This window comes from Lepidochelys olivacea (genome assembly GCF_965140295.1).
Source record: "Lepidochelys olivacea isolate rLepOli2 genome assembly, chromosome: 14".
NCBI classification, from domain to species: domain Eukaryota; kingdom Metazoa; phylum Chordata; order Testudines; family Cheloniidae; genus Lepidochelys; species Lepidochelys olivacea.
In genome coordinates, this window is record NC_140424.1 from 43,682,766 (window position 1) to 43,798,304 (window position 115,539).

Sequence of the window (115,539 nt, forward strand, 5' to 3'; positions counted from 1 at the left end):
TTGCAGGCTTCCCGGTGCTGGTGAGAAGGAGAAGTGGATTGGAGGGGGCGAGCAGGTGGGCTGCAAGCCAAACCCAGGACAGAGGCTGCTGACAAAAGAGAAAGAGGAAAAAGAAAGGGCTGGGTCAAGAAGGGGCTAAAATTATTCTGATTGCGTGTTTGACCGTTTGGATTTGTACTCCAGAAAGGATGGGCTTTTTGTCAGGTAGGCCTTGTCTACACTTGAAAATGTACTGAAATAACTACTCTAGAATAGTGATTCTGGACTGGCTGATTTGATAGCATCCCCTGGGCAGCAGGTTTTATTCTGGAGCAAGAGTGTCTACATGGGGGGTTTATGCCAAAATAGCTATTCTGGAATACTATGTGGGTAAACTTCCAAGGGCAGACAAGCCCTTAGCAAGAGGCTTACGGCCTAAAAGTGCTGGGACCTGATAGACCCATCTCAAGGGAAACTGAGGCAATGGGTAGGCCTGAAGCCAGCTGGGGGAAGGTCCCTCTTCCAGTTTCCTTAAAGGAAAGTGGGAGTAAATAATATATGGGTAGCAACTCAGGAGATCTGGCTCCTATTCCTGGCTCTGCCATGGGCCTGCTGGGTGACTGTGGGCAAGTCACCGTCCACACTCTCTGCGTCAGTTTCCCCTCTGGGGATAACGATACTGATTTCCGTTGTAAAGCACTTTGAGATGTACTGATGAAAAGGCTAGATATGAGCGAGAGATTATTATTATTGTTATCGTGCTAAGGAAAAATTTCATTTAATCCACAGCCTGAGGATGTGAACATGAAATTAACTAGGCCACGGTCATTCATAACGACTGCTGTCAGGCACTCACCCCGAACAATCACCCAAATAAATCAACAATTAGAAGCCGTCGGATTGTGAAAGTAAGAGTCACAAGCTCAAAATAAAATACACAGTCAATGACAGCAAAGCACAGCACAGGAATTAGTCACTGGGATGCGTTAGGTTATAACCTGAAAGCAAAAAGTGAGTCATCATAATTAGGTCACAATATTGATCAAAAAGAGCAGGAACACGTAGGTGCTGGGGTTAGGAGCTGAAACTGCTTTGAACTTGCTGTTTGAGGTCGATCGCAAATTGGAAGGTATTTTCAACGGGACTTAGGGATTTGCACCTGCAATTCCTATTGATTTTGTTAATCCAAATCCTCCCCCAGATGGCTTTGAACCTCTCTGCTAAAATCTCTCTGGATGTAACCACAATGAATGAAGAGAGCAACAGCGGCCGACGGACCAGCTGCTGCTAAGAGCACTTGCAAATATTTCCTACTTTGATCCTGAAAAAACAACAACCCATGGGTGAAATTCTGGTCTCATTGACATCAGCAGCAAAACTCCCATCATCTTGGATTTCTTGAGTGTGTAGAGAGCATAGGACAGTGTTTAATATGTTTGATTGAACTGGGGAAGGCTTCTTCTTGGTTGAGGCTTAGAGGGGAAGGCTTTTAAACTACTGGCCCTTGATGTGATCTGCTGCATTTCAACAGCACCAAAAAATTGCTCTTCAGATGAATGATTTTGGTAAACCTTTTGGATAAGAGATTTCCACCAACGATGACTTAGCACCATCCAGACAGACGGTGATGCCGTGTGAGGTAGGGAGAGATCACCCCAAAACAGCCATCAGTTTGTTTATTTATAGATTCCATGGTCAGAAAGGACCATTATGTCCCAAGATTCTCCTCCTAGTCCCACCAGTGCCCCCAGCAAATCTAATAACAAAAGGGAAAAATAATCTGAACAAAACTAGATCTACTGCTATAAACAGATACAGCGAAGGGAAGCAAAGAGAAGCGATTGACCAAATCCAGCCTTTGACCTGAATTCAGCTTGTTACCTTGCACCAGTTGAATTCCAGCTGCGTGTGGATCAGCTTGTATCCGTGTCTTCCGTCCTTCAGACCCCTTTGTCGGCTGGAGATCCCATATACTCCAGTGGCTTGTCCAGCCTCTGTATCCTTGACTGATCTGAATGTTACTGCAAACCAGAGCTTGAGAACCACTCGTATTAGTGACTCAGAGGGAAAATGAAACTGGTTTTTTTCCCCTTCTCTTCATGAGATACCTGGTTAGAATCATAGAATCATAGAATATCAGGGTTGGAAGGGACATCAGGAGGTCATCTAGTCCAACCCCCTGCTCAAAGCAGGACCGATCCCCAGTTAAATCATCCCAGCCAGGGCTTTGTCAAGCCTGACCTTAAAAACTTCTAAGGAAGGAGATTCTACCACCTCCCTAGGTAATGCATTCCACCACCCTCCTAGTGAAAAAGTTTTTCCTAATATCCAACCTAAACCTCCCCCACTGCAACTTAAGACCATTACTCCTTGTCCTGTCATCTTCTACCACTGAGAACAGTCTAGAACCATCCTCTTTGGAACCCCCTTTCAGGTAGTTAAAAGCAGCTATCAAATCCCCCCTCATTCTTCTCTTCCGCAGACTAAACATCCCCAGTTCCCTCAGCCTCTCCTCATAACTCATGTGTTCCACTCCCCTAATCATTTTTGTTGCCCTCCACTGGACTCTTTCCAATTTTTCCACATCCTTCTTGTAGTGTGGGGCCCAAAACTGGACACAGTACTCCAGATGAGGCCTCACCAGTGTCGAATAAAGGTTAGATCTAATCCTCTAATCCAGTGTTAGATCTTTATGATGCTCATCCAAAGTGGCCTAAATTTTCACCAGAGTCTTTCCAAAGATATTGCAGACTCCATGGCTACCTGGAACCTCAGAGGTAGCGTTTCTCTCTGCCCTGGACCTTGCTCCAGTGATCCGTGCCTTTGTCACCTCCAGATTAGTTCAACCACCAAAAGTCCAGTTGCAAAAGGCAGCTGGTGCAGAATACAGCAACCCACTCGGGAAGGGAGTGAAGGAACGCATTGGGAGCACGTGACAGCCGTGCTCTGGGAGATGCACTGGATGTTGACCGGGTTTGGGGAGGAGTTGAAGGTGCTGAGTTTGACCGAGAAAGCTCTAAAAGGCCCCAGGCTACAGCTAGCTGAAATGTTTTTGACTTGAAACTTTTTTCATTGAAAAATGCAGATTCGATGACATCAAAATGTTTTGCCCATGGTCACGCAGGGCACCTGGGGCAGAGAATTAAACCCAAGCCTGTCTCCTAATCACTGGGCTTTCCTTCCTCTCTCTGGAGTACTAATCCCTGCTTGGAGCCCTTGGGGGTTAATAAAATAATAATAATAATTAATAATTAACAATAATTTAAAAAATGAAACCCTCCTCCTAGGACCAGGATTTTGGGCTACCTCAAGGTGAAGGCGAATGGTCCAGTCCTTATGGGTCTGTTTACACTGCAATGTAAGCCTAGGGCTAGTAAAATGCAAGTGAGCAGCCCCAGGGTTTGTTAAGCTAGGGCTTGAGCGTCCACACTCATTTGAAACCCCAGGTTAGGAATTGTTGAACCCTGGGTCCCAATTTGGGGCTCCAGCCCACTGCATTATGTGGGCCCAAGTTCAACCACCATATCCCAGACTTCCTAGCACCTTCCCAAAATCTGGTCGCGCTAGTCCTTTGTTTGTGGTGCTGTGTGGGAAAATGTGGCTGTCCACTAAACTTTGTCCAGAGGACAAAGAAAGTCAGCCCGTGGGGTTGTGGGATACTTTTGGCAGACTCCTGGAGCATGAGTCCAGTGGGTGTGTATCTATGCTGCAAAGGAATAGGCCTTGAGCCCTGGCTTGACTCAGGCTCAGACCTTCTGTCCCTGTGGGGCCCAGAGACCTTGGACCTGAGTCCTAGGTTGGTGCTATTTGTGTGTAGACGGAAGGGGGGTTAGGCTTGAGCCTGAGTTCGTGCTCCCGTCTTACATTGCAGTGTAGACATTGTTGCCGGCACCCAGTGCCGAGAGGCTAAACAACAGCTGGGGTTGGTTCGCGACCCAGTGTGCTTCACCCAATCATCACAACGGGGTGGAGAAGCATACAAGTTTATTTGCAGCTGCAAAAAGGTACAGGGAGATTAGAATCTCAAATCCTGCACCCAGAGCAGGAAGTTACACAGGCTTTTATACATCCTTTTTCCCAGCATACCTATCCAATAGCAAGCTGCCCTAAGTATCCATATAGTCAGCCAATCCAGTTCCCAGCTAGTTTCCTTGTTCTCTGTATCATTTCTTAAACCGTACATAAAGCTGTATTGTTCTTGTATTGTTCAGCATTGTTCTTCCATATCTGCCCTGTTCGGCCTTGCTTAGTTTCAGGCAGTCTGACTCTGCAACATATTGTTGCAGATCCTCAGCATAACTGCTGCGAGTGCCTCCAGGCCGGGGGGGGGGGGGGGGGGGCAAGGACACTTGGGCCTCGTACGCATAACTGCTGCGAGTGCCTCCAGGCAAGGGGGGGGGCAAGGACACCTGGGCCTAGTGCGAGGGGGCTTCATCGACACTCGTGGTCTTCCATCCCCTCGAGTTACCTAGTGGCCATGCCCCAGTATCCCCAACAACTCCCTCCTTTGAGAACACTTAACAACCTTGGCTCTGAGGCTATTTATTTTTTTACAATAGGACTTTGCATAAGCACTTTGTGATAGCCCTGAAGAGAATGACTTATTAACTTTTGCAAAAGGGCCCTAACACATGAGACTGCACAGCATAATACCAGTAATACAAGCAATACAGGAAAGAGAAGTTTCAACAGCAGGCTAAATAAACCACCAAGCCAAGACGACAAACCCCAGCCTGAAAACAAGGTTTGCAACCAATCGCTCTCGGGGGCAGTATAGGCAACCTGTGCTCCGGCTTGGGCATGGGCCTCAGCCTGTACCACCTTCTCATAGATCTCATAACTGCTATCATTTACAGATACACAACATCGGGGCCCGACGAGGGCACAAAGCCCTCTTTGGGATGCCAAGAGATAGTCCAAAGCCAGCCTGTTTTGGAGGGAAAACGTCCTGAGCTGCTGTACCTCTTTATTTAACGTTTTTACTGCTGACCCTAAATCACTAACCGAGTCCTCTAATGCTAAGGCCGCTTTCTCAAGTACCATTTGCAGCCTTACAGTATAGCGGCCTATGCATGCCAGGGCTGGCCCGGTAAACAGTGGCGCTATTCCCAGTACAGAGCACCCTACCAGCTTCTCGGTTGTGAGGGAATTCTTCATATAGCCCTCCAAGGCCGTAGTCAGTCGCCGCAGGGTCTTTTCTCGTGACTCAACAGAGGTGTCTTGGGCATTTCTAATCTTTCCTTTGGGCAGTGTGGCAGTTATGGAAAGATGAGGAACTCCATGAGCTATATAACAGCTACCTGTCCAGTTGGCTGGCAGCACCTTGTAAGGCTTTCGGCCACATACAAAATAATGACCCTGTAGGGCCCAGTAAGGACTGTTTCTTAAGGGTATTCCTGGGCTATTTAAGGCTGCTTTGGCTGCTTTTCCAAACCGTTCATATGCCCCTAAGGGGGCATCCCATCCTCCTGATTGGGTACAAGTGGGGGCGTTTCTAATTTGTGCCGTTCAAATTACACTCGCCAAAGGGACCACTACAAACCCACCATTGGCTTGCTACATTGGAGATATTAACTGGACGGCAAGTTATATTTCCAAACCTTTCTTTTGTGGTAAGATTATTTGTAAGAGTTTCCCTAAAAGTGGAGGAACCATTACATCCACACTGCTGGCCTCCCCTTTTGGTCTATATCCAATACCCATCAGCCCACTGTGTAGTAACACAGGAGCTCTTTCCCACAGGACGCCCATCGTGATCAGATTGGTTTCGGGTAAAATATAACACTCCCTCAGTGAGTACTGCAACTGAATACACCTGGTCCTGATAGGTGGCTTGCTGTAAAGAGGTCTTGTTCCAGAACGGCGAGTCCGTTCTTTCCTGCTCTTTGGTGGCAGCTAATTCTGCTAGGGTCAGGGGCAGCATGTCAAGGGGCATTCCCGTTTTGGGGGACAGTGGAGTCGGAGCACATACCCAGCAATCAGTCTGGTTTGTTAAATTAGCAACATGGTGCGCAAGCGAAACAAAGGAGTTATGCTCCCGATATGCACAGTTTGGAAATACCAATACAGAGAATAACAATGTTACCCAATTAATTATCACCAGAGTCTTCCCAACCCAGGGTCTCCAGTTCCTGGGTGGGCCCATTTTAGCATTAAGGTGCCCGCTATTTGTGTCTTTTAAACAGTAGCTTTAGCCCGAGATCATCACTAGATGAGGAGTCAGCAGGTTGGACGGTCCACTGTTCTGCTGACGAGGGGGCGGGTACTGCCTTCAGACGAGAGTGATGGATCCAGTTCTTGTGTCCCTCAATCTTTGTCGCTGTATGGGAGATCAGCAGGACGGTATAGGGTCCTTTCCACTTTTCCTGGAGAGGCTCGTCTTTCCAGGTACGAACAAGCACGGAGTCACCGGGCTGTAAGGAGTGGACGGGAGAGTCCAAGGGGAGAGGTTGGGAATCCTTGGTATACCTGTGAAGAGACAAGAGAACAGCAGACAGGGAACACATATACTGTGACAAAAAACCATTACCCAACTCCCATTCCCCTGACAGAACCGGGGTGCCATTCATAGGCCATGCACTTCCAGATGTAAACAGTGTCAGGATGAGCTCCACCCTGACATCTGGTGGCGAGGTGTGGCAAGTTGTGGAAAAGAACTTCAGGGGCCGATCTCATTTGCATAGGCACACGCACCCCACCTTAGAATGAGGCCATAGCTGCCCAAATGGTCACTTTGGCTGCTGTGGGATCCCCAGTGTCTCTGTTATTGGGGCAGGAAGAATAAATGGTTATTACCCTGATTATGGGAACTGTGCTTGGAACTGTACTTGGCCTTTTGTTATGATGGAGGGACTCACCATCACCTAAGTAGCACTCGCTAGGCAAGGGTCATGGGTTCCAAAACTCTGTGAATTGAGAGAGAGGTTGGGGACAAGTATTAATACTTGGTGGTGTGAGGGCCTTACATGCTAACTGCACTTCCTCCTCTCTTCACTGTGGAATATCAGAGCTAATTTTGATTTCATTAGGAGTCTAGTTACAGGCTGCTGAGCTCACTTTGGGCTCATGATGCACCAGCACTGAGGCGTCCCTACTACAAGCTGAATTCACCAAAGAGCTGAACTGACTAAGAGCTGAAATCGCTGAGCGTTGTGTTAAGCAGTGGGGGAGCCTGAAGATATAGCGTGGAGCAGTTTGCGGGACGGCTGGAGTGCCTTGTGGACAGGCTGGTGGAGCAGGTCGTGGGACTGCGGGAGCTACTTGTGGGCCGCGAAGCAGAGCTGAGCGAAGGAGTTTGTGGGGCGGCTGGCGGAGCGGAGGCCTATGGAGCTGTGGGGTGCTCAGCTTCAGATCATGTAAGGTGCCTCTTACCCCCGTCCCATCTCCACCCAGGTTGGGAGGTAAAGCTCCGCAGATAAACTTTCGAACTCTGGGGCTGCCCTGACCAGGGGCAGAGACTTTTGGGTCATTGGACTTTTCGGACTTTGGGTGATTTGGGGTTGCTGGACTCAAGAACCAAAGGGAAAGGGGCATGCCCCAATTTGCTTGGGGTGGGTTTTTTGTTCATGGGTTATGAATCCTGTTGGTGGTGTTTCCCCAACATAATGCCACATTGTTTCTCTCTGTTATTAAAAGGGTTTTTGCTACACTCAGACTATGTGCTTGCGAGAGGGGAAGTATTGCCTCTTGGAGGCGCCCAGCGGGGGTGGTATATATTTGTCCCAGGTCACTGGGTGGGGGCTCAAGCCGGTTTGCATTGTGTTATTGGAATGGATCCCCTAGATATTGAACCCGGCCCTTGTTGCTGCCAACTCTGACGGGCAGAAGGGTTACACAAACATAATTTCAAAGGGACTAAATCCTAATCTACCCTTTGGGAGAACGCGGATACGGAGTAGGACGAGGGGCAAAGCATCAGGCCATCGCAGTGAGGCTTCTTGGCACACTTTTGAGAGATGCCGTTTAAGGGTCTGATTGGTCCGCTCCACTACCCCACTGGCTTGCGGTCTCCAGGGCGTATGGAGTTTCCAGGGGATCTGTAAGGCATGTGAGATGCTTTGCATGATTTTTGACGTGAAGTGTGTCCCGTTGTCAGATTCCATCCACAGGGGGAGTCCAAAGCGAGGAATGATCTCCTTAACAAACTTGAGGGCCACTGTCCTGGCAGTGCAGTTACGGCATGGGAAGGCTTCTGGCCATCCGCTGAACCGATCCACTATGACAAGGAGATATGTGAACCCTTGGGTCCAGGGAAACTCAGTAAAGTCTATTTGCCACACTTGTCCGGGGCCTGGAGTGGGTTCTAGGGCAGCTGGTGGCACAGGATGTCCCGGTCGGGGGTTATTCTTTTGGCAGACTAAGCAGTCCGCCTGTACCTGGGCAGCCAGGGGTCGGAGTCCGGAAGTGATAAAGTATTTTCCCATTAGCTGGATAAGTGCTTCCCTGCCAGCATGAGTGGTTTGATGTAGTTTCTGCAGCACTGGCCGGATTAGGCCCTTTGGTAAGAGGACCTTCCCTTCTGGGGAATGGAGCCATCCCTCCTTTTCCCGGAGACTGAGTTTGTCAGTTAGCTGTCTCTCCTCCCCAGAGTACTGAGAGGTTGGAAGCTCCCCTCCTGATGGGATAAGGGCATGCATATGGGCGTTCTCAGCCTGAGGGGATGGCAGGATGGCAGCATGCTTAGCCTCTCTATCTGCCCGGGCGTTACCTCTGGCCACATCTTGATCCTCCCTTTGATGGGCTTTACAGTGTACCACCGCCACTTCCGAGGGGAGTTGTACAGCTTCTAGGAGCTGGAGGATTTGGGGCCCATACTTGACTGGGGAGCCCTGGGCTGTCAGCATTCCCCTTTGCTTCCATAGGCCAGCATGAGCATGCAGCACACCAAAAGCATACTTTGAATCAGTAAAAATGTTGACCCGCTTTCCTTTTGACAGTTCAAGTGCACGGGTCAGGGCTATCAGTTCGGCAAGCTGGGCAGAGGTCCCAGCAGGCAAACCTTCAGCTTCCACAGTGTCATGGAGGGTCACAACAGCATAACCCGCCCTCCTTTGCCCATCTATTACAGTACTGCTACCATCAGTGTACCACTCATAATCTGCATTTGGGAGAGGTACATCCTTTAAATCCGGACGGCTGGAGTACTGGACATCTATGATCTCTAAACAGTCATGTTTCTGTTCCTCTGTTTCTGGCAAGAGAGTGGCTGTGTTAAGGGAGGGGCAAGGCTGTAGGGTGACTTCAGAGTTCTCTAACAGCTTAGCCTGGTACCGAGCAATCCGAGCCTGGGTGAGCCAAAGCCCTCCCTTTGCATCCAATAAGGCTCGGACCATATGGGGAGTATAGATTTGCATAACCCCTCCCAATGTTAGCTTCTCGGCTTCCTCAAGCAATAGGGCAGTAGCTGCGACCACCGGTAAACATGCCGGCCAACCCTTTGCAACCTGATCCAGTTGCTTAGAAAAATAAGCCACGGGACGTCTCCATGCTCCTAACAACTGTGTGAGCACTCCTAGGGCCACCCCCTTTCGTTCACATACATACAACTGAAATGGCTTAGAGAGATCTGGCAGGCCCAGAGCCGGGGCTTCCATCAATTTTCTTTTCAGGATTTTAAATGCCCTGTCAGCCTCTGGGGTCCAATAAAAGGGGTCATGATCTGCTCCTTTTACACAGTCATACAGGGGTTTAGCCCACAGTCCAAACTCTGGGATCCATATCCTGCAAAAGCCTGCCATACCCAGAAATGCCCTGAGCCGCCTACGATTACTTGGGATAGGAACTTGACAGATAGCTTCCTTTCTTTCGCTTGAAAGCTGACGCTCCCCTTGCCGAATGTGAAACCCGAGGTACTGTACCTCTGGGAGGGCAATTTGAGCCTTACTCCGTGCTACCCGATATCCCCGGAGTCCAATAAAATTCAGGAGGCTCATGGTGGCTTTAAGACAGGGGGTTTGGCCCACAGTGGCAATTAACAAATCATCTACATACTGCAGAAGGAGAGCCTCCTCATTATCCCACTCCTCTAGGTCCCTGACCAGAGCCTGGCCAAAGAGGGTGGGGGAGTTTTTAAATCCCTGGGCCAACACTGTCCAGCAAAGTTGCTGTTCGTGCCGCTCCAGAGTCCACTAAAAAATCTATTTCTGAGCTTCCCACCCGCATCTTTACTCGGGGTTCCGGGGGTAGCGTGGTCCGTCTCCCCTGACACCCCTATTCCTGCTCCGCCATCGCCATCATAGAGGCACCCCCCTTTTCTTTCCTCTTTGGGCACTCATTTTTCCAGTGTCCCTCTTGGCAACACAAGGCACACTGGTTGCAACCCAGTCGTCTCTCCTGTGAGCCTGGACGTTCGTGTCCACGGCTCCTTCCTCCCCGGCCACTTCCCTTAGTGCCGGCCTGTACCGCTGTTACCATTAGTCTCACTTGCTTTCTCTCCTTCTCTGTCTCTCTCAGACTATAAGCTCGGTTTGCAGTCTCTAAGATTTGTGCCATGGTCATGCCCATTAAATCCTCCTTTTTTTGTAACTTTCTCTTAATATCAGGGGCTGCTCTGCTTGTAAAAATTCCCTTAATAATTGACTCAGTTGCCTGATTATCGGGGTCTGCATTAGTGTTCTGTCGAATTGTGTCCCGAATACGCTGTAGAAACCCCTGGGCTTTCTTTTAAATCCTGCATTACTTCATATGGCTTTGCCCAATTATTATGTCGGACAGCCGAGTGACGGAGTCCATGCAAAAGCAACTCCTTATAGGAGGTAAGGCGGGTCATATCCCCATGATCATTTGGATCCCACCTGGATTCTGCTCGGGGGACTTGTGCATCCGGGTCAGGGACATTAATACGATCCCGGTCATACCGTTTCTGCGTCTCCTCCCTTGCCTTGGACACAACCTGTTGTCTTTCAACCTCAGACAATAGGGTTCGTAGGAGGATGTTACAATCATCCCAGTCCGGCTTGTGACTACTGAGGCACCCCTCAAAGACTGATATAAACCTGCTTGGGTTGGTGGAAAACTCCCCTGCTTGTGCTTTGAAAGCAGCCAAATCCACAGGATTAAAGGGCACATGAGTATAGACCTGCATAGTCATGGCCGGACGCCTGTCCGATCCAGACCGGGCGACTTTAGTTGCGGTGATTAAGGGGTATAGGCCAACCGTTGGGGACTTACAAGGTGTGGGTGTAGGGGCAGAAGGGGACACCGGCTCTGCCATTACAGTGGGGGTGGGGGTGGGGGTTTGGGGACTAACATTAGCTGCTACCGAACCAGTCGGAGTCAGATTACAGTGCTGTAAAATATCTGGTCGAGTACATAAAGTCAGAAACAAATGCGCATACATATGTTCATTCCATTTCCTTGTTCTCTGACAGAACAGGAGTAACGGAAGGATCGTGTTGTAATTAATTGACCCTCCTGGTGGCCACCACTCCTGGTCCTCTAGTTGATATTGAGGCCAGTCAACTGTACAGAATCATTTAAATTGTGTCTTAGTCATCGGATCCGCACCAAATACCTTCCAGTTTGCTAGAATGCATTCTAGGGGCGTACACCGTGCCCTAACCCCCGAGCTCTGTCCCTGTCCCATACCTACAGGGTAACTCTGGGCGTCCCCAGGTTCCAACAGAGCATACAATCCGGATTTCAAAAGGTTCCTACCTTAGCCAAGGGACCGGTTCCCCACTGTCGCCCACAGCTGCTTCTCCACTATATGAGTGCGTTGCACCGTTGTGCCCTCCGGGGTCGATCAAATCGCGTCTCCTCTGAGGCCCCCGATGAACTCACCGGTGCGCGCTGGGCGTCGGTTCTCGCCGCAATCCTCGACCTCCAGGAGGGGTCCGGGCAAGGCTAAATCGCAGCCTCGTCGCCCACCCAGGGACGCCAAAAGCTGTTGCTGGCACCCAGTGCTGAGAGGCTAAACAACAGCTGGGGTTGGTTCGCTACGCGGTGTGCGTCACCCAATCATCACAACGGGGTGGAGAAGCAGAAAAGTTTATTTGCAGCTGCAAAAAGGTACAGGGAGAATAGAATCTCAAATCCTGCACACAGAGCAGGAAGTTACACGGGCTTTTATACATCCTTTTTCCCAGCATACTTATCCAATAGCAAGCTGCTCCAAGTATCCGTATAGCCAGCCAATCCAGTTCCCAGCTAGTTCCCTGATTCTCTGTATCATTTGTTAAACTATACATAAAGCAGCTTTATTCAGCATTGTTCTTCCATATCTGCCCTGTTTGGCCTTGCTTAGTTTCAGGCAGTCTGACTCTGCAGCATACTGTTGCAGATCCTCAGCATAACTGCTGCGAGTGCCTCCAGGTGGGGGGGGCCAAGGACACTTGGGCCTCGTACGCATAACTGCTGCGAGTGCCTCCAGGCAAGGGGGGGGGCCAAGGACACCTGGGCCTAGTGCGAGGGGGCTTCATCGACACTCGTGGTTTTCCATCCCCTCGAGTTACCTGGTGGACATGCCCCAGTGTCCCCAACAACATACTGGGTACCTGAACCATACTAACTCATCCATTCTGCATCATGCAGGCTTTCTAACTTAGGTATGTGGCTTGAGCTGCATCCACACTGCAGAAGGACTGGGCTTAGACCTGAGTTGCTTTGGGACTCAGCCCTGATCCACCCCCAGAGTTGGGTCTTAGGACCCGGGTCCTGTGTGCTTGCTGACTCAAGTCAGATTGATTTGTGTGTGGACAAGAAATGGGGGCTTGGGCTCAAACCTGATTCAGAGACTGGGCTTAGTGTACAGCGTAGACATACTCTGAGGCACTAGCCTACGACTTGAATGACCAAGGGTCAAGTCTGTGCTCGGACACAGATCCCCTGTATGACTCTGGGCATGTTTCTTAGCCTCACTCAGTTCCCCACTTGTACAATGGGGATCACTGCACTTTCTTGCTTCCCAGGGGCATTGTGAGAGGCAATACATTAAAGACGGTGAGCTGCTCAGATATTACAGAGACGGGGGAAAGATAAGTCCCTTAGATAGCAGATATCTCCACTGCTAACCTCCTGGCTGTGATGAAAATGAGCCATTTGCTCTAACTCGTCTGTTTCCTGTCTCTAAAATTCACCACCTCAAAAAGCTCTTACTCAATTGATTCGAAGACCTCAGAGCAACTTCTAATTGTCAATGAAAGAATCAGGAGATGGGTTATTTATTACGTGGAGTGTTGTGGTGGAGGTTGGAGGTTGGACATTGGCCATGGGTGAACCCCCCGCTTTGGGGAGACTAGCTCGCCCCCTCTGCCCGCCAGAGCCCCAGTTCCCATCCCCCAGCCCACCACAGCTGGCAGACCCTCAGCCTGCCTGCCCCAGCGGTGCTGGCTGACCCCCCAGTGCCATCCCGGGCCACCAGCTGGAGCTGAGTGAGCCCCTGTTAGCTTCAGAGTAGAAGGGGAGGAAGAGAGGGCAGGGCCTTGGGGCGGAACATGGGCAGGGCCATGGCCTGGGTCAGGGGAGGCTTAGCCTGCCCTGGCCTTTGACACCTGCTGCCCATGAGGTTGGACTCAAAATCTGACCCCCCTTAAGCTGGGAAAGAAAATCCTGCTTGTATGAAATTGCGAGCCACCATGTTGGACACTCCCTGTTTGAGAAAGGCAGGGGGAGGGCACCGAGGAATGGCTTGTGCTTTGGAGATCTGCTGTATTACAGGGACTGTGTTCAGGGCTGTGAGAGTGAACCTCTCTTAAAGACTTCATACAGACTTCGGAAACCTCAGAGACCACAGCAGGCAAATTAGCACGGAGGCTGTGGTCTCCAAGTCTGCAGTCACAGATCTGAGAGACAGAAACCAAACCATTGTTCCTGCTCTGCTCTTTCCAGCCGAGAACCAAGGCTTGTTTTGCAAGGCGGGCTAGCGTGAGCCCCAGATGAGTTAAATGAGGAACACTGAGTTTCGACGGCTTACCTGACTCAGTGGGGGAGTCGAAAATAGAACCCAGGTGTCCTGACTCTATCGCTCTGATTCTAGTGTTTGTGTTTTATTGTATCTTTTATCTCCATTTCTAACTCACCTGTCACCATAGGATATAGGCGCCATTTATGTGAAGCAAGATTCACGGCAAGATCTACCTGTTCCTTATTCCTGTTAGAAAATTGAAGTCCACCTGGATGTGGTCCGCACTGCAGAAGCGAATGCAGCCTTCTCTGTCTCTTTCTCTGTCTCTCTGACCATGTTCATCTTTCTGAATCTCCCACTCTTTCCATATGGGCCTAGTTATCAAAGATGGACACTTTAAATTGAGGCACCAGATGGAAATTTGGCCAACCCACAAGAGTTGGGTTGAAGATTCTCCCACTGTTTGCCTCCAGGCAAGTGTGCAGTGGTCACACATGAACGATGCAAGCCATGGAAGGGCAAATTAATTCTAAGTGTAATGAAGGGAAGATGCCATGGTCATGCTTAGTGAGGCCATATCCTTATCACAGTCCTTGCATGTCACATCCTCCAAGCATGGTCTTCACCACTCATTACATCCATGCATGGTCCTAGCATTTCACAGCATCCATTCATGGCTTTTGCATCTGGTAACATCCATGCATGTGCCTGGCATCTTTCAGCATGCATGTGTAGCCCCCCATCCACGTTCACTGACTCAGTATGAGGTTGTTCAAGAGAAGGGAAGCCTGGCCTGCCTTGTGACTTTTTACACAACTTTAGGGAACCGGGCCCGAGGCTCCCTTGTGTGCTCTGCGTTGTGTGTCAGTGTGTGTCCACCTCAGACCAGACCCACTCAGATAAACCACCAGGAACAGGCTTTATCCTGTAAAGAACAAAGAACCTCCTAGTGAACTAGCCTTCACTCTGGGGAGAGTAATCTCTAGCCATGATAAACAAGCTGGCCCAGCGGACCTGCATCCACGGACCTGGAAGCTTGACTCTGGCCCAGTGTCAATACAAATCTAGCATGACGCAACATTAATAAAATACGTGCTTCCAGGTTAACTGATGGCTTTCAAAAAGCAGTTGTCAAAGGGGAATATCATTGAATGGAGGTGTTCACGGGTGGCAGGTATAAAAGGCTAGAGGAGGCTAAGCCTTCCTTGGTGGAGCCACGGCTGTCCTGCTGCTGGATGCCTGGGCCATGGTGGCTCTGTCCATGCTCTGCCTCGTCCCCTCCCTCATGTGCCCCTTCCCCAATGCCCCCACCACCCACCACTGCTTGGCTGAGTCCCTCCTTGTGCCTCTCCTCCACCCTCCTCCCCAGTGAGATCTGCCACTCGCTGCACCCCTCCTCACCCCCCTCCTCCGTGGAGGAGAGGAGGGACGTGGAGAGTGGGGGGTGGGGGCTGAATGGGGAGGGAGCCAAGTGGGGAAGGGGGAAGGACCTGGGACAGAGTGGGGATGGGGCCTGGGGTGGAGCGAGGATGGGGCCATGGGCAAAAGAGGTGAGACAGGGAGCTAGCCTCCTCCATGGGAAGCTTCACCCGCCGCCCATGGAAGTGTTCCTAGTTAGGCCTGAGGCGATTCCACATCTTCATCAACGATCTGGAAAGAAATCTAAAATCCTTTGCTGCAGCCATTTGTGGAAGACACAGAGACTCGTGGAACAGTAATTACTGTTGAGGAGCAGTCTCGTTAGTGTGGCGAGCGAGGCCCATTCAAACAAAACGTACGTTTAGGCAGCCAAACTCAAAGTTGGACATGTAGGACCAAAGAATGCAGGTCAGACCTATGGAACGGAGGACTGTCTCCTCTAAAGCAATGACCCAGAAAAAAATTTAGGGGTTATAATGGACAAACAGCTGAATGTGAAGTCCCAGGGTGATGCTGTGGCCAAACGGGTGCTCCTTGGATGTATAAAGAAGGGCGAAGTGAGCAGGAGCTGGAAGATGATTTAATCTCTGCGTACGGCACTGGGGAGACCTATACTGCAACAGTGTGCCCGGTTCTGGTGTCCACATTTTCAAAAGGACGTTTGAAAACGGGAGGGGGTGCAGAGAAGCGCCATAACAATGATCCAAGTGTAACCCACACACCTGGGTGGGGTGTTCTGTCCCATCTAGTGGCACTGAGACCACTTAGAGAGAGATTGATTAAATAAATCTGCTGTACAGCCTTAAATACGAGGCAGTTGGCTTTTAGCTCATGTGGTAGAGGCTCATGCACTAAGCTCAGTTCCCAAGTTCGATCCTGCCCGACGACAACTGAGGTCTATCGGTGTTACACAAGGGTTGGGAAAAAAATACTTCATAGTGAGAGAGATTTACAGAGCTTAATCTATTTAGATTATGAAAAAAGAAGGTCAGAACTGAGGTGACTTGGTTACTGGGTGTAAGTACCTTCACGTGGAGAAAATACTAGCTGCTAAAGAGCTCGGTAATCTAGCAGAAAAAGGTAGAACAAGAACCAATGGCAGCTGAAGCCAAACAAATTCAAACTGGAAATATGGCCGAGATGTCTAACAGTGAGGATCATTAATCATTGGAACAAACTCCCAAGGGGAGTGGTGGATTCTCTGTCTCTTGACTATCAGAGGGGTAGCCGTGTTAGTCTGGATCTGTAAAAGCGGCAAAGAGTCCGAAGTGGGTATTCATCCACGAAAGCTTGTGCTCCAATACGTCTGTTAGTCTATAAGGTGCCACAGGACTCTTTGCCTCTGTCTCTTGAGGTCTTCAACTCAAAATCAGATGCCTTTCTGGAAGAGATGCTTTAACCAACATTGGGCTCAAAACAGGGGTAAGTAGGTGAAATCTTCTGGCCTGTGATAGATATACAGGAAGTCAGATGATCTGATGGTCCAGTCTAGCCTTAACATTATTAATAATTGTCCTATCACGGACACTCCGAGCACCTATCACCTCTGGCTAGAGGTGGCCGTTTTAAAAAAATATATATCTCCCCATCTGTATGTGCTTGGGATCCTGGGGAGAGGAAGGGTGACCTCTGAGACATGACTGCGTGCACATACAATAAAAGAGGAGACGAGGAAGCGGCGGGTTGAGGTTTGCTAGCGTGCATCATTCAGGCAAGTGGGGAAGGTGTGAACTGAGCCTTGAGCAGAGGTTTGCTGTTCCTGTGTCTCTGTCTAAACACAAAAAGCACCAGGTTAAGGCAAATCCTTTTTAAGTCAGTTTAGTGAAACTGGTGCGACAGTCTTAAATCAGTTTACACCCAGATCTCACTGATGTAGCCCACCGTGGCTCGGTCCCTTCCAGGTGGCGGGGAAGCTGAAAAAGTGCTTCCTTTTCTCAGCTTTTGATTCAGAGTCAGAGGGTTGTGGTTTTGTTTAATAACAAAAATACGGAAACACAGTTACTTCCTGCTGCCCCTGCCATGCACGCACTGAATGTGCTGATTCCTGGGTCACGCTATTTGGGGTTTTACTTCTCGGTAAGTAGAGGGAAGTGTCTGGCACGCATGGTTAGTGCTAGGTGGGATTTTTTGTTCTTGTTGACAAATTGTTTTGTCATTGAACTATACCGAGTTGTCAAAACTAAAACTTTTGCAGGGAAGGGTCAGTTCTGAGAAATGTGTTTTATCTTGAAAAAAAAAAAGTCAATTTTTTTTTGAAAGGGTTGAAATAGAAATTTAATTTTGTCAACATTTTCAGTGGGGAGGAAAAAAATTACCATTTTCCAACCTGTTCCAATTTGTAGCAGTTTGGCTCATCTCAGTAAATTTAAAGCTGCAAGATTAAGCAAGATTAAGATTAAGATTAAGTAGGCTTGGCAGAATTCAATTTTCTTTTTTTAAATAATTTTGATGGATAATATTGATGTTTATTTTAAGCATTTTCTTCTACTTTTATCTATTTGAATTTTCACAGTTGTGCAAAGTTACGGGCTTTAAGCTTTTATTTGTATTGATTTAAATTTTTACAGTTGCCGGAAAATATGAAGGGGGTCAGAGAATAATTAATTAATGGCAATAAATGTTGAGATTCAAAAAGCGAAAGCTTTATAACTGTTAAAGCACAAACTGTCAACATTATAAGTAAAAACATACAAAGTCAATATCCTTCAATCAAACTCAATTAAGTTTGCAAGCTGCATTTTGCTTACTTTGCCTGTCTGTAAATTTTGATGATCAGCGGAAATATTTTGTCATTGGTTTGTGTGTGTGTGGTGGAATCAAGGTTCACTGACATTTACGGATAAAAATCTATAGCCATAAATATCAGCAAACTGATTTTACATACAGGGGTTTGCAGGAGCTGAGCTGACGCTGCTTCTGTTTAAACAGGTGCAGCTTGTGTGTGTAAACAAGGCCTAGATCCCCAGCTCCTGGAGTCCTGTGATAATATCAGAATCTTAGCTTTCAAGAAGAAAAGGAGTACTTGTGACTTAGAGACTAACCAATTTATTTGAGCATAAGCTTTCGTGAGCTACTGCTCACTTCATCGGATGCATAAAGTGGAAAATGCAGTGAGGATGTTTTATACACACGGACCATGAAAAAATGGGTGTTTATCACTTCAAAAGGTTTTCTCTCCTCCCACCCCACTCTCCTGCTGGTAATAGCTTATCTAAAGTGATCACTCTCCCTACAATGTGTATGATAATCAAGGTGGGCCATTTCCAGCACAAATCCAGGGTTTAACAAGAACGTCTGAGGAACAGTGGGGCGGGGGGTAGGAAAAAACAAGGGGAAATAGGTTACCTTGCATAATGACTTAACCACTCCCAGTCTCTATTCAAGCCTAAGTTAATTGTATCCAATTTGCAAATGAATTCCAATTCAGCAGTCTCTCGCTGGAGTCTGGTTTTGAAGTTTTTCTCTTGTAATATCGCAACTTTCATGTCTGTAATCGCGTGACCAGAGAGATTGAAGTGTTCTCCGACTGGTTTATGAATGTTATAATTCTTGACATCTGATTTGTGTCCATGTATTCTTTTCCGTAGAGACTGTCCGGTTTGACCAATGTACATGGCAGAGGGGCATTGCTGGCACATGATGGCATATATCACATTGGTGGATGTGCAGGTGAACGAGCCTCTGATCGTGTGGCTGATGTTATTAGGCCCTGTGATGGTGTCCCCTGAGCAGATATGTGGGCACAGTTGGCAACGGGCTTTGTTGCAAGGATAGGTTCCTGGGTTAGTGGTTCTGTGGTGTGGTATGTGGTTGCTGGTGAGTATTTGCTTCAGGTTGGGGGGCTGTCTGTAAGCAAGGACTGGCCTGTCTCCCAAGATTTGTGAGAGTGTTGGGTCGTCCTTCAGGATAGGTTGTAGATCCTTGATAATGCGTTGGAGGGGTTTTAGTTGGGGGCTGAAGGTGACGGTTAGTGGCGTTCTGTTATTTTCTCTGTTGGGCCTGTCCTGTAGTTGGTGACTTCTGGGTATTCTTCTGGCTCTGTCAATCTGTTTCTTCACTTCAGCAGGTGGGTACTGTAGTTGTAAGAATGCTTGACAGAGATCTTGTAGGTGTTTGTCTCTGTCTGAGGGTTTGGAGCAAATGCGGTTGTATCGCGGAGCTTGGCTGTAGACAATGGACCATGTGGTGTGGTCTGGGTGAAAGCTGGAGGCATGTAGGTAGGAATAGCGGTCAGTAGGTTTCCAGTATAGGGTGGTGTTTATGTGACCATCGCTTATTAGCACTGTAGTGTCCAGGAAGTGGATCTCTTGTGTGGACTGGTCCAGGCTGAGGTTGATGGTGGGATGGAAATTGTTGAAATCATGGTGGAATTCCTCAAGGGCTTCTTTTCCATGGGTCCAGATGATGAAGATGTCATCAATATAGCGCAAGTAGAGTAGGGGCATTAGGGGACAACAGCTGAGGAAGCGTTGTTCTAAATCAGCCATAAAAATGTTGGCATACTGTGGGGCCATGTGGGTACCCATCGCAGTGCCGCTGATTTGAAGGTATACATTGTCCCCAAATGTGAAATAGTTCTGGGAGAGGACAAAGTCACAAAGTTCAGCCACCAGGTTTGCCGTGACATATCGGGGATACTATTCCTGACGGCTTGTAGTCCATCTTTGTGTGGAATGTTGGTGTAGAGGGCTTCTACACCCATAGTGGCCAGGATGGTGTTTTCCGGAAGATCAGCGATGGATTGTAGTTTCCTCAGTGCAGCGGTCTACAAATGGGCACATCCTTGCAAGCCCGGCATTTAATAATCCGTTCCATGGGTCCCCGGTGGATTTTCATTTCTGTTCTGGGCCAGCTGTCTTTGCTCTCTCCAATTTTGCTGGACCAAATTCGTCCAGTGGTCTGCGATGTAGCACCAGATGAAAATCTGTCCAGCAAGCAGAAGCAGAAACACGTCATCCCAGGGGCGCAGGAACAATTTGTACAATGGGGGTGCTGAGAGCCATTGAACGAAACCGATGGAAACCTCTTCAAGCCAGGTGGCGCAGCAGCACCCCCCCCCACCACCACCTAGTTGCAGTTAGCTGGATCCAGCCAGCTTGGGTTTAACACTAGCAGTGAAAACAGCAGCAGCTCCGGTTTCAGCATGAGCTAGAAGCAGAGTACACACCCAGGGCCTAGCTCAGGCTCTCTGAAGGCTGCGCTGGGCTATCTTACTTGTGATTGTTACCCACTATAATGGGGTGCACGCTAATTGGAGCGCCCCCTGGTGGAGTGTGTGTGGGCCTGCACTTTCTTTCCCTGTAGCCCTTCTTGGGCTTAGGCCCTTAATTAGTCCCGTGGTCTATCAGCGGTCCCAGCCCTGGTATCGGGCCATACTCCAGGACTTCCCTTTAGAGTTAATGTCTTCACCTCGTTTCAGGCCTCAGCTCTCCTGCTGGGCCACTAAAGGGGTCAGTTCCCGTTCCGGGGTGCCCGCAAAGTCAGGCCACTTCCCCCTGGGGCTAATGTGGGGGCGGGATCCAGGCCTGCTCACTACTCCGGGTCCCAGCCCAGGGACCCTGTAGGTAGCAGCCATCCGCTGTATCCCTTTAGCTAAGCTGCACCACTGTTCTAATTCCCTGGACCATTTCCCTGCAGCCCCACAACATCACCGCCCTTGCCGTGGGGTCTTGTCATGATGAAGTCCCAGCAACAAGCCCACAGCTCCTTCTTGCTCTCGCAGCACTGCCCTGTCCGAGGACGAGGACGAGGACGAGGACGAGGACCAGGACCTGCCCCTGCCCCTGCCCCTGCCCCTGCCCCTGCCCCTGCCCCTGCCCCTGCCCGCTAGACACCACCCACCCTCCTCCAGCTCCAGCAAGGAACTGAACTCACTCTGGCCCTGCAGCTCCTATTATACTAGCCTGCTGGGCCCTGATTGGCTGTGTCCCACACAGCCGCTCTAGGCAGCTTGGAGGACTCTCTCCACTGCCTTTTTCTGGGCCGTGGTGTGGCAGGGCCGCAAGGTCTTCAGCAGGCGGCCTCAGAGGGTCTGGTATACCCCATGACAGCCACGCTTGATGGATTCAAGCTAGCTTAGTTTGGGTAACCCATACACTGCTTTTGCTGTGTAGACATACCCAATGTTAGTGGATTTTTTCACTGATTTCAGCTCGCCACTCAACAACCACCGACGAGGTGTCACCAGTGGTTTAAATTCTACAGTTTCTTCCCTGACTCTTCGCTGGTATAAAATCACAGTAGGGGGTTCGTTCTCAGAAAACATTGCCCTGAAGTGGGCTGTGATCATTCTGAGCCCTGCCAGGTAAGTTTCAGAGCTAATCTGTTTCTTACGCATATGTACCAAAGGGTTGTCCCATATCCCGGAGCATGCAACAGGAGCCTTTCAGGGACTTCAAGGGGCACGGGGTGAAAGCCTACATTTCCTGTTGTCTTGGTTATTCTGCCTACATTGTGTTTACTTTATGTTCCTCGGATGCAGGGATAGTGACAGGATCATGAAATAGCCCCTTGAACAGCATGATAAAGCTCCTCTCATCCAGTTCTGGCAGCTTTCACCATAAAGAGAAGGACACTTATATGCTTTAATGTTTTATCACACGTATCCTGCAGCTCTGCTATGACATAGGCAGATGGCACAAGGAACAAAATTAATGAGTAAATCCTATTCCGAGCTGGGCTCTGAATCCAGCAGCAGGGTGGTGAATGTAGAATAAATGCTTAGATTAGATTTCGATATAGCGATAAATAATCAGAATTAATTATATTGGGTTTTGATTGATTAGATTTAGATGTGAATTAATTATAGATTAGTAGTAGATAGATATAGATTAGATTTTAATGGATCTGATTAGAATTAGATTCAAATAAATTGGTTAGTCTCTAAGGTGCCACAAGTCCTCCTTTTCTTTTTGCGAATACAGACTAACACGGCTGCTCCTCTGAAACCTGTCATTTAAAATAGAATATAACGCCATTTGACAGATTAAATTGAAATACATTGTGTTTAAATGGATTAACATTAGATTAAAATGTATTAATGGGAGTTCGTGTTCACCTGATTATCCATGGCGAATGCCAAATCTTTCTCAGAGTCCCTGCTTCCCAGAATAGAGTCCCCCATCCTGTAAACCTGGCCTGCGTTCTTGGTTCCTAGATGTAGACATTAACATTTAGCCGTATTAAAACATGTGTTGTTTGTTTGCACCTAGTTTGCCAAGCGCTCTAGATCGCCCTGAGCCAGTGACTTGTCTTTTTGATTATTTACCACTTCCCAATTACTGTGTAATCTGCACATTTCTTTAGATTTAGATGAGCCAGATATAAATGGACACTTTAGGCTTAGACTTGTCCTTAGTAGGATTAAACTGAGGTGAAATAGATTTAAACAGATTAGGATTGGGTTTAGATTGACCGGAAGTAGCTGTAAATTGACAGGTGAAATAGATTTAAACAGATTAGGATTGGGTTTAGATTGACCGGAAGTAGCTGTAAATAGACAGATGCTCATTTGACTGAGAGAATTTTCTTGATCACTTGTCAGTGTAGCGCCTGGCTGGCCATTTAAAAGAACCCTGAGACAATCAGAAATTCTGACGAAGAAGAGAGACGTAAACAAGGCAGCCCCAGGGTAGTTTGTGGTGGGCAAAAAAGGGTGTTTCAAGTCCACACTATTTTTAGTCAAGTGTCAGTTGACTAATCTATCTGTGGGAAGCCTTATAACATCCAAGCTGTCATTACCAATAACAGAGGAGGAAGCTATGCACTCTTGGTAGTTTTAGTTTCATATTGCAGGAGTTAGGAAATAGAACAGGAAATCCTAGAAATCATAAAAATGCATGTCTGGAAGGGACCTCACTAGGTCATCGAGTCCAGCCCTCTTCACTGAGGCAGGTCTAAGTATTGTCTAGACCAGTGTTTCTGAACCTTTTTGATGCCAGGGACCAGTTTGCAGCTGTGTCAGGTCCATCTCAGGGACCGATGCTGGTCCACGATGGACCGGTCATTGAGAAACACTGAGTTAGACCATCCCTGACAGGTGTGTGTCTAACCTGTTCTTAACACTCTCAGTGATGGAGATTCCACAACCTCCCTAGGTAATTTGTTCCAGTGCTTAACTCCCCGGACAGTTAGGAAGTTTCTCCTAATGTCCAGCCTAAAGCTCCCTTGCAGCAATTTGAATCCATTACTTCTTGTCCCATCCTCAGTGGATAAAGAGAACAATGCGAAGTCCTGGATTCTAGTCCCAGTTCTACCACAATCTCAAGCTCTTGAGTCCAGTTACTCAGTAAAGTGTGTAAGTATATGCTTAATGTTGAATCAATAGGATTTAAGCACGTGCTTTAATGTGAAGCCAACTGAGATCAGGGCCCCATTGTGCTGGGCGCTGCCCAGACACACAGGGAGAGACAGTCCCTGCTTAGGAACAGAATTTTTTATGTAAAAATATTTTCTGTTTTCAGGAAAAAAAATTGATTCTCTTTAGTTTTCAAAACCTGAATGTTTTTTGTATTGAAAATGGAATTTTTTTCCTAAAAAATGTCTGATTTCCACTTTTTCAAGGGGGAAAAAAAAAACAATTTTTGTGGGAAACTGTTTGGCTTTTGTTTTCTGTCGTTTCAACAAAAACCCAAGAAATTTTAACCAAAGCAAAAATTCGCTGGGAACAGGTTTGTTTGGGTTGAAAGCCATTCTTCACTGGAAAGAAATGGTAGACCAAAAATTTTCAAAAAAGGCCTGCTATTTCTAGCAGTGTCATGTCATAACCCCTGTGAATGTCGTTCCCTGTCTCCATCCCCTGCCCTCCTCCCCAGCCGCATGCTAAAGTGACAAGAAAATTCACTAATCACGTTGTATAGCAGAAAACTCAGAGCGGGACAATTCAGCTTTACCTCCGCTGGAGAGAATTATTGCAGGATCCATTCACTGTTTTATCTGCTTGTCACCCCTAGGGGGCAGTGTCTGACTATGCACCAATGGAGGGAGCGTGGACAGCGTTGTAATAAATACACAACCATACTCGTGTGTAAACATAAGCAGCTATGATCTATTTAACCCTTTTATTCTGTGCAATGACTGGAACTCATGAAGTCCAGCACCTGGTCACTATTCCCAGTTCGATGCCTCTTTTGTTCACAGAGAGAACCATTTAACAGATTTAAGAATAACACCACACTCGAGATCCCACTGAATTCCCAGAGTTGAGGATAGAGCCCAGAGGTTGAGATTCCAGCCACTCCCGCTTTATCTATTACATAGCACTCTCTTTTTCCAGAGCTGGCATCATGATTCCCTGTCCCTAAATCCTGTTGGGGCCTGTTATATCTGGTGGCAATGAGTTCCGCAGTCTAACTGTGTGTGGACGTATTTCCTTGAATTGATTTTGAATGTGGCCCCTTTTCAGTTTTCACAGAATATGGCTTTGTTCTTGAGTCATGAGACAGGTAGAATAGCAGTGTCCAATCTATTCCATCAAATCCTGTGTACATTTATTGTGTCCCCTCCATCTCCCCTCAAAGACACTCCCAAATACTTTTGATGTTGAAGTCTTTCCATGCACTTGCATTCCTTGTTGTTCCAATAGGGCAGTAGATGCTGAAGAGCTGCCTTAGAGTTTGCAGAGGAGTTCTCCTCCTCCAGTTTGTTATCCCCCCGAAAAGTACAGAAGGGTGGATAGCATCAGAGAGCAGCTGCTAAGGATATAGCTACACTACGGAGACTATACTGGCTTAGCTCCATCAGTGTAGCTGGGCTGGCATAATACTGTAGTGTAGACGCATCAATGGAAGGGGTCGGAAGACTTCTTCCATCGACCAAGCTGTGTCTACACCGAGGGCTATGTTGATAGCTACGTAGCTATGTCCACCTAACTTCTTCATGTAGACCAGGCCGAGGTAATGTGATTTCATGGACTAGGCTTTGGGGTAGGAGCCAGGACCAATTGCAGTCTCATTTCTCAGGCTGAGTCACTGTGCGAATCAGGCCTAATCTAACCGCTTCTGGTCTCCCATCCCTGCGGTAGGTCAGCACCTCAAAATCGCTGACGGAGTTTATCACCGCAGCACTCCAGTGAGGGAGGGAAGGGTTACACCCATTTTACAGATATGGAAACTGGGCTGTATTTACACTATACCAGGGACTATACCAGTGTAGGCACAACCCCAGAGTGTAGACGGAGCCTATGCCAATGGAGGAGGTTCTCCCGCTCGGTGTAGGAACATCCTGCTTCCCGAACGACGGTAGCTAGGTTGATGGAAGCATTCTTCTGTCGACCTGGTTGTGTCTGCACTGGGAGTCTGGCTGGCATAGCTATGGTGCCATAGGGTGTGTTTTCTCACACCCCTGAGCAACCCCTAGCTCCTGCTGCTCAGAAAGGAGGAAGCACCTGTCCTATCAATGTAGTAAAGGTCTACCCGGACGGGCTCCAGCTATAGATTAGCTCTGAGAAGCATCGACTAGCTCTTAAAAGTCAGAGCCGACGTAGCTACGTCAGGTAGGGGTGTGAATAAAAGAATTAGATAAGTTCACGGAGGACAGGTCCATCAATGGCTGTTAGCCAAGATGGCCAGGGATGCAACTCCATGCTCTCAGGGTCCCTAAACCTCTGATTAGAGCCCTGCAAATCCGCACATATCCGCTTTATATCCACTTGTTGACTAGTTTTTGACTTGAAGCTTGTTGCTTGTTTAGCTTGTTGCAGCTCGTTGCTTTTTTTTTTTTTTTTGATTGGCTCCTGGCAAGCAGGGGCAAGGGGGGAAAAGCAGGGGCAAGTGGGGGAGAGAGCCAGGGGTGCACAGCGGGCCCACCACAGTCCCTGACTGCACGCCGGGGGGGAATCTAGTCACACAGAGCGTTGGGGTTCTTAGGGAATAGCTTGTTTCGGCCTTGTTTTGAGATGCGATTAGCTTGATTTTTGGCTGATTGTGAAAGTCGGGGTGCTTATTTATGGCGGGAAAGTTGGCAACTGAGGTATGTGTGTGTATGGGGGCACGTGGGGTCACGTGCCCCCCCCCTCCCCCCGATTTGCTGCTTGGCTAGCTCTGCGCACGCTCCGGCGGGCGGCGCATGCTCGGGAGCATCTCCTGAAGCCGCCACCCTCGCTCTGCTCCCCCCGCTATGGGCAGGTACGGGACGTCTCGGGATATCACCTTATACAGGACGTCAGGCTAGGGGGCCCATCCGACTACGACGTGTCTGCAGCAAACCGCTCTGCAGCCCTGCCCTCCCACCAGCAGCAGCAGGCAGCCCTGTTCTGAGGCCCCATGAGAGTCCCAGCAGCTGAAGAAGTAGGACGCAGCAGGACCGATGAGCCGGAGGTGATAACCTGTGGGTGCGAAGGGCTGCTCACGCTGCCTAGCTAGCAGCGGCGTCCTTGCCCGAAGACGGTTTCCTGTGGGCCAGCGTGACCGTGAGGTTGCTAGCAGAGGTGTGACCTGCTGCAGCTCAGTTTGCAAACCCGGATGCCCCTGAGGCTAGTTCCAGCAGCCCCCGTTTTGTCCGCCCACATAACAATGGGACAGTCACACTGCCCAGTAAAACGCTGCAGCCTTGCAGTGTGGACGCTCACTACGGCAATGGGAGGGGTTCTCCCGGGAGGTGGTACGTAGGGCGGTGGAAGAATTCTTCTGTCAACCTCGTGCTGTCTACTCTAGGGGTTAGGTCTGCACAGCTGCATCTCTCGGGGGCATGGATTTCCCCCCTGAGACACACACCGATGCTGCCATAAGTTTTCAGTGCAGACTAGACCTCCAATCCACGGCAAGTCAGTTCAACTCTGTTTCCTCTCCCACCCGCTGTCTTGTCTATTTAGTTGCAAGGTCTTCAGGACAGAAGCAGTGGTTCTCAACCTGTTTACCACTGTGGGCTGCATATGCAGCTCTCTATGGGTTATGTGGGCCGCAATCCCATCCACACTATATATATACTACGTGTATGGCCCTGAGGATGTCACATGGGCCACAGCTGTGCGCTGATTGGGCCATAAGCAGCCCCCGGGCCACAGGTTGAGAGCCACTCACAGAAGGTCACTTAGCATTTGTACGTAGAGCAGCAATGGGACCATGTTGGTGCTACGGTAACATAATAATAAATCCTGGAATAAATTCCATGGAGCCGTGGGGATTATTCCCTCTTCCCACAATTCCCCAGGTCGGAGGGATTTCTCCCACAATCCTGAGCAAAAATGACCCACAATGCAGTGGGGGCAAGGATCGGATTGCATGCTAAGGGCGTACAGCTAGGTGAAAAATGGACGAAAGCTTCCAAGTTCTTGAATCGAGGCTGGTCCTTTTTCTGAAAGCCCGGCTGTAGTTCAAAGAGGAATTAACTCCGGGGAGGTCTATGGCTTGTGTTACATAGGTTGGAGGTCAGGGATAGTCAATAAGCGGACCGCGGGCCAAATCCAGACCGCCAGATGCTTTTGAACGGACCCCCGAAATCTTTTTTTTTTTTTTTACTTATTTATTATCATTATTGGGGCGTTTTTAAATTATTTTCTCTGGGGTCTGGACCTTGACTAGACCTTGACCAAGAAATTGGGTTGTTGACCTCAAATAATTGACAGCCCCTGGACTCGAGGATCACAGTGGTGCCATTTGGCCTTCGAATCGATGGACCCTGCTTCATTTGGAAGGTTTTTCAATGTTTCATTTATTCAAATTTTCGTGTGCGTCGAAGTTTTCACCAGAAATTTTTTAGAACTTTTTCATTTTCAATTTTTTTTTTCATTTTTTTGGGGGGTGGGAGGATTGTGTGGATTTTTTCTTCTTTCTACCCCTACCCCTGATCTTTTTCCTTTTGCCACTGGAAAAAAAGGGGAGGGGGAAAAACGAGGGGGGAAGAAAAAAATGATTAGTAACTAAATATTTTGTTTTCCAAAAAAACCCTCAAAATACACGTATGGGTGAGAAGATCTGGTTTCGAAAAGGCCTTTTTTTTTCAACCCCAAAATGTTTAACACTTTCACTTTTGACAAGTCCTGTCCTTGTGCGATACATCTATTCAGCACGGTGTGAAGTAAGGATAGCTCTGTGGTTTGAAAGCAATGGCCTCCTCAACCCAGGGTTGTGAGTTCAATCCTTGAGGGGGCCATTTAGGGATCTGGGGCAAAATTTGGGGATTGGCCCTGCTTTGAGCAGGGGGTTGGACTAGATGACCTCCTGAGGTCCCTTCCAACTCTGATATTTTATTGTCAAGTATCATTAAACGTTCTAAAAGATACACTCTAGCACCTTGGTACTCGAAGTTTTATACTGGGGACCTGTTTCACACAGCAAGCCTCTGAGTGCGACCCACTTTATAAATTAAAACACTTCTTTTTATAATTCACACTATTATAAATGCTGGGTTTGGGGGGGAGGCTGACAGCTCGTGACCCCCCTGAGGAGGCCCGACCCCCAGTTTGAGAACCACTGATCTGACTCAAATAGCGGCTGTGGACTCGACATCTGCACTATGGCGATTCTCTGGCCTGCGTTACAGATGTTAGACAAGACGCTCTAATGACCTTTAAATACATGAAACTATTAATCACTTTTCACAGCCACATTCGCCAGCTGTTTTCATGCTAGGTTCTAAACCTCACTGTAGGTCACCGGGGTGGAGCATCACACTCAGAGCAGTGGGTGGGCTGGAAAGGTCTTCTGCAGTAGAAAGAAAAACTTCACTGATGGGGGAGGGAGGGGTGACCTTTTTCGCCAGCTTCTAGTCAGTGAGCCGGGAGATTTGAAGGAGAGCTGGGGGCATGTGCAGGAGAGTAGGTCATTGCCAGTCTCTGCTCCCACTTAGGGCCGCTTGTGCAAAGACTCATGCTCCTTTCACTGGAGCTAGCATGCAAAATATGGCAGGGTGGCTGGGACTTGGGCTAGTCCCCTCAGCTCAGACTGTGGGGGGAAGGCAGACAACAGGCCTGGACTTGAACGGCTAGCCTGAGACAACATCCACGCTGTTATTTTTAAGGAGCTTGCTGCAGTGAAGGAAGCGCAAGCCTAGCCACACATATAATGAAAAAACTGCCCCCAAAGTCCTTATGCAAATAACGAATATTACAATCACCAATTTCCAACCCCTTGGACCGTGCAGTTGAACCGAGTCAGAAAAGTTTGATTTCAATGGCTGGGAAATGCTGTTTGTTTTTCCTTGGAAAATTTTGATGGAAATGATTTTCCCCCCTACGGTTTCATCCACATTTTCAGTGGAAACTTTCCGCTTCTTGTGCAACCTCCCCACAAAATCTTTTGACCAAAGCCTTTCCTTTTCGGAGGCAGAGGGGGGCGCGGTTTAGTTGGGGGACAAACATTCCAAACTTTTCCAGGAACGTGGCTGCTTTCTGCAAAAAAAAATGTCATTTGAGTGAAACCCCCAAGAAAACATTTTGGTAGAAACCTGTCCACCCACCCTCTTTTCGAGCTCATTTCCGCCTCTTGAGCTAAGAAAGCAACACAGGCTTTTGACAGCTGGCTGCTGTGGACAGCCCCCTCAAAGACCATTGATTCTCCGAGCACAGAGGAAAGCAGAGGGGCATGAGCTAGACACACGACTGTCTGCACTGGCTCTGCCTGGCGCTCCAGGCTGGGATTTGCTGCCTCACTGAGTTAGAGTCGCCATCGAATCTGAGTAGAGCCAAGCGTCCAACCCTCAAAGAGCAGCCGGGGCAGAAGGTACAAATTATTCAGCCATTGGCCAATGCCCAGGCAGTGGGCAGAAGTGGGCAGATTTCAACAGAGACAATATTTCCTGATAGAAGAGGTGTCAGTCATCTTAGCTCAGACACAAGGACGGTGTCTTCACACCCAGCTCCCTGCCTGTGACCTTTGCTGGCCATGGCTGATGAGGGAATAATCTACACTTACCTAAACCACCCGGCAGGCTCTCTGCCCAGCCACACGTCGGCCCCGGCTCAGCATCACAGTGAGTGCCTTTCCCTTTGTGGCGTTTTTTCAGGGGTGTGGATTTGGGGAGGCTGGGATTCCACTTTTGCGACTGTGATGTTGATAAATAGCAGGTCTAACTATGCACGAGGGGTGAGATCCCCATCTGGTGCAAGCGGGCATAGCTTCACTGACTTCAATGCATTAAGTCCGGATTTACACCAGGGTCACGGAGATCAGAATTTGGTCCTAACTCCACTGACTTCAGAGGGGTTGCTCTGGATTTACCTCTGGTCACTGAGGTCAAAATCTAGCCCTGACCCGATTCATTGCAGTGGAGTCACTCCAGATTTGGAACAAGGTAACTGAGAGTAGAATGCAGCCCTGACTCAATGCATTGCGGTGGAGTCACTCCAGATTTCAAACAGGGTCACTGAGATCAGAATCCAGCCCTGACCCAATTCATTGCAGTGGAGTCACTCCGGATTTGGAACAGGGTCACTGAGATCAGAATCCAGCCCTGACACAATTCATTGCAGTGGAGTCACTCTGGATTTGGAACAGGGTCACTGAGATCAGAATCCAGCCCTGACACAATTCATTGCAGTGGAGTCACTCTGGATTTCGAACAAGGTCACTGAGATCAGAATCCAGCCCTGACACAATTCATTGCAGTGGAGTCACTCCGGATTTGGAACAGGGTCACTGAGATTTGTGAAAGAAAATAACCTGAAGACAATCTAATGTCTTTTTCAAATCAGCTTCATCAAACCCAGCATCCAAAACGCTAAGATGTGTTCATCCTAATTGCATATTTATTTCATGGCATCACTACAGGGCAGATGTAAGTTGTGTGACTGCCTCAATTGTGCATTTCCAGACCAAGACTCCTTTTCAGGGTAACCTTAACTCTCAATTTTGGGGCATGCTTGGTGGTAGGAGGATTAGAACACCCCTGGAGTGCGTTTACCATTAAATTAAGGATAAAATATACACTCCACCTTCACATTGATTTTTGTCTGAGCATCACTATGCAGGGCCAGATAATCAACAGGTGCAAATGAGCTCTGTAGACTACGGTGGCGTTTCAGCTGATTTGCACCAGCTGGGGGTCTGGGTTTAGGTTCCTCTAGCCCAATGGTTCCCAAACTGGGGTTCGTGAACCCCTGGGGGGTTGCGAAATGTTACAGGGGGCTCTCGGGAAAAGAGTCCCTAATGGCAAACAGAGCTGTCTCTAGGAACCTCGGGCAGCGCCGGGCCAGCAGCCCGGAGCCCCTGGACTTCCAAGAGCTAAGCAGATGAAAGCAAGCACATCTATCACACTGAGATGATTTAAACTTCAAGACTCCTTAGAAGAAATGGAAAGGGAGGGGGATATTTTTTGCTGTTTTTAAAATTAAATAGGCAGCTAATATTGTTTTTAAAACGATGATGAAAAACAAGTGCAAGCTTTGTTGTAACGTGCGTCGTTTGCCTGGACTGCTCAAGATCTGAATGCTTGTGTAGAAGGAACTCTTTGAGCTGGCTTCTTAAACCCCTTCACGCTGTTTCACATTAACATAGACTCATAGAATATCAGGGTTGGAAGGGACCTCAGGAGGTCATCTAGTCCAACCCCCTGCTCAACGCAGGACCAATCCCCAATTTTTGCCCCAGATCCCTAAGTGGCCTCCTGAAGGACTGAACTCACAACACATCTGATACTCCTTGATGAAACATAGGAGCCTTGTCTTCTAACAGGCTTAATCAACGTGATACAAGCTACAAAAGTGTGATCTTGGAAGAGTGTTGCCATTTTCATAATGGAATAAAAATACTGTAATGATCAATAATAATTTATAATAAATATAATAGTGTGTAGTAAGCATGTCATAAAAACAAATTGTATATTTCCAACATCGCTGCTTTTATCATTTATACTCAGGTAAAGGAGAAAATCCTGGGAAATTTTCATTTTTAGGAGCGGGTTCGTGAGACTGGACATTTTAGTAAAAGGGGTTTGCGGGTTGTTAACGTTTGGGAACTACTGCTCTAGCCGGTCGGAGAAGGTCAGCGTAATGCTTTGACTTGTTTCCTGGGCTGGTAAACGAGACAGTGTCTCTGAACCCTTCCAAACCAGTCACAGTCTAAGAGCCAGATTGGCACTGGTGTAAATCCTGGTTGCTACTGGGGTGTACAGGGCTTTGCTGATTTATAGCAGCTGAGCATCTGGCCTTTATGCCTTGATATATTTATTTATTTTCCCACAATGCTCAGCACCGCACGTGGGACCAAATTTGCAGGGGATCTCAGCTTTCGTGTGGGCTCCCAGCTCAGTGGCTAGGTTTCAGGGGCGCCCAGCGCATTGGGTGCTAATCTCTGGAAACCCGCCCATAGACCGTCACAGCCGGCGTTGCGGTTGGACTGGGAACATCTGGAAAGCTGTCCCCTCAGACACCGAGCCCTGATTGTGGGTCCTGACGCCTTGCAAATCTGGCCCTGAGGAAAATGTGACCCCAGTCAGTGGCGGATTTAGCGTTAACGGGGCCCTGTGCTCAGCTTCATTCTTGGGGCCCCTCCTTGGGACCCAGCCAAGAAAAAGAACACTCGCTCTGATCTCCCCACCCCCAGGACCCTCTTTTTCATTCTTTTCTTCTTCATCCTCCTCCTATAAGTAAGAGGAAGTAAATGAGACTAAAGTGAGGGATCTTGATTGCTCTTGTAGCCTAACTTATTTTTCCACAGACCACTTGAAAATCGCCGAGGGTCTCGACGGCCCACGTAGGGATCTTCCCAAATACTGTTTGTACCGTTAGCCAACGAGTGTAAAGTACTTTGGATAAGAGCATTGTATATAAAAAAATTTTAAAAAACCACTGGGGTGGGGGGTCTGGCCAGGACTTAGAGTGAAGGAGGGGGCTCAGGGCTGGGGTTGCAGGGTCTGGGAGGGAGTTAGGATGCAGGAGCAGGCTGGGGGTTGGGGTGCGGAGTCTGGCCAGGAGTTAGGGTGCGGGAGGGGGCTCAGGGCTGGGGCAGGGGGTTGGGGTGTGGAGTGCTTACCTGGGGCAGATCCCGTTTGGTGCGAGGGGTGGGGGGAGATGTGGGAGGGTGCAGTTGTCAGGGAGGGCAGCGGGTGAGGGGGGTGCTGGATTCAGGGCTGGGGGTGTGGGCTGGGATTGGGGAGGTGCTCCCAGCCCACTGCCCCACCGCAGCCCCCTGCCCTGAGAAGCTCACGGCACAGGGCTGGTGGGGGGGATATGTGTAGGGGGAGCGCGGGGGCCCCGCTTTTGCTCCGCCCTGCCCTGATTCCACCCCCTTCCCCAAGGCCCCACCCCTGCCTCTTCTCCGCCTCCGCCCCCAAGCGCACTGCGGCCCCGCTCCTTCCCCTCCCCCCCCAGAGTGACCTGAGCACTGGCAAACAGCTGTTTGGCGGCAGGGGAAGCGCTGGGAGGGAGGGGAAAGGGCGGGGCCACAGCGCGCTTGGGGGAGGAGGCGGGGAAGAGGCAGGGGAGGGGGGAGCTTGGCTGCCGGTGGGGGCGGAGCCTGCAGCAGGAGCCGCCAGGACCAAGCTTCTGCCCCCACAGCTGCCCAGCCCTGGGGCCCTCTGTCGTTGTGGGGGGGCCCCGTGCCAGGGCACCCTGTGTTTTACTGTAAATCCGCCTCTGACCCCGGTGCTGAGTAACTGCAGCTTTACTTTGCACAGACAACGATTTCATGCCGGCTGTGGGCGTAGCGAGGGCAATACACAGTGGGTCACAGTATATGATACGGCTCTGCCCTCCTCTGCCGTCACATTGCCCGGCTGGAGTGCGGTCGACACGTACTGAGACCAAGAGGAAGGAGCAGGGAGGCCCAGGGGGGAAGGACACTTGGAAGACCTGCGTTTAAGTCCTTTATTGCACACGCCCTGTGTCGTCTTGCACTAGGCACGTAGGGTCGACTTCCACAGCTACTTAGGTGCCTAAGCAAGCTGGCTTCAGCAGGACTTAAAGGCTTGAAGCTAGACAAATTAAGGCGAGAAATAAGGCGTGCATTTATAACAGGGAGAGTAATTAACCCGTGGAACAATTTACCAAGGGTCACGGGGGATTCTCCATCACTGACCATTTTTAAATCAAGCTGGGACGTTTTTCTGACAGCTCCGCTGAAGGCATTATTGTGGGGCAGGTCTCTGGCCTGTGCTATCTAGAGGTCAGACTAGATGATCACAAAGGTCCCTTCTGGCCTTGGTATCTACACAAGGTGGGGATAACAGCGCTGCCCTGTCTCAGAGCAGGGCAGGGAGGGTAAATATTTCCCGGGTTATGATGAGGCGCTCAGCTGCTACAGAAACGGAGCCAGGTGTGTTCCTGAGGAGGACAGAATTCTGCTACCGACTCCAGTTCCTTCTAGAGTCGGGCTGACTCCTGGAGGGGATAAAAAACAGCAATGAATTTTTAGTCCCTAAACCGATCAGCTATGGCTCTGAACCACCGAGGGAGCAGAGCTTTCACTGAGTGACCATCCAGAGGCAGTCCCGCTCTAATGAGTCAGTGGAAGTACCTCTTTTGGCTGGATGTCCTTGTTGCTAAGGTACCAGACTAGCACGTGGGAAACCTGGTTTTGGTTCTTGGCTCTGCCACTGACTCCGTGTGTGACCTCAGTCAAGTCACTTAATTATTATTTGTATTAGCGTGGCCTCCAGAAGCCCCAGTCGTTTACCAGGACGCTGTTGTGCTTGGGGCTGTACAAACCCAGGATAAAAAGGCAGTGCCCTGCCCTATGGCATTTCCAATCTAGGCCTAAGACAAGAGACGACAGAAGGTGACAGACAGACGGATAGGGGAGAACAACGAGCCCATAATGAGCTGTGGTGGCTGTACCCTCAGCCTAGCCATTGTCAAGTTTTTTTGTGGGCTTCACAACCAAGGAGAGCCTTGGTCTCTCCGCCCTGGGACGGACAGCTCCTCCCTCTCTCTAAACCGGGATGGCAGCACAAAGGAATCCCTTAGAGGATGATGCCTCCTGCATACGTGTGTCACTGATCGATGTATTCTGTGGCATACTTTCGTCCGACCACGCATTGCCAGGCTCGAGGCAGAAAATCCCAGGTGAAATTCCCAGCCCTGTGTGTTTCAGGAGATGAGACGAGATGATCGGAATCATCCCGTCCTGCCTCAGTTTAGATATCTACTCAGAGCTGATGGTTTACACCAGTTCATTGTATCTCTATATGATCATTAACACGCACACCTCCCCGCCCCCACGCACACTTCCGGCAGTGGGTTTCCTGAGCTGCTGAGCTGAGAAGAGCAGTGTCTTCTCCACCTCCGTCTCAGAGACTTTTGCAAGCAATTTGCTCAGCTAGACCCAGTCAAACAAGGGGGCTTGTTTCCACTGACAGGCGAGACCTGCAAACAGGCCAGGCCAGGTGTTAAAAGGCAGAGATGTCGCCTTGCAGATGTCAATGGGTGTGGGGTGCACCACAGACAGTTGTCTCCCCTGGTGCATGCAAACCGGCTCTGCATTTCCCCCCTTGCTTCTTGCAGCTTGTCCGCAGTGTCCGCTTTGGCATCGGGTCGGCTGCGCCGGGAACATCGTCCTGCTGGGAGCTGTGATAGTCCTGGCTGTCCTGGGTGAGTAGCCCCCGGCTGTGGGTTTTGTGCTGCGGCCCAGCAACACAGCGGGAACTCAGCACACGTTGTTGGGGCTCAAGGCAAGCAGCGGCCTCTGGCCTGGGTGATACAGGAGGTCTCTTCTAGCCTTGACATTTGTGATTCTGGGACAACTGTGCCAGATTCTCAGTTGCTATAAATTGCCATAGTGTCATTGATTTACACCACCTGGGGATCTGGCCCATGGACTCCAATGGGGCTACGGCCGATTCACACCAGCTGGGATCTGGCCCATGGACTCCGATGGAGCCATAGGCGCTGACGCCAGGGGTGCTCCGGGCCTCAGGCACCCACGGAAAAAAAATACAGGCGGCTCAGCACCCACCAGCCACCGTGGTTCGGCCTGGCCCCAGGGCTGGCTGCTGATCAGCTGTTCGGAGGGCAGGGGGAGGGGGCGGAGACAGTGGGGAGAGAGGATGGGGAAGGGGGATCTCAAGGAAGAGGGTGAAGTGGGGGCATGAAGAGGCGTAGCAAGGGCAGGGTTTTGGGGGGAGAGGCGGAGCGAGGGTGGGGCTTCGGGGGAGAGGCGGAGCAAGGATGGGGCCTCAGGATGGAATGGGAATGGAGCACCCTCTGGGAAAACCAAAATCAGTGCCTGTGGGTGGAGTTACGGCGGATCGACACCAGCTGGAATCTGGCCTTCTCTTCTCCAATGTTTCACTTCTTTTTATCTTGAAGTTTCCCAGCACACATCCCAGAACTGTGAGACGGCACCAGTCCCGCAGACGGCTCAGAAGAGCGATTCATGTGAGATAAATCAAAACGCAACTGTGTGCAACTGTGCATTGGAGGATTTCCAATCCTGCCTGAAGCGAAAGTTGCGTGGGGTGGAAACCAGCTCAGCAGGTAACCCCAGCGCATCCTGGATCCAGCCCGTCACTCGCCCTCACTGTTACACACCCTGATGTTTACATAGAGCCGAGACACCTTCGTTCCCACCCCCTCTCTGTCCCATCCCTCCTTTCCTGAGCCTCTGTAATATCGCCAGGGACCTACACCCTCAGCTGCGACAGCCCGTGGCCAGTCAGGGTGGGCAGAGCCCTGGCAGCTGGAGCCATAACAGTGTAATAAGATTTTACAGTTCTTTAGCTGATCCGTGTATTACACGTGTAGCACCCAGAGGCGCTAACTGAGATCAGGGTCACACTGTACCAGGCGCTGCCCAGACCCACAGCGAGAGACGGTCCCTGCCCCAGCTGAGATCAGGGTCCCGTGGTGCTGAGCGCTGCCCAGACCCACAGCGAGAGACAGTCCCTGCCCCAGCTGAGTTCAGGGCCCCGTGGTGCTGGGCGCTGCCCAGACCCACAGCGAGAGACGGTCCCTGCCCCAGCTGAGATCAGGGCCAGCATTGACTGACATTAGCATACTCCCTACTGAGCCCTGCAGCACAGCGCCCCCTAGCCCTGCACTGGTGCATTGGGGTCAGCCGTGGCTGCAAGGTAGGCTGACCAGATAGCGAGTGTGAAAAATCGGGACGGGGGTGGGAGTAATAGGTATCTATATAAGAAAAAGCCCCATATATCGGGACTGTCCCTATCAAATCGGGACATCTGGTCACCCTCCTGCAAGGTGAGAGCACCCTGTATTGAGCCTCTGCCCCTGATAACCGAACGCAGCTCCCCCACGCACCCCCACGCAGCGCCACACTGGGGCATTGGGGCCAGCACTGACTGTGAGGGGAGAGCGCCCCCTGCTGATCCTCCTGCTCCGCTAACCTGTAACACAGCGCCCCCTTGCATCACACTGGGGTATTGGAGCCAGCACTTCCTCTGAGCACCCCATGATGTTATGGTCTTGCCACGCTCCCCAGAGCTCTGCCAATGCGCTGCGCTTTGTCTCACTATAGCATGGCGTGAGAAGGCTCCGTGTGTCTCTGCCGGTGGACGAGGAGATCCATTATTTTAATAACTGTTCCATTTCGCCCTCCAGACGGCTCCGGGTGCAAACTCTGCCCCAGGCACTGGGTGCCGCACAGGGACAAGTGCTACCGGCTGTCTGAAGAGAATAAATACTGGAGCCGGGGCCGTGATGACTGCTCACGGAGGGGATCTCACCTGCTAGTGATCCAGGACCGGGAGGAGCTGGTAAAGAATGTATTTGTGTCCTTGTGAATGAGAGCAGGTCACGAAGCCCTCTTTTATTTTTCCAGCAACAAACTTTTGAAAGTAAAATTTTCATTCACAATTTTTCTGTTTTTCACAGGAAAAATTTAAAGTGAAATGAAATGTTCGTTTTTTTCAGAATTTCGACAGATATTCTCCATTTATTTTTAATCATTTTTAACCATTTAAATTTTCATAATTATAAAATTAGAATTATGGATTTGAAGTATTTTTTATCCATTTTTATTGCTGTAAATTTTCACGGTTGTGGGACATCATGGGGCGGGGTTAGACACTGGGCAGGGAGGTCGGACCATAATTAGTTAATGAGAGTAGCTGTTGAGATTCAAAGAGGTTCAGCTTTGTAACCGTCAACATAGCCAAAGTAAGGATCCTTAAATCTAACGCTAAGTTTTCAAGCACCATTTTCCTTACCTTGCCTCTCTGTAAGTTTTGATTATTGTCCGTGGAAATATTTGTCATCAGTTTGTGTGTGTACGGTGAAGTTGACATTTGCTGATAAAAATCGAATCGTCCCAAGCCTATATATTTAGGCTTGGACGATTAAATTTTTATATAAATAAATACATTATTTGTATATATACAAATAAATAATAATAATTATATAAATAAATACATTAATAGTAGATCCCAAAACATTTTACAGTGTTTAAAGGATTAGGTGCAAACTGGAGACAGGAATCACTCAGCTATCGCTGGGATGCGGCTACTTCTGGGGTGGGGCAGCTAGGTAACAGCTGTATGGCAATGCTGCACAGGGTTTGTTCACTCGGTACAGAATCCGATATGGAAAGAGGGGCAGTCGGTGGATAACAGCTGACATGTTTGCCCAGGGCTGAAATGCTTTTAATCATTTATTAGAGCTGTGTTAAAAAAAAAAAAGACAGCACAAAAAAAGTGTAAAAATTTTCATTCAAAAACATTGAGAATGTTTCCTGATGTTCACTGAAAATGATGAACAAAATTCATCAACATCTTGGTGGAGGGGAACAGGACTGACTCAATTATTAATTAATGGTATAAATTGTTGGTTGTGTTTACTTTCAATTGGAGTTTCATCTGGTTCTGACTTGTCGCCAGTAATAATGATCAAAACCCAAACTAGGGATCAGGTCTCATTCGCGTCGTGAGCAAAGGAGTCAGAGAATTCTACCATGTTCTGTTCTCTCTGACACCTTGTCCATTTCACAGGAGTTCATACAGAATATTATACCAGATCAAAATCAGGTGTGGATTGGACTCAACATCACATCCCCAGGGAGGAATTGGACCTGGGTGGATGGTTCCCCGTTCAATCAAACACTGTGAGTGTTTCCTGATAAGTTTTTTACATCAGTCTGCAATAAATACATAGGGTGAGACCGTGGGCCCCATTAAAATTAAGGGCAAACCTGCTGTTGGCCTCCATGGGGCAGGGATTAGACCCACAAATCTTACAGTGTAAGGGCCTCAATCCTGCAAACACACATGGGCTTACCTTAAACTCTCTCACTGAAGTCAATGGCAGTATGCATGGGAGGAAAGCTAAGCAAATGCATACATGTTTGCAGGATGAGGGTCTCTGTTTGCATGGCCCCATTGACCCTGGGCAGAACTGGTTACAAAATGGGGAGAAACACGATCTTTTCAATCTTTTCTTGTTTTTTGTCAACATCTGAGATTTCAAAATTCAAAAGCTGATCAGTTTCAAAACTGAGAACGTGCCAACTGCCTCCATAGATGGTCAAACAACTAGGTCAAAAAGCCACTCAGAATTCATCAAAACTTTCCCGATTTTTCACTGAAATTTGAAATTGACTCAACTTTTCATGTAAGTTTCAAAGCTGAACATTTGCATCTGTTCTAAAGATTGGCCTCTCTGCCCTAGCGCTCTGATTCATCACTTTGCTGCAAGTTTCTGTGCCAAGTACATCTCTCCACCAGGTCTGGATTTGAACATATCAACTCGTTTCATGTAGTAGCCTATCTGGGGAAGGACTAGAGATGACGGCTGGAACCCCGGCATCCTGGAAGGAAGGAGAAGAGCTGCAATAGACCCTCTTCCCCACCTCTAAACCCGCTGATTGTGACTGTCTCCTTCACTCCTTTCACAGATTCCTGGTATCGGGTCCTGCTGAAGAGAACAGCTGTGCTGCAATACAGAAGAATCGGATCCAGTCTGAAATCTGCAACACTGACTATAAATGGATTTGCCAAAAGGAAGCTGTGCCCATTTAAACGGGTGGATTGGCGACCTCCATATAAGGAATGGCGAACATCCTGTGTTCTCATCTTTATTTCAGCTACCAAAGCCCCAGGCAGTGTAAATCTGGGTAACGCCGAGAAAGTGAATGACACAAGGCTGATTTACACCCATAGGGGGTCTGGGCCCATTGACTCTAATGGAGTTACGGCCAGTTCACACCAGCTGGGAATCTGGCTCTTTGATTATTTTTTTAAAAAATAAATATATAATTTTTTCACAGTGCTTCTAATATTGTCTTCAGAGTATTCAAAGATTCCTGGGACATTATTGTATACTTTATGGTAACGCCTAGAGTCCCCAGCTGAGATCAGGGCCCCGTTGTGCTGGGCACTGAAGACACACAGGGAGAGACAGTCCCTGCCCCAGCTGAGATCAGGGCCCCTTGGGCCGGGCGCTGCCCAGACACACAGCCAGAGACAGTCCCTGCTCAGGAACAGAATTTTTTTCCATAAAAATGTTTTCCATTTTCAGAAAAAAAAATGGATTCTCTTCAGTTTTCAAAATTTGAACTTGGAAGGAAGTCCCAAGGGGAGTGGTGGATGCTCCATCTCTTGATGTCTTGATGCCTTTTGGGAAAAGGCTTTTAGTCAAGCACAAGTCACTGTGCTCAGTACAGGAGTAACATAGTGAGGTTCCCTGGCCTGTGTTATTTGGAGTGGTTTCTTGTTAACTCCTTATGCTTAACCATCTCTTCCACCTTGTTTTGAGCTGTGACACTCTGAGGACCTTTCCCAGACCTGCAGAAGAGCTCTGTGGACCTCAAAGGCTTGTCTCTCTCTCCAACAGATCCAATAAAAGATATTACCAGAGGTGATGCATGAGGGGCAGAGGGGGAGCATGCGGGGTCACGTGCCCTCATCCCCAGATTTGATGCTTGGTTTGTACTGAGCATGCTCACAAGGACTGGGGATGGATCGCTGGATGATTACTGGTTCCGTTCATTCCCTCTGAAGCGCCTGGCATTGGCCACTGCCGGAAGACAGGACAGTGGGCTAGATGGACCTTTGGTCTGACCCAGTACGGGTTTTTTTAAAACCCATCCAAAGTACACTTTGGGGTAGAAACGTCTGGTTTTGAAAAGGCTTTTGCTTTCAACCCCAAAATGTTTTACACTTTCACTTTTAACAGGTCTGTTGGGGCCTGTCATTGTGCACTATATCTATGGAAAGCATTGTCAAGTATCATCAGATTAAGGCATCCCAAATAGCCGCTATGGACTTGACACAGCACTACGGATATTCTCTGGCCTGCGGTACGGATGTTAGACAAGATGATCTAATGAGCTTCAAATCTGTGAAATTATTAATCATTCTACACAGCCCCGTTCTCCAGCTGTTTTCATGCTCGGTTCTAAACCGCACCGTAGGTCACTGGGGTGGAGCATCACACTCAGAGCAGTGGGTGGGCTGGAAAGGTCTTCCGCAGTAGAAAGAAAAACTTCAGTGAGAGGTGGGTGACTTTTTTAGCCAGTCAACGAGCAGGGGGGCTTGAAGGCCAGCTGGAGGGCACGTGCAGCCAGAGCAGGTCATCGCCACGCTCTGCTCCCACGTACCGGGGCTACTTGTGAAAAGGTTCATGGTAGCTTCACCAGAGCTAGCATTGAAAAACTGGCAGGGTGGCGGGTACGGTGTCTGTGACTTGGGCTAGTGCCCTGAGCTCAGACCCGGGGGAAGGCCGGCAGGCTTGGACGTGAGTTGCTAGCCTGAGACAACATCCACGCTTCTATTTTTAGGGTGCTAAGGGAGGGCGAGTCTGTCTAGCTGCACAGACAATGAAACAACTGCCCCAAGGCAAATCATAAATCCTAAAAATACAAACTTCCCGCCCCTTGGACCATGCAGTTAAACCAGGCCAGAGAAGTTTGATTTCAAACGTTGGGAAATGCTGTTTCCCCCCAACACACACAGAAAAAGTTGATGGGAAGTGATTTTTTTCCCCCCATTTGCAGTGGAAACTTTCCTCTTCTTGTGCATCCTCCCCACTCAAAATCTTCCCCCGCCCCACCCCCAATTGCAACCATTTCTTTTCAGGGGGGGATTTTTCACTGGGGGGACAAACATTCCAGACTTTTCGAGGAAAGCGGCTGCTTTCTGCCCAAAAATAAAATAAAAATTCATGGTAGTGAAAACACTGTGATGGAAACCTGTCCACCCACCCTCTTTTCGAGCTCATTTCCGCCTCTTGATCTAAAATTGCTACACAGGCTTTTGACAGCTGGCTGCTGTGGGCAGCCCCCTCAAAGACCATTGATTCTCCGAGCACAGACAAAAGCAGAGGGGCAGGATCTCGACACAAGCCTGCTCGCACTGGCTCTGTATGGCTCCAGATTGGCATTTGCTGCCTCACTGAGTTCGGATCTGCACTGAATCGGAGTCGGGTCGAGCAGCCAACTCTCCGGGCACTTTTGAAAAGAGCAGCAGGGGCAGAAGGTACAAATTATTCCGCCATTCGCCAAAGCTCAGGCAGTGGGCAGAAGGTGGCAGGTTTCAACCGACACAATATTTCCTGGTGGAGGCGTGTTCATGTTAGCTCCCACACGGCTAGGACGGTGCCTTCGCACGCAGCTGTTACCTTTGCTGGCCATGGCTGATGGAGAAGTCTATGAGAATGTAAACTTCAAGGCAGGCTCTCTGCCCAGCCACACGTCGGCCCCGGCTCAGCATCACAGTGAGTGCCTTTCCCTTTGTGGCGTTTTTTCAGGGGTGTGGATTTGGGGAGGCTGGGATTCCACTTTTGCGACTGTGATGTTGATAAATAGCAGGTCTAACTATGCACGAGGGGTGAGATCCCCATCTGGTGCAAGCGGGCATAGCTTCACTGACTTCAATGCATTAAGTCCGGATTTACACCAGGGTCACGGAGATCAGAATTTGGTCCTAACTCCACTGCCTTCAGCGTGGTTGCTCTGGATTTACCTCTGGTCATTGAGGTCAAAGTCCAGCCCTGGCCCCATTCATTGCAGTGGAGTCACTCTGGATTTGGAACAAGGTAACTGAGATTTGAATGCAGCTCTGGCACAATTCATCGCAGTGGAGTCACTCCGGATTTGGAACAGGGTCACTGAGATCTGGGCGTAGTGAGAGCAATACACAGTTGGTCACAGTAAATGTACAGCTCTGCCCTCCTTTGCCATCACATTGCCTGACTGGAATGTGATCGACACGTACTGAGACCAAGAGGAAGGAGCAGGGAGGCCTGGGGGGGAAGGACACTTGGAAGACCTGTGTTTAAGTCCTTTTTTGCACACTCCCTGTGTCGTCTTGAGCTAGGCACGTAGGGTCAGACTTCCACAGGTAATTAGGTGCCTGAGCAAGCTGGCTTCAGCAGGACTTAAAGGCTTTAAAAAAATTACACCCGGCGTGGTTTTTTAAGTACCTAAATACCTTAGGAAACCTGGCCCTCCATCACTCCATTTCCCACCTGTAAGCAGGCGTGGAGAGACAGGGCAGCGTTCTATTACCTCTGTATTTGTCCCCGATACAAGCGCTGCTGGGCTCCTGCGGCCAGGGCTGGTGCGCGCCGTTCAAGAAGGAGGTTAATGAACTAGAGAGGGGTCAGGGAAGAGCCACGAGAAGGATTAAAGGGTTAGGAAACCCGCGTTACAGTGAGAGACTCCAGGAGCTCCATCTAGTTAGTGTAACAAAGAGAAGGTGACGGGGTGACTTGATCCCAGGCTGTCAGTACAAATATTTAATGACGGGCTCTTCAGTCTCGCAAAGCTTCAACACAACCCAAGGGCTTGAACTTGAAGCTAGACAAATTCAGGTGGGAAATAAGGCATGCATTTGTAACAGGGAGAGTTATTAACCCGTGGAACAATTTACCAAGGGTCACGGGGGATTCTCCATCATTGACCGCTTTTAAATCAAGCTGAGACGTTTTTCTGACAGCTCCGCTGAAGGCATTATTGTGGGGCAGGTCTCGGGCCTGTGCTATCGAGAGGTCAGACTAGATGATCACAAAGGTCCCTTCTGGCCTTGGTATCCACGCAAGGTGGGGATAATGGTGCTGCCCTGTCTCAGAGCAGGGCAGGGAGGGTAAATATTTCCCGGGTTACGATGAGGCGCTCAGCTGCTACAGAAACAGAGCCGGGTGAAGTTCCTTAGGAGGACAGAATTCTGTTACCAACTCCAGTTCTTTCTAGTATTATTCCTTTGGTATAAGCTTTCGTGGGCTATAACCCACTTCATCAGATGCATTATAACACGTTCACCTTCCCCCTCTCACACATTTCCAGCAGTGGGTTTCCTGATCTGCTGAGCTGAGAAGAACAGTGTCTTCTCCACCTCCGTCTCAGAGACTTTTGCAAGCAATTTGCTCAGCTAGACCCAGTCAAACAAGGGGGCTTGTTTCCACTGACAGGCGAGACCTGCAAACAGGCCAGGCCAGGTGTTAAAAGGCAGAGATGTCGCCTTGCAGATGTCAATGGGTGTGGGGTGCACCACAGACAGTTATCTCCCCTGGTGCATGCAAACCGGCTCTGCATTTCCCCCCTTGCTTCTTGCAGCTTGTCCGCAGTGTCCGCTTTGGCATCGGGTCGGCTGCGCCGGGAACATCGTCCTGCTGGGAGCTGTGATAGTCCTGGCTGTCCTGGGTGAGTAGCCCCCGGCTGTGGGTTTTGTGCTGCGGCGCAGCAACACAGCAGGAACTCAACACACGTTGTTGGGGCTCAAGGCAAGCAGCGGCCTCTGGCCTGGGTGATACAGGAGGGAGGTTTAGGTTGGATATTAGGAAAAACTTTTTCACTAAGAGGGTGGTGAAACACTGGAATGCGTTACCTAGGGAGGTGGTAGAATCTCCTTCCTTAGAAGTTTTTAAGGTCAGGCTTGACAAAGCCCTGGCTGGGATGATTTAATTGGGGATTGGTCCTGCTTTTGAGCAGGGGGTTGGACTAGATGACCTCCTGAGGTCCCTTCTAACCCTGATATTCTATGATTTTTACCTTGAAATTTGTGATTCTGGGACAACTGTGCCAGATTCTCAGTTGCAAGAATCGCCTCTGGCCTGGGTGATACAGGAGGTCTCTTCTAGCCTTGAAGTTTGTGATTCTGGGACAACTGTGCCAGATTCTCAGTTGCTATAAATTGCCATAGTGTCATTGATTTACACCACCTGGGGATCTGGCCCATGGACTCCAATGGGGCTCCGGCCGATTCACACCAGCTGGGATCTGGCCCATGGACTCCGATGGAGCCATAGGCGCTGACGCCAGGGGTGCTCCGGGCCTCAGGCACCCACAGAAAAAAAATAGGAGGGGCTCAGCACCCACCAGCCACCGTGGTTCGGCCTGGCCCCAGGGCTGGCTGCAGATCAGCTGTTTGGTGGGCAGGGGGAGGGAGTGTGGGATGGGGCAGGAGACAGTGGGTAGAGGAAGGGAGAGAGGATGGGGAAGGGGATCTTGTGGAAGGGGGTGGAGTGGGGGCATGAAGAGGCGTAGTGAGGGCGGGGCCTTTGGAGGCAAGGCGGATTGAGGGCGTGGCCTCGGGGGGAGAGGCGGAGTGAGGGCGGGGCCTCAGGACAGAGCGGGGGCGGAGCACCCTGTGGGAAATCCAAAAATCAGTGCCTGTGGGTGGAGTTCCGGCGGATCGACACCAGCTGGAATCTGGCCTCGTCTTCTCCAACTTTTGGCTTCTATTTATCTTGAAGTTTCCCAGCGCCCATCCCAGACTCGCCAGACGGCAGCCGTGCCGCAGACTGTTGAGACGCATGATTCATGTAAGATCAATCGAAACACAAGACCGTACCACCGTAGATTGGAGGATTTCCAATCCTGCCTGAAGCGAAAGTTGTGTGGGGTGGAAACCAGCTCAGCAGGTAACCCCCGCGCATCCTGGATCCAGCCCGTCACTCGCCCTCACTGTTACACACCCTGATGTTTACATAGAGCCGAGACACCTTCGTTCCCACCCCCTCTCTGTCCCATCCCTCCTTTCCTGAGCCTCTATAATATTGCCAGGGACCTACACCCTCAGCTGCGACAGCTCGTGGCCAGTCAGGGTGGGCAGAGCCCTGGCAGCTGGAGCCATAACAGTGTAATAAGATTTTGAAGTTCTTTAGCTGATCCGTGTATTACACGTGTAGCACCCAGAGGCGCTAACTGAGATCAGGGCCCCGTGGTGCCGGGCGCTGCCCAGACCCACAGCGAGAGACGGTCCCTGCCCCAGCTGAGATCAGGGCCAGCATTGACTGACATTAGCATACTCCCTATTGAGCCCTGCAGCACAGCGCCCCCTAGCCCTGCACTGGTGCATTGGGGTCAGCCGTGGCTGCAAGGTGAGAGCGCCCCCTATTGAGCCTCTGATAGCCCAGCACAGTGCCCCCAGTGCCACACTGGGGCATTGGAGCCAGGAATGACTGTGAAGGGAGACTGCCCCCTCCTGAGCCCCCCGCTCCACTAACCTGCAGGACAGCGCCCCCTTGCATCACACGGAGGTATTGGGGTCACCCCATGGTGTCCCCAGAGCTCTGCCAATGCGCTGCACATTGTCTCACTAACACGCTGAGTGGGAAGGCTCCGTGCGTCTCTGCGGGGGAAGCTGGTCAGAGCTGTTCGAATGATCAGACCCGTTATTGATACTGTTCCCTTTCCCCGTCCAGAGGGCTCCGGGTGCAAACTCTGCCCCAGGCACTGGGTGCCGCACAGGGACAAGTGCTACCGGCTGTCTGAAGAGAATCAGTACTGGAGCCGGGGCCATGATGACTGCGCACGGAGGGGATCTCACCTGCTAGTGATCCAGGACCGGGAGGAGCTGGTAAAGAATGTGCTAAACTGCACCGTATTTGTGACCTTGTGAATGAGAGCAGGTCAAAAATCCCTTTTTATTTTTCTATCCACAAACTTTTGAAAGCAACATTTTCATTCACAATTTTTCTATTTTTCACTGGAAAATTTTACAGTGAAACGAGATGTTCATCTTTTTCAGAATGTTGACAGATAGTCTCCATTTATTTTTAATCATTTTAAACTTTTTTTAACAATTTAAATTTTCAGTTATGCAAACTTATGGGTTATAAGTATTTTTTATCCATTTTTATTGCTTTACATTTCCACGGTTGTAGGAAATCATGGGGCGGGGACAGACACTGGGCTGGGAGGTCCGGCCATAATTATTTAATGACAGTAGATGTTGAGATTCAAAAAGGTAAAGTTTTGTAACCATCAAAGTATGCAAAGTAAAAATCCTTAAATCAAATGCTAACTTCTTGAGCAGTATTTTTCTTACTTTGCCTCTCCGTAAATTTTTATCATCATCAATGGAAAATATTTTTTCATCAGTTTGTGTGTCTACAGTGAAGTCGACATTTACCAATAAAAATCTAATCTTTCCAAGCCTAAATATACTGAAATCAATACATGAATAGTAGATCCCAAAGCATTTTATGGTCTTAAAATGATGAAGTACAAACTGGAGACAGGGATTGTTCAGCTATCACTGGGATGCGGCTACTTCTGGGGTGGGGTAGCTGGGTAACAGCTGTATAGCAATGTTGCACAGGGTTTGTTCACTCAGTACAGAATCGTGGAAAGAGGTGCAGTAGCTGGATAACAGCAAAGAGTTTGCCCAGAGCTGAAATGTTACTAATTATGCATTAGAGCTGTGTTAAAAAAAGCCAGCACAAAAAAATTGTAAAAAAATTTTCATTCAAAAACGTTGAGAATGTTTACTGAAGTTCATTGAAAAATTTAAACAAAATTCATCAAAATCTTGGCGGAGGGGAACAGGACTGACTCAGTTATTAATTAGTAGTGTAAATTATTTGTTATGTTTACAGTACTTTCAATTGGAGTTTCAGCTAGTCCTGATTTGTCACCGAAATTGATGATCAAAACCCCAACAAGAGATCAGGTGTCATTTGCATTGTGAGCAAAGGAACCAGAGAATTCTACCTTGTTCTGTTCCCTCTGACACCTTGTCCATTTCACAGGAGTTCATACAGAATATTCCAGGAAATCAAAATCCAGTGTGGATTGGACTCAACATCACATCCCCAGGGAGGAAGTGGACCTGGGTGGATGATTCCCCGTTAAATCAAACACTGTGAGTGATTCCTGATCAGTATTTGACATCAGCCTGCAATAGGTATATAGAGTGAAATCCCCATTAAAGTCAATGGCAAATCTGCTGGTGAAGGATTTCGTCCATTAATTTTACAGTGTAAAGGCCTCAATCTTGCAAACACACATGGGTTTCACTTTGGAGTGAATGGCAGTACCCAGGGGAGGAAACCTAAGCAAACACATAAATGAATCAGGGTCTCTGTTTGCATGCGGTCATCTAGGGTCGCCAACTTTGGTTGGATGAATTCCTGGAGGTTTCATCACATGACAGCATCTTTAATTAAAGATTAATCATAGACTCCCAGGCAATCCTGGAGGGTTGGCAACCCTGGGCTCATCAATCCTTGGCATAACTGGTCACAGGTGCCGATTTTCTTCTTTCTGGGTGGGTGTTCCACCCTTGCTCCACCCCGAGGCCCTGGCTCCACTCTGCCCCTTCCCCCATGGCCTCACCCTCATTTCGCCTCTTCCCGCCCTGGCTCTGCCCCCTCCCCTCAGCATCTCCCACCTGCCACTGAACAGCTGATTGGCGGGTAGCTGGTGGGTGCTGAGCACCCACTATTTTTGCCCCGTGGGTGCCCCAGCCCCGGAGCACCCATGCAGTCGGCACCTTTGGAACTGGTTACACAACAGGGGAAACATTTTTTTAAGTCTTTTCTTGTTTTTAATCAACATTTGAGATTTCAGAATTCCAAAGCTGATCAGGTTCAAAACTGAAAATTTCCAACTACCTCAAATAATTGGTGAAAAAACCACTTCTAGAAAAAAAACTCACAAATTTCATCAAAACTTCCCCATTTTTTAATTGAAATTTGAAATGGACTCAACTTTTCATGTACGTTTCAAAAGCGGAACATTTGCAGGGTTCTAAAGGTTGGCCTCTCGGAAGGAGCACCCGCATTAAACACTTCGCTGCAAGTTTCTGTACCACGTACAGCTCTCCAAAACATACCAACTTGCTTTACGTATTAGCCTATCTAGGGAAAGACCAAAGATCATGGCTGGAACCCCAGCCTCCTGGAAGGGAGGAGAAAAGCGGCTCTTCTCCACCTCTAAACACACCGATAGTGACTGTCTCCTTCACTCCTTAGATTCACGGTATCGGGTCCTGCTGAAGAGAACAGCTGCGCTGCAGTAAAGAAGAATCGGATCCAGTCTGAAATCTGCACCACTGACTATAAATGGATTTGCCAAAAGGAAGCTGTGCTAATTTAACCGGCTGGATTGGTGACCTCTGTTTGAATAGGCGGAATGCAAAACACCAAGTGTGTTTGTCTTTATTACCACTAACAAATTCTCAAGTAGGGGAAATCTGGGCCGCTCCATTAAAGTCAGTGGAGCTAGACTGATTCACAGCAGCCGGGGATCTGGGACCACTGATTCAAATGGAGTTATGGCTGATTTCAACCAGCTGGGGGTCGGGCCACATTGACTCCATTGGAGCTCCCCCCGATTTATACCAGCGGGGGATCTGGCCCTTTGGAAGGGTTCTAGATTTACAAAATTATAAAATCACTTAGCTTCCAAAAATTGTTTTCAATGTATACAAATAATTTGATTCCTGTGATGACATTACGTGCATTATGGTAGCGCTCAGATCAGGGTCACACTGTACCAGGCGCTGCCCAGACACCCAGCGAGAGACAGCCCATGCCCCAGCTGAGATCAGGGCCCCGTTGTGCCGGGCGCTGCCCAGACACAGTGTGAGACAGTCCCTGCCCCAGAGAATTTACAATCAGACTCTGAGATTCCAAGGCCCCTGAAGGTGTCAGGTGTTCAAATTCCAATGAAATTCAACCCTTAGGCTCCTCTGAAAATCAAAGCCTAACTGGACAGAGCAAACATTACTATCTACATTTAATAAATGGGGGAATTGAGGCCCAGCGATGAAGCGATTACAAGGTTACAACAGAAGTGTAAAACAGAGGGTGTGTCTACACTACAGGGACTATAGTAACAGAGTGAGATTGCCATAACTGTGCTGGTGTAACCCTGTAGTGTAGACGCAGCCGACAGCAACGGGAGGGGTTTTTCCTTGGTGCAGGAACTCCACCTCCCCATGCAGGTTGACAGACGCACTCTTCCATTGACCCAGTTGTGTCTACACTGGGGGTTAGGCTGGCTTTGCTCCCGTGCTCACGGGTTTGGATTTATCAGACCTCTGAGAGGCCTCACTAGGCCAACTTACATTGTAAGTGTAAACCAGGCCAGAGCCAAGAACTGGAGAGAGACGCTTGTGCTGCAATTCAATATCTTATCCACAAGGGCATTCCTCTTACTCCCTGCATATGCTGAGTGTGATCAGAACCATGTGTGGGACACGTCAGGGCCTCCAGGGGGTAGCACTCTGTCCTTTAAGCCTGTATTTCTTTGTCACCTGCCTGGCTTTTAGCTGGTTGAGTTCTCTCACTGTTAGCTCAATGCTAGTCTTTTTGCATGACATTTCCTCCTCTATTTAAAACGTGTTTTAGAAAAATACATAAAAATGGACAATAGGGATTGCCGGCTCTCTGGATCCAGAATCCGCTTTGTTTAAAGAGACCACCTCAAACTGAAATGGAGTTACTTTTTAAAAAAAAAAAAAAAAACAGGGACAGATTCTTAACTTGTGTAAACTGTCATCAGTCCACTGATGTTGACGGAGCTATGACAGCTTACGCCATCTGAGGATTTGGCCCAGAGAGTTTAAAGTAGCCTCAGTCCATAGGCGCCGACTCCGGGGGTGCTCCGGGGCTGGAGCATCCATGCGGAAAAAACAGAGGGTGCTCAGCACCCACTGGCAGCCCCACGGATCAGCTCCTCCCCCCTCCCTCCCAGCAACTCCAGCCCGCCGCGGATCAGCTGCTCAGCGGCATGCAGGAGGCGGGGAGGGGTGGGGATGGAACGGTGCGGGAAGAGGCGGAGCAGGGGCGGGAAGACACAGGGTGGGGCGGGGCCTTGGGGCGGAGCGGGGGTCGAGCACCCCCAGAGAAATGAGGAAGCCGGTGCCTGGGCCTAAATCCCCTGCCAATTGTGGTTTTTAAAAAATGGTTGTTCTCTTCTCGGCACAGGACAGAGGCACACACAGGGGCACTGGACTATGGGGCAGATTTCGGCCGTTATACCAAGTACAGTTAAATGGGGAAAGTAACCAAAATAAATATAAAGTCCAGAAACGGAAGTAAAAAAAGCCGTAGATTTTTAAGGCCAGAAAGGGCCATTCCGATGATTTCGTCTGATCTCCGGTGTAACACGGGCCGGAGAATTGCATCCGGTGATTCCGGCACGGAGCCCAATCCTTGTGGCGGAGCGACAGCTCTTAGACCAACCCGATCGTGAGTCAAAGAGCTCCCGCGATGCCGAGTCCACCACGTCCCTCGGTAAGTTGCTCCGATGGCTACTTCCGCTCATGGTTAACAAAGGGGCAGCTTATTTGCCGTCTGAATTTGTCTTGCTTCAGCTTCCAGCCACGGGATCTTCTTCTGCCTCAGTGTGTTCGACTCGAGATCTCCATTAGCAATCCTCTTCCCGTGTAGGCTGTGAACAAGTCTCCCCTGAACGCTGTGTGTGATAAGTGAAGTAGACGGACCTCTTTAATGTCATCCGCTGCCCGGCACGTTTGCCAGAGCTTAAATCCTTCTTGTAGTTCTCTGAAACAGCTACAATTTTTCAACATCTTTGTAAAGAGACAGCTCTGACCTCCTGAGGTAGTGGGTTAAAAAAACCCTCGCTCATCTTAAAGTGCGATTCAAAGTTGTCAGTTGATCTTCGACGCCTCCGGAGCGCAGTTGACCACAAAAGAGCAGATATCGCTTTCATCAGGCGACAAAAAACACTTAGCACTATTCCACTGTACGTGTGAAAGGCGTCTCTTAACTGCTCATTATAGATATAGTTACAATTACCAGGCCATAGCTCAGTGCTCCCCAAACTGTGGGGTGGGCCCCCCTAAGGGGGGCGCAGAGGAACGTTTGGGGGGGGGGGGGCCAGGCCAGCCTCCACGTGGGGCAGGGAGTGAGCACTACCCAGCCCCGGTCTGCCCCCAGCTCTGCCCCACCCCCAGCCTTGCCCCTGGCTCCTGGCCCCAGCTCCGCTCCTGGCTGCAGCCCCAATCCCGGCGGGGCAGGGACCAGGTAAGGAGGGGGGCCGGGTGGGGCATGACCAAAAACGTTTGGGGACCACTGCCATAGCCCCAGCCAGCATTAACTGGCCCAGCTCCTTTGACTTCTACCAGCTGGAGATTTGGCTCTAATGACTCTAACGAGCTATGGCCGATTTACCGCAGCTGGGGAGCTGGTGACCGTGAAGTGTATTTTCATCACAGAAGCCCAGCGCGAAGAGGAACTGCGAGTGAACTCTGGCTCCCTCTGCTGTCTGCACCCCAGCACGTAGTCAGTATTGTACCATGGCACGTAAACAGATTTGGATGTGTCGACACCTCCCCTTTGGGGATACAGGGCCTGATCCCCAGTGACTGTGTTCCTCAGCTCAGGCTGGGATTTAAGTAGTTTTAACCCCCCTTTTTTGCTTCCCCTATTCTGGGGCTGTGCAGAGCTCTGCCTGCCCCCTGGTGTAAATCGGAGCAGCTTCAAGGCTGCTCTAGTCTACAGTCTGTTCTCTATTGGCCTTAGGTAGCACAGAATAGGCGTAGCACAGTGCACCCCGACCACATCCTCAGTCCAGCCCCTACACCAAGGGGCTGGAAGCAGGGTACGTGCAGGGCCCTTATGCCAGCTCCACACCGGCCATGGTAGCATAAAGGTGAGTGTAGCTGAGAATCAGGCTCCGGGCACTGCGGAATGTAGGTTCGAGTCATGTAACCTTGGTGTAAGTGATCCCTGGAGTAAATCTAAGACCCTGAAACAGTAGGCAGACCTCTGCACCAAACTCAGGCTCACGGGTCTTTGGTCTGAAACAGACTGCGTCACATGAGCTTCAAGGAATGTTGCAAAATATGTAATTTAAGTGTGTGTGTGTGTGTTACTGGAAGGGGAGGAAGGTCGGGATTTGGGTGTAGACTTGTAATTTGCCTGACTTATTGCAGGCAGGGCCTATATTAAATTGTACCGCTGCACTTAAGGCATATTATTTGTGATGCATTTTCAAGTTATTGCAGGGGGCCTGGTGTGTTGGGAACAGGCGCCCCTCTTCTAGCAATGTTCAGGAGGAGTTTTCTATGGAAATTGGGAGAGAAACATCAGTGGGAACTGGGCCCACAAAGCTCTTCAAAACCCCCCTGCCCCCCCATACATCTCACTAAATAGGCTGGAATTTTCTAAGGAGTTTAAGGTAGTTTGGTGCCAAAATCCCACCAAAAGTCATCCCAAGAGACTGGAGTTGGGAGGGAAACTGGAAATTCCTTCCCATGGAAAATTCCACATTTCTGGCAGAGAGAGAGAGAGGTGTGTGTGTGTTCCAAACAGGAATTAATGGTCAGTTGTGCGATACTTTCCACGGGAGAGATTGTTTTAAAAAAAAAAATCAATTTTGGAAGAATTTTGCAAAAAAACATCCAGTCCCACCTCCCCAGCTCCCTGGCATCCCACTGCGGGCAAACGTCCAAACAGGTGGGAAGCACTGGAAGACCCTGCTCCCCACTGACACAATGCTGAGGACCTGGGAGTCTAACAACACCCTTCGCTACAAAGCCTGGCTCTTCAGCTCAAGCCCATGGCCGTTTATGCGTCTTGTTCTGGACATTCCTGGGCTCGTAAGAACATACGAACGGCCATACTGGGTCAGAACAAAGGTCCTTCAAGCCTAGTATCCTGTCCTCTGACAGTGGCCAATGCCAGGTGCCTCAAAGGGAATGAACACAGGTTATTATCGAGTGATCCATACCCTGTCACCCAATCCCAGCTTCTGGCAAACAGGCTAGGGACACCATTCCTGCCCATCCTGGCTAATAGCCATCGATGGACCTATCTTCCATGAATCTATCTAGCTCCCTTTTGAGCCCCGTCCTAGTTTTGGCCTTCACAACACCCTCTGGGAAGGAGTTCCAGAGGTTGACAGGCTCAACTCCTGGGGTGTCAACCAAGACAGCAGCTGTCACACCTCCACTGGGACACCCAGCGGAAATAAACACACACCTCTTAATGCAAGGACTGTTGCAGGACAGGCAAATCTCTAGGAGTCAGGTGAGGATTCACAAACAACCAAGTAGAATTTCACAAAACAGCCCATTTACTGGGTGAGGATGAGGAAGATGAAGGAAAACCTTAGATCCGCATATCCCACAAGAGAGAGAGCTTCCCCCATGCTACTTAAAAAAAAACACCACCACAAGTCGGTCAATATATTACATATAAATATAAACAGAATTCAGGCACAAATGAGACAGATACGGTACATACATGTTATTACAGACCAAATGTCCTAACTCAGAGCATTTGCCCAGAAGCTGCGGTCAGTTTCTATGCACTCAGCGACTGCAGTAACAGGATCATTTCTGTTCCTGACAAAGCAACGGGGTTTAATTTCCAGTTATAAATGGAGGCAGAAACAAAGGAACTCGCACTGTTCCATCCTGTTACTTTTCTCTCTGTGTGGTTTCCCCCATCCTTCCTTAGCATTTGGTTCAGACCCGGAAGAGGAGCCCAAATGTGAACTATCCAACACTTAATTTACCTATAAACAGCCAGGGAGAGAGAGAGAAACAGCCTTTGTCTGACCGAAAACCTGGTTTACACCTTTGCCAGTGACCACCTACCTAGACACAGACATGGGGACCATAATGGTCAGTGTTTACACAGAACTGCTTGCACAGCAGCCGTACGTGTTTCACAATGATGCTGGTGACCAGTGTGACGCACGCTTGAATTTGAGACCTCACATGATGCTCTTTGGTGAGCTAGAATGCTCACACCCCTGGGCTCCCTCTCTGGCCCCTTTGGCAGGTGGCACTAAGGGGTCCCTGGATCACACTGCGCGTCCATCATGGGACAGTCCAGGGGTCATCTAGAGAAGAGAAGCAGAATGACAGGGTCCCCTACGCCCTATGAAACAAAAATAATAAGATACACATGCCCTAAGCCCCCTGGCTTAGCCTAAAACCATTGGTTTCCAAACTTTTTTCATTTGCAGAGCCCTACAAAATTTCAAATGGAGGTGCGGACCCCTTTGTAAATCTTAGACATGGTCTGCAGATCCCCAGGGTTCCATGGACCACAGGTTGAAAACCACTGTTCTACGGTAACAATATCTTTTGCGGACCCCTTAGACATAATCTACGGACCGCCAGTGGTCCGCGGAGCCCAGGTTGGAAACCACTGGCTTAGACAGTTAGAATGAAAGTCCAGCAACAATATCCTCATTGTTTTCTGGTTCTCTCCCTGATTGTTGTCTTGCACTTAGATTGTTACTTGTAATACCAATAAATAATAATATACTAACATGTAACAAAAAGCTGCCCCAAAGAGTTTACACTTACCCCCAGTCATTTAACATCAACAATGGAGTGAAGCCGGGTTGCGTAGTGGCTCCTCCATTGTTTAATATTTACTATTGTTTAATATTTACTTCCCATTCCTGCTTGAACGTGCGTTCCGTGGTGTTCGAGAGGGTCTCTGTATCAGCACTAGACATGATCGAGATTGGTTTAACGATGCCCGGTTCAGAGCTAAGATGAAGCTGAAGGAGATCATCACAAGGGACCTGTTTGCAGATGATGCAGGTCTTGTGGCTCACTGTGTTGATGTCCTGCAACAGCTTATTACCAAGTGCTCTGATTCATGCAAAATCTCTGAGCTAGCAATAAGCTTGAAGACTGTTATCATGCCTCGAAGTTCTTCAGAATCAGTTCCAGATATCACCTTAGAGGGTATTCGTCTGGATGTTGTGGACCCGTTTTGCTACCTTGCCTCTACTGTTACCAGCAATGTAGATCTTGATGCTGAGCTCACTAACAGAATCAGCAAAGCAGCCGGGAACTTTTGTCTTTTGCAAGACAGAGCCTGGAACAGTGACAAACGGTCAATTAAAGTGAAAATCTGTATTTATAAGATGTGTGTATTATCCACTCTTCTATACGACTCAGAAACATGGACGACTTACACCAAACATACCAGGAGGACTAACCAGCTTCCATGTCAGATGCTTGAGTAAAATTCTTCAAAGAAGATGGCAAGACGGGGTGACAAACGTGGAAGTGCTAACTCGTGCTGGTATGTCATTTATGGGAACGTTAATTAGTAAGAAAGGACTCAGGCAGCTTGGTCATGTCACACGAATGCCGGATGACAGGATCCTGAAGTTTGCAGTTCTTTGACACTCGCAAAGCGTTTAGAAAGAGGCAGATTCCGGGATGCTTGCAAAGCTGACTTAGTGTCCTTTGGAATCTCGCTGGATGATTGAGAAAGGAACGCAGAATGCCGCGCCGGTTGGCAGAGGCAGCTTGTAGATGGAGCGAGGCGGCCTGGATCAAGCTTTCCGATGCCCGGCATCGGAGGAGGAAAGAATCTGCTACTCGGATTCAGAGCATTGCTAACGTGTGGGTGTGTCGTACCTGTGGACTGGACTGTCACTCGCCCATCGGACTCAGCAGCCATCAGAGAACTCACCGGCGCACGTACCATGCTCTGTAAAGAGGGACGATGCCATTGTATTTGTACTCCAGTGGCACTTAGCCCCAGTCATGGAGCAGGGCTCAGTTGTGCTAGGGGCTGTACAAACGCAGAATAGACAAGCGTAGGACAAACGACAACAGGTACAGCACATGGTAAGAGTACGGTATTTTACAGAGTCTAGCACAATGTGATCGCTAAGTATCAAACATTAAAATAATAATTTGTAATTCGGTCTCTAGGGGGCAGTCCCGTACAGGGGATGCTGGTATGACAGTGTCAAAGGGGGCTGCTCAGTGAAGTTAATGGGGCCCAGAACCTCACAGGTATTGCAATTCTCATCTCCCACCTTTGACCATCTAGTCCTGTGAGTTTTTCCAGTAATTTCAATAAGCTTTGGATCCGAACTTCTGTCAGGCTCCTTTTTGGCACCCCCCACAGAGTGTGGTGCTCGTTAGTGCTGTTATAACGAATGCCAGTCTCGTTATCTGTTTCTGGGAGAGTCCCTCTCGTGCTAGTCAGGAATCTTTTGATAAAGCCGCTCCTTGTTTGAAAATGCCGATTCAGTGAACGCAAACCCTTTTGCGGAAACAGAGCTGGTTTGGTGAAACTTTCCTTGGGACGAGTTCTCACAGCCAGGCCAGACTATGTGAGAATAGCCCGGGGGTCAGGGCCCTCACCTGGGATGTGAAAACCCCCCGGTCAAGTCCCATTCAGAGCAGCGACTTACTTGTATCTCCTCCCTCTCAGGTGAGTACGCTCACGGTTGGGGGAGTGGGTTGCTCTCGGCTTGTTTGGGAAATTGTGAAATGGTTTCATCCCAATTTGGGACAGAATTTTTTTTTTTTTTTTTTTAAATATCAAAATTTTTTGTGGGATGGGAAAACTATTTCCTGCCCAATGATACACAGGCTGCCCTGCATAAGGCACTTTCCAAACACCAAAGGCACTCTGTGTCCTGAGACTGTAAGCAATTCACAACAGGGAATCTAAAACATTTATCTACAAATCAATAGACCAGATCAGAAACTTGCCATCAAAACATTTTTTGAAACACAAAATGCCTTTTTTACAAAAAATATTTCCCCATCCCTCCCTCCCAACATGGGGAAAAGAGTTTTTAGAAGTGAGAGGAAGTAGGATTGGTTGGTTTATTTTTCCTCCCACCGAAACAAAGATTTATTTACTTGTCTATTTTAAACACCAGAGTAACCCAAAATGGGAGGCCCGGCTTAGGCAGGAATTATTTTGGAGCAGTTCTCTGGCCTGTATCGTGCAGGAGGTCAGACGACATGACCACAGTGGTCCCTTATGGCCTTGGAATCTATAACTCATGTTCAGTTTTCTGTTTGTGTTTTCTGTTTGCTTTTTGCTTTAGTTTCTGCTCCAAGCTAAGGACCTTCAGGTTTCCCTCAACCATTGTGACAGCTCCCCTTGTGACACTTAGGGCACATTTTCAGAACGGCTCAGCTCATTGTATATGGTGTCGGTGAGCCCAACACTGGAATCGTACATCCAGTTCTGGGGTCCATGTTTTTTAAAAGGTTGAAAAGTCACACAGGGTGCAGAGAAGAGCTTCCACAATGACTGAAAGGTTGGACAAAGTTGCCTCATAGTGAGAGACTTAAGGAGCTCGATCTGTTTAGTCTGACGAAAAGCAGATCAAGAAGGGCCTTTGATTACAGTGTGTAGGTCTTTTCATGGGGAGAAACTGCTAGCTACTAACTACTAGCGCAAACAACTAGCTCCTCAACCTAGCAGAGAAAGGCAGAACAAGAACTCACGCCTGGAAGATAAGTCAGACGACATGCTTCAATCAGAAATACGACACACACTTTTCACAAAGAAAGAGACTAACCACTGACACAAACTACCAAGGGAAGTTGTGGATTTTCTATCTCTTGATGTCTTCATATCCACACTGGATGCCTTCCTGGAAGATAGACTATAGCCAAACACAAGTCGTTGGGCTCAATACAGGGGGAAGTGGGGGAAGTTCTCTGGCCCGTGCTAGGCAGGAGGCCAGACTAGATGATTTAATGCTCCCTTCTGGCCTTAAACTCCATAAATCTATTGAAAACCTGGCCACTAATCCTGGTTCCTAACTGGGAGTCATTATGGGTTATTCTGGTATTTACACAGCCTAGGGGAAGTGACTAAATGCTTTCAGGAGCTCTCCTGACCCAAACAATCTTAGCTCACAGCAATGAATTAAATGCAGATGATGAGAGATGCTAAGTTTCTCCCATTCACAGTTGCAGTCAAAATTTAAAATAAATAAATAAATAAATAACTTTCAGCATTGCAAAAAAAATCCTGGAGAAAACACGCTTTAAAAAACGTTTCCTGTCAAATTGTGATCAGATCTACTCAAAAACATATTAAAAAAAAATAATAAAGTTCGTAAGAACAGCCATATAGGGTCAGGCCAATGGTCCAGCTAGCCCAGTGCTCTGACTTTCAACAGAAGCTGGTGGCGGGTGCTTCAGAATGAATGACCAGAACAAGGCAATTATCAACTGATCCATCCCGTGTCCCAGCTTCAAGTGATGTTTCCAAGATCCACTGGCTACTTCTTACCCTGACTTTGGTTCAGTGTCTCTTCGGCCTTTTCCCAAGTGTAAGGGTCTGTATCCTACACTCAGGGTCTTTGTGTCCCTGAGGTAGCTGCAGTCCAGAGTACAGGGCTGTTCACAAGCTCTTTGAACACTAGTGTCCACTTCCCATCTAACCTTGATCCCACCTCCCTCACTGAGCAACACGGAAAGGGCGGGGGAGGTCGCAGCTAGAGCTGGGCAAATAATGGATTTTTTTGCAGTTTGCTGGAAATTCCAACAAATCAAACAAAAATTCGGTTTCAGATTGAATCAAAACCAATTTTTTTCCCCAAAAATTCTCATTGCATTGAACAGTTAAAAAAAAATTGAAAAAAGTTTCATTTTGATTTTTAAGGTTTAAATTTTTGAAAACAAAAATTAAAGGAAATCATGAAATAAAAAGCCATTCTCAGTCAAAAAGTTTGCTTTCAAAACCAGGAAAATGAAACGTTCAGCTTTTTTTTTTTTGGGGTGTTTTTTTTTCAAATCAATTTGGCAAAGATCGACACAAATTCACACTGTTTTGGTGACACAAGATCTGCATTTTTTGCCTAAATAAATAAAACAAACAAAATAAATAAAATACATAAAAGGGTTTGGTCAAAAAATGTCACCCAGTTCCAGCTGCGACCAAAACGTATGACCTTTAGATTTTGTTAATCCAGTTTTGTCAAACCCAAACATTCAAAAATCCCCCCAAAATCATGACTTTTTTTAATACACGGGGTGAGGGGCTCGGCTCTTCGGGAGCGCCTCGGGGTAGAGCTGCTACACCTCTGGATTGAGAGGATCCAGCTGGGGATGCCCCCGGGCAGGCTTCTTTTGGAACTCTACTGACCACGTACCACTAGGAGGAGGCCCTGAGGCCGCCCCAGAACAGGCTGGAGGGATTATATCTCCCGGCTGGCCTGGGAATGCTTGGGAGTTCCCCAGGAAGAGCTGGAATCTGTCGTGGAGGAAAGGGAGGTCTAGCCCGCCCTACTCTCCATGCTGCTGCCGCCGCGACCCTCACCAAGAAAAGTGGCGTAGAGGAAACAGAAAGAAAGAAGTTAGTGTCATCACTAGGTTCCAGAGTCAATTAATTAAATGGGGCATTTTTCTGAGTTATTGTTTCAAGCTCTCTGCTGACTCAGGCTCTCTTTGATTTGCCAGGGCATATTGATAACCAAGCAAGCTAGAAACATACTCTTTTTTAAATAAAATTCTTCATAATCTAAATAATTTATCCACTTGGCCGTATTAAGGGAATATTAGATTTAATATTAAGTCATCTCTTGCAGAGCATCCTCTACCTCTCCAACCATTGCTCCCTCCAGGCCCCTGCTGAAAAACTCTCCTCACAACACTCGACTACACTGACTCGACTACACAATAACTCCAGGGTCTGTGTCCAGTAGTACCACGGCAACGGAGATATGGTGTTGTCGAGTTAGTGTAGTCGAGCGTTGTGAGGAGAGTTTTTCAGCAGGGAGCGGGAGGGAGCAATGGCTGGAGAGGTAGGATGCTCCCCAAGAGATGATGAATGTGTAAGTTCTGCATCCACGGAAGAGGCTGCATTGGCCCTTTAAGTGATCTTAGCCATCATGTCCCCTCCTGCGGCGCTTGGCTTCCTTCTAGAGCACTTGTCCGGCTGCTTGCAGATGAAAGGTCTCTCTGAGTAGCACCGGGAGCTGCTGACCCCATTTTCGTTCAGGTAGGCGCACTGCCCTTCCCCTCTGACTGGAAACCTGCAACGAGAAGCGGTGTGGGGTTATCAGATGCAGCCGGCTTCCATTCCTGCTCACGTCCAGGGAAGCGATGTGGTCCAGCGGTGGATGATGCAGGGGAACTGGGTTCTCAACCAGGCTTTGCTACTAATCAACCCTGAGCTAGTCAGTTCTAGCTGTAAAAGTCACAGTGGATGCTGAGCACCTGGAAATCAGGCTCACAGAAAACAGGCAACAGAAGTTGTCAAGCCTCTTGCAGGATTTTCCCAGTGTATGAGGGGACATAGGCCTGCAAGGGAGTTCCTGGGTCCCAGCCCCGCTCCGGCAGGCAAAACCGGCATATCGTCCTGTTCATAGACTTCGCAGGCTCTGTATTCTATCTAGTTAGGTGGTTTTCCCCCACTGCTCTGACGGGGAGGCTGCTTCAGAACCTCCCTCTTCTGATGGGCAGAAATCTTCTGCTAATTTCCAGCCCCAAATTAATTCCTGGCCAGTTTATCCCTGTGTGATCTTGTGACAACATTGTCCTTTAGCTTCGGTAGCTCTTCTCCCTCCCAGGTGTCTACTCCCGAGGTATTTACAGAGAGCAATGAGATACCCTCTCATCGTGCTAGGCTCAGCCAGCCAAGCTCTTTCAGTCTCCTCTGACAAGAGACACTCTCCATTCCCGGGAGCATCCTAGCTGCACTTCTCTGCACCTGTTCCAGTCTGAGTGTGTCTTTCTTGAATACAGATTAACAGAACTGGACGCATTAGTGCAGCTAGACTGGAAATCAGGCAGTACCTCAGGGGAAGCAAACCTCATAAGAACGGCCATGCTGGGTCAGACCAATGGTCCATCTAGCCCACTGTCAACAGTGGCTGGTGCAGAATGAACAGAACAGGGCAATTATCAAGTGATCTATCCCCTGTCGGCCATTCCCAGCTTCTGGCAAACAGAAGTAGGGACATCCAGAGCATGGGGTTGCTTCCCTGACCATCTTGGTTGGATGGACCTGTCCTCCCGCTTTCCCTCTAGAACTCGCCTCTTCCAGCAACTTCCCATTTCTCCCAATATCTTTTTGCTGCCCCACCTGCCCCCGCCCCTTATCTTCTCCCCGTGGGTCTCCCAAGCCCTCCCCCACACTTTCCATCCATTTCCTCTGCCTCCCCTTCTGCCCCAGGCAGCCAGAGCCCACTGTGCTAAGCAAGGGCCTCACGCGGCTACTGAGATGCTCCCCCACCGAGCTGCCGCATCTTCTGTCCTGTCCCGTAGCCATAGTGACTCCGCTTGGTGGCGTGTCATTGTGTATGAACGATGGGATGTGCTTGTGAATGATTTAGGGGGACCCATTTGCACAGAGGTGGGTGACAAACGGAATTTCCATCCTGAGGGAAATTCTCGTGTTTCGGGACCAAAAGTCAAAATATTTAGATTTCCCACAGAACAGAATTTCTCTTCCCCTCCGAAAAAAAAAAAAAAAAAAAAAGATTTAGGTCAACCCAAAATGAAACACTTTCATTAGCTAGACTGCGGAGCTGATGCCTGGCATCATGGTAACTGTAGTTCTTGGTTCTTCCGCCCCTGTTCTCTCCTATAGGTCCTGATTCCCAGCTGGACTACATCTCCCATGACGCACTGCAGTGTCTTCCTACCACCAAAATACCACATAAGAACGCGCATGAGTGAGACACTGCAGTGCATCATGGGAGACGTTGTCTGGTCAAAGACCGGGGCAAATGGAACCAGAAGAACCCAGAACTACGATTCCCATGATATGCTGCAGTGGCCCCACGGGCAAACCAAAATGAAAACGTTTCATTCTGGGTAGACTGAAAATAAACATTTGAGTCAATTTCCGCAATGGAAAAATCTCATCCGAAGTGACCTTTCCCTGCAGGAAATTTTGCTTTCGACACAATCAGATTTTCCATAAGGGAAAACTTTGAGTGGGAATTTTTCCAACCAGTCCCACTTGTGTCATCTGCATTAACCGAGTGGGGCTCTCTGTCTGCCTCTGGTGCCTACGCTATGGAAGAGCGTCTACAAGTCTCTTACAGGTGCAACCTCCACAGGCTTTTAAGATCCTGAGGTCTCGCTTCCAATCCCTGTTCTCCACCCAGCCCAGGGTTTTGTTGCATTTGTCTGCGCCCTAATACCGAGAAAGCGAATAAGGAAAAAGGACGCACAGGTTGTTGAATATGGTACCGTTGGTCCACTTCCAGGGCTGGCCCAGGCCTTGCTCCCTCTGGAGGCCAATCCAGCGGTAAGGGATCCCCCTATAGCGCAGCGTGAAATTCTGTGGATAAGAACACACATATTATATCCTTATCTGTATTACAGCCACCTTAACAGGGATCAGGGCCCCCATGTGCTAGGTGCTGTACACGCGAAGAAAGCTGGTCCCTCGTGTTAGGATATAGATATCCAGGCCTGTCTGTAAAGGCCTATACTCTAAGAATTTAGGTGTATTCTTATCACTTAGCTAGTTATAGAGATATAAAAGAAAGAATCAAAATCACTGTCTGCTGGTGTAAGGGCCTTCTCTCACTGCGACAGTCTGAGGCCCTGTTCTTAGGCTAAGGCCTTTGGCTAAGCAACAGAGGTAGCTATAAGCTGGGAAGCGACAGGTCACCTCCTCACATTCCAAACTAGTCACATTGAAAGAAGGTGCTATTGGGCTGTTAGGAATACAATCCTGTCCTGATAGTGCCTATCGCCTCCAGAGAAAGGGAAGTGCCTAGAAGATGTAAAAGGAAACTTAGTTTGATAGCATCCTGTCTGGCAAGAACTCACTTATCAATAGCCGGGATGTGAAATCCTCACTTCTGTATTGTTTTATCACTGTAGTCCCCATTTCTCCATTGTTTGTCTGTATAATCTCTGTCTGGTTCTGTGATTATTTCTTTCTGCTGTATAATTAATTTTGCTGGGTGTAAACTAATTAAGGTGGTGGGATATAATTGGTTAAATAATCATGTTACAATATGTTAGAATTGGTTAGTTAAATTTCAGGAAAATGATTGGTTAAGGTATAGCTAAGCAGAACTCAAGTTTTACTATATAGTCTGCAGTCAATCAGGAAGTAAGGGGGGCGGGAATGGGAACAGGGAATGGAGATGGGGAAATTGGAATCATGTTTGGCTAAGGGGGGAAATGGGAACAGGGACACAGGTGGGGCTCTGTGGTGTCAGAGCTGGGAAGGGGGACACTAAGGAAGGAAACTGGAATCATGCTTGCTGGAAGTTCACCCCAATAAACATCGCATTGTTTGCACCTTTGGGTATTGTTGCTCTCTGTTCATGCGCGAAGGACCAGGGAAATAAGTGGGTGAAGGAATAAGCCCCCTAACACCTCACCCAAAGAGCTTCCAGTCAAACTACACAGGACAAAGCAGTTTATCCAAAATGATTTTTGCCACAGGAAAATTTATTTAAAAAAACCAAACCAAATACCGCCCCCCACCCCCATTTCAAAACTAGGGGATTTCCTCCCATTTTCTTACAGTTTCCCAACTTTTGGGAATCACAGAAATGCAGGGCTGGAAGGGACCTCAAGAGATCATCAAGTCCAGCCCCCTGTGCTTAGGCAGGACAAAATAAACCTAGACCATCCCTGAGGGGTGTTTGTCCGACCTGGTCTTTAAAAGCTCCAATTAAGGGGATTCTATAACACCCCCTTAGCAGCCTGTTCCAGAGCTTAATTACCCTGAGAGTTAGAAAGTTTTTCCTAGTATCGAACCTACATCTCCCTTGCTGCAAATTAAGCCCATTGCTTCCTGTCCTGCCTTCAGTGGACATGGAGAACAACCGATCAGTGTCCTCTTTATAAAAGCCCTAAACATACTGGAAGACTGTTATCGGGTCCCCGCTCAGTCTTCTCTTCTCGCGACTAAACATGCCCAGTCTTTTAAACCTTTGCCCAAAGGTCAGGCTCTGTCAACCTTTCATCACTTTTGTTGCTCTCCTCTGGACTCTCTCCAAATTGTCCATGTCTCTTCTAAAGTGCGGCACCCAGAACTGGACACAATACTCCAGCTGAGACCTCACTAGTGCCCATAGGCACCAAGCTTCTCCAGCGCCGGTGGGGGCTTGCGCCCCCCCCCCCGGCCCCACCCCAACCCCTTCCTCAAATCCCCGCCTCCTCCCCTGAGTGCACCCTGTTTCCCCTCCCCTCACCCCCCCAGGCTTGCCGCGCGAAACAGCTGTTTGGCACGGCAAGCCTGGGAAGGAGGGGTGAGAAGCGGAGCGCTCAGGGGAGGAGGCGGAGCGGAAGCAGAGGTGAGCTGGGGTGGGGTGGGGGGAAGCTGCCGGTAGGTGCTGAGCACCCACCAATTTTTCCCCATGGGTGCTCCAGCCCCAGAGCACCCACGGAGTTGGCACCTATGCCAGTGCCAAGTAGTGCCTCCCATGTCTTACATACAACACTCCTGGTCATGCACCCCAGGACGATATTAGCCTTGTTCTCAGCTGCATCACATTGTCGATTCAGATTTAATTTGTGGTCCACTGTAACCCCCAGATCCTTTTCAGCCGTACGACCGCCTAGCCAGGTATTCCCTATTTTGTCTCCATGGATTTGGTTTTTCCTTCCTAGGTGAAGTACTTCGCACTTGTCTTTATTGCTGGTTCAATGATATAGATCTAGGTAGATCTAGGTATATAGGCATATACTGCTGAGATGAAAACGTTCCTTTCTTTTTCAGGGTAACATTTGCACTGGTTTCCTTTTTTGGAAATAGGTTTTTATTTCTACTTCTTTTAAAGGCAGGTTTCCACACCTCCTTCCCACGCTTTTTACTTTTCCTCCCTTTTTCTCTTTATAAAGTGATGTGGAAAAAGGCCAAAAAAAAAAAAAAGAAGGGAACCCAAAATTTTGAAAAATGAGATTTTGGAGTTAAAAAAACAAAACAAACAACCCCCAAACTGAAATGACATTTGAAGTTAAAAATGAAATGAAAAATTGGGGGGGGGGGTCAACTTTTTTCTATTAAAAAAAAAGTCAAATCCTGTCCCTGAATTTGCATTTTACAACCAGCTCCGCAGGAGATTCAGTTCCTCGAATCTAGAAGCTGCCTTAGGCCTTCAGGGGGCGCCAGGCTCTGGCGTGTCCCTAGCTGTGGTTATGAAGGTGCGTGTCTCTTCCTTACCAGCTCCGTCAGGGAATCAATCGAAGCCAGGGAGGCGTTGAGGGAAGAGCAGTGGCTCTGGCTCGTGCTCCAGTTCCCTTCAGTCTCTGAGAAGTGGTAACAGTTCCCTTGGTATCCAACCCAGCCGTCCGGGCATGCAGCAGTGACGTGGGGCGGGCAGCGCGGGCAGGGAGGAGTCTTCTTGGCTGAAAATAAGCGAGTAACACAGTGGTGAGAGATGGACCTCTCCCTGGTGTCTGTCTCCGCGTGGGAATCCCGGCCAGAGAGAGCACTAAGCCCCACACGTCTCAGGCCTGGGTTGTCGTTTTGCATAGATCCCGAGACCAGAAGGGACCATTGTGATCTTCTTGTCTGACCTCCTGCATCACACAGGTCTTAGAACTGCCCCCAAAATAATCCCTCGAGCAGAGCTCTTACAGCAACGTCCCACTGTGGTTTAAAAACTGTCAGTGATGGAGAATCCACCGCGCCCCTTGGTAAATCGTTCCGATGGTGAATAACGCTCTCTGTTAACAGCTGATGCCTTATTCCCAGTCTGAATTTGTCCAGCTTCAACTTCCAGCCATTGGATCGTGTTAGACTGAAGAGCCCATTGTTAAATATTTGTTCCCCAAGTAGGTAGTTATAGCCTGGGATCAAGTCGCCCTTTAACCTTCTCCTGTAAATAGATGGAGCTCTTTGAGTCTATCGCTATAAAGCAGGTTTTAATCCTTCTTGTGGCTCAACTCTGACCCTTCTCCAATTTATCAACATCCTTCTTGAATTGTGGGCACCAGAACTGGACACAGGATTCCAGCAGCGGTCGCACAAGGGCCAAATCCAGAGGTAAAATAACCTGTCTTCTCCTACTCGAGATTCCCCTGGTTATACATCCCAGGGTTACATTAGCTCTTCTGACCCACCGGGAGCTCGTGTTCAGCTGATTATCCCCCATCACCCCCAAACCTTTGTCAAAGTCCCTGCTTCCCCGGACAGAGCCCCCCATCCTGTATGTACGGCCACCATTTGCATGGGTTGGCTGGGGAGGACAGGGTGGAGCTACGATGGCATCATGACACACTGTACCCTGGCATCCAAATGGGCCCATCCGCCATCTTAACTTCCGGCACCGTCAGGGTTGGACCCATTCTGTCAGGCAAGAGGTGAAAAATGGGAAGGGTGGGTGCATTTCATGGACTCCCCCTTGACGTACCCTCCTCAGTGCACACATGTGATGGCTGCCACACCAGGGCTAGAACTGGGGCCCTTCACAGCTAAGAGCGGGACCCGTAATGTGGGAGCCGAGAGCCCCTAGGCGGGGCTATAACAACTCATGTTCTCTGTGGCTGGGCCCAAAGGCCGGCCTGTCACACTTGCTCGCTGAGGCTTTCCACGCAGGCGAGTGAAGCAGCCACAAAAACTGAGGGGCTACTCTCATCGTCCGTGGGGGGGTTCTATGGAGCTGAGTGCGTCCCAGAGCTTGATTTTCCCAGAGCAATTCCTGATGGCTCTGGGTGGGGTTGCGGGTGCTGGGAATCTAGGCCCTTCCTCTTTGGGGGAAAAGGGTCTGGAGAGAGATTTCCCCTCTGAAAAGGGGCATGTGCTTCCACGGAGGTGTCAGACCAGGGCAACAACAGGGTGGGAAACGCAAGTGGGCCCTGTGACCTTGGGGCTCGGACAAGCGGTGAATGAAGAATACGTGACAAGGGAATGAGAATCGGCAGGGTTAGGAATGACCCTTCACTCACCCGCCAGCGCAATTATGGTGATGATCAAAGCTGTGATGACGACAGTAACGGTAATTGGGATCCGTTTATCTTTAATGCATTTTAGGCTGAAATCTGCAAAATAAAAAAAATAAATGAAAAGACACGAAAGCAGATGAAGGCAGGCAGCAAACATATATCAACAGCACATGCTGCCGGTGTGTGAAAACGGTCCTGTTTTGCTAAGTGCTTCCGTGAGTGGATAAATCTAGCTGACGATGATCAAGGGCATGGAACAGCTTCCATACAAGGAGATGAAGTGGGCTGTAGACCACGAAAGGTGATGCTCAAATAAATGTGTTCGTCTCTAAGGTGCCACAAGTCCTCCTGTTCTTTTTGTGGGTACAGACTAACACGGCTGCTACTCTGAAACCGTACAAGGAGAGACTACAAAGATTAGGGCTGTTCATCTTAGAAAAGAGACGACTAAAAGGGGGTGTAGGATCATAGAATCATAGAATATCAGGGTTGGAAGGGACCTCAGGAGGTCATCTAGTCCAATCCCCTGCTCAAAGCAGGACCAATCCCCAACTAAATCATCCCAGCCAGGACTTGGTCAAGCCTGACCTGAAAAATAACTAAGGAAGGAGATTCCACCACCTCCCTAGATAGATAGATAGGATTCCACCACCTCCCTAGATAGGACAGAAGTCTATAAAACCATGAACGGTGTGGAACAAGTGAATAGAGAAGTGTTATTTACCCAGCGCCTGGCACAACGGTGCCCTGATCTCAGCTGGGGCAGGGACTCTCTCCCCCTGTGGGTCTGTGCAGCGCACAATGGGGCTCAGCTGCTGTCTCTAGGTGTTACCATATTATACCTAATAAATAATATAATTTTTTACCTACATCTCTTCTCCTTTCTGCCACTGGTCCGTGCAGCATTGAGACATTCGCTCCTCTACCTACCAGAAAGCAAAAGAAACTGTCATTTAAGGTCAGATCATACAGTCCCCTCCACGCAGGGCCCAGTGCTGTCTATGAAGTCCAGGCCTTTTGAATGCATCCATCACTGCTTCCCCTCCCCTCGCACATCCCAGAGTGACTGGCAGTCCCCAGATCTTGCTATCCTCACCCCACACAGCCCGGCCTTAGCCTGATTGAGGGGCTTCAAGCAGATCAGAGCATGGTAACGCATTTGACAAATTGTGTGCCATGTCCCCCTCTAGTGGCTGGCAAGAGGATAATATCTCTGCCAACATTTTTGTTAGCATTATAATAATTCGGGCTCTTCCTGTTCTCCATAGAAATGTGCAAACCCTCTCGGAATTCTTGCTAAGTTCTTGGCCTTAACATCATCAGTTGATGTCACCTCGCAGTGAGTTCCACTGCCTAATTACCCAGTGCGTGAAAAATTGTTTCCTCTGATCCGTTTTGAAGTTCTCACCTTTCCATTCCATTCCTTTGTGCTTTGTGCTTGACACGGATCTACCTTCTCTAGCCCATCCATTATCCTGTCCCTTGTACCCGTCTCCTCTCCAAGGTAACGGCCTCAGTCTTTTCAAGCTCTCGTCACAGGAGAGGTTTCCCAGGCCCTTGATCCTTCTCGTCACCTCTCTCTGAACCCCTCTAGTCTACAATATCCTTTCCGAGATGGGGTGCACACAGTATTCCAGATTTCAAGCCTTTCACTACACCAGATCCCCTGTTGGCCAGAGTCCTTCAGGGTGGAAAAGACCCAAATTGCCAACATAAAAAACAAGCATGAACCAAAGAGCAACAAAAACTCCTTGTATCCTGTCTTTATCCCTCATAAAAATGAGGAAGTAACCCAGCCACCATATTTTTGTCCCTCTGCCAGTCACACCGCAGGCTCCCTTTTGATTAAGACCAAAGTATTTCTTATTTACTGGTATCACTTGTCACTTCGGCGCTCTCTTCGGCCATTTTCTGGACAATCAGCACCGAGACTGTTGTGTCTCCACCTACCAGGAAGGAACAAAGACGGTCACTCAGGGTGGGTTATTTTAATTATGCACTTCTCCTTTAAAGCCGTCAGAACATGCCAAATGCAACAGACAATGCCCGGTCCAACCTCTCACTGTGCCAACTACGTGTTTTCAGTGCATCCGTCACCACGTGAGACCCACGTGGCTTCCCCCGGCCTTAATATCCTCAAATACCCAAACAGTCCCCACCCCTCCTTCAGAGATTTTAAGTCCTGAAAAAGGGCTGTCGATCAATTGCAGTTAACTCACGCGATTAATTAAAAAAAAACAACTTAATCACGATTAAAAAACTTAATCGCAATTAATTCCGCTGTTAAACAACAGAATACCAATTGAAATTTATTAAATATTTTGGATGTTTTTCTACATTTGCAAATATATTGATTTCTATTACAAGGCAGAATACAAAGGGTACAGTGCTCACTTTATATTCTTATTTTTGATTACAAATAACTGCACTGTAAAAAGGATAAACAAAAGAAATGGCATTTTTCAATTCACCTCATGCAAGTACTGTAATGCAATCTCTTTATCGTGAAAGTGTAACTTACAAATGTAGATTATATTTTGTTACATAACCGCACTCAAAAATAAAACAACATCAAACTTGAGAGCTTACAAGTCCTACTTATTGTTCAGCCAATCGCTAAGACAAACAAGTTTGTTTACATTTATGGGAGGTAATCATAGAAGATTAGGGTTGGACGAGACCTCCTAGTGTGTGCTGTAATAATTAAATTGTCAGTATTAAAATGTTTTCTAAAAATATTGTGCTGTTTCCTGTACATACGTTTCCTGTCCATTGTGGTCTGACCTTTCTGTGGTTTAAAATACTATGGGGCTACAGTAAGGATACCATTGTTAAAGTTAAAAGAAAAGGAGGACTTGTGGCACCTTAGAGACTAACCAATTTATTAGAGCATAAGCTTTCGTGAGCTACAGCTCACTTCCTCAGATGCATATCGTGGAAACTGCAGCAGGCTTTATATATACACAGAGAATATGAAACAATACCTATTCCCACCCCACTGTCCTGCTGGTAATAGCTTATCTAAAGTGATTTCCAGCACAAATCCAGGTTTTCTCACCCTCCACCCCCCCACACAAATTCACTCTCCTGCTGGTGATAGCCCATCCAAAGTGACAACTCTTTACACAATGTGCATGACAATCAAGCTGGGCTATTTCCTGCATAAATCCAGGTTCTGGTTTAACTTGGATTTTAACTTGAAGAGTGGTCAGTTTGGATGAGCTATTACCAGCAGGAGAGTGAGTTTGTGTGTGTATGGGGGTGGGGGGATGTGAGAACCTGGATTTATGCAGGAAATAGCCCAGCTTGATTGTCATGCACATTGTGTAAAGAGTTGTCACTTTGGATGGGCTATCACCAGCAGGAGAGTGAATTTGTGTGGGGGGGGTGGAGGGTGAGAAAACCTGGATTTGTGCTGGAAATCACTTTAGATAAGCTATTACCAGCAGGACAGTGGGGTGGGAATAGGTATTGTTTCATATTCTCTGTGTATATATAAAGCCTGCTGCAGTTTCCACGATATGCATCTGAGGAAGTGAGCTGTAGCTCACGAAAGCTTATGCTCTAATAAATTGGTTAGTCTCTAAGGTGCCACAAGTCCTCCTTTTCTTTTTGCGAATACAGACTAACACGGCTGCTACTCTGAAAATTGTTAAAGTTGTAAAACATTTTCCATTTTAACCTCAGTTTTTACAACCACTATCCTATATCGGGGCTAGATTGAATCTCCACTGCATTATACCAGTTTTACTCAGGAGCTACTCAATTAAGTTACTCTGGCATAAAACTGGTGTAATGCAGTGGAGAATTAGACCATAAAATATTAAGAAAAACTTTTTTCAGCCTGAAATTTTGTATAGTAAGTCATAGGTCTGTTGAGAATTTTTGGAGAAACTTTGAGGATAGTTGAATAAGCCATTTGTAAGTTATGAGTCTTTGAAATATTATTTGTTTTTCACATTTTTAAAATAGTTCTAACTTTAACTGCTCATAATTCAAAAGTGGCTTGGGCTAAATACGTTTTACATATTTATCGTCGCTTGTACGTAGGTCTAGCTTTACTGTTTGGAATTAATAAATCTTTAGTTATTTAAGTTTTGGTTTTGTAGGGTATTTTCCTGTGAACATTATAGGTTCTTTATGCTACCATGCAGTATTTAGGAACTTAACATGGAAACCCACAGACATTGTAATTTCCATGATCTTGAAAGTAGGCATTGCAGTCTATGGTGCTTCCCTGTGGAGATTGTAAATTCTGACATGAGAAGGAAAAGAGGAAGTCTGGGTGCACTTGAACAACTGGTAGGAAAGGAGGATCTAATCCCAAAAAGGGTGTCTAGATGATGATCAATAAAGGTACAATAGGAGTCCCTATGGACTTTATATGCTCCAGTTTGAGATGTAAAATTAGCTATGTATTTGCCACCTTAAGAAACTGTTCCATATTAATGTAAAAATGGATTATGCTTTTCTTGTTCTATTTGCATTTGAGGTTGTAAAAGTTTTATATGTATAATATAGCGTACGACTGCGAACTATTAGGAGAAGAAACCTGAACAGATAATATAGCCAAATAATAGTGTCATGACTGGGCATGGGTGGTCTGACCTAGTGGTGAGAGCAGGAATCAGACTGGGTCAGATACCAGGAGGTCAAAGTCCAAGACAGGTCAGAGGGCAAAACCCAGACTCAGATGTCAGGCAGGGTGAGGTTACTAGGAGAGGAGGAGGACCAGGTTGCAGGGTCTGCAGTCCTAATCTGCATGGACAACTTCCTGTTCCTGTGCTTGGGTTAAATAGAAGCTGGGGACCAATCAGGATCCCCTAATGTTCCACCAATCAGATTCCAGGACTGGAGTCCTCTGTCAGAATTCAGCTGCTGTTCTGGCAGCAGGTCACTGGGTGGCAGGTTGGAATTGCCTAGCTTGTAGGGGTCCTGTAGACTACTGTTCAAGACTCATGTTTCCTGATAAATAAATACACTTTCCAGATAAAATACAAATAAGGTTACAATATTAAATCTGCTAAGAACTGTTTTAGCACATGTGGTTTTTTTTAAAATTAAAATGTCTTGAAATCCAAGAAATACTAACCTAAATCTCTAGAATCAATAAACAAACATTGAAAGCCCTGGCTGGGATGATTTAGTTGGGGATTGGTCCTACTTTGAGCAGGGGGTTGGACTAGATGACCTCCTGAAGTCCCTTCCAACCCTGATATTCTATGATTCTATGATGAAGTGAGCTGTAGCTCACGAAAGCTCATGCTCAAATAAATTGGTTAGTCTCTAAGGTGCCACAAGTCCTCCTTTTCTTTTTGCGAATACAGACTAACACGGCTGCTACTCTGAAACTAATGAAATAATGTTTCCTAATATCCAACCTAGACCTCCCCCACTGCAACTTGAGACCATTGCTCCTTGTTCTGTCATCTGCCACCACGGAGAACAGCCTCGCTCCATCCCTTTTGGAACCCCCCCTTCAGGTAGTTGAAGGCTACTATCAAATCCCCCCTCACTCCTCTCTTCTGCAGACTAAACAATCCCAGTTCCCTCGGCCGCTCCTCATAAGTCATGTGTTCCAGCCCCCTAATCATTTTCATTGCCCTCTGCTGGACTCTCCAATTTGTCCACATCCTTTCTGCAGTGGGGGGCCCAAACTTGATCCAATACTCCAGATGTGGCCTCACCAGTGCCCAATAGAGGGGAATAATCACTTCCCTCGATCCGCTGGCTATCCTCCTACTAATACAGCCCAATATGCGGTTAGCTTTCTTGGCAACGAGGGCACACCACTGACTCCTATCCCGCTTCTCATCCACTGTAATCCCCAGGTCCTTTTCTGCTGCCTGCTTCTTATTTGTGATGAAACTGATAACAGGCATTCGCATGGCACTTTTGTAGCTGGCCTTGCAAGGTATTTACGTGCCAGATATGCTAAACATTCATATGCCCCTTCATGCTTCGGCCTCCATTCCAGAGGACATGCTTCCATGCTGATGACGCTCGTTAAAAAAATAATGTGTTCATTAAATTTGTGACTCAACTCCTTGGGGGAGAATTGTAGGTCTCCTGCTCTGTTTTACCTGCATTCTGCCCTATATTTCAAGCCCTAGCAATCTCGGATGACGACCCAGCACGTGGTCATGTTAAGAACACTTTCACTGCAGGTTTGACAAAATGCAAAAACCATACCAATGTGAGATTTCTAAAGAAAGCTACAGCACTCGACCCAAAGTTTAAGAAGCTCTCTTTCAGAAGTCTTAAAAGAGCACCACTCAGAAGCAGAAACTACAGAACCTGAACTATCAAAAAAGAAAATCAACCTTCTGCGGCTGGCATCTGACTCAGATGAGGACGTGTCAGTCTGCTCTGCTTTGGATCGTTATCAAGCAGAACCCGTCATCAGGGTGGTCGAAGCAGGAAGGGACATATGAATCTTTAGCTCATCTGACAAGTAATTGCGACAGCAGCTACAACTGTGCCATGTGAATGCCTGTTCTCACTTTCAGGTGACATTGTAAACAAGAAGCGGGCAGCATGTCTTCAAGTCACCAGGGCCTGATGAAATGAATCCTAGAATACTCCAAGAGCTGACTGAGGAGCTTTCTGAGCCATTAGCAATTATTTCTGAAAAGTCATGGAAGACAGGAGACATTCCAGAAGAGTGGAAAAGGGCAAATACAGTGCCCATCTATAAAAAGGGAAATAAGTGTAAGCGGGGGAATAGTCTCACTATTGTGGGGAACTTTCCTGGCTTCTGCACGACCCCGGTGAAGTGGGCAAATGAAAGGATCTGAGTCCTCGCTCCCACTTCCTTTACCCAGTGCCCTCCCTGCCCTTGAGGACTCCCCTTCCACTCTCCTTTCTGGCAGAGTCCTCGTCACCCCAACAAGGCTGGGCCTAGGATTCCTGGGGGGCTCAACCCCCAACCCTGCTGTGGTCACCTAGGACAGGGGCTAGGGTGTCCCCACTCCGAGGTACTCTCTCTGCACTGGGCACTTCTCTGACCCACTGACCAGTACAGACAAGTTAAAGCAAATGCAAGTTATTTAATCAACAATTAATTTTAAAAAGAATAAGGAAAAATGGGAAAGGTTCAAGGAAACACATCACCCCACTCTGTGGCAGGGAACATCACAAACAGGGTCTCTGGAACGTCAGGGCAGTTCACAGTCTGCTCCTTGTAAGTCCCAGGCCTCCTTCTCAGGCCCTGGCTGTGCTGCAGGGATGGTGTGGGTTGGACACTTGCTCTGGTGGTGGCCACAGGCTCTCAGGCTCTAAGTGGCAGGACCCTTCTTCCCAGTGTCGCCCCCGCCCTGTCGGGGTTACAATCCAAGCCTGGCCTGCAGAGCCCCTTGGCTGAGGTGTCTCCCTGTGCTGGGCCCGCTGCCCAGGGTCCCCCTTGCTCTCCCCAGCTGCTCACCGCGCCCAGCTCCGGACTGCTCCAGCCCCAGCCCCACCACTCGGTCTCTGCTGATCTGCATCCAGCTCCCTGGGCTGCTTCTCTGGCCCCTCTGGCTCTGGGTGCTGCAGCTCTGCTCCCAGGGCAAGTCTGCTCTCTCTGGGCTGTGCCTCTGGCTTTGGGTCTGCAGCTCTGCTCCCAGGACAGGGTCTGCTCTCTCTGGGCTGCTTCTCTGGTCCCCCTGGATCTGGCCCAGCTCTGCTCCCCAGCTCAGCTTGGGCTCCTGCTTTCTCCTTAGCTCGGCCCCACTCTGTCTGACCAAGGCAAATCCAGCTCATACGGAGGAGGGGACCCCCCTGGCGTCTTGACTCCCTGATTAGCCTTTGCAAATTGGATACTATTAATTTAGGCTTAAATAGAGACTGGGAGTGGCTAAGTCATTATGCAAGGTAGCCTATTTCCTCTTGTTTTTTCCTCCCCCGAAGTTCTGGTTTAACTTGGATTTAAACTTGGAGAGTGGTCAGTTTGGATGAGCTATTACCAGCAGGAGAGTGAGTTTGTGTGTGTATGGGGGTGGGGGGGATGTGAGAAAACCTGGATTTGTGCAGGAAATAGCCCAACTTGATTATCATGCACATTGTGTAAAGAGTTGTCACTTTGGATGGGCTATCACCAGCAGGAGAGTGAATTTGTGTGGGGGGGTGGAGGGTGAGAAAACCTGGATTTGTGCTGGAAATGGCCCACCTGATGATCACTTTAGATAAGCTATTACCAGCAGGACAGTGGGGTGGGAGGAGGTATTGTTTCATATTCTCTGTGTATATATAAAGTCTGCTGCAGTTTCCACGGTATGCATCCGATGAAGTGAGCTGTAGCTCACGAAAGCTCATGCTCAAATAAATTGGTTAGTCTCTAAGGTGCCACAAGTACTCCTTTTCTTTTTGCGAATACAGACTAACAAGGCTGTTACTCTGAAACCTGCTCGCCCTGTCATTCAGGCTGACTAGGAGCATTGGCCTCTCCCCATTGTTCCCGGGGACTATCAGTCTCAGGGTCCTGGTTTCCCATACACCCTTCCCCTTTTAGTACTGGGAGCTAGCAACCAAAACACCCCCACTGAATGTTAGTAAGCGGGCAACAGTCCCCTTACATAAGGACAACCCGGTGAATTACAGACCAGTCAGCTTAAACTTCTGTACCCGGAAAGATAATGGAGCAAATAACCCACCCCTCGTCTAAATGGAAAAGCACCAGGTTAAAGATGGATTCCAGTTCAGGTGACATGATCACAGGTCACTGTAAGACCCCAAGCTTACATTCCTCCCGGCCTGATTCACAGGAAGGCCTGCAAGCCAACAGAGCCATCCACAGTCAATTGTCCTGGTTGATGGGAGCCATCAAGATTCCAAAACCAACATTAATGGCCCACGCTTTGAATAATTACAATAGGGCCTCCAAGTTATATTTCATATTTCTAGTTTCGGATACAAGAATAATACATACATACAAACAGGATGACCACACTCAGTAGATTATAAGCTTTGTAATGATACCTTACAAGAGAGCTTTTGCAGGAAGCATATTCCAGTTACATTATATTCACACTCATTACCATATTTTCATAAAATCATATAGCATGCAACATCACAACTGCCTAGAAAGGAGTACTGCGGAAAGGGACCTGGGGGTCATAGTGGATCACAAGCTAAATATGAGTCAACAGTGTAATGTTTTTGCAAAATAAGCAAATATATCATTCTGGGATGTATTAGCAGGAATGTTGTAAGCGAGACAAGAGAAGTAATTCTTCCACTCTACTCTGTGCTGATTAGGCCTCAACTGGAGTATTGCGTCCAGTTCTGGGTGCCACATTTCAGGAGAGATGTGGACAAATTGGAGAATGTCCAGAGAAGAGCAATAAAAATGATTAAAGTTCTAGAAAACATGACCTATGAGGGAAGACTGAAAAAAATTGGGTTTGTTTAGTCTGGAGAAGAGAAGACTGAGAGGGGACATGATAACAGTTTTCAAGTACATAAAAGGTTGTTACAAGGAGGAGCGAGAAAAATTGTTCTTCTTAACCTCTGAAGATAGGACAAGAGTTAACAGTGTAATGATGGCGTGGACTGCACCCTCAGCAAGTTTGTAGATGACACTAAACTGGGAGGAGAGGTAGATACGCTGGAGGGTAGGGATAGGATACAGAGGGACCTAGACAAATTAGAGCATTGGGCCAAAAGAAATCTGATGAGGTTCAACAAGGACAAGTGCAGAGCCCTGCACTTAGGACGGAAGAATCCCATGCACCTCTACAGACTAGGGACCGAATGGCTCGGCAGCAGTTCTGCAGAAAAGGACCTAGGGGTTACAGTGGACAAGAAGCTGGATATGAGTCAGCAGTGTGCCCTTGTTGCCAAGAAGCCTCACAGCATTTTGGGCTGTATAAGTAGGGGCATTGCCAGCAGATCGAGGGACATGATCGTTTCCCTCTATTCAACATTGGTGAGGCCTCATCTGGAGTACTGTGTCCAGTTTTGGATCCCTGCACTATAAGAAGGATGTGGAAAAATTGGAAAGCGTCCAGCGGAGGGCAACAAAAATGATTAGGGGTCTGCAACACATGACTTATCAGGAGAGGCTGAAGGAACTTGGATTTTTTAGTCTGCAGAAGAGAAAAATGAGGGGGGATTTGATAGCTGCTTTCAACTACCTGAAAGGGGGTTCCAAAGAGGATGGCTCTAGACTGTTCTCAGTGGTAGCAGATGACAGAACAAGGAGTAATGGTCTCAAGTTGCAGCGGGGGAGGTTTAGGTTGGATATTAGGAAAAACTTTTTCACCAGGATGGTGGTGAAGCACTGGAAAGCGTTACCTAGGGAGGTGGTGGAATCTCCTTCCTTTGAGGTTTTCAAGGTCAGGCTTGACAAAGCCCTGGCTGGGATGATTTAGTTGGGGATTGGTCCTGCTTTGAGCAGGGGGTTGGACTAGATGACCTCCTGAGGTCCCTTCCAACCCTGATAGTCTATGATTCTATGAAGAAGCAATGGGCTTAAATTGCAGCAAGGGCCTTTTAGCTTGTACATCAGGAAAAACTTCCTAACTGTCAGGGTGGTTAAGCACTGGAATAAATTGCATAGGGAGGTTGTGGAATCACCATTATTGCATATTTTTAAGAGCAGGTTAGACAAACACCTGACAGGGATGGTCTAGATAATACTTAGTCCTGCCATGAGTGCAGGGGACTGGACTAGACGACCTCTCGCGGTCCCTTCCAGTTCTGATTATCTTCTGCAAACTGCAACCAAACTTGTTTGTCTGAGTGACGGGCTGAACAAGAAGCAGAACTGAGTGGACTCGTAGGCTCTAAAGTTTTACACTGTTTTATTTTTGAATGCAGATATTTTTTATACGTAATTCTACATTTGTAAAGTTCAACTTTCATGACAAATAGATTGCACTACAGTACTTGTATTGGGTGAACTGAAAAATACTATTTCTTTAGGTTTTTCTACAGTGCAAATATTTGTAATCAAAAATAAATATAAGGTGAGCACTGTACACTTCGTATTCTGTGTTGTACTTGAAATCAATATATTTGAAAATGTAGAAAACATTCAAAAATATTTAAATAAATGGTATTCTGTTATTAACAGCGCGATTAATCATGATTACTTTTTTTCTTTTTTTGGTAATCGCTTGACAGCACTAGCCCAAAGACATTAAGAAGAGGAGAATCCAGCGCTTCCCTAGGGAATTTGGTCCCAGGGTTAAACACTCTCACGGTTAGAAAACCTGGGCGTTATTTCTCATTTGAATTTGTCTGGCTTCAGCTTGCAGACATTGGGCCTTGTCCTGCCTGTCTCTGTTAGTTTAAAGAGCCATTTAGCACCCGGTATTTCCTCCCAGGGCAGGTCCAAGTCACCTCTCAATCTTCTGTTTAAGAAACTAACCAGACGGACCTCCTTAAATCTCTCACTGTGGGGCCTTTTCTCTAGCCGGCAATCATGTTAGTGGCTCTTCTCCGCCCCTCTCTGATTTTTCAACATCCTTTTTAAAATGTGGGCACAAGAAGTGGAATCACTGGTCCAGTATCAGCCTCACCAGTGCCATACACAGAGGTTAAATCACCCACCTTCCCCTGCTCCCGTTTACACGTTCACAGATCGCGTTCGCGATTTTTGCCATGGGTTGAATTGCTTGTTCATTATCACCCCTGCTCCCCCAGGCTGAGATAATAACCTGCTTTTTCAATACATTCAGTGTAATGCATTGCAAAGGGAGTCTCTTGTACCCCTCTACTGGTCCATTCACACAGCGGATAACAGCCTACTACTGCTGCCACCTCACGTTCTATGTTGCGGTGCTAACTGTCCCCACTTTAAACCCAGCTCATAGACAATGAGGAAAGTCTTTATGTTAACAAACAGTTTAGTGGGGTTCAGGACACACTCCGCTGATCAGAGAGATCTCCTGGCTGATAAAGGGGCCCTTAATGTAATGGGGTGCACAGGGCTCCCCACACAAGGGTTTAGTAAGTAAGAGCAATGGGCCAGCGCTGCTGAGTTATCAGTCCCCATCCCCAGAACTGCAGATTCTCCTGCTCCAGCCACTGGACTCTGGGCCACCAAATTCCCAACCTTCACTTACAACAACCAGATGGCTACTTTTAAGGCATTAAAGAATGTGACCCCCTCTGGCACCATGCCTTTAGCTCAGGGGACACGCGGCATTTCCTTTCCACCTTGGCTTCAGTGGTGCAGGCTGCTGGGAAGGGCGAGCGAGACTTTGCACAGACACCTGGGAATACAGATGGTTCTTGACTGTCTCCCTCATTCCAGCCCTTAGTGCTACAGGTTCTCTCTCATCGCCGTAGCTTCTGAGAATCTCCCATGTGCCAATGGACTTACGGTTAATATTATTAGCTACTTCCCTTGCAGAAGTGGCACGGGACACCAACCAAGACTGGAGCCCCATTGTGCAGGGCGCTGCCCAGACACTCAGGGAGAGAGAGTCCCTGCCCATTTGTGGAGACACAGTCCCTGACCCAAAGAGCTTCCAATCTAAACAGACAAAGGGCGGGAGGGGAAATAGTGCAGAGAGGGGACTTGCTCAGAGTCACACCACAGTTTAGTGGCAGAACCAGGATTAGAACCCAGGTCTTCTGTCACCCACTCTGCTGCTCCAGGCACTAGACTACAGCATTGCTGTGGTTTTTTGTTCTGATTAGCATGGACCTGGCTGGAGCCCTTGGCATAACGAACAGTGTGAACCAAAGCAGGCCTGACCTTGGCAAGATAAGTTTTAGCTAACACCAAGCAAGCATATCCTGACCTGAGACAAAAACACGCAGCTCTCTCAAGAGACTACGTCAGCACATTCCCAAGAGATGGTGCAGGAACACACCGACCCCTCCTACGACAAGGAAGGGAGGACAGAATAGCAGATAAGGATGTTTTGGTGGAACTGGAAGGTGCAAGGACAAGGGTGGTAACTAGCAACGTCCGGGGCGTCATACGGAACTTGTTTGTTTCAACGCCTGGAAAGCAGACGCCAGAGGAGGGGTGATTTACGCTGATCTAGGGGACAGGACCCTGGTGCGCTGACGGAGCAGGTACCATGGACACGGGTACACACGGGTTAGTGTCCTTGTGGCTCCTACGGGACGCTTGCGCCGTGGTTTGGCCGAGCACCTTCGCCACTGAACCGAGCCCAGGGCCTGACGAACCACACACTGAACGAACACGCGGCTCCGCGAGAGGGAACAAGGCTGCAGCAGCCGCCGCACCCCGCAGCGCGGACGGCCGTCGGTCCTTTCCAAGGGCCCAATCCGCAGAAACAGCCGAGGATCAGGGCTGCTGAAAATCAGGCTTCTTTCCCCAGTTCAAAGGCCAGCAGGGCCCGTTAAGACCATCTGGCAGTACACAGGTGTTAAGGAAAAGTTAGCTAAGTTGTCTAAAAGCAAACACATGAGGCACCAGGAGGAGTGTTCCTTCGATACTGCATTCCTGTGGAACCCAAACCCCCCCCCCCCCCCCCCGCCCGGTCTCCAGCCTGTTTCGACTCCAGGTTTCTGTTCTTTGTCTGTTCCTAACTCCCTGCCTCCTGGCCTTTTGATGTGGGCCTCCCATCCTGGTAAGAAAAGTTACTGATGCATTGCTTCAGGGCCATGGTGGGGAGTTAAAGTAACAGTTTAGCAGGAGGAATGTACCTAGCAGGGATAGGTGGGAGATAAGAAGAAGGTTTGTCTATTGGCTCAGGTTTCCGATGCGCGAGGGTAACATGCTTTGCTAAAAGGTCTATAATCTCTGTATAACCTGCATTCGGGGTCCCCTCCTGGCTAGCAGGGGGGCACCACGCTCGAGCGTAATACACTTAGTATCTTTGGGAACTCTGCAGTTGTGGACTTTGTTTGTGTGCCTCAGCCTAGACTCGAACTGTGCGGGACCTGTCAGGTATAATTCGTAACACAGGCCAGAGAGCCTCCCCCGCAGCGCGTCCGGCATCCAGAACGGGTACGTGGTAAAGAGAGTGTGTGTTTCAGAAAGATAACGAATCTCGGTTTAGTGACTTCACCTGCTGTTGGAACCACCTCGGCCTCGGAGCGCTGTTCCCATGAGCGAGTGAAAACGGGTACTGTTTTCTGCAGTCGGACTTTCCCCAGCCTCAGCTTCCTTCTGTTGGCTCTGCTTTTGTCTGCTCCATGCCAGGGACTTCCCTGGGGCAGCTCAGCATGGCCTCTCCAGCCACAGTGCTTATTTAGAGCGGCTTTCTCTGCAGGCAGCAAACAGGGAAAAGCCTGCGATCCCCAGATAAGCATTATCAACGTGACAGCCACTGCTGGGCTCCCATCTGAGGGCTGGGCTACGAGAAGAAGCGATTCCAGAGTAAGATAGAGAGAGACGTTAAAGCGCCAGAGCTATTCTGGAATAACTCCCAGGGCGGGCGCTCTCATTCTGAAATAAGATCACCTCGTTCTGGTTCAGCTTCCTCCACTTCTGGAACAAGGGGCGCTATCCCGGAACAGCGTAGCCCATGGGAGCTATTCCAGTCCATTCCCTGTGTAGACAAGTCCTGCGGAAGGTGTTTGACTGTGAGAATCAGATGTGAACTTGGGGAAGTATAAACCACCCCTCCAGAAGGACAAGGAGCCATGACAGTATGGTGGATTCTCTCCCCACCCCCCTTGAACCCTTTATGCCACTGGACTTGATCAGAAGCCCTGTGACCCCCCCTCCTACACAGACCCTAGCATAAAGGCCTGCTGGGGATGCAACTAGGGCTAGGAGCGAGCATGACTCTGCAAGGCTGCTGCAAATTAGAGTAGCCCTGGGGCTGCTCTAACTTGCACTAACATCCCTGGAGCAGTCCTGAATAAGAGAGACCCACTGGTGGCTTTAGGCCTTGCACCCCCACTGCCTGGGCTCTGATCCCTATGCTGACCTCCCCACCCCCCCCCATCTCCCCTTGTCCCTTCTTCTTGTCAGAACTCCAGGGGTTAAAGAAAGGGGGTGCTAAAAGCAGAGGCAAGGCCCATCCTCCTCTCCCTGGCTTGGGTTGAGCAGCCTCCTTTGCAGCTCTCCCTCCTTTCTGGCTGGTGCAGAAAGGATGCCCCCTTCCTGTTTCTATCTAGTTCAACACCCATGGACTCCTGTGGGACAGGATGGTCTAGTAGCGATAGGGTGACCAGACAGCAAGCGTGAAAAATCAGGACAGAGGGTGGGGGGGTAATAGGAACCTATAGAAGAAAAAGCCCCAAATATCAGGACTGTCCCTACAAAATTGGGACATCTGGTCACCCTAAGTAGTGAGGGTACCATGCTGGGACTCAGGAGAGCTCAATTCTGTTCGCAGCTACGCCACTGCTTTCCTAGATGACCTTGGACAAGGCCCTGCTCTGTGACTCAGTTTCCCCACCTGCCCCTTTCTTTCTGGTGCATTTCACTTGCAAGCTCCCTGCCTCTGAGTGTGTGTCTGTTCTGTGCCCAGCACAATGGGGTCCTGGTCTCAGTTAGGGCCTCTAGACCCCACAGTAAGAATACAACTAGTAAAGTAACAGCTGGTGATTGCGAGTGAGAGACGCCAGAGGACACATGACGGAGATCAGCTGAGGCAGTTCAGCTGAAAGTCTTGTGCTGGTTTAATGAGGAAGGGGTGGCTGACTTGACCTTGGTTACAATCACAGTTCCTAAATGCTAGAACTTTTACCTAACTCTCCCTTCCTGGACCTAGTTTCCTTTCTCCCACACATTTTCAGGTGGGATTGGCGAAGCGAGACCTTTAATTGAACCTGAGCCTTTAACGTCGATGGGCCTGGGAGGCTTTTAGCTTTGGAGCCATTGTTACGTGGTGTGCATTTACTGAGACAGGGTGGAATGGCAGGCAGAGCCGGGGTTGACCGCATTTTCAGTCAACAAATATTTCAGATTGACAATGCTTAAAAGCAAAAATCCAAGGAGGCAAATTGCCCCTGAGCTCCTCAAAGAGCCAGTTCATCAAATCATAGGATCCGAAAAATGTCAGATGGGAAGGGACCTCACAGGTCATCAAGTCCAGCCCCCTGCGCTGAGCATGACCCAGTAAACCTAGACCGTCCCTGACAGGTGTTTGTCCAGCCTGGTCTTATACACCCCAGTGATGGGGATTCCACAACTTCCCATGGACGCCTGTTCCAGAGCTTAACTCCCCTTAGAGTTCTATTTTTTCCTAATATCTAACCTAAGTCTCCCTTGCTGAAGATTCAGCCCGTTACTTCTTGTCCTGCCATCAGTGGACATGAAGAACAATTGATCACAGTCCTCTTTAGAACAGCCCTTAACATATTTGAAGGCTGCTATCAAGTCCTCCCTCAGTCTTCTCTTCTCACGACTAAACATGTCCAATTCTTTCATCCTTTCCCCATAAGTCGGGTTTTCTAAACCTTTTATCACTTTTGTTGCTCTCCTGTGAAGTCTCTCTAAATTGTCCACATCTTTCTTAAGGTCCAGAATTGGGCACTGTACCCCAGATGAGGTCTCATCAGCTCCAAGGGGGCTGGACAATGACCTCCTCTGTCTTCCACACAGCACTCTTGTTCATGCACCCCGGAATGATATGAAAGCCTTTTTTGAAGCTGCATCACATTGTTGTCTCACATTCAATTTTTTGATCCACTAGAACTCCCAGATCCTTTTCCCCACTACGACCACCTGGCCAGTTATTCCCCAGTTTATAGTCGTCCATTTATTTTTTTCCCCCTTCTTACGTGTAGCACTTTGCACTTGTCCTTATTGAATTTCATCTGGCTGATTTCAGACCAATTCTCCAATTTATCAAGGTCATTTTGAATTCTGATCTTGTCCTCCAGAGTGCTTGCAACTCCTCCCAGCTTGGTATCAGCCTCCCAGTTTATAAGCGTACGCTCCACTCCATTATCCAGGTAATTAATGTAAATAATGAAAAGCACCTGACTTACAACTGACCCCGACAGACCCTACTAGATACATCCTCTCAGCTGGACAGCAAACCACTGATAACTACTGAGTATAATCTTTCAACCCAGTGGTGCACCCACCTTATAGTAATTTCGTCTAGACCACAGTCCTCAGTTTTCTTGTGAGAATCTCATGTGGGACTAGGTCAAAGGCCTTACTAAAATAAAGATATATCACATCTCCTGCTTCTCCACTAGGCCAGTGACCCTGTTAAAAGAAGGAAATTAGGTTGGGTTAATATGATTTTTTTCTTGACAAATCCATGTTGACTCTTACTTATTACCCTGTTATCCTTTAGGCTAGGGGTTTACAAACCGATTGTTTAATCATTTGTTCTAGTCCCTTTGCAGGGATCAAAGTTAGACTGACTGGTCTATAATTCCCTGGGTCCTCTTTCTTCCCCTTTTTAAAGATAGGTCCTACGTTTGCCCACCTTCCAGGAGTTCTTGAAGATCATCGCTAACAGTTCCGAGATGATTTCGCCTGCATCATCGCTGCAAAGTGGGCAGGTTCCAGGCACTCAATAATAACCCAGGGTAGGTCTACACTGCAAAACAGCACACAGGGCAGCGAGCCTCAGAGCCCGGGACTACAAACTCGAGTTTGTGCTATGGCGCTAAACACTGCCATGTAGACGTTGCCACCCGGGCTCGGAGACCCGAGCTTCAGGGCAGGAACGTCTACGTGGCTCTTTTCAGCACCACAGTGTGTGGCCCCAGGCTCAGAGATGAACATCTGTCATGGGTGGCTTATTCTCCATTGCCCTCTGCCCAGGGGGTGAATTGCCAGTGCCCTGGAGCGTTTTGTCTTGGCAGGTGTCAAGGCTGAATCCCCACTCTGTCACGCAAAGTGCAGAAGTGGGGCCCACAAGGATTTTTTAAAAAATTAATACTGGCCACTCCACACTTGTATTAAACTCCCAAGGTCACAGCTTCTCTCTGACCTTGGCTTGGTCAACGCTGTCACCACCAAAATGCAACAAACCCCCCTTTGAACCCAGGAAGGCGCACTTGGGAATTCCTCCCTGTGGGGTACCCTCCTGCCCTTTCACTCCCAACCCCGCTCCGCTCCGGGGAAGAGCTGAGAAAGAAAACAAAGGAAATCAGCTGTGGCTATCAGCTAATCAAACAACATGCACAAACCTCTGCTGACACCAAAAACCCAGTCCTGTTCTTAGAAAAGGTAAATTTTATTAAAAACAAAAAGACAAAAATACATCTGGGACTTAGGCTTTTTCCAAGATCTTAAAAGAAACAATTACAAAAAATAAGCACCCCAGCTAGCTTTCTTGGGGGTTCAGCTTAAAGGTTACAAGCAAACAAAAGCATCTGAAGTTAGCACAGAGTCTACAAGGCAATAAGAAATAAAAGAAATAACCCTGATCGCGTCTAGCTAAACACGCTGATCTACTTACACATTTGGAGTTCAGATGAGTAGTTTTAGGCACAATCTGATGCTTTATGATCATACCTGGCTTAAGCTGCTTATAGCATGGCTGCTCTGTCCCTCCAGCCCAGAGAACAATAGACAAAGGGAAAATTTCTTTCCCTATTTTAAAAAGTTCTACCTTCCCACTGTCTCTTTTGGTCAGGTGCCCACTTTCTTTTCCTGGGGGACTTTTTAACCTTTTACAGGTAAAGCAAGTAAACAGCTACCAAGAGGGATTTTACAGCTCACTGGCTGGCCATCAAAGGGAGCTATCCCCCTTCATTTACCACAGCTGGGATGTGTTAATGCACACACCACCCTCTGTAAATACCAATGTTTGCTACTAGCCATAAAAATCTCCAGGCTGTGACAGCTTTTCTTCTGCTTCTGGGGACTTGTCCTTGCCGCCGGGTTAGCTGGGGGTGCCACTCGAGCGTTGCTCCGGAGCCAGCTCCCGAGCACACCCCCAAACCTCTAGCCCGAGTGAAGCGGTGCCGTAACCAAGAGCCAGCCGCCCCGCTGGGGTTGAGGGACCTCCAGTTAGGGCAAGTCACCGGGCACAAACGCTCTGCTCTGCCCGTCTCTGTGCGGCCAGTGAACTCAGCTGGTGAGCCAGCAGCTGTTCTGCAGCGTGGATCGCTAGGCTCGAGCCGGCTGTGACAACAAAGCGCTCTGGGCCTTCAGTGTTGGGACGTTATTAAGGGGAGTGGCACTTGGTAGCATGTGCTGACTGGCCTCACGGCACCCAGCAGGGGCTCCTTGGATCTCCCCATAGCCTGCCCCCGCCCCACACGCTTCCTGATGCCGCCTTCCTCTACTCGCCCGCTGCAGGCCCTTCCTGCAACTTCCCCCGGCCATTTGCCCTCCCTTGGCTCCGGTCACGCAGACGAAAAGCCGAAGGCCACAGTCTCGAGTGCAAGCACGATGTTTATTGGGGTTCCCAAGCAAACACAATCACAGATCCGCACACCAGCAGAGCAATTCCTGTTCCCCCTCCTCTTTCTTACCAGGCCTAATCAGACCCGTAGCATCTGCCCCCGGTCCGACCCCTGACAATTGATGGTCATGTTCTGTTTTGGAGGATCAGGAGTCTGGGGGCTTCATCACCACTTCTTTTCGTACGGGGTAAGGATAGAGGGTGCGTTTTGGCCAGGGTCACTGTTTCTTTGGCTTTTAGCCTCTCTTATGCCTTCCCCTGTCCGTCCGTCCTCGACACAGACCCGTCTCTCCCCTCCCGACTGGTTGCTTGATCTTGGCTTGGGAGAGGAGTCAGGCAGCCTTCAAGTGTCCGCTCGTAAGTCAAACTCCCACCATCCCCAGGGAGACTTTAACTCTCCTCCTTCTCTTGTCTCATTTTGTGCTATAAACCCCATCTGGCCGTGGGCAGATGCAACATACAGAAGATCAAAAGTCAAACAGGCAAACAAACCCCCAAATTCCATCTCAGGCTAATAAACAGGGCTAAATACTCAATGACCGTCACTAACCCCCCTCCCGGCAGGGGTACTCTGTGCCCCCAGCTCTGTCCCCTCAACAGAGATTTCAGAGCTGCGGCACGGTTACTAGGCAAGGGACAAGCTGTGATGATCACCGGCTATCTAAATCATGCTCGTTGCACTTGCCCCATCTGTTTCGTCCACCGGTTGCTACATTGTGGTCATGACTTGTTGTCATGCCTCTCGACTGTTGCCACAATTTGAGCCTCATGCTCCTTCACTTGAGTGAGTCTGTTTGCAGAACTGGGCTTTAATGAGCAACTCCCCCCCTCCTCCCCTCCAAAGTTTAAGCTGATACAAAGTCAGGATGGAGACAGACTGGAGTCTCTTCTCTCTAAGCCAGAGACGTGTCCCCAAAATAATTCCACTGTGACGCTGTGTGAGTTGTTCCAGTGGTTAATTCCCTTCCCTGTTAAAAATATACGCCTTATGTTCCAGCCTGAATTTGGCTAACTTCCACTTCCAGTCATGGGAGCATGAGAATAAGGCTTCTGACACAGTCCCACATAAACACTGTCATAAGCAAGCTTGGGAAGCATGGTCTAGATGAAATTGCTATAAGGTGGGTGCCCAACTGGGTGAAAGACCGTACACACAGAGTGCTTTTCACTGGTTCACTGCCAGACTGGGAGGAAGGGTTGACCGCATTTTCAATCTATAATTCCCTGGGTCCTCTTTCTTCCCCTTCTTAAAGGTAGGTTTTGTGATGGGTTCGGTCACAGAGACCCCCTTGGGACTGTCACCTGATGTGCTGAATTCACCTCTGAGCCTGTTTTCCCTACCAGCTTGGGACTCCAGCACCCTGCCTTGTTGAGCCAGGCACGCTAGCCTGCTGCAAACACACACCCGGGTCTGGGCCACGCTCCCAAAGCTGCAGGGGAGTCGGGCAGCCTTCAAGTGTCCACTCGTACATAAAGTCTCGCTGGGTATGGGGGGAGTTTAAACTCTCTTCCTTCTCTTTTCTCATGATGTGCTGTAAACCCCATCTGGCCATGGGCAGATGCAACACACAGAGTCTCCACGGCAAAACAACACCCACGGCAGCAAGTCTGAGTCTGGGACTACAGACTCGTGTTTGTGCTATGGTGCTAAAAATTGCCATGTAAATGTTGTCGCCCGAGCTCCGAGACCCACCCATCTCACCGAGCTTCAGGGCAGGAAAGTCTACATGGACCTAGTGGCGTCTACCAGGGTCCTGTCTCAGGAGCTTGTAAAATTTGCAGCTGACACCACGCTGGGAAGATCACAAGCACTTTGGAGGGCTGGATGAGAATTCAAAACGACCTTAACAAATAGGAGAACTGGTCTGAATTCAACAAGACCAAGCAAGCACAAAGTACTGTACATGGGAAGGAAAAAAAAAAATAAAACGCACACCTACAAACTGGGGAATAGCTGGTTCGGGGGTTGTACTGCTGAAAAGCAGCTGAGGATGCAAGTGGATCACAAATTGAAGGAGTCAGCAATGGGCTGCCGCTGCAAATAAAGTGAACTCACCCCGGGGAGTCGGATTTTCCAAAGAGCCCAGCACCCAATATCCCTTCTTCCCGCACAGCTGAGCTAACTAGGGGGAACAGAGCCTCCTTGCATCCAGGGTAGCAGCTGATGCCCTTGAGGCCTTATCGGAGACAGAGGAGGGCCTTGTGATAAAGGCCTTGTCAACATGGGGAAAAAAATTTTAATCATTTTTCCATGGGTGGTGGGGGGAATAAACCGCCTGGCACCCACACATGAGTGAGTCAGCCGGAACAAGGAACCACACAAACGATCATAACTCAGAATTCCGTTATTTCATCAAGAACAGATTTCCCCTTCATCACCTTGCAGACTGCCACGGACGTTAGCGGGACCCTCGCTGTGTATTGAGGGGTGTGCGTAGCCCTAAATTTATGCCCCCTGGCTCCCCGGTTGGTAATTAAAACAGAGCTGGGCCTGTCGCACAGAATAAATTGGGGAACTTTCGCATCGTATAAATAGAATGAAACTAAAACTATTAAGGGTAAAAACAGACCAAACAGCAGCTGCAGCATTAAACTTAACTATATAAGTAACACACCTGTGCAAGACTGCAACCAATCACAACCAACCACATCACTAAAAAGCTATTCCCATTCTTCACATGCATGTTCTAGCAAAGGCCCCAGCTGCTGGTCTGTTTTGTGTCTATTCAGACTGCAAGCTCTTCGGGGAAGGGACTTAACTCTATCTGTAAAACTCCCAGGGAAAGGGGCTCTGATCCCAAAAAGTCTCCAGATGTTGCCATATAAATTCTATTTTTCTCCCCTCCTCATTGCTGCACTCCATGAGCACCTGTCGGTGACATGAGATTCGTTCCCTCTCTCATCTCATCCCATCCCATCCCTGGAGGAGAACAGAATAGGGTGTGCTGGGGAGCGTTTTGTTTTGATGGGGGTTTTGTTTTTAGTGCACACACTGGTCTGGGTACGAAATATAAAATGTTTACTCTGGCAGCATAAAGCATCTTTCATATTGATGCCAATTTTCCCTACGTTCGCTTTAAGGTCCCAAAGAGAAGCAATTTTCTCTTCCTCCCACACTGTCCCCCCTCCCTCCCCCAGCTCCCTCACACACACAACAGAGCTCACCCCTTCTCCACTTTATTCACAACATGGCTGCTAAGAACACAGAGTCACATCAATGTCGGGTGGTCAGGACCTCGAGAGCTCATCAAGTCCAGCCCCCTGCTCTGTGGCAGGACCAAGTAAACCTAGACAGATGCCTGTCAGGGCTGGTCTAACCTGTTCCTAAAAACCTCCAGTGACGGTTACCCTTAGAGTTTGTTACCCTGCCAGCTTAGACGCCTCTTGGGTCTCTCCCACTGGCTCCCGCTCCTTTACAGCATTAGACACATACCTTTAAGGTTCGTGTAACATCATCCCTGCAGGGCCCTCCTGGCTCCTGCCCTCGCTGGGCTGAGAAAGTCACACAGAGACCTTTAGGTGCAGTGCCCATCTGGTGCTTTTACTTACAGGCTGTGCTCCCAACACCTTTCCACCATATAAGTCGTCCCCTTCTTGCAGTCCCCCAGCAGGAGAGAGGGGCCAAGCTATTTCTCTACTTCCCCTCACTGCCTTCCCTCTACCGCAGCTTTCCTCTTTCCAGCTTCCCCCCTGGCTTTCTTCCCTGGGACTCTTACCCAACTCGAACCTGCTGGGGCAGCAGCTGTTCAAGCTTACACAATCAGGGCCAGGTGGTCTACCCAGCTCCAATTCACTTCCCTTCATTGGAGCTGGAGTGACAGAGGGTTGGCGAAGCAGTTTTCTGCTTAGCACCCTGTCACAGTTCTTCTTTAGCTCCTCATTTCCTAGCAGACCTGCTATTTTGTCATGCCAAGGATACCACTATTGCACTGCTAATGATATCCAGCCTTTGCCCCAGCAAGTGTCTCCAGGCTCTCCCCGCATCAAGGTATAAGACATCGCCGGCAAAAAACAGAAAGTCCCTACAATACCTTCCTTTCGACTCAGTTCTGCTGCGACACCCATAGAACACAGCCAGCTGCTGAGGGCACTGGCCGGGGGTGAGCCGAGACTGACTGACTATGCAAAACATGCTGATTGTATTTGTCTTAAACAAAAGGGCTGTTATACAGACAACAGAGACCAATTGTTCTCCGGGCCACTGAAGGTAGGGCAAGAAGTGATGGGCTTTAATCTGCAGCAAGGGAGATTTAAATTAGACATTAGGAAAAACTTTCTAACTCTAAGGGAAGTTCAGCTCTGGAATAGGCTTCCAAGGGGGCTTGTGGAATCCCCCTCACTGGAGGCTTTTCAGAACAGGCGGGACAAAGGCCCATCAGGGATGGTCTAGGTTTACTTGGTCCTGCCTCAGCACAGGGGACTGGACTTGATGACCTCTCCAGGTCCCTTCCAGCTCCACATTTCTATGAGTCTAAGCTTAAGGCCTCTAGGCACTGCTATAATACCATGGACCGCACCAAATGCCTGCTCCCCCAACAGATTCTGCAAGGGAGTAGCAGTCTATTTGCAGGAACGGGCTCTTAATTAGGAGGATTCACAATTCACCACAACCCGATTTAAGCCTGTATTAGCATTGCACTAGTGCCCGGAGGTCCCATCTCCTCTGTCTATGGACCCCATTCCAATAGCCTCTAATCACCTTAATCTTTTAAAGCATTTAACCCTACAAAGAAGGGCAGTGCTTTTACCCCCGTGTGACAGAAGGGGAACTGCAACCAGATTGATTTAAATGGGAAATAGGCTTGTAAATACCAATGAAGATCAGGACCTAGGTGATTTACCCCAGGTATCAATGGTGGAGCAGGGAATCAAAGCCAGGTTTTTCAGGTCCCAGGCTAATGTCCTAATGACTGGACCATCCTTCCTCTCTTCAAGGCAGGGAGGCCTGGACCCACAAAGGGTGTCGTGCTGCGGAGAGTCACAACACCTAACTTTCAGATGCCTAGAAAAATCTCAGGAACAGCACCGGGATCCACCACGCCTGGGTTAGGTTCCCCGGCTCCCTACACAATGAATGGGGAGAGGTAGATGCCGTAGAATGGGGGCCACACCAGCCAGCATGCTAGGCAGGGAGACACCTACTCCAGCCAGTGCTAACGAGGGATGTGTCCTAAGCCCTGCCCCCTCAGGGAGTTTGGCACCTAAGTCCAGGCCGGAGCGAGGCACCTATCTCCGCTAGCTATCCACGAACGGGACATGTCTCTGGAGTCAGGCGATTAAACCCCCTGAGTAGTCTATCTAGTCATCTTCCCTGCCCAGCTGCCTCTCCCTATGAGCCAGAAATGTGATCAGGCCATGCATTAGGCAAGATATTTCCAGTAGAGACAGGGAAGTGTTCGTACCCTTAGTCCGTACTAACTGTCAGGGTGGTTAAGCACTGGAATAAATTGTGGAATCTCTCATTGGAGATTATTAACAGCAGGATAGACAAACACCTGTCAGGGATGGTCTAGATAATACTTAGTCCTGCCTTGAGTGCAGGGGACTGGACTAGATGACCTCTCGAGATCCCTTCCAGTCCTATGATTCTCTGATTATACAAAGCACTGGTGAGACCTCATCTGGAATACTGTGGGCAGTTCTGGTTTTCCGTGTTTAAGAAAGATGAATCCAGACTAGAACAGATGCAGAGAAGGGCTACTAGGACGATGTGAGGCATGGAGAGCCTACCCTACGAGAGGAGATTTAAGGAGCTTGGCTTGTTTAGCCTAACCAAACGAAGGCAGAGGAGAGATAGGATTGCTCTCTATAAATCCATCAGAGAGATCAATACCAGGGAAGGAGAGGAGTTATTTAAGTCAAGGGCCAATGCTGGCATAAGAAAAAAAAAATGAATACAAACTGGCCATCAATAAATTTAGTTTTGAAATTAGATGAAGGTTTCTAATCACCAGCGGAGTTTAGTTCTGAAACAGTCTTCCGAGGAGAGCAGTGCAGACAATAAGATAACTTGTTTTAAGACTGAACTTGATAAGTTTATGGGAGGTGGAGGGGGGAGTTACGATGAAGTTCCCCAACGAGGCATGTGGCCCATCCATGATTGCTATTAGCAAATATCTCCAGTGACCCGTGATGGGACACTAGACGGGGAGGGCTCGGAGGTACGACAGAGAATTCTTTCCCAGGCGTCTGTCTGGTGGGTCTCGCCCACATGCTCAGGGTCTAACTGGTCGCCAGATTTGGGGTCAGGAAGGAATTTTCCCCTACCTCAGCTTGGCAGAGACCCTGGGGAGGTTTCATCTTCCTCTGCAGCATGGGGCATGGGTCACTTGCAGGTTTGAATTAGTGTAAAATGGTGGATTCTCTGTCGCTTGAAGTTTTTAAACCATGATGTGAGGATGTCAGTGACTCAGCCAAAGGTTTGGGGTGGATCACAGAAGTGGGTGGGTGAGATTCTGTGGCCTGTGATGTGCAAGAGGTCAGACTGGATGATCACGACGGGCCCTCCTGGCCTTCAGGTCTATGAGTCTATAAGGCTGCGTGCGTGGCTGGTGGGCGGGCAGAAGGGACACAAGTGTACAGGCCAGAGATCAGCAGATGAATCCTGCACTGCTGGGGGCGCCGACAGGGGTGAGTTGGGAGAGTCTGAGGCAGGCGTTAGTCTCTCCCTCCATAACTAACGGGTGTCTCAGAACAACCCCCATGACGCCTGCATCTGCCGAATTGAACAGGCAGTTGGAGGCTCCCTGCTTCAGGGCGCTGTGGGCAAACCGTCAGAAAACAGCAGTTGGGAGTTGTGGCTGACTGCAGCAGCGGCTGGGGGGTAGATACAACCTATCTCACAACCGATTATTTTCCAGCCCGGAAGGGACAAACTGCAGAGCTAGATAAGGAAAGACGGAGCGTGGTGAAATACCACAGCCCTCCTCCACGGAAAAGCAGCCGAAATAAATTTCTTCTTTGACGGGTGTTAAAATCCCCTGCCCCTCCCGAAACCGCAAAATTACAGGGAACAATGAAGAATTGTAGGTGTCTGGCTGGCTGAGTTTCTGGCTGAATGCTTATTATACAGAATGCCATTGGTTTTCAATTTTTAAATGAAAAATTCCAGGATTTTACAAAAGCTATTTGGTGGGGGGGAGGGGTTAACCAATTTTTGACCTCTCCAGTACATGAAAATACTGATCCGCTCTGTCTCAAAGTCGTGGGACATCAATGGGCCCCAGTTCCAGACCCTACAGTTGTCATGAGCAAGTCTTATCACCGCAGTTTGGTGCCAGGCTTTGTGTCTCCGCTGCGCTGGTATAAATGGGCTGCATGAACTGGGCCCATTGTTTGCCCTGCTGCTTAAAAATCAAGCCAGGCTGGCGTCATGATGCAGTGGCTAAAGAATCCTAGAACTTCTGTCTCTGAACAAAGAGCTCTGGTCTCATGAAGAACTGGGTCAGATGCGAGATCAACCCACCCAGCAGCCTGTTCCCCTAGTAACAGCATGAAAACCGGCAGTAGGCACTTCAAAGGAAACAGCATTATCCCCGCAAGCTACTCTGTCTGCCTGCAATGTTGATACAAAGCCTGGCACCAAACTCCTTGGGGGTAGGATGTGCAGAGTGCCCATGGCAATGGACAGGTCTGGAACTGGGGCCTGTTGATGTCCCAGGACTTTGAGACAGAGCTGTCCTAGCTGACGTCCATGCTGGACTCAATGCACCCGCTGCTGGCCGCTTTTGGAGGCCAAACAGCCCCAGGCCTGGCTCGTGCTTCGAAGACCAGCCAGGAACCCAGGCAGTCTCCGCCACTGCAGAGCGTCTGCCTAAAACATCTTTCCCCACCCCCACTCAGATTCATTGCCTGAAGAAAAACAGGCTATAAACTAAAAAAAAAAACAAAAACAAAAAGTGAAACGAATTGGTTCAAAAGCACAAGAAACAGGATGCAATGTGATGCACCTGTTATTCGTTGGCCTGACTCCTAGCAACCACATTTGCATGCCCACAGCCGTTTGCAGGTAGATGCAAGGGAAGCAAAGGAAAAACAAGCAGCAGAAGATAAATTAGCAATTAACAGACAGCTGAATCCGATCAAAACCAGTTTTTGCAATTTCCCAGGGGATGGTACTTCTCCAGAGTCACTTACCTGGTCAGCGTTTTGCATTAATTAACCCCCTCCCCTCCCCCCGTGATTTTAGTTCCTGCAGGTATTTCTGTGACCTTCCCCCCGCCCCCGCCCTGGCAGGGGTGGCAGCACAGGGGAAGGGGACATACGAGAGCGCCCCTTCTGCAATGGAAATATGAGATCAGGTCAGCAGCAGCTACCCCGGTGAAGAGACAGAATCACCAGGACCCCTCTTCCTTGGCCTTTTTACAGGACTAGATTCACAAAAAAGATAGAGGTGGTCATGCACCGTTATCCCTGTGGTTAGAGCAGCTCCTTGGAGATGGTCAGGCTGTGGGGTGTTCTCCCCATCTCTCCTGCTGACATCATATAAAGTATGACTGGGGGAGAGGGACAGCTCAGTGGTTTGAGCGTTGGCCTGCTAAACCCAGGGTTGTGAGTTCAATCCCTGAGGGGGCCATTTAGGGATCTGGGGCAAAAATTGGGGATTAGTCCTGCTTTGAGCAGGAGGTTGAACTAGATGACCTTCTGAGGTCCCTTCCAACCCTGATATTCTATGATTCTATTCTCAGATCTTCACTGGGCCAGAGAACATGTGAGAATGTCCCAGCCACCAGGCTATGGAACCAGTCACCTAGGACAGAGAAATCTCTGCTCCATCCTCTGTGAACATCCTCCCCCACAGAGCTTTTAGCCCAGTGGTAAGACAGCATCTACCCCCCATCCCACTATTTTGTGAATGGCACCTAAGTCAAGGGGGAGAAATGGCCAAACTAGTCAGTGAAATGGTGTCAAATTTGCAAATAGCTGCAGCAAATAAATGATGAATGTGAAAAATTTCACACATACCCTGGGGATAAGCCAACATAACTTGTAGCAGAACATGAGTAATGAAACATGGGGGAGGCCTTGTTTCTTGGAAGACAATCATAGAATATCAGGGTTGGAAGGGACCTCAGGAGGTCATCTAGTCCAACCCCCTGCTCAAAGCAGGACCAGTCCCCAATTTTTGCCCCGGATCCCTAAATGGCCCCCTCAAGGATTGAACTCACAACCCTGGGTTTAGCAGGCCAATGCTCAAAACACTGAGCTATCCCTCCCCCTCCTCCAAGATTAGGGAAGGTAACTAGAGCAGCAGAAATGTTGTGCTAAGATAAGCAAATGGGACAGTAAGCTAAAAGAGAGAATGTATGAGCTAGCTATAATAAGAGGGAGACCACATGGGGAACCATTCGTTAACAAGAAGAAAACAAAGGACAAGAGAAGTCAGGAGCATAAATAAGAGTAAAGTCAAATATAGTGCGTGGGTAGAACTTGCGGTACAGGGATTGGTTCCTGCAAAGGAACCAAGGCAATTCCAAAATGCGAAGCGATGTATCATGAATGCAATGTAATGTATAAAGGAGGAGGTTGGCGGTGTAATCTGGGGAGGTGTGGTACGACCTATACCCACCCCCTACACTTGAGTTTGATCAGCTCAGAGTAGCTTTCCTATATGCCAAATAAGAAACTTGGGCGATCTGCCCAGAGTTGTGCTTGGGGAGCTGAGGGGAAGAGGTCTCAGGGGAACCCCAATGTAACTAAACAGAGACAAGCCCCTGTGTGGTTGCCCTGAGTGGTGTGCTGCAGTTTAGCTTAACACCTGCTCCCAATGACCATAGGTCCAAGCGTCTGGCGTTTAGAAGCAGCAACCGGGGTGTGTGAGAGCAGACGTAAACAGAGTGATTGTTGTGATCCTAATATGCTGGGGGCGGGCGGGGGGGGGGGGCGGTGACAGATGGTCTCTTAGAAGCCGCATGGTGGGGGAAGCAAACAAAGGACTCTTTAAAGCAGAGAAGCAAAGTGCATTGGCCTACAGAGCATGGCTCACATGCACATGTCTGGAATGGAGCTACGCAGCAGGGGATTACCTTTATCCTCAGGAGGAGCAAAGTAGGGGGCAGTGGGGACAGGTACAGACCCACACACACCCCTGCCCAGGGACACACACACACACACACAGCTGGCTTGGATTCCTGAGTCTCTCATGTCACAGATTTATATAGATCTCTTCTGAAACCTGGTCCTCTTTCTTCCATTATGAGATCGTCCTACAATACACACTTGGGGAGAACACACACATAAGAGGGGGGTGCAAAAGGCACATACACACACCCCAAGGCAGGGGGGGACTCACACATACTAGGAATCAGAGAGGACACAATGGCGGGGAACACAGAGGGCAGGGGAGGGAAGAGAGACATTTTGGGGGGAGCAGATGAGGACACTGAAAAAAACCCCACACATACACACAAACGAACACCAGGGGTCAAGGACACAAACTGGGGCAACACAGACACACACACGTGCCCCTCTTCACCCACTGGGAAGCAGACAATGTTCTGCGATGGACCTATTTTCCAGGCTCCTGAAAGCTACCTGGGGAGAAAGGGGACTTTCCTTTGTGAGGTTTCAGAGTAGCAGCCATGTTAGCCTGTATCCATAAAAAGAACGAGGAGGACTTGTGGCACCTTAGAGACGAACAAATTGATTAGAGCATAAGCTTTCGTGAGCTACAGCTCACTTCAGCGGATGTTTTCTTTTTCCTTTGTGAACCATTCATGCAGTATAAATAGGCTCGGCAGGATAAGATATGGATCTGCCACTGATCAATTTCGCCGCAAGTGCACAAACTGAGGACAAAATATTTCCATCCACCATTATCAAGATTTACAGAAGGGCAAAGTAAGGAAAATGCTGCTTGAGAATGGATTAGGGTTTCTCTGACGTGTATTTCCCTCGTCTGTTTTGACATGAGATGTTGCAATTTGTGTTTTAAAGGTTATAAAGCTTTAACTGTTTAAATCTCAACATCTATTGCCATTAATTATTCTCTGCTCCCCCGCTCCCCCCCATTAATTTCCCACAGCGGCGAGCATTTACAGAAACATTTTTTAAAAGGCTTAAAACCCATAATTTTGCACAGCTGTGAACATTTAAAATTGATAAAAATCTTTTTTAAAAAAGCTTAAAAATAAACTTCAATATTATCTGTCAAAGTTATGAAAATCATCGTCATCGTCTGCCAAGCCTAGTTATAAACACAAGTCATTTAAAGTCCCCTAGTCAACAAATCCCCACTAGCCCAAGCTTCGGCTGTTACCCACCTACTGTGGTCCTGCCAGTTCGGACCCACCACTCAGTGACCTGAACAGAAACAGCGGGTTTGGGATCAGGTTCTAGTATGTCCACACTGCAATGTAAGCCCAGGGTTCAAACTCAGACTCAAGGCTAACCCCTCTTCCATCTTAGAGACTAACCAATTTATTTGAGCATGAGCTTTCGTGAGCTCACGAAAGCTCATGCTCAAATAAATTGGTTAGTCTCTAAGGTGCCACAAGTCCTCCTTTTCTTTTTGCGAATACAGACTAACACGGCTGTTACTCTGAAACCCCTCTTCCATCAACACACAAATCAGGCTAACCCAGGGTTTCACTGGGGTAGAAGGCCTGAACCGGATTCAAGCCAGGACCCAGGGCTCAAGCCCTATTGCTTTGTTGGGTAGATGCAGCCCCACTGGATTCGTGCTCTGGGAGTCCACCAATAGTATCCCACAATCCCACAGGCCGACGTTCTTTGTCCTCTGGATAGCCAAGTTTTTCCACACAGCATCACGAACAAAGGGCTAGAATGGCCACATTTTGGCAGGGCGCATTGCAGACAGTGGAGCCCTGGGGTGGGGCCCAGGGTTGAATAAATGTAGATGCTCAAGTCCTAGGTCAGTGGTTCCCAAACTTTAACAACTAATCCCCTTTCACTAAAATGTCAAGTCTCGCGAACCCCCTCTTAAAAATGAATATTTCCAGGGATTTTCTCCATTACCTGAGTATAAATTCTAAAAGCAGTGATCTGGGAAATACAGAATTTGTTCTTATGACATGCTTATTACACACTATTATTAATCACTACATTATGAAAATGGCAACACTCCTCCAAGATGTCACTTTCGTAGCTTGTATCACTTTGATTAATCCTGTTATAAGACCAGGCTCCTATGTTTCATCAAAGAGTATCAGACGTGAAACAGCATGAAGGTATTTAAGAAGCCAACTCAGAGAGCATTCAGGTCTTGAGCAGTCCAGGCAACCAACGTATGTTACAACAAAGCTTAAACTTGTTCTTCATAATAATTTAAAAACAATACTAGCTGCCTATTTAATTTCAAAAACAGCAAAAAATATCCACCTCCCTTTCCACTTCTTCTAAGGAGTCCTGAAGTTTAAATCTCCTCAGTGGGACGCTTGCTTTGATCTGCTTAGCTCTCGGAAGTCCAGGGGCTCTAGGCCCCATGGTGCCCGGGGACCCTAGGGACAGCTCTGTTCGCCATTAGGGAATTTTTCCCCCCCGAGAACCCCCTGTAACATTTTGCAAACTCCAGCTTGGGAACCACTGTCCTAGGTTAACAAACCCCAGGTCTGCTCAGTTGAGGTCTACGAACCCTGGGCTTACATTGCAGTGTAGACATACCCTTTAGGGCTACCCTCTATATCTTATCTCAGTCCCAACAAAAGATGGAGACAGCACAGATCTGCTGACCAGGAGGTCTTGGTTCAATTCCCAGCAATGACATCACAAGGTCCTTGGGCTAGTCAGTTCATCGCTCTATCCCTTACCTACCAAACAGGCTCCTGATAATGCTTGCTTAGCAAGGAAATATTTCATTCCTATTTGGGAGGCTCAGACTCTGCAGTGACGAACAGCAGACACCTCCTCAACTCCGGACACCTGGAATAGGAAATTCCACCCACCTCCAACTTGGCTGTTACCCCAGAGAGGCAAGGCTGGAACAGCAGGTTTGGAAGCGAATGTCAGAGTGACATCTGTGTTCCTTCACAGACACGCAGCTCATTTCAGAGCCATAGTTTGTACTTCTGGGTTGGGATACCAAGCACGGACACTTGTTTTTACATCTCAGCCATTCGTTGTTGATTTCCACTGTAAGCTCTTCAGGGAGAGGGGCTGTGGCGTTTAATTAATTCGTATGGCTCCAAGGATATTGGTGGTTGCTAAGTAACAAATCATAATCCCTTCCGCAGAGATCAAACGGCCTTCGGCCCCCTGCAAGAGCAAGAAATGTGCAATATGAGGAACGGAGAGGAATTCTCCATACCCTTGAGATCAGCTGCTGAGCCAGCCCACATAGGGCAAATGTCACCCTTTGCTAACATTTCAGTATTCCTAAATAACACAAGGGCTCAAACATCATGAGCAAAGGTCATGAGACTAGCTTCTAAAACCATGAACTATGCCAACATTTACTAATTTTTAGCTGTCGATGCATTTAATATCTTTGAGACCCCAGATAGAAAGTGTGAAAAATCAGGGGGGTAGGGGGGAGGGAATAGGTGCCTATATAAGAAAAGATCCCAAAAATCGGGACTGTCCCTATAATATCGGGACATCTGGTCACCCTAGGCTTTGATCTACAAGAAATCACTAGGAGAGAGGTGTGGCTTTTGGTAAGATTAACGTGCATTTAGACCTTTGACATGTTCTCACTAATGCCTTTGTCCCTCAAAGACGAGCACTTTGCATCCGAAGGCATAGGGTACATGGAGAGACGTGAGCAGCGTGAGAGAGGAGAACGCCTATCAAATTGCAATGTAAGATCTACAAGACGATAATTAGGCCTGGATTTTTATATGGCTCTGAATGCTGGGCAAGGAGAAAGAGACAGGAGCAGATCTTGAAAACAGTGACAAAGAGAAGGTGGCGCTGGCCGCTGGGAGTTACGAGGAGGGTTCTGTTTGTTCGCCTCCCAGCTTTTCAGCCTTTCGGATTCATGTTTTCCAGCTTTTCTCCCTGGCCACAAGGCCTAGAAACGGACCAGAAGGTGAATAATCATTCGGGGTTCACGGCACGTCTCTCCCCCTCCTTGCCTCCTCAAGCCCAGCCTCTTAAATTTCAGGCCTCCGGCCTGGTGCCACACTACCAGGGCAACAGCTGTAGGCCTGGCTGAATTCAGGGATTTCCAGCGCTAACAGCATGAACTGCTCCAGTGTGAGCTGAGCCAGGCTCAAACAATCCAGATCCTCTGTGCCCGTAACACACACTACAGGATGGGCAGCTTGTTCCCGTCTGGCCCTGGAAAGGCCCCTGCACTGGTGAGGGGGATTTTCAGGGTATTCCCAAAGCAGAGGGGCCTTGACCTCTCCTCTCCAGCCCCTTTGCATCCTGACTCAGGCCCTCACTTTGCAAACAGACATCGGACTCCTCTTCCCAGCCCTGCTCCGCTCTGCTAGCCCGGCTCCACCCTGCCTGCTGCAAACCAGACCCCCTCTGCTGTCTGCCTTCCCCATGGAATGAGCCGCCTCTGTCCTTCCCCCAGCAAGCATGGGTCTCCCCTCCTGCCCCACCCCTCAAATCCAGGGGCCTCCTTCCCTCCCCCATTCCCAGTTCCACCCACCCCAGTGCTGCTGGTCCCAAAACAAGGGAGCCTCCTTCCCTCCATGCTGAGACCCCTCCACCCTTCCCCCAGCCCATCTGAGCAGAGCAGGGGGAGGCTGGTTATGGCTGCAGCTCTCCCTGCATGAGGCCCCATAGGAAGGGAGGTGATCCAGCAAACCCACAATCGCCCATCTGTTCTGTGCGGCCCACTGGCTCCCATCTGCCCACAGATGCCCCGGCCCTGCCTTAATTCAGGAACCCCACTCCCTTTCCCCAGGGATTTGGAGTGTGGCCCAGTGGAGATACATCCAGGCAGCTGGATGGAGACAAGCAGGCACCTGGCTAATGGAAATAATTCTGCGGGCCTTGTGACAGCCCCTGCCTTCTCGCTGCCCCCAGGAAAACAGACACACACACTGCCCTGAACCCCACCGGGGGTCCCACACTTCACAACCTGTGCAGGCCAAGCTCACTGCACACACCGTGGGCTACCTGCATCCATCCTGCCCCCTCTCAACAAGCTCCCATCCGCCTTTATTGTGGGGACTCCAAGCAACTCCCTCCACTCTGCCAGGGGCTCTGTGTGCCCCCAAATTCCTCCCTCCCCAGATACAAGGATCCCCCCATTCTGCCCCCATGCCAGGGCCTCTGTGCATCCCCCTCCCCCCACACACTCATTTCTTTTCTCTGAGCCATCAATCACGCCTGTCAAACTCCCCGGGGACAGGGACAGAGCTGAGCTGGGGGGCGGTGATGCTGGAAGGAGCTGCCAGCACCCGGCTCTTTGATCCCCAGACCAATCCCTGCCATCCTGCAACTGATCCGCTGCAGCTTTCCAGAGTCATCCTGACCCAGAGAAACGCCGCCAAGCCGAGGGCTGCCCCTTGCCTGGCTGGGCCAATTCACTGCCCTGAACACCCCTTTTCTCCACCCTTGGATCCGTTCCCCCCGGATCTCAAACCCTCAGTCCCTTCTCAGATGTTTCCCCCACACCCTTGGGCGGAGTTGAAGGGAGGGTTTCCTCTCTTCTGCCTCCAACAACCATATTCCTTTAAGAAATCCACTAACCCCCCTTCAACTTCCCCTGGACACAAGCCACCACTTACCCTGACCCCAAGCAGCTGCAGGGAGCTAAATGCATTGGGCCTGCTCCATGTAGTGAGCATCTGTAGGATCCAGCGGTAGGTGGCATTTCAGCCCCTCTTGCTTTTTTTCTCTCCTGCGCCCTCCCACTCCTTCGTCATCCTCAACAACCAATGGGAGAACGAGCTGTCAGAAGAGGGGCAGGTGAGGAGGAGGAGGGCAAGTGAGGAATTGAGTTCATGCTGCTAAGAACTGGAATAAATCGCCGAGGGAGTTTGTGGAATCTCCCTCCCTGCATGACCTTCCCCTCCCCGTCTTTTCTAGTTGGATAATAAACTCTCCCAGGCAAGGACTGGGCAGTGCCTTTTGCTCTTTGCACAACAAAATAGCGTGTGGCACCAACACAGGCCCAGGGGAGTTCCCCATCACCGTGTTTACTGACTACACACCCGGCTTAGCTACACACGCAGCGCTGCTCTGGCTGGCTCAGGAGAGCCAGTCACTGAGTCAGTCCGAGCCCTGGCCCTTTAGGTCGCAGAAAAACCCACCATCAAAAGGTAACAAAAGTTTCTCCCCGGTTCAGTGGTTTTTATACCAGCCCTGCACTGAGATCGCCTTTCCCCCAGCCATTCCCTGCTGGCAGAGCTTGAGAGCAGCTGGTTTATAGCTTCCCCTCCCAGAGCAGTTGTGTGTAACTGAGCTGTTATTTAAATCATTCTCTCCCCACCGGCGCCGCAGGACGACAAACACCAGATCCCCAGCTGGTGTGTGTCAGAGTCGCTCCACTGGAGTCAATGGGGCCAGATCTCCAACTGGTGTGGCCACACCTCCATCGCTTATGCTCAGATAAATTTGCTAGTCTCTAAGGTGCCACAAGTCCTCCTTTTCTTTTCACCTCCATCCCAGACAGCCAGCTGGTCTGAGCGAGTACTTAACCAGCTGTACTCCTTCCTGGCTAGATTACTAGCTGGGATGAAGTGACTGCAGTGGATCTAGGTGATCTAGTTACATGTAATTTTACATAATTGCACTGTGGAACTCATTGCCACAGGAAGATGTCGGTTGTAAGAACTTTGCAACATTTAAAAAGGATTGGACCCTTTTATGCATAAAAAGAGCCACCAGAGTTACAATAGTTAATGCTAACAAATTGTGGCAGCGAACCTCCTGGTTCAGGGCATAGCTCAAACTCCGACTATTAGAGACCAAGGTATGACCTAATATGGGGGGCAGATTAACCCACATCTCCTGCTGCACTTACATTTGCCTTTGAAGCATCAGTTACCGGCCAGAGGCAGGGTACTGTGTTAGATGGATCTTGGATCTGATCTGTTCCAGTCCGGCAAGTCCTATAGGAACTGCCCCGAGTATAACGGACGCAGTGACTTCTGCCTGAGTCTGCAGACAGCCTGAAACACAAACTCTGAGATACGAACTTATCTCCACTAAGCGAGATGATGCCTTAAATATTAATGTTGTGAGTTATGTCACTGCTCATTAACGCCTGGGAACAAGGAGAGGGCTGATTAGTGTTATGAAAATCCACATTAGCGGTTCTTCTGGTGAGGAATGATGGACTAGCTGGGGCAGGGAGCAGACACGGAGCATGGTCTCAATTGAAGTACGGAGGCCTTTAACACCACTTGCTTTGGTTACGAAAAAGGGGCACAATTAGTTTCATTTCCCTGACGTGGGAACACGGGGAGTCAGGCTGGGTTTTGCACCAGTTTAACTAAATGGATTTCAAAATGCACCTTTTTTGAAACCAACACAACCCTGATCCAACAACAAAGCCAACACTGGTTGTGTTGAGCAGTGTGGGCCGGGGCAGCCATGTCGTGAAGAAGGCTGGCTCGGCGCTCGAGGCGTTGCCATGGTACCTGGAAAATTTAGATTTAATTCCTGACTTTGCCACAGACTCCCGGTGTGACCTTGGGCAAGTCATAACGTCTCTACAGCTCAGGTCGCCAGACTCTGCGGGGCAGGGAGGATTGCCTCTCCCTGTGGGTCTGTGCAGCGCCCGGCACACAGTATTCCCTGTCATTTTTTTCACCCATGTGCAGAATGAATTTTGTTATGTGCACCATATTGAGGTAACGTGCGAATGTGCATCACCAGTAGAAACCAAAAACCTAGACATAATATATATTTTTTAAAAGTTACCAAAGGGAGAATTACTCCAGCCAGGACAGGTTGGGTATTTTAGAACTCACTACTCAAAGAATTAAATTTAAGCGTAAGAGAGAAATAAAAAGTATGAAATGCCTAGACCAGTCAAAAAATTAAAATCACACACTTTGAAAGAAGTATCAAGAAGTAACAACAAGAACACGAGCATGTTTTGGGAGGGAAGTGAGAGAGAGAGAGAGAGAGAGGCGTGCATTGCCCTTTAAGTACGCTGCCCTCTTAAGTAGATCAGCGAGTTCAGATATAGCACAGCAGCAGCTGCCAGCCAGCTCCCTCTGTCCTGAGCCTTGGCCTGCCCACCCCCCTGTGGAGATGGGGTGCAGGGAGGGGGACACCCTGAAATCAGCACCCCTCTCCCTCCTCCTCCTTCCCCCCCACTGAGGCTCCCGGGTGCAGCTCCGAGGCAGAAGGCAGGCGTGCACGGCAGCGGGCGGACGGACATCTGAACTGTGTGGGACTTGATAGCCTGGTGGGGGCACAACGGGGCCCTGATCTCCGCTGGGGCAGGGACTGTCTCTCCCTGTGGGTCTGGGCAGCGCCCGGCACAACGGGGCCCTGATCTCAGCTGGGGCAGGGACGGTCTCTCCCTGTGGGTCTGGGCAGCGCCCGGCACAACGGGGCCCTGATCTCGGTTGTGGTCTCCAGGTGCTACAGCTGTTAGTAACCGTTCACCCCAGCAGGGTGTGCCTAGCGGGGAGCTCAGTACAGCACAAGGCCAGAGACGCCCCCGGCTCCAGCCCATGAACCCCACCCATTCCCAGTAAGCCGTGGATAACTCCATACTGTGGCTGGCAGAGACAGAGGGAGCCAATGCCCTGAGCACTGGGACATCAGCTTATAACAGAAGATCAGCGCAGCCGCTGCTAATCCAGCCCCCCAAGGCAGGCGATTAGAGGGGAAAAGGGAATTGAACCCGTGGGCCCCCCTGTCTTAGTGCCATGTCCCTCCAGGGTCCTTTCTCCCAGGGACAATCCAGCAGCTCCTTGCCGATCTGCCAGGCCGAGCTCCGATTTGTGTCTGTGGTCTCACTCAGGACTTTCTGCACCGTCCTCCTTCCACCCCACGTGCATGTGCCCCACTCTGCCCCACACCGCCTCACTGCCGTCCCCCCCCCAGCCCCCCATCCACAGCATTCCCAGTCTCCGTTTTTTCTAGCTCAATCTCATTGTGCAGCCCTCTGAACTGAGTGACGCAGCGACCTCTGCTGGCTAGATCCTCTCCCTCCAGCTCAGACCCATTGAGAGGAGAGGGCTGGGTTCATAGACGGGACCACACTAACCCTCTGCCAAGATGCAGGATTTGTTGTGTCTAAACCATCCAAGGCAGATTGCTCCAGCCTCCATTCGAAAACCTCCAGCAAAGGAGCTTCAACCACCTCCCTAAGCGTCTGTTCCATTGCCCTGCTCTTCTTCCAGTTAGGAAGCACTTCCTGAGATTTAATCTAAACCTGCCATGCGGTTGTTTGAATCCGTGGCTTCTTGTTCTGCTCTCTGTGACAACTTTTCTCCATCTTTTTTATGGCAACCTTTCAAGTATTTGAAGAATGCTGTCATATGCCCTCTTTGTCTCCTCTTTTCCAACCTAAACATACCCAGTTCCTTCAGGTGCTCATAGGGCTTGCATTCCATCCTTTGGGTCATCTTTGTCACTCACCTCTGGATCCCTTCCAATTTCTCGACATCCTTTCTATACATCGGTGACCAGAACTGGACACAGTACTCCGGCTGCCAATTTGCTGCTTTGGCCTGACCCCTTGTCCCCACCCCTCTTCTGAAGGAACTTCCCACTGTGTGGACCGACACTCTGACACCCTGGAGCATGGCCCTGAAGACACACTCACAGATTCTCGTACCTCAATGCCCACTGAATCTTCCCCCGGGGCATCCCACCAGTGGGAGGCTTTTAACCCCTGATTCCAACCTCTGATGCTTCCCAAAGTCCTCCCAGAGCCCATCGCTCTCTGTCCTGCTTCCACCAGTGATGTTGCAAATCACTTTAGCAATCCGCTGAGACTCCATCCCCTGCACACTTCCTCCTGCCGAAAATTAATAGAAAATACTGACGGAGGGGTGGCAGCTAATTGCAGAGATGAATGTAGAGACAGCCCCGTTCAATACACGTGTTCTGTATGATCCAATTGAGTCACTGATACATGCAGCTCCTCCTCTCTTCTGCTCAGATCTCCTGCTCCCCCCAAAACAAACACCTCATACAGCCCCTTGCTTGCCCACCATGAGCTGCTGTCACTGGAGGTAGAAGGGAAGGAGCTGAGGTTAAAGAGGAAGCAGATGCAGCATAGATGGGGTGGAATCATTTCACTGCTAATTATCTTGCTTTCTCCAGCCGAGCCTGACAGGACGTCCTGCAATCTGCTCACCTCAGCCCTAGGGCAGGTTGACTTTTTACCACCAGAATTTTTGGATGGAAATTTGGATTTTCAGTTAAATGGGGGAGGGGAGGCGGTTAATGGACATTTTCTGGTTTCCCTGAAAAGTTTTGACTTTTCTTTGGAGAACAAATTTGGGCGAAAACCTGAACATGCTTAAGTTTTCAGCTGATATTTTTTTTTCTTTTGGTTTACAGCAGGGTTTTTGGTTTTTTGGTTTTTTTTGGGGGGGGGGGGCAGGAATCAATATCAGATAAAAATCAGTTTTCTGTTGCCAACCTGAAAACAAAACAAGGTGGGGGGGTTCCGTTTTTTTACAAAACATCAAATTTTTTCCCCTTGAAAATTTTGACAAAAATTATTTTTCCCTCCAGTTTCATGGGCATTTTCCCCAGGAGAGGAAAGATTTCCTGCTAGCTCTAGCTGCAAGCTAAAGTTGCATGGGTAAGAATTAAATTAAATAGTTATCAGTGTTGCTAACTCTCACAATTCTATCAGAAGCCTCACAATATTTAATGGTTTTCTTAAAGTGCCAGCTCCTGGAGTCATGTGATTACATAAGAATCTAAGCATTTGTTTTATAAAGCAAATTCCTTACCTTTTTGGTTCCATAGGACAGCTTGAAAAAATGACCAGAGTGGGCCCTAAATGCTCAGAAAACGTAAGTCAAATAAAAGTACCTTCTAACATTTATTTTTAAAAAAAAACCTCATCGTTTCGAAGCCAATTTCATTATTTGGGGACCTGATCCATGATTTTTAAACACTTGGGGGTGACAATACTGATTACTGGCTGCATCAATATGTGTTCCGGTTACCTTCTATCTGTACTATAGCAACGCAATCGATCTGGGCATGGAGCCAGCTCCCACAGGGCAGTATAATGAGCTTTTAAACCCCGACATCATGTTGGCTTAGCAACGGGGGGTTCCCATCCTCTGCTCTCTGCACTGGCTCCCTAGAAACCATCACATGAAGCCTTAGCTCTCCCAACGCACTTAATGCATTGGGCACCTAAAAGCCCAGCACCGCAACAGAGCTGTCTGAAACAAAGGTTCCGTATATACAGCTTGGTGAAGTTTTTCACACAAAGCTTTTTTCCCCTGAGACCAACGCAGATCCAGCGACATCAGGACATTTGGCAAATTCATCTCGGTTTTGCCAAATTGTCTCAGTAAAAATAACAAACCAAAACGAACTCCAAAAAAGTCAAAATGTTTCCTTTTTTGGCCTTTTTTCCACAAAATGTTTTGATTTTTTTGGTTCAGCCTGACTTGTAGTTTCAAAAACTTCCTTTCATTTTACCGAGCAAATGCTTAAAATGCTCAAAAGAAACACACCACGGTTCATTTTGGATCCAACAAAATGTTTAATTTGACCCCAAATTAATTCTTTCTTCTTCAATTTTTTGATTCACCAAAACTTTCAAAGAGTTTCATTTTTTCGGTTCAACCCCAAATAAACGTCGGCATTATTTTTCAGAATGGCCAGCGTACCAAAACAAACCAATTATTTGCCCAGCTTTATCCGCATCTCATTGTGCAAAAGACAGAGGTTTCTTGGGGTATGTCTGCAGTGCCAAAAACCCCGCAAAACTCTGCAGCCGTACCCTGCAGCCGCCTCTTAGACCCTGAGCTCCAGCCCAAGGAGGAATGTCCGCACAGCTATTTGTAGCCCTGTAGCGTGAGCTGGAGACTTGCTACTGCACATCTGGGGTTTTTTGCAGTGTAGACATTCCCCTGGGAGCCGGGCGGGCTGTGGAACAAAGTCCAGCAGACTCTACGAGCTGCCCAAGGCTCAGCACGAGGGGCAACTTTTGCCTTCACGAAATACAAACAGTAGCCCGGCTGGTAGAAATCAACCTGGAAAGTTCACCGCTCCCGGCAGTAGGGGGCAGCGTGCATCCATGCTGTGCTCGTTTACACCCCTAAAAGCGATGCAGAGTGTGCTGAGTGTTGGTAATAGCCAGGCTCTCTTAACTCCCTGAGGCACCCCGACCCCCACTCTCAGCCCCCCACCGCCGAGAGTGACAGGAGTGAGCGAGCAGCTGAGAGGCAGGCTCATTCGACAGGGCCTGGGGGATTTCCCGGGTCTGAACGAGCTCTCCGCTGGCATCTAGCAATGAGCTGGGGGGGGAGGGGGGGAAGACCTCAGCACCGGACTGTATTTACATAGACACACCCACTCTGCTCAGGTATTCAGCAACGCAGCTGGGTCGCCAAAGTGATCGATTCTGGCTGGTGCTGGGTTACAAACCTCTTTATTACTGAGTGCAGGGGTAATGAAAGGTGGTTTTTCTGCTTGTGTGAGTAAAGGGCAGCAGAACTGTGCGTAGCCGGCCCGGAGTGAGGAGTTCACCCTCAGCCTGACCTCACTCGCTAAGCCTGGGGTAGGAAGGGCAAACCCCACTGAAAGCAGAGAGAGGGGGCATGGGTGAAGGGCTTGTGTTTATGTACAGCAGTGCGGCTGTACCAATAAGAGCGCGCTTTCAAATCAGTATCGTTAATCTAACTCCCTGAGAGGAAGGATAAGTTCTCCCTTAGGCATAGCGCTGTCTATCCGGGCAGGGGGAGTAAGTTGCTTGTGGGGGATGGGATTTTTACACCCCTTAGTGGTGTAGTTATACCCATATACACAGCCGCCGGTTTCCCTGGGGGTGCTCAACCCCCATTCAGCCCCATCCCTGCCCCCACTCCACCCTCCATCCCCATTCCCACTCCACCCCTTCTCCCAAGGTTCCACCTCTGCCCCACCTCTTCTCCACGTCTTTCTGTCCCTCCCCCAAGCTGGCCCCGTCCCTGCTCCACTCCCTCCCTCCCCACGCTGCCCTCACACCGCAGAACAGCTGTTCTGTGGCATGCAGGAGGCCTGGGGAAGGAGGGGGAGGAGGCAGGCAGGAGTGTGGAGTGCAGGGAGAGAGGGAAGCTTGGCTGCCGGTGTTGGTGCTCCAGGACGGGAGCACCCACGGAGTCGGCGCCTTGGCCGAGACAGGTCTGCCGTGTAAACCTGCCCTTAGAGTCCTTGATGCCCTTTGACCTGTCCCCTCCGCACTGTTTAAACACAGCACAGATAAGACTTAATGGAGAGTCTTTTGTCAAGTTCAGTGCTCCCTGGAGCTGAAATCACCGGTAGCCAGGTCGAGGTGCTCAGCCTTAGACCCGCTGTGGGGCAGTGAAAGTCACGGCCCAGCCTGCACGAATGGTGAGGTGCCCGGCTAACGGCTGAGATCACCGAGAGCCGGGTGAAGGGGTGGGACTTCAAGACCCGGCATCGCAGAGAGTGCCGTAGAGTGGCGGGCGGCAGCAGAGAAAGCCATGGCCCTGGGGTCAACGATGGCACAGCGGCCAGGGGGTGGAGTGAACAATGGCCTAGCAGCAGGCAGCTAATGCAGAGTGAACGGGGCAACTGTGAGCCCGGTTGCAGCGGCAGGGGTGGGAGGTGGCCCCGTCTGAACTCTGGGCCTTCTCTGGCCAAGGACAGCGACTGAGTGTGGGATGCGATGGAGGGAGAGGGGAGCGGCGCGTTAAAGGATCTTCTGTGAGCCGGGCTTTCACACTGTCAGATGAGCCACTGAGGTGAAGGCCACCGCCCAGTGTACTCTGGGGTGGGTGGTTTGTTTACGGTGGCCTGTCTTGGCATGTGGTTACCATGTCTTCCTAAACTAACACTCGGTTCCCTTTCATAAAAGTTCTCATTTCCTGTACGCAGACTCTGTGCTTGGGAAAGGGGAAGTTCTGCCTTGCAGAGATGCCCGGGGTTGGGAGTAAGTTTTCTCAGAATACTGGGTGGGGGCTGGAGCTGGTTCTGTTTGTAGGGTTATGAGGAACTGCTAGATATTGAACCCAGCCCTCGTTGCTGCCAACGTCACCAGGCAGAAGGGTGACACTTGTAGATCCTCAAGCACGACAGGGCGTTGAGACCTCACTCCTTCCTTGTAGGAGAAAACACACCAGGCAGCTCTGCGTGTCCAACCCTGCAGAGCTCCATCCATCGACCCAGCCTGACCCCGCATGGATCCATCCACCCATCTCTGCAAATGTCTCTGTTTCCGTCCTTCCATCCAGCCACCTTCACAGATTTCTTTCTAGCCACCCCTGCGGGATTTTTCTCTCCTTCCCTTTATTCACCTGTCCCTGCAGATTTTCTCTCTCTCTATCTCCACAGATTTCTGCTTCCAGCCAGTCATCTCTGCAGATTTAAATTTCCTTCTTTGGCATGGTCAACCCTAAGAAGTTTATCAGGGAAAACTTTCCTTCTGTTGGCACAGCCTGTGTCCATACTTAATTTTGTGTCTTGCCAAAGAAAACCTTCCACTTTTGCCCACTTAAATAATCCCCTTCACACACAGTGAGAGACAGTCCCTGCCCCCGCTGAAATAAGGTCCCCATTGTGCCGGGTGCTGTAGAAGCAGAGTCCAGACTCACGTGGCTATAAATGCAGCCATGGTGCTGAGATGGGAGTCCATTCTACATGAATGACCACCTGCAAGTCTCCTTCTTTCATCAAGAGTTAGTATGGGAGGCTTTAGCCTTCTTACAGCCCTCAAAATTGTGTCTTCCAACCTCATTCATGGCCAACCTCATGGTGTATTTCCTTCCACCAATGCTCCGTAAACCTTCTGTAGATGCGTATCTTCATTTGCACGGTGGACATGATCCCACCATTGCAACGGTCGTATTCTCAACTGGTGTAAGCTGCAACTTGCAGGGGTTGTCTAAGTATCTCCTCGCTTATGACAAAAATCAAGCCAACGGACATTAAGAATATGCCGTAATTTTTGACATCGAAAACTGTTTCATTCTCTCTCCTCAGCTGTTTTTAACAAGCTCCATAGAACCGGGTTGTCACCGCCACTGCATTGAATGTTTACCTGAGTTATCACACAGCTATCCTGCCACCCAAACAGGGGCCTTTGAAGATACTGAAGGGCCATCGATGCAGGACCCAAAGCATGACTTACGTCTTTAGAGAACCTCTGGTTGCCAATTGACTACCTAGAGAAATAAAGCTATTCACTCATTTGGTATCATTGCCATCTACCTGCAGTGTTGGCAAGTCGTCCGTTTCCATTTCTAGGAGGCGTGCACACCTTTAGTTTGATCACCATTGATCTGACGTCCCATACAGTCTGCAGCTCTTCCACCATAAGCTGTTGTCTCTCCAAATCAGGCAATATCCTCTGAATACTCAAAATCCTTTAAAGATTAATCTTCATATTTCACATCTCCTACTTTGGCATCAGATAATCTATTAGAACATTAAATAAAGTAGGCAAGAGACTGCATCCCTGGTGTACTCCTGATTCTATGGAAAACCAGTCTGTAATACAGCTGTTGACAATCACACAACGAAAATGTACCCCAGTAAAATCACTCACTAGGGACACTAAATTGTCAGGTGCCCCATACTGATGTAACAGTAACCACAGTGACAATGGAAGCACTGCGAGAAGAGTCTATAAAGGTGATGCTAATTTCCCTTTGTTACTCTCGTCATTTTTAATTACATTCCACAAGGCCTATATAGCACGGATTGCAAGTCAACCTATAATGAAGCAACACTGATTGTCGTTCATTTTAGGGATGAGCCAGTTTTTCAGTCGGTTCAGGAGTATGATGATCAACACCTTCGCTGGGTCTGACAGCAGCGTGATGTGATTTGAGCAATTTGGTCGCTCTCCCGTTTGTAAAAAAGGGATACTGCAGTCCTTTCCCCAATCTTCTGGAAAGTGACTTGTTCCCCAAACATTTTAAAGGATTCTGTGAAGACAGTGAATGAAATCCGGACCTCCCCTCTTTAGCAGTTCTGATGAAATACTAGCAAGGCCAGATCCTTTATCATTTCGTGACTGTTTTGCCTGCAAGTATCACTTCTTATGTCACCAGCCGACTTTCTGTTGGATTTATTTAAGGCACCTATGTGTAACAGGTGGCTTGGAGGGCCAGGTGGCCTAGGGGTTAGGGCACGTGGCTCTCAGCCCCACTGCTTGGTTGAGGAGCCTCAGTCTTTAAGGCCGGAGAGGGGTGGGGAATACAGGGACCTGGGCCCACCCTCGCCACGGAGTCCCATCCCAGGCCCCTGTACACGTCAAGGCCCTCTTAGTAGGGAGTAAAAATCTGCTGCCCTGAGCTACTTCCTACCAATGTCTGTTCAGTTTGGGGGTGTGGCCCCTCCAGTCCTGTTTGCTGGGTGGGTTGCTTCACGTTGGATCCCCTCTTCGGTCTTGGGTGGGACCTTGCTGAGGTCCTTCAGGCTCCTTCAGGCAGGGCAGCTGCATGTTGGTGAGGACAAGCCCCACACTGTCTCTGGGGTTCGCTCCCTCAGTGACTGGAGGCTCCTCGGTTCCCTTCCCAGTCTCCCTCGACCGGGGAGATGGTGCTTACTCCTTGTTGGCGGCCTGAGCCGGCAGGCTAGTGCACCTTCCCCTCAGATAGGGAGGCAGCCAGCTCCTGCCTCTTCACCAGCCAGCCCCGAAATGGGCCAGGCTCCTTCCTTTTTTCCCCTTCCCAGGCCAGGCATTGGCTGCAGGTATAACAGACCAGGGCTCGCTGGGCCCAAAGACTCTCCTTTACCCCTTCCATGCTGGCTAGCTTCATCACACCACTTCTGAAACTTAATTACGTGGAACATCATGGTTGCTATTTGGAGTCACCCAGATTCCGGAGCAAGGTCAGCCTCCCAGATGAGTTTAGTCAGGGGCTTCCGAAGTAGAACGTGATCCGAGGCTGCATCATGGCCCAGTGGCTACAGAAATGCATACTTCTGGCTATTACTGGGCTGAAACCTGGTAGCCGTTACAAATAATCCGTGTGCGGAAGCAAATTTGAACAGAGGCACGCCATGGGTGGGAGGGATAGCTCAGTGGTTTGAGCACTGGCCTGCTAAACCCAGGGTTGTGAGTTCAATCCTTGAGGGGGCCATTTAGGGATCTGGGGCAACTATGGGGGTTTGGTCCTGCTTTGAGCAGGGGGTTGGACTAGATGACCTCCTGAGGTCCCTTCCAACCCTGATATTCGGTGGTTATCTGACCTCTCTTCCAGTGAGCTGTGTGGCCCCAGAACTGGTTCAAATCTAGTTTTTTCATGGCCCGTTCAAATCCAGTCCTCTCATGACTAGTTCTCACGTTCACCTGGGTTCCTCTGTGAACCCCACCCCTCGGTGCTTTTGAAAACCCCACCGGGCACCTATCATCATCGTTAGGTGCTGGGAGGTGGGGGCTACTGGGTGCAACAGGCTCTCTGATGTTGACGTGATGCACTAGCTACGTCATCGAGCGTGGCATAAAAAGCAGCTGATTCGGACATCCCAAGGCCAGAAGGGACCGTTGTGATCATCGAGTCCAGTGGTACTCAAACTTTTCCTCTTCCCCCGCCACTCCCATTACCAGTAATAGAATGTCTCCGGGCCCCCAACCGGGCTGGGAGCGGAGTCACAGCTGGCCCGGGGCTGGGAGCAAAGCCGCAGCTGGGGCTGATGGCCGAGAGCGAGGGCTGGGGACCGGCGGCCGAGCCGTGGCCGAGACCAAAGCAGAGCTTGGTGCAGACTGGGGCCAGGTGGCTCTCCCTCCCCATGGGGGCTGGCCCGGGGCCCACCACATCCCCCTGGACATTCCTGCATGTGCTCCACAGTTTGGGGCCCACTGATCCAGTCTGACATCCCGTATATCACAGGTCAGAGAACGTCCCCAATAGCCGCTAGGGGTGGAGTTCACAAAAGTTGTAAGGTGACAGGCCCATGAAAATACACTTGGGGCCTCTGTACCTCATTTGCCGGTGCCCCACCTCCTCCTATTTCACCCCAGTTTCAGACATCCTGAGCCCCCCTAAGCTGGGGTTCCCCCAGGCACACTTAGGCGTTATGACGCTCAGCACTGCGAACCAGGGCCCTGCGTGCTTTGAAAATGCTACTAGGAGCCCTATCTGCGGTGGTGGGTGCTTAAATACCTTTAAAAATCTGGCCCTTCGTTTCGGTCTTTGTTGCCCTGCTATAAAGCGGGGTGACCAGCGCTTCCCTAGTGGCGTTGCGAGGGTGCACAGGCTAGAATATGCAGAGACGTTACAGTAACAGGGGTCAATAAAAGGGTACTGCACAGTGAGCATCATTCGAGGGGTCACAAACTATTAAAAGAGATACTACCTCATTCCTAAACACGACACGCCGCTGTGTTTAGCGTCAGCGGGGCACTGATATCTGACTGCCCCACCTTTCCAGGGCTCTTCATTTTGGCCTCTACATCACCCA

At 49.0% G+C, this 115,539-nt stretch overlaps 4 protein-coding genes and 1 long non-coding RNA gene across 10 annotated transcripts; 2 read left to right on the forward strand and 3 right to left on the reverse strand.

The window, feature by feature from the left end:
• Positions 1–3,946: 3,946 nt before the first annotated feature.
• LOC311530534 (protein NYNRIN-like) lies at positions 3,947–11,187 on the reverse strand. Of its 2 annotated transcripts, none has more exons than XM_084647262.1 (2): positions 6,837–11,187; positions 3,947–6,447 (listed from the first exon to the last, which is right to left on the reverse strand). In XM_084647262.1, the coding sequence occupies exon 1, from the start codon at positions 9,909–9,911 to the stop codon at positions 7,809–7,811; it is 2,103 nt and encodes a 700-aa protein (XP_084503388.1). In that variant the 5' UTR covers positions 9,912–11,187; the 3' UTR covers positions 3,947–6,447; positions 6,837–7,808. The 2 variants fall into 2 exon arrangements, with proteins under 2 accessions (XP_084503388.1, XP_084503387.1); XM_084647261.1 differs by having other exon boundaries at positions 6,775–11,187.
• Positions 3,947–12,456, reverse strand: LOC311530535. The gene is made up of 2 exons (XR_014714023.1): positions 11,635–12,456; positions 3,947–6,884 (listed from the first exon to the last, which is right to left on the reverse strand). It is a non-coding gene; the product is annotated as an uncharacterized lncRNA (long non-coding RNA).
• Positions 12,457–30,045: 17,589 nt separating this feature from the next.
• Positions 30,046–40,270, forward strand: LOC311530771 (killer cell lectin-like receptor subfamily B member 1B allele A). The gene is made up of 6 exons (XM_084647653.1): positions 30,046–30,148; positions 35,616–35,702; positions 36,420–36,587; positions 37,671–37,825; positions 39,056–39,168; positions 39,958–40,270. The coding sequence occupies exons 1-6, from the start codon at positions 30,061–30,063 to the stop codon at positions 40,079–40,081; spliced, it is 735 nt and encodes a 244-aa protein (XP_084503779.1). The 5' UTR covers positions 30,046–30,060; the 3' UTR covers positions 40,082–40,270.
• Positions 40,271–42,400: 2,130 nt separating this feature from the next.
• Positions 42,401–59,634, forward strand: LOC311530772 (killer cell lectin-like receptor subfamily B member 1B allele A). Its single transcript, XM_084647654.1, has 6 exons — positions 42,401–42,776; positions 44,617–44,703; positions 45,756–45,923; positions 46,707–46,861; positions 48,036–48,148; positions 49,260–59,634. Exons 1-6 carry the CDS (start codon positions 42,632–42,634, stop codon positions 49,381–49,383), a joined length of 792 nt encoding a protein of 263 aa, XP_084503780.1. The 5' UTR covers positions 42,401–42,631; the 3' UTR covers positions 49,384–59,634.
• Positions 59,635–59,716: 82 nt separating this feature from the next.
• On the reverse strand, positions 59,717–102,834 carry LOC311530360 (C-type lectin domain family 2 member B-like). Of its 5 annotated transcripts, XM_084646867.1 has the most exons (9): positions 102,750–102,834; positions 82,236–82,338; positions 81,841–82,128; positions 69,739–69,813; positions 68,734–68,793; positions 67,871–67,963; positions 66,144–66,328; positions 63,184–63,293; positions 59,717–61,035 (listed from the first exon to the last, which is right to left on the reverse strand). In XM_084646867.1, the coding sequence occupies exons 1-9, from the start codon at positions 102,807–102,809 to the stop codon at positions 60,873–60,875; spliced, it is 1,137 nt and encodes a 378-aa protein (XP_084502993.1). In that variant the 5' UTR covers positions 102,810–102,834; the 3' UTR covers positions 59,717–60,872. The 5 variants fall into 5 exon arrangements, with proteins under 5 accessions (XP_084502993.1, XP_084502994.1, XP_084502995.1 ...); XM_084646868.1 differs by lacking the exon at positions 81,841–82,128; XM_084646869.1 differs by lacking the exons at positions 81,841–82,128; positions 82,236–82,338; positions 102,750–102,834 and adding an exon at positions 99,870–99,988.
• Between the last annotated feature and the right edge of the window lie 12,705 nt (positions 102,835–115,539).

Coding starts and splice junctions, on each gene's coding strand:
- LOC311530534 (XM_084647262.1), bottom strand. CDS start 9,911: ATGAGCCTCCTGAATTTTATTGGACTCCGGGGATATCGGGTAGCACGG.
- LOC311530772 (XM_084647654.1), top strand. CDS start 42,632: ATGTTAGCTCCCACACGGCTAGGACGGTGCCTTCGCACGCAGCTGTTA. Junction 44,704..45,755: donor GATAGTCCTGGCTGTCCTGG/GTGAGTAGCCCC, acceptor TTTATCTTGAAG/TTTCCCAGCGCCCATCCCAG. Junction 45,924..46,706: donor GGTGGAAACCAGCTCAGCAG/GTAACCCCCGCG, acceptor TTCCCCGTCCAG/AGGGCTCCGGGTGCAAACTC.
- LOC311530771 (XM_084647653.1), top strand. CDS start 30,061: ATGGCTGATGAGGGAATAATCTACACTTACCTAAACCACCCGGCAGGC. Junction 30,149..35,615: donor GGCCCCGGCTCAGCATCACA/GTGAGTGCCTTT, acceptor TGCTTCTTGCAG/CTTGTCCGCAGTGTCCGCTT. Junction 36,588..37,670: donor GGTGGAAACCAGCTCAGCAG/GTAACCCCAGCG, acceptor TTCGCCCTCCAG/ACGGCTCCGGGTGCAAACTC.
- LOC311530360 (XM_084646867.1), bottom strand. CDS start 102,809: ATGCTCACTACATGGAGCAGGCCCAATGCATTTAGCTCCCTGCAGCTG. Junction 63,294..66,143: donor TTGATTCCCTGACGGAGCTG/GTAAGGAAGAGA, acceptor TCTTATCCACAG/AATTTCACGCTGCGCTATAG. Junction 61,036..63,183: donor GGTACCATATTCAACAACCT/GTGCGTCCTTTT, acceptor TTCTCGTTGCAG/GTTTCCAGTCAGAGGGGAAG.